Below are 144179 nucleotides of genomic sequence, written 5' to 3' on the forward strand. Positions count from 1 at the left end.
GACGGTACGGTCCGTGACGTTCCAGCAATATCCATACGATATCGCTGTGTCTGACACGCAGCAGCGATCAGGGACCCTGCTGAGAATCGTACGTCGTAGCAGATCGTTTGGAACTTTCTTTCGTCGCTGGATCTCCCGCTGTCATCGTTGGATCGGTGTGTGTGACACCGATCCAACGATGCGTTCGCTTGTAACCAGGGTAAACATCGGGTTACTAAGCGCAGGGCCGCGCTTAGTAACCCGATGTTTACCCTGGTTACCATCGTAAAAGTAAAAAAAAACAAACAGTACATACTCACATTCCGGTGTCCGTCAGGTCCCTTGCCGCCTGCTTCCCGCTCTGACTGACTGCCGGCCGGAAAGTAAGAGCAGAGCCCAGCGGTGACGTCACCGCTGTGATCTGCTTTCACTTTACGGCGGCACTCAGTCAGAGCGGGAAGCAGACTGCAAGGGACCTGACGGACACCGGAATGTGAGTATGTACTGTTTTTTTTTTTTTACTTTTACGATGGTAACCAGGGTAAACATCGGGTTACTAAGCGCGGCCCTGCGCTTAGTAACCCGATGTTTACCCTGGTTACCTGGGGCCTTCGGCATCGTTGGTCGCTGGAGAGCAGTCTGTGTGACAGCTCTCCAGCGACCACACAACGACTTTCCAACGATCACGGCCAGGTCGTATCGCTGGTCGTGATCGTTGGAAAGTTGCAGAGTCTGACAGTACCCTAAGTCTTAAGACTATCCTGTCATCAAAGATCTGAAGATATGGGTTCTGAGTGGAAAGGGCCTGCACCTCCCCCAGCCTTTTAGCTGATGTGATGGCAATCAGAAAGGCAGTTTCAGGCCATGTGCACACGTTCAGGATTTTTCGCGTTTTTTCGCTATAAAAACGTGATAAAAACGCGAAAAAAAAACGCTTACATACAGTGCCTACAAGTAGTATTCAACCCCCTGCAGATTTAGCAGGTTTAATAAGATGCAAATAAGTTAGAGCCTTCAAACTTCAAACAAGAGCAGGATTTATTAACAGATGCATAAATCTTACAAACCAAAAAGTTTTGTTGCTCAGTTAAATTTTTATAAATTTTAAACATAAAAGTGTGGGTCAATTATTATTCAACCCCTAGGTTTAATATTTTGTGGAGTAACCTTTGTTTGCAATTACAGCTAATAATCGTCCTTTATAAGACCTGATCAGGCCGGCACAGGTCTCTGGAGTTATCTTGGCCCACTCCTGCATGCAGATCTTCTCCAAGTTATCTAGGTTCTTTGGGTGTCTCATGTGGACTTTAATCTTGAGCTCCTTCCACAAGTTTTCAATTGGGTTAAGGTCAGAAGACTGACTAGGCCACTGCAACACCTTGATTTTTTGCCTCTTGAACCAGGCCTTGGTTTTCTTGGCTGTGTGCTTTGGGTCGTTGTCTTGTTGGAAGATGAAATGACGACCCATCTTAAGATCCTTGATGGAGGAGCGGAGGTTCTTGGCCAAAATCTCCAGGTAGGCCGTGCTATCCATCTTCCCATGGATGCGGACCAGATGGCCAGGCCCCTTGGCTGAGAAACAGCCCCACAGCATGATGCTGCCACCACCATGCTTGACTGTAGGGAAGGTATTCTTGGGGTCGTATGCAGTGCCATCCAGTCTCCAAACGTCACGTGTGTGGTTGGCACCAAAGATCTCGATCTTGGTCTCATCAGACCAGAGAACCTTGAACCAGTCAGTCTCAGAGTCCTCCAAGTGATCATGAGCAAACTGTAGACGAGCCTTGACATGACGCTTTGAAAGTAAAGGTACCTTACAGGCTCGTCTGGAACGGAGACCATTGCGGTGGAGTACGTTACTTATGGTATTGACTGAAACCAATGTCCCCACTGCCATGAGATCTTCCCGGAGCTCCTTCCTTGTTGTCCTTGGGTTAGCCTTGACTCTTCGGACAAGCCTGGCCTCGGCACGGGAGGAAACTTTCAAAGGCTGTCCAGGCCGTGGAAGGCTAACAGTAGTTCCATAAGCCTTCCACTTCCGGATGATGCTCCCAACAGTGGAGACAGGTAGGCCCAACTCCTTGGAAAGGGTTTTGTACCCCTTGACAGCCTTGTGACCCTCCACGATCTTGTCTCTGATGGCCTTGGAATGCTCCTTTGTCTTTCCCATGTTGACCATGTTTGAGTGCTGTTCACAAGTTTGGGGAAGGTCTTAATTAGTCAGAAAAGGCTGGAAAAAGAGATAATTAATCCAAACATGTGAAGCTCATTGTTCTTTGTGCCTGAACTACTTCTTAATACTTTAGGGGAACCAAACAGAATTCTGGTGGGTTGAGGGGTTGAATAATAAATGACCCTCTGAAAAAACTTATCACAATTTAAAAAAAAAATAAACAAAGAAATAACATTCTTTTTTGCTGCAGTGCATTTCACACTTCCAGGCTGATCTACAGTCCAAATGTCACAATGCCAAGTTAATTCCAAATGTGTAAACCGGCTAAATCTGCAGGGGGTTGAATACTACTTGTAGGCACTGTATGCGTCCTTTTATTTACAGGGTATTCCGCATTTTTTGTGCTAATGTTGCATTTTTTTCCGCGAAAAAATCGCATCGCGGAAAAGAAAGCAACATGTTCATTAAAAATGCGGAATTGCGGGGATTCCGCACACCTAGGAGTGCATTGATCTGCTTACTTCCCGCACGGGGCTGTGCCCACCATGCGGGAAGTAAGCAGATTATGTGCGGTTGGTACCCAGGGTGGAGGAGAGGAGACTCTCCTCCACGGACTGGGCACCATATAATTGGTAAAAAAAAAAGAATTAAAATAAAAAATAGTGATATACAGTGGGGCAAAAAAGTATTTAGTCATTCAGCAATAGTGCAAGTTCCACCACTTAAAAAGATGAGAGGCGTCTGTAATTTACATCATAGGTAGACCTCAACTATGGGAGACAAACTGAGAAAAAAAAATCCAGAAAATCACATTGTCTGTTTTTTTATCATTTTATTTGCATATTATGGTGGAAAATAAGTATTTGGTCAGAAACAAAATTTCATCTCAATACTTTGTAATATATCCTTTGTTGGCAATGACAGAGGTCAAACGTTTTCTGTAAGTCTTCACAAGGTTGCCACACACTGTTGTTGGTATGTTGGCCCATTCCTCCATGCAGATCTCCTCTAGAGCAGTGATGTTTTTGGCTTTTCGCTTGGCAACACGGACTTTCAACTCCCTCCAAAGGTTTTCTATAGGGTTGAGATCTGGAGACTGGCTAGGCCACTCCAGGACCTTGAAATGCTTCTTACGAAGCCACTCCTTCGTTGCCCTGGTGGTGTGCTTTGGATCATTGTCATGTTGAAAGACCCAGCCACGTTTCATCTTCAATGCCCTTGCTGATGGAAGGAGGTTTGCACTCAAAATCTCACGATACATGGCCCCATTCATTCTTTCATGTACCCGGATCAGTCGTCCTGGCCCCTTTGCAGAGAAACAGCCCCAAAGCATGATGTTTCCACCACCATGCTTTACAGTAGGTATGGTGTTTGATGGATGCAACTCAGTATTCTTTTTCCTCCAAACACGACAAGTTGTGTTTCTACCAAACAGTTCCAGTTTGGTTTCATCAGACCATAGGACATTCTCCCCAAACTCCTCTGGATCATCCAAATGCTCTCTAGCAAACTTCAGACGGGCCCGGACATGTACTGGCTTAAGCAGTGGGACACGTCTGGCACTGCAGGATCTGAGTCCATGGTGGCGTAGTGTGTTACTTATGGTAGGCCTTGTTACATTGGTCCCAGCTCTCTGCAGTTCATTCACTAGGTCCCCCCGCGTGGTTCTGGGATTTTTGCTCACCGTTCTTGTGATCATTCTGACCCCACGGGGTGGGATTTTGCGTGGAGCCCCAGATCGAGGGAGATTATCAGTGGTCTTGAATGTCTTCCATTTTCTAATTATTGCTCCCACTGTTGATTTATTCACTCCAAGCTGGTTGGCTATTGCAGATTCAGTCTTCCCAGCCTGGTGCAGGGCTACAATTTTGTTTCTGGTGTCCTTTGACAGCTCTTTGGTCTTCACCATAGTGGAGTTTGGAGTCAGACTGTTTGAGGGTGTGCACAGGTGTCTTTTTATACTGATAATAAGTTTAAACAGGTGCCATTACTACAGGTAATGAGTGGAGGAAAGAGGAGACTCTTAAAGAAGAAGTTACAGGTCTGTGAGAGCCAGGAATCTTGATTGTTTGTTTCTGACCAAATACTTGATTTCCACCATAATATGCAAATAAAATGATAAAAAAAAACAGACAATGTGATATTCTGGATTTTTATTTCTCAGTTTGTCTCCCATAGTTGAGGTCTAACTATGATGTAAATTACAGACGCCTCTCATCTTTTTAAGTGGTGGAACTTGCACTATTGCTGACTGACTAAATACTTTTTTGCCCCACTGTACTCACCCTCTGATGGCCCCGGAGTGTTCCCGCCTCTCCGGTGCATGCTCTCTCTTCCGTTCCTATAGATGGTGTGGTTCAGGACCTGTGATGACGTCGCTGTCTTGTGATTGGTCGCATGATCGCTCATGTGGCTCACGCGACCAATCACAAGCCGCGACGTCATCGAAGGTCCTGAACCACACCGGCATCTATAGGAACGGACGCCGCTGAGGAGATTGGCTGTCTGCAGAGGGTGAGTATAACCATTTATTTATTTTTAAACATTCTATCTTTTACTATAGATGCTGCATAAGCAGCATCTATAGTAAAAAGTTGGTCACACTTGTCAAACAGTATGTTTGACAAGTGTGACCAACTTGTCAGTCAGTTTTCCAAGCGATGCTACAGATCGCTTGGAAAACTTGAGCATTCTGCAAGCTAATTACGCTTGTAGAATGCTAAAAAAAACGCGAAAAAAACGGAAAAAAAACGCAAAAAAAAATGCGGATTTCTTGCAGAAAATTTCCGGTTTTCTTCAGGAAATTTCTGCAAGAAATCCGGACGTGTGCACATACCCTTAAAGGAGAGATTGGCTATGCTCATATCTTCTGATAACATATCTGCTGTTAACTGGTTCATGCAGCTTAACATGAACACCCGAGCCTTACACTATGGCTGGTCCAAATAACTAAAGCAATTGTTACCATCCACCTCTCGTGTCTCCCCTTTTCCTCATAGTTTGTAAGCTTGCGAGCAGGGCCCTCATTCCTCCTGGTATCTATTTTGAACTGTGATTTCTGTTATGCTGTAATGTCTATTGTCTAGTAAGCATAACGCCCAAACCCATAACCCCATCAGGGGAGTGGGCAACACTCCATATACCTATTATATCACATCAAGAACACAGATAAATGCTACCGTGGTCCAAGAAGTGCCATAAAGATAATTTAAAAATACTTTTTTTATTATAAATAATTTAAAATACAAACCAAACTAACATATATAAATACAAAGATGCCTCATAGAACAACCTATTGCGGTCAGCTAGAGCAGGGTATTATTTTAAATCCCGCAACAGGGAGCACACTAGGAATATAGCAAATTGCCGAAAATATCAAGTCATACACAATCTCTTAAATGTTACCACTGCATAGTTATTGCACACAAACCCAATTGAATTATGCTAATGCCGGACTATTACATTTATCGGCAAGCTGAGGGTTAGGCTATAGTAAACACCGCATCCTAAATGCACGTGTAACGGGAAGCACAGAACAGGTAATATGTGTGGGGGACGGGGCGCACCGCTTACTATGTCCAGGCAGGTGGTACGGGTGGCAGGCATTTAGGATGCGGTGTTTACTATAGCCTAACCCTCAGCTTGACGATAAATGTAATAGTCCGGTAATAGTCCGGCATTAGCATAATTCAATTGGGTTTGTGTGCAATAACTATGCAGTGGTAACATTTAAGAGATTGTGTATGACTTGATATTTTCGGCAATTTGCTATATTCCTAGGGTGCTCCCTGTTGCGGGATTTAAAATAATACCCTGCTCTAGCTGACCGCAATAGGTTGTTCTATGAGGCATCTTTGTATTTATATATGTTAGTTTGGTTTGTATTTTAAATTATTTATAATAAAAAAGTATTTTTAAATTATCTTTATGGCACTTCTTGGACCACGGTAGCATTTATCTGTGTTCTTGATGTGATATAATGTCTATTGTCTGTACAAGTCCCCTCTATAAGTTGTAAAGCGCTGCGGAATATGTTGGCGCTATATAAATAAAAATTATTATTATTATTATTATAACAAGTACGGGGTTTTACACAGGGCATTAAGGACCAAGTTTAGGTCCCAAGGAGGAGTTGATTTTCTCACAAGTGGTCTCATTCTCTGTGTAGCCCTGGAAAATCTTGCTATCCAAGGATGGGAGGCTAGTGACATATCAAAAAAGACACTAAGCGCTGCAATCTGTACTTTTAAAGTACTAGGCTGGAGGCCCTTCTCAAATCCGAGTTGCAGGAAGTCGAGGATTCTGGGAATGTTCGGTTTTGAGGTATCCACAGAAACTTCTCCCAGAAAGGAACAATACCGCTTCCAGATTTTGTTGTAAATCGCAGAAGTCACCGGCTTTCTGCTTGCCTGGAGTGTGGTAATGACATCTTCTGACAGGCCTCTGGATCTTAAGGTTTGCCTCTCAGGATCCAAGCAGATAGGTGAAGAGAATCTGGGCTCTTGTGGAACACCGGACCCTGAAGTAGAAGGTCCTGCCTGTTCGGTAATAGGATTGGTCTTTCTGTTGACATTCTGGATAGTAGAGAGAACCAGCTCCTTTTTGGCCAAAAAGGAACCACCCCAGGATTACGGTTGCTCTCTCGTCTCGTATCTTCCTGAGTGTCTTCGGTATCAGAGGAAGAGGCGGAAATGCGTACAGGAGACCTTCTCCCCAATACTGAGACAAGGCGTCTACTGCAGTGGCTCCATCTAAAGGAATGAGCAAGAAAAATGCTCTGGTCTTTGTATTTGACCTTGTGGCAAAAAGATCCACCTGAGGTGTTCCCCATTTCTGGCACAGACTGCTGAATACTTCTGGGTTCAGTTCCCATTCTCCGGGATGTACAGACGTTCTGCTCAAGAAATCTGCTATTTGATTCTTGGCGCCTTCCAGGTGAACTGCCGAGATGGATTTGACAGATTTCTCTGCCCATCTGAAAATCTGGTCTGCTAGGTGTTGCAGCTGTGGATGCTTCGGACCTCCTTGGTGTCTTAGAAATGCCACTGCTGTGACATTGTCGGACAGTATCCTTACATGTCTGCCCCTGACTTGTGACTGGGCCTGGTACAACACCTTCCAGATCGCATACAGCTCCCTGAAATTTGATGATCTTGCAGCAATCTGAGGAGTCCATTCTCCCTGATAGTATGTCCTTTCTATATGACCGCCCCATTCGTATTGACTGGCGTCTGTGGTAACCGTAACACAGGGATCGAGTATCCATGGAACTCCCTCTCTCAGGTTTTCCGGTGTGGTCCACCAGGTTAGGGATCTCTTCACTGACAGAGACACAATCATCTTTTTGTCTAGGGAACTCTGTTTCCTGTTCCAAGATCCCAAGACCTGCCTCTGTAGCTCCCGCGAGTGGAATTGACTCCATTTCCCACAGGGTATGCATGCTGTCATAAAGCCCAGAATCCTCATTGCCTCTCTTATGGAGGAGGGTGTACGTCTCCTGAATTGGTGTATGTGCCTGATTAAGGCCTCCTGTCTGTCTTCTGGTAAAAAAGATGTTCTGACATTGGAGTCGAGTATGACCCCCAAAAATTTCATTCTGGAGTCTGGGACCAGGCAGGATTTCTTCCAATTCACAATCCACCCTAGATCCTGTAGGATGGAAAGTGTGAAGCTGCAGTCTATTCTGAGAAGTTTCTCTGATCTCGCCATTATCAGAAAGTCGTCCAGATATGGTACTAAGGTCACATTCTGGTTTCTTAGATAGGCCACAACTTCTGACATCAGTTTGGTGAATATCCTGGGCGCCGAAGCAAGCCCGAAGGGGAGACATCTGAACTGGAAGTGATATACTACTCCCCTGTTCATTAGGGCAAATCTCAGGAATTTTGGTAGGAAGCATGTATCGGGACATGATAGTATGCATTGCTTAGGTCTAGGGTGCACATCACCATGTCCTTGTCTATGAGAGGCGTTGTGGACCTTATAGATTCCATCCTGAATCTTTTGTACCGGACCCATCTGTTTAGTGGTTTTAAATTTATGATCGTCCGGGAGTCCCCCGACGTTTTTTTTATTGAAAATAAATGGGAGTAATGGCCCTTGCCTCTTTCTGAGATGGGTACTGGAGTTATCGCCTCTAATTCTATCAACTCCTGGATGTTTGTCCACATAGAGGAGTCTGAGAGCGGACAGGGTCGGGTTACAACAAATCTTTCTGGGGGACTGCTGGAGAACTAGTTTGTACCCCTGAGCAATTACCTGCAGAATCCAAGGATTTTGGGATACTTTCTGCCAACCCCCTAGAAATTTTTGTAACTGACCACCCACCTTGATGTCATTTATTTGGCTTTCCTGTACCTGCACTTGGGAAGATGGAGTCTCTACCCTTTCCACCCTTGGGATAAGACCACCTCCCAGTCTTCCCTTTCCCCCTGTAGTCTGTCTTCTGACTAGGTCGGGATCCACGAAAGGGCTGGTACTTTTTTGTATTTTCCTCAGGGAAGCCTTTCTTTTTATCTGAGGCCTTTTCTAGAATGTCATCCAGAATAGGCCCAAATACTTTATTCCCTGAGAATGGGATTCCGCACAACTTATTTTTTGACTGGATATCCCCCGACCAGGTCTTTAGCCAGATGGCTCTTCTGGCCGCGTTGGATAAAGACTCGCTTCTGGCAGCGAAGCGTACAGATTCAGCAGAAGCGTCTGCCATAAAGCCTGTAGCCAGTTTAAGCAATGGCAGGGATTTGAGAATAACATCTCTGGAAGTCTTAGCTTTGAGATGTTCCTCCAAATCGTCTATCCATAGATGCATTGACCGGGCTACCGATGTTGCAGCTATATTGGCCCGTATTATTGCTGCGGAAAACTCCCAAGTTCTCCTGAGCAGACCATCTGCTTTGCGATCCATAGGATCCTTCAATGCAGAGGAGTCCTCAAATGGGATTGAGGTCTTCTTCACCACTTTTGCTAATGGAACATCAATCTTGGGAACTTCATCCCACACTTTAATGTCCTCTGGATTATAAGGCAAACGGAGTCTGAAGTCTCTGGGTACCACTAGTCTCTTCTCCGCTTCCTGCCATTCCTCCAGAATCATGGAACGGATGTGGTTGTTGTCGGGAAAAACCTTTGTGACCTGGGCATGTAATCCGCCAAACATCTCATCCTTGATCGAGGTCTCCTCTGGCGTGTCCTGTAACTGCATGGTGTTACGTACAGCATACAGAAGCTCATCTGTGTCTGCCGCAGAGAAGAGATATCTCTTCCGTCTGCCCAATGATCCGTCTCTTTCTTCCTGGTCAGAATCTTCCGAAACCTCTCCTTCGGAAGAGGGGCTAGACTCCCTTGGCCTCTTCCGTGAGGTTTGTGGTTCTGACTGACTTGTTTGGGGAACATTCAAGCTTGAGATGGATGCCTGAACCTCTTGCCGAATCATTGTCCTCATACTGGATAGCAACGCAGTTTGTTCATCTCCCACAATCTTGGATGTGCATGATTTGCATAATGGCTTCCGCCAATTTTCTGGAAACTTAGTGGCACATATTGGGCATTTACTTTTCCCAGATTTTTTCCTTTCGGATGTGGGAATGGGAGGCTCTGCCTAGGATAGAGATACATATGGAATACTATGTAAATAGTGGAGCAGGGGGAGGGGTGAGCTTTGTGGTATGGCTTAATATAGCCCACTCACGTGCCCCTGAAGCTGGTCAGTCCCCTCAGGTCTGGCTGTCTCCTCCATAGTAAGGACAATTTCAGCCGTATAGCCGGGCGCTCCTTTGTCAGGATGGCCGGCGGCATAAAGACCCCCTTAGTAAGTTTATATAGATTTTACCTGGTTGATCCTGCCCTCCTTACCGCCGCTGCGGTTGACCGCGCTGTACTCCTCACTGAGGCCGGCGCTGCTGCCGGCGCCATTCTCCCACGCTGGCCGTGGCCGGAAGTGATGCGGCCGCTGGACCCGGAAGTGGACGCTTGGAAGCGGTCCCTGGTGAAGCTGCGGACGCATGCTGGAGCTGGTCGCGTGCTGGAAGCCCGGCAGGCAGGCACCCGGACCGAGAGCCCCCTATACGGAGGAAGCGGACCCGACCCCAGGAGCAGCGCTACACTGGGGAGGCTGAGGGACCCCCCACAGCAGGTATCAGCTGCAGATGTCTCGCGGCAGGAAAGGGAAAGGCTGGGCCCCCCGATCCCCACCATCTGCACAGCACCGTCGGAGGATACGCTTGCCGTTCCTATCCGCAGTGGGACAGGAAAAACACTGGTGGGTGGAGTAGGGAGGGTCCTTTTAACCGCTTGTTGTTCCTGTCCCACTGAGGGTAAAAAGGATGTCCTCTAATGGTGCTGTCAGGTGGTGAACTGGAAAACAAGGTTTCTTTGTCCTTGCAAACGTAAATATAGCACCGGTTAGATAGACGTGGGACAAATACATTTTTGGCATGTGCCTCGGTAGGACTACCAACCAGTGAGTTTTCTAGGTTCCAGAACCAGCACAATGGAGAAATGGATTACTACGTAACTGGGTCACCCAGCTACCCCATGTCTATAATTAAATGAACCCCCATGTCACGCTGAACATACCGACATGGGTGTCATCTTTTTATGAGGTTCATACGCCAAGATAAGTGGGATGATTTTCATATACTTAAGAAAGCGGAGTGCATTCCATAGCTCTGCCCACCCCACGATGTCATCCAGGGGGGAGACCGCTAGTTTTGGGCAAAGGTATAAAACTCAGAGGTCCAGACACGGGGGCGTCTTTTGCCGGGGGATTCAGCTACGACAGGGTGTATGGGTATACCTTGACGTTTTGTAGAGCGGCTTAATATACATTTTTTGCAAAAACCTTATCAACCAAATTCCTTGTGTTTTTACATCATGGAAGGAGCAGAGTAACAGAAGCACAGAGGATGCTATACACAGCATAGAAGCAGCTAGGTCACGGCAGCAGAAAGGATGTCATATACACACACACACACACACACACAGCATAGAAGGAGCAGAAATACAGCACCAAAGAGGATATACACAGGATGGAATGAGCAGGGTCAGAGCAACACAGAGGATGTCATACACACCATGTAATGAACAGGGTCACAACAGCACAGAGGATGTCATACACAGTATGAAAGGCTAAGCATACTACCCATGCTCATTTTCCTCAAAAAAGGAATGGGCAACACTTCACATAATACATGAACATACTGATCCCGTAGCAAGTAAGCCACGTATAGATCATTAGTGTTAGTGAAATAAAATATATATTTTTTTAATTTTTGTCTGTATAATACTAAAATATACACAAATAATTTAAAAAAAACAGTGCCTCAAACCATGGAACACACATACACAGGGAGGTTAGCTGGAGCAGTATGCACTAATACACATGAACATATGTATATGGAACCAAGTATTTTAAAAAATATATTTTTTAAAATTTTTGTCTATAAAACACTTGTTGATCTATAAGTGGCTTACTTGCTACGGGATCAGTAGGTTCATACAGTATGAAAGGAGCAGGGTCACAGCAGTACAGAGGATGTCATACACACCACATGTAATGAGCAGGGTGACAGCAACTCACATGATGGAATAAGCAGGGAGACAGCAGCATAGAGAATGTCATACACACAGAATGAAGGGAGCAGAATCACAGCAGCACAGAGGATGTCATACACATGATGGAATGAGCAGGGTCACAGCAGCACGGAGGATGTCATGCATACAGCATGGAAGGAGCAGGGTCACAGCAGCACAGATGTCACACATAGCATGGAAGCAGCAGGGTCACAGCAGCACAGATGTCACACATAGCATGGAAGCAGCAGGGTCACAGCAGCACAGAGGATTTCAGTTGTGCCTGGTAAATCCGGCTTATCTGGAGTTTGTGGGATGAGGGGGAGACCACCAGTAGGGGGCACTGTGACTGCATCTATCTTTCATAAGAGCACTGACACAGAGTTCCAATAGAGGGCAGCAGAGTGCACAGCCAGTACATACACCGTGCAGAACTACAACTCCCAGCAGGCTGACGAGAACGAGAAGCGAGGCAACAATCATCAATAAATTGATTTATTTAAAAGAATATGTTACAATTAATTACACTAAAGTGACTTTTACTGAACAAGATTAGATTGTTAGCTCTGACGGTACACTGGTGAGCGCTTCTGTCTCTTCAACCTTCACATTCGTCCAGACAGTAACGATTCCTGGTTAGAAGTCTCCAAAATAAATTAAAAAGTACATATAGAAGAAGTCCACACACGAGGGGAGGGCGCACACGGGGTCCACAGCCGGTGACGCTTATGTTATTGCTGTTATGGAAAGGGGGGGTGGGGGAAGGTCACCGCTGGAAGATTTGTTCTGGTCTGAATCTGCAGAGGTAAACGAGGCAATGGCGACAATGAAGACCCCGCAACACCCAGTAGCATCTGACCTTCCCGTGTCAGGGGGCTTTACAAAGCACATGAAGGCACATCCTGCGCTTTGTGGTCAAGTGCTGCAGCTTAAATTCTTTGCAGGACACCATGGAAGGACGGGAAACGCTGACTTTAGGATTAGTGTGACTTCTGAGTACCAGCTCCCCAACCACTGCCTCCGGAGGAGGGGATATAACATGTTCCAGTTTGGCACAAATGTATAGAAAGTAGCACTTCAAATATTTTACCCCACCCCCACTAAGAAAACAGCCGCCATTGCCCCAGCCATCCCCTCCGAGGCACATACCATGAAATGTATGATGGATTCAGCCCTGCGTGGTCCTGTGACTGTGGATCTGTCGAATACTGACTATACAAGGTGATGAACAGGACGTGTGATGACCTCACCCTCGGAAGAATCGGGGGTGCACTCATCCGAAATGTGGAGGAGATACCCTATATACAAGTGCACGTGCAGAAATGTGGCTACAGGGCTGTTAATAGCCCTATTATCTGTGACCTGGTGTGTATGGTGCCGAAGCAGCGCCAGCTTCCCATTGGCCACTGCCAGTCATGGGAGAGAGAAGGGTTGAAGTCGGCCAGGGGGTAGTGTTAGGGGGTGTGTAGGCTTAACTCACACATGCAATAATGATAATGGGGCAAGGGCTCCAAACTACAAAAAGCAACCGCAGGACTTCTGGTATCAGACGTCTTGCTGAGGAGAGGATGACACTGAAACGGATCCTCAGCTGAGGCCTAATGCTCGGTGGGGGATGATTAACCCCTGCAACGCTGCACACCGCTGCCCAGTGCTTTGGAGGTTAACAATTCAGTCCGTCTTCATGACAAATGAGATGTTGCTGAACAATTAACGGCAGGGTGGGTGGACCACCAGCCGAGGAGGGGGTCCGGATTCCAGCAGCCGGCCGCTAGGTGCTAGTGTCCTTGTGCTGCAATCGTACAATCTGAAAGATGTTCTGTGGAGGAGACAGAGAGGGAAAGGTTAAGTGCGGAGAACGAGTATCACAATGACAACAACATGCAGACATGGCCGCCGCTGCGCTCATATGTATGCGGGCTCCATCATTAACGCACAGATGGCCCCAATACATGAGATGCCAAGCAAATGTGTGTGTGTGTGTGTGTGTGTGTGTGTGGGGGGGGGGGGGACGGAGGCGAGGGCACGTGAGGGGGGGACGCCTTTGTAGGGGTGCTCAGCGGGGTCAGGTTACCTTGCTGCACGTACTGTCATTAGTGCAGTTCTTATTGTCCTTATCTGTGGCCTCCTCCTCAACCTGCAAAAGAAGAGGGCGAGAGCGGGGTTACATCGGGGCCCCACGGTGGGCGAGCGACTGGAGAGCAGGGCACTTACCTCTTTCCTCCATCTTAGCTCACAGAAGACCCTCTCAAAGCATTCATGCATGTAATTAAACTGCGGGGAAAAGGAGAAATATTCCATCACATGTCAGTGATGTCATCACCGGGAGGCAGGGCTGACCACCTCACACGACATACAGACAGGTTGTCAGCAGTAATAGATGAATCTGGTGCTGTAGTGAGGGGTGTGGTCTGATCAGGTCATCAGTGATGTCATCACCAGGGGGCAGGGCTGACCTCACATGACATACAGGTTGTTAGCAGTAATAGATGAATCTGGTGCTATAGTGTAAGGGGTGTGGTCTGACAGGTCATCAGTGATGTCATCACCAGGGGGCGGGGCTGACCACCTCACACGACATACAGGCAGGTTGTCCGCAGTAATAGATGAATCTGGTGCTGTAGTGTAAGGGGTGTGGTCTGATCAGGTCATCAGTGATGTAATCACCAGGGGCCAGGGCTGACCTCACATGACATGCAGGCAGGTTGTCAGCAGTAATGGAACTTGTGCTTTAGTGTAAGAGGTGTGGTCTGATCAGGTCATCAGTGATGTCATCACTGGGGGCGGGGCTGACAACCCCACTGGTGCTGTAGTAAAAGGGGTGTGGTCTCATGTTTGATCTAGTCAGTGATGTCATCAGGGGGTGGGGCTGACAACCCCTCACACATGTATGTGTTGTGAGTAGTACCATTGTGTGAATGAGTCTTGGAGCAGTCCGTGGCCCCGTTTTGCCACTAGAAGTTCAAGCATGCTGGAGGTCAGGAATATATACTCACATAAGGAGTGAATATCTTCACCCATCGAGGCTTCTTCTCCCCGCGGGCATATTCGAAGCAGAAGGCCATGCCCTCCTCATCCGTGTCCCATCGCTGCATCTCGCCCCATTCAAAGGCAATGACCTGATTCTGTAATGAGGGGGAGGGGGTGACAGGAGGTCAAAATGTGACGCGGATAATCGCGGACATAATGCACCATCACCCACTGTACCTCCAGCTGCCCCTCCTCAGTGCAGGCCAGCAGCTTAAAGTGCTTGATGCTGATGGCGGTTATGACGTGGCCTTTCCGGCGCGAGTCACATGAACAGTGAGGGAACATGATCTCATTGTAGCCTTCACAGCTCCGTAACATGTTTAGATACTGAAAGAAAGCAGAGAAAGGGAGATCAGCAGAGGCAAAAAGACAACCCCTAGAGGAGAAGCACTCTGCACCCGCCCATTCACCATCAGCATCTTCCGCTGCTCACACAGTTTCTGCAGCTGGTAGGCCTTATCCTCCGCCTTAGTATAACCCTTCTTCACGTCGTCCACCGCCTTTAACCAAAAAAAAAAAAAAAAACTTTACTAGTCACATCCAAAGCTGCAACCACAGTTCTGCTGCCTGCCTGACAGTGTGACACGTGCAACACCAGAGATAACCCACAATGCATCACAGCATGCTGCATACCGGACTGGAGTATACAACAGGGCACTCACCTGATGGAAGAAGTATGAGACCGCCAAGTCATTGTCCTTCAGCAATGCTTCTTCAGATGTGGTGAAGAGCCACTTTCGCACCGTGAGGCAAGTGCCGGGAACAGCCGAGGTGTAATTCTGTACGTACAACTTATGGGGGAACTCATTGGGCGCCAACTTTCTGACTGAGAGAACAAACGACAGCGAGGAGGTGAATAAAGAATCCCAAAAGCCAGACTGGGCACCCAACAAATGGTGCCCTGTCCCAAAAGCAACACTGGGCACCCAACGGAGTATCCGTCCCGAAAGCCAGACTCGGTACCCAACAACAGAGCCCCATCTCAAAAGCCAGACTGGGCACCCAACAACAGATCCCTGTTCTGAATGCCAACAACAGAGCCCCATCCCGAAAGCCAGACTGGGCACCCAGCAAAGGAGCCCCATCCTGAATGCCAGACTGGGCGCCCAACAACAGAGCATCCATCCAGAAAGCCAGGCTGGGCACCCAACAAGGCAGCAGCTGTTCCAAAAGCCAGACAGGGCAACCAACAGAGCCCCGTCCTGAAAACCAGACTGGGCACCCAACAACGGAGCATCCATCCCAAAAGCCATACTGGGCACCCAAACAACAGTGCTCCCGGATGCTACACTGGGCACCTAACAACATAGCTCTACATGAGAACCAGACTGGGCACCCAACAACAGAGCCCTGCCTGGGAGCCACACTGAGCACCCAAAAACAGAGCTTTCCCCAGGAGCCACACTGTGCACCCAACAACAGACCTTCCCCCCAGGATCAACACTGGGCATCCAACAACAGAACTTTGGAGCAACACTGGGCACTCAGGAGCTAGGACCCGGGAGTGAGGGCAGAGATAACAGTCACATACAGGATGAAGAGAAGTAGACATTTCTAACCTACAGGAACGTGACCTCCCCCTAGTGTCAGATGAGAAGAGCTTATTTGGAAAACACAGGCAGTGGAATAAAGCCTGGGATGCAGGACATGTGACTCAAGTTAATAATTATTAACAACGGTACTGACCAAAGGAATGGTTAATGACCTCAAACAACGCAAAGTAGTTTGCTGTGATGGCGTCCATCCCAATCTTCGCAGCGAGAGCCTGTGAAAGGAGAGAGAGTTAGTGGGCACAGACCTGCGGAGGACCCCGCTATCACACAGAGCTCAGTACCTGAAACACTTGGTCTGTGGTACTGTTCTTCTTTACCCGTACAGTGGCAGTCGTCTTGTCAGGTAGCGCCACCCGCAGCTCCACATCGGACACGCCATTATAGTTCTATGGAGAAAGAAGAGACATTACACACACGTCATAAATGTCACCCACCCGCGGACATGTGATCTCACCTCATCCGACTCAGACAGAAACTCCTGCATGATATCACTCTCTCCGATCACCCGAATGGAGCAAACTGAGGAAAAAGTAAGATAAGTACTCAGCAAAACTGTGGCCAGCACCAACTACGGCCCCCAAAGACTGCATGTTCTCCTACCACTACAAACTCCCCCAGACCCCACACCTGTGGTCCTCTCTCATGAACCTTTCTCCAGGTTCGACCCCGTGCACCTTTCTCCAGATACACCTCCAGGCGCTTCCTCAAGCACCTTTCTCCAGACACTCCTCTATGCCCCTTTCTCCAGACACCTCTCCAGGCCCTCCCCCATGCACCTTTCTCCAGATACTCCTCTAGGCCCCTCCTCCGCGCATCCAGCTGCTGTTCTGATAAGGAAAATGGCCACTTCCCTGGCAGCCGGGGAAAGGTGAAGTTGGCAAATTCTCTCTTCAGGTTCTGGTTCAGGATAGCAAACTCGCGGTATCTCTTGGAGCAGAGCTGCCGGCCAGCCATGTACACATTATACACCTGGGTGAGGGCACATTAACCATAAGGACAGGGGAGGAATGTATTTGGAGTGCACGGATCACTTGCGGACATCTGCTTACCACAAACTTCTCAGAGTTCTGCTCCACGTGCTTGTATGTAGGAATGGAGATGGGGACAGCTTGTTTCTCTGTGTAATCATAGAAGGACTGCCCTGAGGAGTCATCACTGGGGTCCAGGTTCTCTGCTTCATGTGGCGGCACAGACAGGACGGTGAGGACCAGCTCTTTCTCCCCTGCCCGGATCAGATCCACCACTTGCTTGTGTGTCGCACCTTCCACATTCACTCCATTCCTATAATAAACAAGAATACAGATGAGGGAAGAAGAAAGATCCATAGTAGATCACATAAGCAGTGACTGTACCCCTCACAGTAAAATATATATTATATATTTTTGCTTTCTTGGCCCTTTTTTTTTTTTTTTTTTCTTCAGAGAATATGAATGTTAAACCAAAATGTTTTCTCAACTCATGGTTAATGGTTGGGTGAAGCCATTTATTGTCAAACTACTGTGTTTTCTCTTTTTAAATCATAAATCACAACCCAAAACCAATACAAATGACCCTGATAAACAGTTCACATACCCCATTTCTTAATACCGTGTATTGCCCCCTCTAACTTCAATGACAGCTTGAAGTCTTTTGTGGATAAGGTTCGTTATTTTCTCAGATGGTAAAGATGCCCACTCTTCTTGGCAAAAAGCCTCCAGTTCCTGTAAATTCCTGGACTGTCTAGCATGAACTGCGTGCTTGAGATCTCCCCAGAGTGGCTCAATAATATTGAGGTCAGGAGACAGATGGCGACTCAAGAACTTTGACTTTGTTCTGCTGTAGCCAATGACAGGTCGTTTTGGCTTTGTGTTTTGGATCGTTGTCATGTTGGAACGTCGAAGTACATCCCATGCACAGCTTCCCGGCTAACGAGTGCAAATTTGCCTCTGTATTTGCTGATAACATGCTGCATTCATCTTTCCTTCAACTTTAACCAAGTTTCCTGTGCCTTTGTAGATCGCACATCCCCAAAACATCAATGATCCACCTCTATGCTTTACAGTAAGAATGGTGTTCCTTTCATCACAGTCCTTGTTGACCTCTCTCCAAATGTAACGTGTATGGCCAAAAAGTTCCATTTTGGTCTCGTCACTCCTGTCACGGACTTAGTAAGAACTTGCAGCTCTCTGCGCCCCGTTACCCTGCTGAACAATAAGGGTATTGACATAAGAAAATGAGCGCAGCTGCTCTAATTTATGTTGAATCTTGCGGCATATGATGTGATGGGATGTACATATACCACCTATACCACCTGTTCCTGATAGGAACATATACAGTGCCTTGCGAAAGTATTCGGCTCCCTGGAACTTTTCAACCTTTTTCCCCACTTATCATGCTTCAAACAAAGATACCAAATGTAAATTTTTGGTGAAGAATCAACAACAAGTGGAACACAATTGTGAAGTTGAACAAAATTTATTGGTTATTTAAAATTTTTGTGCAAATTAAAAAACTGAAAAGTGGGCGTGCAATATTATTTGGCCCCTTTACTTTCCATGCAGCAAACTCGCTCCAGTTCATTGTGGATCTCTGAATGATCCAATGTTGTCCTACATGCCTTATGATGATAAATATAATCCACCTGTGTGTAATCAAGTCTCCGTATAAATGCACCTGCTCTGTGATCGTCTCAGGGTTCTGTTTGAAGCACAGAGAGCATCATGAAGACCAAGGAACACATCGTTTTATACAGTTCAACTACCTTTTCCCATAGATCCGTTGACAATTCTTTTGCCTTCTCCATTATTCACAATCCAGAAATGTCAGTGGCTGGATGAAAGATGCAAGAATCTGTCTGGATCCCAGAAACTCAATCAGCTTTTATGCACACACTGATTACAAGCAAACAGGTCACAGGTGAGGATGTTACCTTTAGTAGCCATTCAAACCCATATTTGTGTCAACTTCTGTGCATTTTTTCAGGCCAAAATCACAAGGGTACGTGAACTTTTGATCAGGGTCATTTGGATATTTTGGGTTGTCCTTAAGATTTAAAAAGAGAAAACACAGTAGTTTGACAATAAATGGCTTCACCCAACAACTAACCATGAGTGGAGAAAAAGTTTTGGTGTTATTCATATTCTCTGAAAAAAGGATATAAAATATATATATATATATATAATTTATTAATTAGACACTGTACAGTACCACCACTCCTGCCCTGTATCCTGTGTACTTGTATACAATATTCTCACACCAGACAGCACCATCGCTCCTGTCCTGTATACTGGGTGTAATCTGTATCTATACACCACGCCACACCACTTCTGACCTGTATACTGGGTGTAATATTCTGCATCTATACCTACCACACAGCACCACCGCTCCTGTCCTGCATACTGGGCTATTCTGCATCTACACACACCAGGCAGCACCATCACTACTGTCCTGTATACTGGGTGTAATATTCTGTATCTATGCACACCAGGCAGCACCATCGCTCCTGTCCTGTATACTGGGTGTAAAATTCTGCATCTATACACCACCGCTCCTGATCTGTATACTGGGTGTAATATTCTTCATCTATAGACACCAGGCAGTACCACTGCTCCTGTCCTGTATACTGGGTGTAATATTCTGCATTTATACACACCAGGCAGTACCACCACTCCTGACCTGTATACTGGGTGTAATATTCTGCATTTATACACACCAGGCAGTACCACCACTCCTGACCTGTATACTGGGTGTAATATTCTGCAACTATACACCATGCAGTACCACCGCTCCTGTCCTGTATACTGGGTGTAATATTCTGCATCTATACACCACCGCTCCTGATCTGTATACTGGGTGTAATATTCTTCATCTATAGACACCAGGCAGTACCACTGCTCCTGTCCTGTATACTGGGTGTAATATTCTGCATTTATACACACCAGACAGTACCACCGCTCCTGACCTGTATACTGGGTGTAATATTCTGCATCTATACACACCACCACTCCTGTCCTGTATACTGGGTGTAATAGTCTGCATTTATACACACCAGGCAGTACCACCACTCCTGACCTGTATACTGGGTGTAATATTCTGCATTTATACACACCAGGCAGTACCACCACTCCTGTCCTGTATACTGGGTGTAATATTCTGCAACTATACACCATGCAGCATCACCGCTCCTGTCCTGTATACTGGGTGTAATATTCTGCATTTATACACACCAGACAGTACCACCGCTCCTGTCCTGTATACTGGGTGTAATATTCTGCATTTATACACACCAGGCAGTACCACCACTCCTGACCTGTATACTGGGTGTAATATTCTGCAACTATACACCATGCAGTACCACCGCTCCTGTCCTGTATACTGGGTGTAATATTCTGCGTCTACACACCACCGCTTCTGACCTGTATACTGGGTGTAATATTCTGCATCTATACACACCACGCAGCACCACCGCTCATGACCTGTATACTGGGTGTAATATTCTGCATCTATACACCATGCACCATCACCACTCATGACCTGTATACTGGGTGTAATATTCTACGTCTATACACCACCACTCCTGTCCTGTATACTGGGTGTAATATTCTGCATCTATACACAACAGGCAGTACCACCACTCCTGTCCTGTATACTGGGTGTAATATTCTGCATCTATACACAACAGGCAGTACCACCACTCCTGTCCTGTATACTGGGTGTAATATTCTGCATCTATACACAACAGGCAGTACCACCGCTCCTGTCCTGTATACTGGGTGTAATATTCTGCGTCTATACACCACCACTCCTGTCCTGTATACTGGGTGTAATATTCTGCATCTATACACAACAGGCAGTACCACCGCTCCTGTCCTGTATACTGGGTGTAATATTCTGCATTTATACACACCAGGCAGTACCAACGCTCCTGACATGTATACTGGGTATAATATTCTGCATCTATACACACCACGCAGCACCACCGTTCCTGTCCTGTATACTGGGTGTAATATTCTGCATCTATACACCATGCAGCATCACCGCTCATGGCCTGTATACTGGGTGTAATATTCTACGTCTATACACCACCACTCCTGTCCTGTATACTGGGTGTAATATTCTGCATCTATACACAACAGGCAGTACCACCACTCCTGTCCTGTATACTGGGTGTAATATTCTGCATTTATACACACCAGGCAGTACCAACGCTCCTGACATGTATACTGGGTGTAATATTCTGCGTCTATACACCACCGCTCCTGTCCTGTATACTGGGTGTAATATTCTGCATCTATACACCATGCAGCATCACCGCTCCTGTCCTGTATACTGGGTGTAATATTCTGCATCTATACACCATGCAGCATCACCGCTCCTGTCCTGTATACTGGGTGTAATATTCTGCGACTATACACCATGCAGCACCACCGCTCCTGTCCTGTATAGTGGGTGTAATATTCTGCATCTATACACCACCGCTCCTGTCCTGTATACTGGGCTATTCTGCATCTATGCACCACGCAGCACCACCGCTCCTGTCCTGTATACTGGGTGTAACATTCTGCATCTATGCACCACCGCTCCTGACCTGTATACTTGGTGTAATATTCTGCATCTATACACCATGCAGCACCACCGCTCCTGTCCTGTATACTGGGTGTAATATTCTGCATCTATACACCACGCAGCACCACCGCTCCTGTCCTGTATACTGGGTGTAACATTCTGCATCTATGCACCACCGCTCCTGACCTGTATACTTGGTGTAATATTCTGCATCTATACACCATGCAGCACCACCGCTCCTGTCCTGTATAGTGGGTGTAATATTCTGCATCTATACACCACCGCTCCTGTCCTATATACTGGGCTATTCTGCATCTATACACCACGCAGCACCACCGCTCCTGTCCTGTATACTGGGTGTAATATTCTGCATCTATACACCACGCAGCACCACCGCTCCTGTCCTGTATACTGGGTGTAATATTCTGCATCTATACACCACGCAGTACCACCGCTCCTGTCCTGTATACTGGGTGTAACATTCTGCATCTATGCACCACCGCTCCTGACCTGTATACTTGGTGTAATATTCTGCATCTATACACCACGCAGCACCACCGCTCCTGTCCTGTATACTGGGTGTAATATTCTGCATCTATACACCACCGCTCCTGACCTGTATACTTGGTGTAATATTCTGCATCTATACACCACGCAGCACCACCGCTCCTGACCTGTATACTGGGTGTAATATTCTCTATCTATGTACACATATCATGAAGCACCCACCTATCCTGTCCTGTATACTGGGTGTAACATTCTGCATCTATGCACCACCGCTCCTGACCTGTATACTTGGTGTAATATTCTGCATCTATACACCACGCAGCACCACCGCTCCTGTCCTGTATACTGGGTGTAATATTCTCTATCTATGTACACACATCATGAAGCACCCACCGCTCCTGTCCTGTATACTGGGTGTAATATTCTGTATCTATACTACACAGTATAACTTCCCATGTCCTGTATATAAGCTGCACACTTTTCTGAAAGGCCACAGAGGCTTCAATACCATTAACAAGAGGAACCACTAACCAAACAAAACCATGAATACCAAGGAGATCTCCTAACAAGTCAGGGACAAAGTTTTTGAGAAGTACAAGTCAGGGCTGCGTTATAAAAAAAAATAAAAATAATAAATATCCCGATCTCCAATGATCCCTTGGAGCACCATCAAATCCATCATCGTCAAATGGAAGGAACATGATACCACAACAAGCCTGACAAGAGTCCCACCAAAACTCTCAGCCCGGTCATGAGCGCTTTAATCGAAGAAGCAGCATAAAGACCAAAAGGTAACACTGAAGGTGCTGCAGTGTTCTCAGGCAGAGACTAAACTATCTGTCTAACTTTTTGGCCACCGAAGTAAACGTTATAGCTCTGGTGAAAGGCCAACGAAAACTTCCAAGGCATTGTCTCTCAACCCTGGGGTTAGAAACTGCGCCCACTGCTCACGGAGTAGATGGTATTGCCTGTTTTTTTATTTTTAAAACCCCCGAAGGAAAGTATCCTTCTCCATCACAGGGAGGTTTTCCAAACGTGGTCTCCTTGGATTTATGTCCTGGGAAGGGGGTTAGCTGAGGACCTTTACCCCTCTCTATTTTAGCCATCTGAAGCTTGAAAGCGCTCTCATTCCGGAGTTCTGCAGCCTCTCTCTCATCCCATTCTCGGCGTTCTGCAGCAACAGCCTCTCTGTACTGTAGAATAAGCTGCAGGCGCAGATTGGGATCACTTGTTCTAAGCTGTTGTAAGGCCATTTGGAAAGTAAAGTACATAGTCATAACTGGTGCAAAACCAAAACACAGCTCATCACCCCAAGAACGCCATCCTCATAGTGAAACATGGTGGTGGCAGTATTATGCTGTGGGATTGTTTTTTTCTAGCAGCAGGGACAGGGAAAATGGTCCAACGTGAGGAGAAGACGGATGGCGCGGAATACATGGATATTCTTCAGTAAAATTTGTTTCACTCTGTCAGTGATTTGACACTGGGGTGGAGATTGACTGTGGAGACATGGGGCGGACAGTGGATGCTCTTGTCCGCTGGCCCAAGACTGCATGGACCAGGGCTCATCCCACTGAACGCCAGTTCTCCCTTCCCGTAGGCATGTTACTCAGACAACAATGGGTTAGGGTAAAACAGCGTGACAATACGTTATGACCATCTAACAGACAGCATATAGAACAGTCCCAGCAAAATACCCAAGATGGTGCAAAATTACAAAGTCTCACCCTTCTACTACCTTGCTGGGATTAGAGTAGATGCGACTTCGGGGCTGACTACCCCCATCCCTGCTTTTGACGGACACCCACAAACAGAATTTAACAATATGCTTAGGAAGCTGACAGTCTATTGAGATACGTGGGCAGGTGACCTGATTATCCAAACCTGGATTCTCTGACCGTATCTGAGGGTTCAATGATAGTCAATGGAGAAGATTTTTAGCCTTCCAGCCATGGCTGTTGTCCTTAAGCTGGAATCCTGTAAAATTTCAAATCTGTATCCTTCTTAATGGAGCCATGGTGTTCTGGTAGCTGTCCTGTAGTGTTCCTGGCTGTGGTTTTGTAAATTCCTCAGATTATTCTTGCAGAATGATAAAAATCCCTTTTTATACCCACATCGGTGCTTTAGCCCATCATCCACAGGTCAAGGGGGAGATGGGATGAGTTTTTAACTGTCATTGTTTGAGTATTTAAATCAGACAGTTTGTCCTTCACTATTTGCAGGTTAACAAGCTATATGGATTAATACAATGGGCAATCAATATATTAGCAAACATCAATTGTTCAACAACCCAATGTCCCTGTCCCTCAAAGATAGACAATGAGCTGCTGCAAACAGCAACTCAAGAGCCAACATCCAGGCTCATAAGAACAATGGTCTGCTTCTTAACCAAAGAAAAAACACAAATTCAATAGTCAACAAATAATAGCCAGTGTCTCCTGGTCTACTGAAAATAGACATCTGGATAATTAAGCTTAAATGCTGTGTCGTCAGACTGCTACCCCACCTTAATTAGCCAGAAGTGATGGGCTTACAATCATTGTCCACTTATCTAGGACAGTCCACCAGTATGACTTTAAACACAGACAGGAATGTAAGAGGTCTCACCTTTAAGAGAATGAAAGTTTGTATCAAGTTTCCTCAAACATATTCCATGCCTTCCTTGTGAATAAATTCCACAATCCCCATGCCATCCTTGTGCATATCAGCATAGCAGACATATCCAATCTCTCTCATATGATCTTTTATATCCCGATAATTTCCCAACTGGGGAGGGGGCTCCGATACAAGGAATCTGTATTCAGTTTGCCTGGAGGGGGTTCTGTTCTTCAAGTGGGGACCTCCATATCCTCCCCATGGCCTCTGGCTTGATCTGTGAAACTCCACACGTAATTGACGAGAACCAAACTCATATCCATTGCTTCAACACACTGCATCCTCCGCATCCCACGGATCCTGGAAGCTGATAAAGGCGAATGGTGTGGCACTGCCTCTTCCATGATTCTTCAGCTTGGTGGTACTGATCCACCTGTACTGATGGAACAACTCCTCCAGCTCCTTCTCCTGTACATCTGTGTCAGTAAATTGCTCGTGTAAGTGTTCCCATACCCTGAGCCCTGACCCCCAGCCAGGGTGATGGCTACTTGTAAATGGTGTTCTGGGGGAAGGGGGGGGGGGGGGTAATATCTGGGCTAGCTAGGGTGATGGAAGATCTAGTGTTCCGAGTTCCCTGGGCCTTGATATCACTGATCTTGACCAGCTGGATATGCCAATGGATGTCGGCTGGTGTAGGGTGGAAAATCTGCCATATAGTGTGAACAGGATATAACACTTCATCCTCTACTGGTGTATCCTGTGGGTAGCATCCCTCAGACCCTGATAACTTGGCTTGAGAAATGTTGACTGATGGACCACAGCAGATGGGCTTCAGGAATGGGGTCCCGGCCCTGTAGACAATCATTGGCCCTGTGTTCAAGATGCCTGCACGTATAACAGCGGTGCGAGTTGGGCAAACTACAGGTCCTGTTTGCAAATTTTTGTCCTGGTGGGGTTTCTTCTGGGTAGCAGGATAGTCCTGCTCAAATGGCTGTTGGTCATTAGAATCCTTGGTTGAAAGGTCTCCTTGGATCGATGGGCAAATCGGGTTTCTAGTGAGGTCGATTGGCGGTAAACTCATCGAGCTGCTTGCTCTGGGGTGTCGGCTGCCCACTCTTGTATTCCTGGGGTCATTTTCTCCATAAGTTTCTCAAGCATGATCACATCCCGGAGGGCATCAGCAGAGTGGGCAGCCCAACCATCAAGCCAGCAGTTGCAGTGCAGTCGGAGTTCACTGCCAAGTTCTACATAGGAGGCCCCCTGGTGAGACAAAGGCCTGAACTTGGTGCGATATCTCTCTGGGGTGATGGTAAAAAGGGCCAACAGGGTGTCCTTAATAACCCAGGCCATCCTGTGGCCCAAGTGACCAGTCCGCATCCTGTGCCCAGCCAGTCAAATTAGTCCACAGATATTTTTCCCAATCTGCTGTGGGCACATGGTGCATCATTAGCAGGGTCTCAAAGCTTTGCAGATGTTAATCAACCTATGTATTGGACTCAAACACAGGCATGTCTCTGTAGCGAAGATGATTTCCTTGGTGGTCGGCAAGGAGATAGGGTGTGGCACTGGCTGTAGGGGTACCGGAACTCCCAAATCTGATTCAATAGCTCCTCTCCTCGCTTGAGGCTCCAGGTCCCAATACGATCAACAATTCCTGCATTTGGGCTGCTTGCGACTGGGTATTTGATTATAGACTACCACTGGATCCTGGATTTGGCAAGCAGTTTAATTCCTCTTGGTTCACTTCAGCAGAGTTTTGCCTTGTCATCCACGATGTTCTGGGCATCCCAACAGACCAATTCCTGTATCAAATCCGAACAAGTGTTGGTGGCACTGTAATCGATCTGTTGAAGCTGGCACAAAACTCCTGTAATAGCAGTTTCTTGCTGCAGCTGTTTATTCTCCCTACGGTCCTCCTCCCAAGGCCAAGATAGGGGGGGTTGGACCTGGTGGCGTCCGAAACCTGCTGTGCATGCCCCATGTATGTTCTGCTGGGTCCATCTATATGCCTCCTTGGTTGTAGAGCCCTCCTACGGTGTCTTCGAACACGAGTCCCCTGCAGCTCCCACCGAGCTGAGTACTATCCCACCGCTGATACCAAATATGGAGACACGAGGGGTCAGTGGATGCTCTCCTCTGCTGACCCGAGACTTCATGAACCAGGGCTCATTCAACTGGACACCAGCTCTCCTTTCCCGTAATACTACTCAGATAAAACAGGGTGAGGGTAAAACATTGTGGAAACATGATACTGAACCACCTAACAGACAATAGCATATAGAACATGTCCCAGCAAAATACCAAAGATGGTGCAAAATTACAGAGTCTCACCCTTCCGCTGGCTTGCCAGGATTAGAGCAGCTGTGACTTTGGGGCTTCCAGGACCGACTACCCCCACCAGTGGCACCCGCTTTTGGCAGGCATCCACAGAGCGGAGGTAACAAGCGTAGGAAGCTGACAGTCCATTGCGGTACGTGGCCAAGTGACCTAATTATCCCAACCTGGATTCTCCAAACCTTTTTGAAGGTTCAATGATGGACAACAGAGCAGATCTGTAGGCTTCCAGTTAGGGCCCTGGTCCTTATGCTGGCATCCTGTAGAATGTCAAATCTGTATCTCTCTTGATGGAGTCATGGTGTCCTGGCAGCGGTACTGTAGTGTTCCTGGCTGTGGTTTTGTAAATTCCTAGGATTCTTCTTGCAGAACGATAGAAATCCTTTTTTATACCCACATCTTCTGTGGTTCAGGTCATCATCCACAGGTTAGAGTTTAACTGTCATTGTTTGAGTATTTACTCAATCTGCATCGTACCTCCTGCACTGTTTGCAGGTCAACAAGCTACATGGATTCATACAATGGGCAATCAACATATTAGTAAACATCAATTGTTCAATTACCCAATGTCTCTATCCCTCAAAGATAGCAGACAATGAGCTGCACCAAACAGCAACTCAAGAGCCAACATCCAAATTCATATGAACAATAGTCTATACTCTATAGTGATGAGCAAATATACTCGTTACTCGAGATTTCCCGAGCATGCTTGGGTGTCCTCCAAGTATTTGTAAGTGCTCGGAGATTTAGTTTTCATCGCCTGCAGCTGAATGATTTACAGCTACTAGCCAGCATAAGTACATGTGGGGGTTGCCTGGTTGCTAGGGAATCCCCACATGTAATCAAGCTGGCTAACAGATGTAAATCATTCAGCTGCTGCAAGGAAAACAATCTCCAAACACTTACAAATACTTGGAGGAGACCCGAGCGTGCTCGGGAAATCTCGAGTAACGAGTATATTCGCTCATCACTAATAGTCTATTTTTTGACCAACTAAAGAAAAACAAATTCAATAGTCAACAAAAAGATAATAGCCTACTTCTCTTAAGGTACCGTCACACTCAGCAACTTTGCAAAGAGAACGACAACAATCCGTGACGTTGCAGCGTCCTGGATAGCGATCTCGTGTTTGACACGCAGCAGCGATCTGGATCCCGCTGTGCCATCGCAGGTCGGAGCTAGAAGTCCAGAACTTTATTTCGTCGCCAGGTCGGCGTGTATCGTCATGTTTAACATCAAAAGCAATGACGCCTGCAACGAGCATAGGGGGCGTCGCAGCATCTCCTTCTAGCCAGTCGGTACACTCCGGCTGTTTGACATGGAGCTAACAACCAGCGAGAACGAGAAGTGAGTCGCTGTTACGTCACTGGATCGCTCCTGCATCGTTCTGGAGTTGCTGTGTTTGACGTCTCTACAGCGACGCTCCAGTGATCTAGTTTAGGTCGGCTCGTTGTCTATATCGCCGCAGCGTCGCTGAGTGTGACGGTACCTTTAGCCTACTGGAAATAGATGTCTGGATAATTAAGATTAAATGCGGTGTCATCACATTCACCTTCCAACAAGACAATGACCCAACACATACTGCTAAATCAACACTACAGTGGTTGAAGGGGAAGCATGTATATTTTGGTGTGGCTAAAGGCTGAGTCACACAACGATATCGTTGCAACGTCACGCTTTTGGTGACGTAGCAACGATCCCGCTAACGATCTCGTTATGTGTGACAGCGACCAACGATCAGGCCCCTGCTGGGAGATCGTTGGTCGTTGGGGAATGATCAGGAACATTTTTTGGTCGCTGATCACCCGCTGTCATCGCTGGATCGGCGTGTGTGACGCCGATCCAGCGATGTGTTCACTTGTAACCAGGGTAAATATCGGGTTACTAAGCGCAGGGCCGCGCTTAGTAACCCGATATTTACCCTGGTTACCATTGTAAAAGTTAAAAAAAAACAAAAACAGTACATACTCACATTCTGATGTCTGTCACGTCCCCCGGCGTCCACAGGGTTAAAATGGCTTTCGGCAAGAGCGCTGCTAATGTACGCGCTGCTGCCGAGAGCTTCCCTGCACTGACTGTCAGCGCCGGCCGTAAAGCAGAGCACAGCGGTGATGTCACCGCTGTTACTGCCGGCGCTGACATTCACACGCGTGCATTAGCAGCGCTCTTGCCGAAAGCAGTTTTAACCCTGTGGACGCCGGCGGGGGACGTGACAGACATCAGAATGTGAGTATGTAGTGTTTTTTTTTTTACTTTTACAATGGTAACCAGGGTAAATATCGGGTTACTAAGCGCAGCCCTGCACTTAGTAACCTGATGTTTACCCTGGTTACCCGGGTGCTGCAGGGGGACTTCGGCATCGTTGAAGACAGTTTCAACGATGCCGAAGTCGTTCCCCTGATCGTTGGTCGCTGGAGAGAGCTGTCTGTGTGACAGCTCCCCAGCGACCACACAACGACTTACCAACGATCACAGCCAGGTCGTATCGCTGGTCGTGATCGTTGGTAAGTCGTTTAGTGTGACTCCAGCTTAAGTCAAAGCTCAGACTTTAATCCAATTGAGAATCTGTGGTCAGACTTGACGATTGTGGTTCAACAGAGGAAACCATCTAACCTTAAGGTGCTGGAGAAATTTGCCTTGAGGAATGAACAAAAATCACAGTGGCAAGATGTGGAAAGCTCATAGAGACTGTCACATAGTGACAAAGCATCTACACGATCCCTCAAACTAGGAGCGACCTATGCTATCCCTATCCCCACAGTGGAGATGCAGAGGATCATACCATGCTCCTATCTTCCTTATCTGTTCCCCCCAGGAGGTGTGTGGCCGAAGTGTATAGGCAAACACTAACCAGACAGACAGACAGGGATAGACAGGGATAAAAAAAGACAACTATAGTCATACCAATACATTCACAAAACAAAGGGAAACAGAGGTGGAATAGAAAGGAAGAAAACAAATGGGAAATAAGGCTAAACATGCAAACCAACTCCAAGCTGTAATCTCCTGAAAACTCTCCAACAACCTACTCCAAACACAGAACTCCTTTAACTCCAAATCAGGTAATGGTAACCATCACTGGCAAGGTCGGAATGTGGGTTTTAATACCTGCTTGGAGTGACAAACTCAGAAAAGCTGATACAACCCAAGACAGAGAACGCCAGGAGACCAACTAAGCAGATTAACCCTTGCAGCACAAGGTTGACAGGTTCCCTTTAAGAAAACTGATGTTTTCAGTTATTTTGTCCCTTTTTCTTCTTTGCTTCACAATAAAAAGAATACAAAATGTTCACCGATGTATGCATGTTCTTTACATGATCATGCAAACCATCCAAAACAACAGTGAAATGCCAGGTTGTCATGTAGCAAAGCACAAAAATTGCCAAGGAGAATGATTACTTTTGCAACCAACTGTAAGCTGCACAGTACCACTTCTCGCGTCCTGTATATACACACACACACACACACACACACACACACACACACACACACACACACCGCACAGTACCACGTCTCCTGCATATACAGGGCCTTGCGAAAGTATTCTGCCCCCTAGAACTTTTCAACCTTTTCCCACATATCATGCTTCAAACAAAGATAGAATCAACAAGTGGAACACAATTGTGAAGTTGAACGAAATTTATTGGTTATTTTAATTTTTTGTGGAAATTCAAAAACTGAAAATAGCGAGTTTGCTGCACTGAAAGTAAAGGGGCCGAATAATATTGCATGCCCCACTTTTCAGTTATTGAATTTACACAAAAATTTTAAAATAACCAATAAATTTCGTTCAACTTCACAATTGTGTTCCACTTGTTGATTCTTCACCAAAAATTTACATTTGCATCTTTATGTTTGAAGCATGAGGGAAAAGGTTGAAAAGTTCCAGGGGGCTGAATACTTTCGCAAGGCAATATTATATATATATATATATATATATATATATATATATATATATATATATATATATATATATATATATATACACATACACACACTCTGCACAGTACCACTCCTCCTCTCCTGTATATAAACACTGCATAGTACTTGTATATACACTGTGGCAAGTTGGCTCACTTAGCTGCTCCTCGAGGTAGACACAGGCACACATACAGTAGGTTAAGGTCTCTGGGTGGTTTATTGTATCATAAACCACAAAATGGTAACAGAAAAACAACCTTCCTGGCTCAAAAGGAAACAAAGGTTCATAAACAGTCCTGTCCAGCACTCCTGGGCCAACACGTATGGCAGCGCTCACAGGAGCGTGACGAGCGCTTCCGGATCAAATACAGGATTGGATGTTCTTCTCCTTTTACTACTTGAGATTGCACGGCTCCCAAGCCAACTTCTGATGCATCTGTCTGGACACAAACTCTTTGTTGACGTCTGGTGCCACAAGATCAGGAGGTTTACACAGAGCTCTCTTCAGTCCCTGGAACGCTATTCTCTGAGTCATCAGACCAGTTAACTATGGTCGATTTGGTGCCTTTAAAAAGATCTGTCAATGGCGCAGCAATCATAGCGAAATTCGGAATGAATTGCCAATAGTACCCCACAATTCCAAGAAACGCCCTCACTTGCTTCTTGGAAAAGGGTTGTGGTCACTCTTGGATCGCCTCGATCTTGTTGATTTGCAGCTTAATTTCAGCTCCACCAACAACATAGCCTAGGTACTTGGCCTCTCCCTTCTCTATGGTACTTTTTTGGATTTATCGTGAACCCCGCATTTCTCAAAGCATCCAGAACCGCCTGTACTTTTGGTAGATGACTAGCCCAGTCAGGGGTAAAGACCACTGTCATGGAGGTACGCTGCGGCATACTTCTTATGCAGAGCCAAGACCCCATCCATCGTCCTCTGGAAGGTGGCCGGGGCCCCCTGTTGTGATACAAATGAGACAAGAATGTCTGAATGTATGTGTAGATAGTGATTTCATGTATCTATTGCCATTAACTGAGTAAAACAAGACAAAATCGAAGCGGGGAAGTGCCCTCTGAGTAACCTATTTGTATTACATGAGGAGATGTGGCATAAACAACTATGCACGCACGCGCAACAGCATTCTTGTAGTAGGAGGAAAATACTCTCAGAGCGAATAACAAGATAAGCATGGAATTTGCACAATAACAACTCGTGATCTGCACAATAATAAGTTACATGAGAAAAATGCCAGTACGCTTGACCAGACTAGATCCAGTTTTAAGTATAAAACGGGACGGCATCTAGGTGGGGGCAGGGACTTTTCCAGACTCTTCAAGTGGACGCACTTTGGTCTGTGATGCAAGCCGGAATTTTTTCCTTCCCCCTGCCGAGGTCCACCGTCAGGAGAAAGTGATGTTACAATATCCGGTAATGTATTGATGCTTACTATCTCTATGTATATATAGTTGTATAATAAAGATATTGATCATTGCATGTCAGAACTTTTGAACTAATCTTGTGCCAAAGGTGAAAATTTTATAATCTTGTTTTACCGAAAAAGACTTTTGTCTGTGCCTAATTAGTATATTAGTGAGCGCTTCGTAAGTAAGGTGTAAACACCTCTTCATTTATGACTCGGTAAGACACCTGTAGACCGAAGGGCATCCTGGTGTATTGAAAACACCCATCAGGTGTCGAGAAGGCAGTTTCTCCTTGGCACTCTGGGACATGGGGATCTGTCAAAAGCCCTTTTTCACGTGCAGGGTTGTAATATACATTGCGGTTCCAAGTCTCTCAATGAGTTCGTCCACATGAGGAATCGGGTAAGCATCAAAACTAGAGACTTAATTCAGCTTGCGGTAGTGATTGCAGAACCAGTCGGGCTGCGGTACAAGGACGATAAGACTCCGCCATCCACTTTTCGACCCCTCTATCACCCCGAGGTCTTCACCTCATTGGATATCACCTCTCTCTCTGTGCTTCTGGAATTCTATAGGGGTTAAGGTTCACCCTTACGTGCGCGGTTCTGTCAACATGTCATGCTCTGGCAACTCTGAGAATAGATCTTGGTTCCACTGCAACAGCTCCCGACACTGTTGCCTCTGGGCCAGCGTCAGTCTCTGCAATGGTGACATCACCCACGATGACTTTGGGACTGGCTCTCAGGCAAGGGGTGTCCAGCGTTCAGTCTCTCCAGGGTTTTAGCAAGTTCACATGATAGACCTGGTGCGGCTTCCTTCATCCCGGCTGGTGTACCTTGTAATTAACTTCACCCAGTTTTTCCACCACCTCATATGTTCCTTGCCACTTGGCTAGGAACTTGGTCTCCACCGTGGGGATAAGCACTAGCACGTGGTCCCCTGGCTGGAACTGCCTCAGCCTCGCTGATCAGTTATACACCCTTGCCTGTGTCTGGAGAAGATGCTCCTTTAAAATAGGCATCCCTTTTGCCATTCTCTCCTGCAGCTGGGCGACATGTTCTATAATGCTCTGGTGTGGCATGACCTCAGCTTCCCACGTTTGCTTGGCTATGTCCAGGAGCCCTCGCAGATGTCGACCATACAGGAGCTCGAACGGCGAGAAGCCAGTAGAGGCCTGGGGAACTTCCCTGATGGAGAAGAGCAGAAACGGAAGCAGGTAGTCCCAGTCTGGACCGTCCTTCTCAATGACCTTTCTGAGCATGGCTGTTAAGGTTTTATTGAAGAGCTCTTCTAAGCCGTCGGTCTGTAGATGGTACACTGAGGTTCACAGCTGGGTAATCTGGAGGACCATACAGAGTTCTTTCATTACTTTGCTCATGAATGAGGTTCCCTGGTCTATCAGAATCCCCTTCAGCAGGCCCGTCCTAGCAAAAATAAGTTCCTGGGCAATACTCTTAGCTGAAGAATTCCTTGGGGTACTGCTTCTGGGTACCGGGTCGCCTAGTACATTACCACTGGGATATATTGGTGCCTTCGTGCCGACTTAACTAACAAACCCACTAAGTCCATGGCCGTTCGCTCAATCGAGATTTCTATTACCAGTAACGAGACAAGAGGACTTCGGAAGTGCGCAGAGGGATCGGTTATCTGGCAGGACCTACAATAATTCCACATCTCCCGATAACATGCCGGCAATTAGAACCTCTGCAGTATTCTCTCCTGCGTTTGCTCCACCCCAGATGTCGCCCCAAAACATGCCAATGGACCATGTCTAGACCCCCCACTGGTAGCAACCTGGAACCAACAGCTCCTCTACTATTTCACCTCCCCTCAGTGTAGTCACTATATACAGCAATTCGATATTGACTGCTAAGTGTGGGTACCTGGTGTTAGCCCCCCGGCTCTTGAGCAACCCCATCAATCACAGTCACATTTTCAAAAGCCCCTTTTAGAGTAGGATCCCGCATTTGAGCCATCCCCAAATTTTCATCAGAAACCCCCAGCTCAGGAAGCTTGATCTCCCTGATCACCGATTCGTCTTCATCACCAGCTAGGACACACAAGGGTAAGGCTACTTTCCCACTAGCGTCAGACCGGGCCGTCGCCATGCATCGGCCAGACGTACCGACGCACGTTGTGAAATAAATGCACAACGGGGGCAGCGGATGCAGTTTTTCAACGCATCCGCTGCCCCATTGTAGTGTCCGGGGAGGAGGGGTCGGAGTTTCGGCAGCGCATGCACGGTCGAAAATGGCGGACACGACACACAAAAAAAGTTACATGGAACTTTTTTGTGCTGACGGTCCGCCAAAACACTACACATCCGTCGCATGGCGGATGCGACGTGTGGCAAACAGTCGCAATGCGTCGCTAATGCAAGTGTATGGAGAAAAAACGCATCCTGCGGGCAACTTTGCAGGATGCGTTTTTTCTCCTAAACGACGCATTGCGACGCACGTCACACGACGCTAGTGTGAAAGTAGCCTAAGTCGTCAACCTCCGACTGCAAAGGGGATTCATCAGGGTTGTGCTGGCTCCTGCCTGAGACACTGGATACCCCCCTGCATTTCCCCACAAGTCCCAGAACAGGCTGAAGTCCAGCCTGATTATCACAGGGTGCAGCAAGTTTCTGACTACCCAGACCTCATGAAACTCCGTACCACGGCTCGTTTTAATCATCACTCTGGCAACAGGGTAGTCTTTGGCTTCCCCATGGATACAACGGACACCCATGTTTCCCTGTGATCAACTGGTGGGGAAGCGTGGCCCTTATCAGGGTTACCAAGCTCACGGAGTCCAAGAGTCCTGAAACCAGTACTCCGTTTATGGTCAAGTGACATAACAGCAGCCCCTCTCCAGGCTGATAGTCCACACAGCAGGCTGGGTAGGCATAATACGAGCAGCGCCTGCTCAGGCTGCAATCCATCTGCTTGGCAGACATAGGACAACGGGATGCTATGTGTCCAGGACCGTGACATGGTCAGCAGATCAGTTCTTTAACAGAAGCCTTTGGTAACCCCTCAGTGGCTCCTTGAGACCTTGGACTCCCCAACAGCCTTTCTGGCTCAAAAGGAAATAAAAGGTTCATATACAATGCTGCCCAGCACTCCTGGGCTAACACATATGTCAGCTCTCAGGAGCATCAGCCTAAGGCTTGCTTGCCTTTACACAACACAGCAAAAAAACTGTCTGGACATTTATTTCCGCAGCCACACCCTTGAGGTGGAAATATGGTTAGTAGGCATACTGCCCATCTCTTACCTACTGAACTAAAAACCTGCCCATAACATGGCCGCTTAACTCCTTCACCACATACTATGCTGAAAGGAAACTTAAGGCTATGTGCTGCGGATCCGCAGCGTTTTTTCGGCGCAGAAACGCTGCGGATCCGCAAACTAATTTACAGTACAATGTAAATCAATAGGAAAAAAAAATGCTGTGCTAATAGTGCGGAAAATTCCACATGGAAAACGCTGCGGATCAAAAGGAGCATGTCACTTTTGTGCGGTTCTGCAGCGTTTCTGCACCCTTCCATTATAGAAATCCGTAGAAGTAAAAAACGCATGAAATCCACACAAAAACGCATCAAATCTGCACCTGCGTTTTCTGCCACGAGATGCAGATTTTGTGCAGAAAATTATGCACCTCAATCCGCAACGTGTGTACATAGCCTATGGGTTTCTAAATCACGGAGGAAAGCAGTCTCTGTGAAACATATCTCCCCTCACATATCATGCCAGTGACCCTATCACAACACACTGCACAGTACCACTTCTCCTGTAAATATCCATACTGTACGGTACCACTTCTCCTGTATATACACTGCACAGTACCACTTTTCCTGTAAATACATACTGCACAGTACCACTTCTCCGGTCATGTATATACAGTGGGTACGGAAAGTATTCAGACTCCTTTACATTTTTCACTCTGTTTCATGCAGCCATTTGGTAAATTCAAAAAAGTTCTTTTTTTTTTTCTCATTAATGTACACTCTGCACCCCATCTTGACTAGAAAAAAAACCAAATAGTAGTTTTTTGCAAATTTATTAAAAAATAAAAACTGGAATATCACATGGTCATATGTATTGAGACCCTTTGCTCAGTATTGAGTAGAAGCACCTTTTGAGCTAGTACAGCCAGGGAGTCTTCTTGGGAATGATGCAACAAGTTTTTCACACTTGGATTTGGGGATCCTCTGCCATTCTTCCTTGCAGATCCTCTCCAGTTCCGTCAGTTTGGATGGTGATCGTTGGTGAAAAGTAATTTTCAAGTCTGGATTTAGGTCAGCGCTCTGGCTTGGCCAGTCAAGAATGGTCACAGAGTTGTTCTGAAGTTACTCCTTTGTTATTTTAGCTGTGTGCTTAGGGTCATTGTCTTGTTGGAAGGTGACCCATAGGCCAAGTCTGAGGTCCAGAGCACTCTGGAAGAGGTTTTCATCCAGGATATCTTTGTACTTGGCCGCATTCATGTTTCCTTCAATGACAACCAGTCGTCCTGTCCCTGCAGCTGAAAAACACCCTCATAGAATTATGCTGCCACCGAGTTTCACTGTTGGGATTGTATGGGGCAGGTGATGAGCAGTGCCTGGCTTTCTCCACACATACCGCTTAGAATTATCACAAAAAAGGTCTTTGTTAGTCTCATCAGACCAGAGAATCTTATTTCTTAGTCTGGGAGTCCTTCAGGTGTTTTTTTTAATCAAAATCTGTGCAGGTTTTAATATGTCTGGCACTGAAGAGAGGCTTCTGTCGGGCCACTCTGCCATAAAGGCCCGACTGGTGGAGGGCTGCAGTGATAGTAGACTTTATGGAACTTTCTCCCATCTCCATACTGCATCTCTGGAGCTCAGCCATAGTGATCTTGGGGTTCTTCTTTACCTCTCTCACCAAGGCTCCTCTCCCACAATTGCTCAGTTTGGCTGGACAGCCAGGTCTAGGAAGACTTCTGGTGGTCCCAAACTTCTTCCATTTAAGGATTATGGAGGCCACTGTGCTCTTAGGAACCTTGAGTACTGCAGAAATTCTGTTGTAACCTTGGATAGATCTGTGCCTTTCCACAATTCTGTCTCTGAGCTCCTTGGCCAGTTCCTTTGACCTCATGATTATCATTTGGCCTGACATGCACTGTGAGCTGTGAGGTCTTATATAGACAGGTGTGTGCCTTTCCAAATCAAGTCCTATCAGTTTAATTAAACACAGCTGGATTCCAATGAAGGAGTAGAACCATCTCAATGAGGATCACAAGGAAATGGACAGCATGTGACTTAAAGGGAACCTGTCACCCCCAAAATCGATGAGGAGGTAAGCCCACCGTCATCAGGGGCTTATCTACAGCATTCTGTAATGCTGTAGATAAGCCCCCGATGTTACCTGAAAGAGGAGAAAAAGAGGTTATATTATACTCACTCAGGGGCGGTCCCGCTGCGGTCCGGTCCGATGGGCGTCTCAGGTCCGCACCGGCGCCTCCTATCTTCATTCCATGACATCCTCTTCTGGTCTTCACGCCGCAGCTCCGGCGCAGGCGTACTTTGTTTGCCCTGTTGAGGGCAGAGCAAAGTACTGTAGTGCGCAGGCGCCGGGCCCCTCTGACCTTTCCGGCGCCTGCGCACTGCAGTACTTTGCTCTGCCCTCAACAGGGCAAAGTACGCCTGCGCCGGAGCCACGGCGTGAAGACCAGAAGAGGATGTCATGGAATGAAGATGGGAGGCGCTGGACAGGACCGGAGATGCCCATCGGAGCGGGACCGCCCCTGGGTGAGTATAATCTAATGTCTTTTTCTCCTCTTTCAGGTAACATCGGCGGCTTATCTACAGCATTAGAGAATACTGTGGAATAAGCCCCTGATGACGGTGGGCTTACCTCACCATCGATATTGGGGGTGACAGGTTCCCTTTAAATATGAGTGTCTGAGCAAAGGGTCTGAATACTTAAGACCATGTGATATTTCAGTTTTTCTTTTGTAATAAATTTGCAAAAATTTCTTCATTTCTGATTTTATTTTTCAGTCAGGATTGGGTGCAGAGGGTACATTAATGAGAAAAAAAATGAACTTTTTTGAATTTAACAAATGGCTGCAAATGAAACAAAGAGTGAAAAATTTAAAGAGATCTGAATACTTTCAGTGCCCACTGTATACACTGCACAGCACCACTCCTCCTCCTGTCCTGTATATACACTGCATAGCACCACTCCTCCTCCTGTCCTGTACATATACACTGTACAGCACCACTCCTCCTCCTGTCCTGTATATATACACTGCCCAGTACCACTCCTCATGTCCTGTATAAATACACAGTACAGACCAAAAGTTTGGACACACCTTCTCATTTAAAGATTGTTCTGTATTTTCATGACTATGAAAATTGTACATTCACACTGAAGGCATCAAAACTATGAATTAACACATGTGGAATTATATACTTAACAAAAAAGTGTGAAACAACTGAAAATATGTCTTATATTCTAGGTTCTTCAAAGTAGCTACCTTTTGCTCTGATGACTGCTTTGCACACTCTTGGCATTCTCTTGATGAGCTTCAAGAGGTTGTCACCGGAAGTGGTTTTCACTTCACAGGTGTGCCCTGTCAGGTTTAATAAGTGGGATTTCTTGCCTTATAAATGGGGTTGGGACCATCAGCTGTGTTGAGCAGAAGTCTGGTGGATTACACTGCTGATAGTCCTACTGAATAGACTGTTATAATTTGTACTAGACTGTGGCCCGATTCTAATGCATCGGGTATTCTAGAATATGCATGTCCCCGTAGTATATGGACAATGATGATTCCAGAATTCGTGGCAGACTGTGCCCGTCGCTGATTGGTCGAGGCAACCTTTATGACATCATCGTCGCCATGGCAACCATTATGACATCTACGTCGATACTGTGCCCGTCGCTGATTGGTCGAGGCCTGGCGGCCTCGACCAATCAGAGACGCGGGATTTACATTATGACATCGTCGCCATGCTGTGCCCGTCTCTGATTGGTCGAGGCCCGGCGGCCTCGACCAATCAGAGAGGCGGGATTTCCAGGACAGACAGACAGACAGACAGACAGACAGAAAGACAGACAGAAGGAAAAACCCTTAGACAATTATATATATAGATTATGGCAAGAAAAAAAGCAGCTAAGTAAAGAAAAACGAGTGGCCATCATTACTTTAAGCAATGAAGGTCAGTCAGTCCGAAAAATTGGGAAAACTTTGAAAGTGTCCCCAAGGGCGGTGGCAAAAACCATCAAGCGCTAGAAAGAAACTGGCTCACATGAGGACCGCCCCAGGAAAGGAAGAGCAAGAGTCACCTCTACTTCTGAGGATAAGTTTATCTGAGTCACCAGCAGCTCAGATTAGACACCAGGTCAATGCCACACAGAGATCTAGCAGCAGACACATCTCTACAACAACTGTTAAAAGGAGACTTTGTGCAGCAGGCCTTCATGGTAAAATAGCTGCTAGGAAACCACTGCTAAGAACAGGCAACAAGCAGAAGAGACTTGTTTGGGCTAAAGAACACAAGGAATGGACATTAGACCTGTGGAAATCTGTGCTTTGGTCTGATGAGTCCAAATTTGAGATCTTTGGTTCCAACCACCGTGTCTTCCAGTGCGACACAGAAAAGGTGAACAGATGGACTCTACATGCCTGGTTCCCACCGTGAAGCATGGAGGAGGAGGTGTGATGGTGTGGGGGTGCTTTGCCGGTGACACTGTTGGGGATTTATTCAAAATTGAAGGCATACTGAACAAGCATGACTACCACAGCATCTTGCAGCAGCATGCTATTCCATCCGGTTTGCGTTTAGTTGGACCATCATTTATTTTTGAACAGGACAATGACCCCAAACACACTTCCAGGCTGTGTAAGGGCTATTTGACCAAGAAGGAGAGTGATGGGGTACTACACCGGATGACCTGGCCTCCACAGTCACCAGATCTGAACCCAATCGAGATGGTTTGGGGTGACCTGGACCGCAGAGTGAAGGCAAAAGGGCCAACAAGTGCAAAGCATCTCTGGGAACTCCTTCAAGATTGTTGGGAGACCATTCCCGGTGACTACCTCTTGAACATCATCAAGAGAATGCCAAGAGTGTGCAAAGCAGTCATCAAAGCAAAAGGTGGCTACTTTGAAGAACCTAGAATATAAGACAATTTCAGTTGTTTCACACTTTTTTGTTAAGTATATAATGCCACATGTGTTAATTCATAGTTTGGATGCCTTCAGTGTGAATGTACAATTTTCATAGTCATGAAAATACAGAAAAATCTTTAAATGAGGTGTGTCCAAACTTTTGGTCTGCACTGTATATACACTGCACAGTACCGCTCCTCCTGTCCTGTATATATACACTGCACAGTACCACTCATCCTGTCCTGTATATATATATACACTGCACAGTACCACTCATCCTGTCCTGTATATATACACTGCACAGTACCACTCCTCCTGTCCTGTACATATACACTGCACAGAACCACTCCTCCTGTCCTGTATATATACACTGCACAGTACCACTCATGTCCTGTATATATACACTGCACAGTACCACTCCTCCTGTCCTGTATATAGAGTCATGGCCAAAAGTATTGACACCCCTGCAATTCTGTCAGATAATACTCAGTTTCTTCCTGAAAATGATTGCAAACACAAATTCTTTGGTATTATCTTCATTTAATTTGTCTTAACCCCTTCACCCCCAAGGGTGGTTTGCACATTAATGACCGGGCCAATTTTTACAATTCTGACCACTGTCCCTTTATGAGGTTATAACTCTGGAACACTTCAACAGATCTTGGCGATTCTGACACTGTTTTCTCGTGACATATTGTACTTCATGATAGTGGTAAAATTTCTTTGATATTACCTGCGTTTATTTGCAAAAAAAAATGGAAATTTGGCGAAAATTTTGCAATTTTCCAACTTTGAATTTTTATGCCCTTAAATCACAGAGATATGTCACACAAAATACTTAATAAGTAACATTTCCCACATGTCTACTTTACATCAGCACAATTTTGGAACCAAAATTTTTTTTGTTAGGGAGTTATAAGGGTTAAAAGTTGACCAGCAATTTCTCATTTTTACAACACCATTTTTTTTTTTTAGGGACCACATCTCATTTGAAGTCATTTTGAGGGGTCTATATGATAGAAAATACCCAAGTGTGACACCATTCTAAAAACTGCACCCCTCAAGGTGCTTAAAACCATATTCAAGAAGTTTATTAACCCTTCTGGTGCTTCACAGGAATTTTTGGAATGTTTAAATAAAAATGAACATTTAACTTTTTTTTCACAAAAAATTTACTTCAGCTCCAATTTGTTTTATTTTACCAAGGGTAACAGGAGAAAATGGACCCCAAAAGTTGTTGTACAATTTGTCCTGAGTACGCCGATACCCCATATGTGGGGGTAAACCACTGTTTGTGCGCATGACCGAGCTCGGAAGCGAAGGAGCGCCATTTGACTTTTCAATGCAAAATTGACTGGAATTGAGATGGGACGTCATGTTGCGTTTGGAGAGCCACTGATGTGCCTAAACATTGAAACCCCCCACAAGTGACACCATTTTGGAAAGTAGACCCCCTAAGGAACTTATCTAGAGGTGTGGTGAGCACTTTGACCCACCAAGTGCTTCACAGAAGTTTATAATGCAGAACCGTAAAAATAAAAAATCGTATTTTTTCACAAAAATTATCTTTTCACCCCCAATTTTTTATTTTCCCAAGGGTAAGAGAAGAAATTGGACCCCAAAAGTTGTTGTACAATTTGTCCTGAGTACGCTGATACCCCATATGTGGGGGTAAACCACTGTTTGGGCGCATGGGAGAGCTCGGAAGGGAAGTAGCACCGTTTGACTTTTCAATGCAAAATTGACAGGAATTGAGATGGGACGCCATGTTGCGTTTGGAGAGCCACTGATGTGCCTAAACATTGAAACCCCCCACAAGTGACACCATTTTGTAAAGTAGACCCCCTAAGGAACTTATCTAGATGTGTTTTGAGCGCTTTGACCCACCAAGGGCTTCACAGAAGTTAATAATGCAGAGCCGTAAAAATAAAACAAAAATTTTTTCCCACAAAAATTATTTTTTTAGCCCCCAGTTTTGTATTTTCCCGAGGGTAGCAGGAGAAATTGGACCCCAAAATTTGTTGTCCAAGTTGCCCTGAGTGCGATGATACACCATATGTGGGGAGAACCACTGTTTGGGCGCATGGGAGGGCTCGGAAAGGAAGGAGTGCCATTTGGAATGCAGGCTTAGATGGAATGGTCTGCAGGCGTCACATTGCGTTTGCAGAGCCCCTAATGTACCTAAACAGTAGAAACCCCCCACAAGTGACACCATGTTGGAAAGTAGACCCCCTAAGGAACTTATCTAGATGTGTTTTGAGCGCTTTGACCCACCAAGGGCTTCACAGAAGTTTATCATGCAGAGCCGTAAAAATAAAACTAACATTTTTTCCCACAAAAATTATTTTTCAGCCCCCAGTTTTGTATTTTCCCGAGGGTAACAGGAGAAATTGGACCCCAAAAGTTGTTGTCCAATTTGTCCTGAGTGCGCTGATACCCCATATGTGGGGGGAACCACCGTTTGGATGCATGGGAGGGCTCGGAAGGGAAGGAGCGCCATTTGGAATGCAGACTTAGATGGAATGGTCTGCAGGCGTCAAATTGCGTTTGCAGAGCCCCTAATGTACCTAAACAGTAGAAGCCCCGCACAAGTGACCCCATTTTGGAAACTAGACCCCCCAAGGAACTTATCTAGATGTGTTGTAAGAACTTTGAACCCCCAAGTGTTTCACTACAGTTTATAACGCAGAGCCGTGAAAATAAAAAATATTTTTTTTTTCCCACAAAAATTATTTTTTAGCCCCCAGTTTTGTATTTTCCCAGGGGTAACAGGAGAAATTGGACCCCAAAGGTTGTTGTCCTATTTGTCCCGAGTACGCTGCTACCCCATATGTTGGGGTAAACCCCTGTTTGGGCACACGGGAAAGCTCGGAAGGGAAGGAGCACCGTTTTACTTTTTCAACGCAGAATTGGCTGGAATTGAGATCGGACGCCATGTCGCGTTTGGAGAGCCCCTGATGTGCCGAAACAGTGGAAACCCCCCCAATTATAACTGAAACCCTAATCCAAACACACCCCTAACCCTAATCCCAACAGTAACCCTAACCACACCTCTAACCCTGACACACCCCTAACCCTAATCCCAACCCTATTCCCAACCGTAAGTGTAATCTAAACCCTAACCGTAACTTTAGCCCCAACCCTAACTGTAGCCTTAACCCTAGCTCCAACCCTAGCCCTAATGGGAAAATGGAAATACTTTTTTTTTTTTTCCCTAACTAAGGGGGTGATGAAGGGGGGTTTGATTTACTTTTATAGCGAGTTTTTTAGCGGATTTTTATGATTGGCAGCCGTCACACACTGAAAGACGCTTTTCATTGCAAAAAATAATTTTTTGCGTTACCACATTTTGAGAGCTATAAATTTTCCATATTTTGGTCCACAGAGTCATGTGAGGTCTTGTTTTTTGCGGGACGAGTTGACGTTTTTATTGGTAACATTTTCGGACATGTGACAGTTTTTGATCGCTTTTTATTCCGATTTTTGTGAGGCAGAATGACCAAAAACCAGCTATTCATGAATTTCTTTTGGGGGAGGCGTTTATACCGTTCCGCGTTTGGTAAAATTGATAAGCAGTTTTATTCTTCGGGTCAGTACGATTACAGTGATACCTCATTTATATTATTTTTTTATGTTTTGGCGCTTTTATATGATAAACTATTTTATGGAAAAAATAATTATTTTTGCATCGCTTTATTCTCAGGACTATAACTTTTTTATTTTTTTGCTGATCATGCTGTATGGCGGCTTGTTATTTGCGGGACAAGATGACGCTTTCAGCGGTACCATGGTTATTTATATCTGTCTTTTTGATCGCGTGTTATTCCACTTTTTGTTCGGCGGTATGATAATAAAGCGTTGTTTTTTGCCTCTTTTTTTTTTCTTACGGTGTTTACTGAAGGGGTTAACTAGTGGGCCAGTTTTATAGGTCGGGTCGTTACGGACGCGGCGATACTAAATACGTGTACTTTTATTGTTTTTTTTATTTAGATAAAGAAATGTATTTATGGGTATATTTTTTTTTTTTTTTTTTTCATTATTCTGGAATTTTTTTTTTATTTTTACACATTCGGAAATTTTTTTTTACTTTTTTACTTTGCCCCAGGGGGGGGGACAATACAGATCGGTGATCTGCCAGTTTGCATAGCACTCTGACAGATCACCGATCTGAGAGAAGTGCAGGCTGCTTCACAGTGCCTGCTCTGAGCAGGCTTCTGTGAAGCCACCTCCCTCCCTGCAGGACCCGGATCCGCGGCCATCTTGGATCCGGGTCTGGAGCAGGCAGGGAGGGAGGTAAGACCCTCTCAGCAACGCGATCACATCGCGTTGCTGCGGGGGGCTCAGGGAAGCCCGCAGGGAGCCCCCTCCCTGCGCGATGCTTCCCTGCACCGCCGGCACATCGCGATCATGTTTGATCGCGGTGTGCCGGGGGTTAATGTGCCGGGAGCGGTACGTGACCGCTCCTGGCACATAGTGCCGGATGTCAGCTGCGATAGGCAGCTGACACCCAGCCGCGATCGGCCGCGCTCCCCCCGTGAGCGCCGCCGATCGCGCTGGACGTACTATCCCGTCCGTGGTCATGGGGGCCCACCCCACCGACGGGATAGTACGTCCGATGTCAGGAAGGGGTTAAATGAAAAAACACAAAAATTGTCCTAAAGCCAAATTGGATATAATTCCACACCAAACATAAAAAATGGGGTGGACAAAAGTATTGGCACTGTTCGAAAAATCATGTGATGCTTCTCTAATTTGTGTAATTAACAGCACCTGTAACTTATCTGTGGCACCTAACAGGTGTTGGCAATAACTAAATCACACTTGCAGCCAGTTGACATGGATTAAAGTTGACTCAACCTGTGTCCTTGTGTGTACCACATTGAGCATGGAGAAAAGAAAGAAGACCAAAGAACTGTCTGAGGACTTGAGAAACCAAATTGTGAGGAAGCATGAGCAATCTCAAGGCTACAAGTCCATCTCCAAAGACCTGAATGTTCCTGTGTCTACCGTGCGCAGTGTCATCAAGAAGTTTAAAGCCAATGGCACTGTGGCTAACCTCCCTAGATGTGGACGGAAAAGAAAAATTGACAAGAGATTTCAACGCAAGATTGTGCGGATGTTGGATAAAGAACCTCAACTAATATCCAAACAAGTTCAAGCTGCCCTGCAGTCCGAGGGTACAACAGTGTCAACCCGTACCATCCATCGGCGTCTGAATGAAAAGGGACTGTATGGTAGGAGACCCAGGAAGACCCCACTTCTTACCCCGAGACATAAAAAAGCCAGGCTGGAGTTTGCCAAAACTTACCTGAAAAAGCCTAAAATGTTTTGGAAGAATGTTCTCTGGTCACAAGAGACAAAAGTAGAGCTTTTTGGGCAAAGGCATCAACATAGAGTTTACAGGAGAAAAAAAGAGGCATTCAAAGAAAAGAACACAGTCCCTACAGTCAAACATGGCGGAGGTTCCCTGATGTTTTCGGGTTGCTTTGATGCCTCTGGCACTGGACTGCTTGACCGTGTGCATGGCATTATGAAGTCTGAAGACTACCAACAAATTTTGCAGCATAATGTAGGGCCCAGTGTGAGAAAGCTGGGTCTCCCTCAGAGGTAATGGGTCTTCCAGCAGGACAATGACCCAAAACACTTCAAAAATCACTAGAAAATGGTTTGAGAGAAAGCACTGGAGACTTCTAAGGTGGCCAGCAATGAGTCCAGTCCTGAATCCCATAGAACACCTGTGGAGAGATCTAAAAATGGCAGTTTGGAGAAGGCACCCTTCAAATATCAGAGACCTGGAGAAGTTTGCCAAAGAAGAATGGTCCAAAATTCCAGCAGAGCATTGTAAGAAACTCACTGATGGTTACCGTAAGCGGTTGGTCGCAGTTATTTTGGCTAAAGGTTGTGCAACCAAGTATTAGGCTGAGGGTGCCAATACTTTTGTCTGGCCCATTTTTGGAGTTTTGTGTGAAATGATCAATGTTTTGCTTTTTGCTTCATTCTCTTTTGTGTTTTTTCATTTAAGACAAATTAAATGAAGATAATAATACCAAAGAATTTGTGATTGCAATCATTTTCAGGAAGAAACTGAGTATTATCTGACAGAATTGCAGGGGTGTCAATACTTTTGACCATGACTGTATACACTGCACAGTACCACTCCTCCTGTCCTGTATATATACACTGCACAGTACCACTCCTCCTGTCCTGTATATATATATATACACACTGCACAGTACCACTCCTCCTGTCCTGTATATATACACTGCACAGTACCACTTATTCTGTCTTGTGTATACACACTGCAGTGCCACTCCACCTGTCCTGTATATATACACTGCACAGTACCACTCCTCCTGTCCTGTATATATATATATATATATACACACTGCACAGTACCACTCCTCCTGTCCTGTATATATACACTGCACAGTACCACTTATTCTGTCTTGTGTATACACACTGCAGTGCCACTCCACCTGTCCTGTATATATACACTGCACAGTACCACTCCTCCTGTCCTGTATATATACACTGCACAGTACCACTCCTCCTGTCCTGTATATATACTGCACAGTACCACTCCTCCTGTATATATACACTGCACAGTACCACTCCTCCTGTCCTGTATATATACACTGCACAGTACCACTCCTCCTGTCCTGTATATATACACTGCACAGTACCACTCCTCCTGTCCTGTATATATACACTGCACAGTACCACTCCTCCTGTCCTGTATATATACACTGCACAGTACCACTCCTCCTGTCCTGTATATATACACTGCACAGTACCACTTCTCCTGTCCTGTATACACTGCAGAGCACCACTTATCCTGTCCTCCTGTATATACATACTGAACAGTACCACTACTATCGCTCTACAATGTGACAGGAGACACCCTTTGCTGGGCTGTCACTTCCTTGCACTGTGTGGGGTGAAAACTCAGGACGGGTCACCTTGTTTGTGGGGCAGAGCTTTTTACCACTTGGAGGCTTCATACACAGAAGTACCCTTCATGGAGAGAGCTACACAAGGAAAGAGGAAGTAAACAGGAAGTGCTCGGCCGGACCCTCCCTGACTGAGGAGAGGTCTGGGGGGGCTTCTTTAATGGACCCAATTATAACAGTAATTTCATCCAGAAAGTAACCCCAAAGGAAGAGAGCAGAGAAGACAAAACGGCAGGAAAACAACAAACATAGCCCAGAGAACCCTGACAGCCCAGCCTGCCCATAATATAGTCAGAGACGTTACTGATCCATATACCGGCCCAGCAAGAAGCCATCTAAACAAGGGACGATTTCGCCCGGATCTGGGTTATTCCTGTCTGAAAAATAGTACACAAATAAAGGTACAAACCATAATTCCCCCACACCCCTGCACATGGCACCCCATTACCAGTACTCACACCTCCAGGATGCGGTCATACTTCTCACTGATGATGTCCCTCCGGTGACAGCCCCCCTCTCCCTGTACTCACACCTCCAGGATCCGGTCCTCCATTTCCCAGGTGACGGACCCCTGTTCCCGATACTCACACCTCCAAAATGCTTTCCCCTTTCTCACTGGTGACAGACCTCGGTTGCCGGTACTCACCACTCCAGGATGTGGACCCCCATATCCCCAGTGACAAACCTCCATTCCCAGTACATACATTTCCAGGATGCAGTCCCGCTTCTCACCGGTGACAGACCTCCATTCCCGATACTCACACTTCCAGGATGTGGTGCCCCTTCTCCCCGGTGACAGACCCCCCCCCATATCCCTAGTAACAAACCTCTGTTCGCGGTACATACACCTCCAGGATGCGGTCCCCCTTTCCCCCAGTGACTGACCCCCCTCCCATCTCCCCGATACTCACACCTCCAGGATGCAGTCCCACTTCTCCCCGGTGACAGCCCTCCATTCCCGGTACTCATACCTCCAGGATGCGGACCCCCTTTTCCCCAGTAACAGACCTCTATTCCCGGTACTCACACCTCCAGGATGCGGACCCCTTCTCCCAGGTGACAGACCTCCATTCCCGATACTCACACCTCCAGGATGCGGACCCCTTCTCCAAGGTGACAGACCTCCACTCCCGGTACTCACACCTCCAGGATGCGAACCCCTTATCCCAGGTGACAGACCTCCATTCCCGTTACTCACACCTCCAGGATGCAGACCCCTTCTCCCAGGTGACAGACCTCCATTCCCGATACTCACACCTCCAGGATGCGGACCCCTTCTCCCAGGTGACAGACCTCCACTCCCGGTACTCACACCTCCAGGATGCGAACCCCTTATCCCAGGTGACAGACCTCCATTCCCGTTACTCACACCTCCAGGATGCAGACCCCTTCTCCCAGGTGACAGACCTCCATTCCCGATACTCACACCTCCAGGATGCGGACCCCTTCTCCCAGGTGACAGACCTCCACTCCCGGTACTCACACCTCCAGGATGCGAACCCCTTATCCCAGGTGACAGACCTCCATTCCCGTTACTCACACCTCCAGGATGCAGACCCCTTCTCCCAGGTGACAGACCTCCATTCCTGATACTCACACCTCCAGGATGCGAACCCGTTATCCCAGGTGACACACCTCCATTCCCGATACTCACACCACCTCCAGGATGCGGTCCCCATTCTTCCAGGTGACAGACCCCCCCCCTCCCCATCTCCATGGAGACAAACCTCCGTTCCCAGTACTTACACCTCCAGGATGCGGACCCCTTCTCCCAGGTGACAGACCTCCATTCCCGGTACTCACACCTCCAGGATGCAGACCCCCAGGATGCAGACCCCTTCTCCCAGGTGACAGACCTCCATTCCTGATACTCACACCTCCAGGATGCAGACCCCTTCTCCCAGGTGACAGACCTCCATTCCCGATACTCACACCTCCAGGATGCGGACCCCTTCTCCCAGGTGACAGACCTCCATTCCCGATACTCACACCTCCAGGATGCGGACCCCTTCTCCCAGGTGACAGACCTCCATTCCCGGTACTCACACCTCCAGGATGCGGACCCCTTCTCCCAGGTGACAGACCTCCATTCCCGTTACTCACACCTCCAGGATGCAGACCCCTTCTCCCAGGTGACAGACCTCCATTCCTGATACTCACACCTCCAGGATGCGAACCCGTTATCCCAGGTGACAGACCTCCATTCCCGATACTCACACCACCTCCAGGATGCGGTCCCCATTCTTCCAGGTGACAGACCCCCCCCCTCCCCATCTCCATGGAGACAAACCTCCGTTCCCAGTACTTACACCTCCAGGATGCGGACCCCTTCTCCCAGGTGACAGACCTCCATTCCCGGTACTCACACCTCCAGGATGCAGACCCCCAGGATGCAGACCCCTTCTCCCAGGTGACAGACCTCCATTCCTGATACTCACACCTCCAGGATGCAGACCCCTTCTCCCAGGTGACAGACCTCCATTCCCGATACTCACACCTCCAGGATGCGGACCCCTTCTCCCAGGTGACAGACCTCCATTCCCGATACTCACACCTCCAGGATGCGGACCCCTTCTCCCAGGTGACAGACCTCCATTCCCGGTACTCACACCTCCAGGATGCGGACCCCTTCTCCCAGGTGACAGACCTCCATTCCCGATACTCACACCTCCAGGATGCGGACCCCTTCTCCCAGGTGACAGACCTCCATTCCCGATACTCACACCTCCAGGATGCGGACCCCTTCTCCCAGGTGACAGACCTCCATTCCCGGTACTCACACCTCCAGGATGCGGTCCCCATTCTTCCAGGTGACAGACCCCCCCCAATCTCCATGGAGACAAACCTCCGTTCCCGGTACTTACACCTCCAGGATGCGGACCCCTTCTCCCAGGTGACAGACCTCCATTCCCGATACTCACACCTCCAGGATGCGGACCCCTTCTCCCAGGTGACAGACCTCCATTCCCGATACTCACACCTCCAGGATGCGGACCCCTTCTCCCAGGTGACAGACCTCCATTCCCGATACTCACACCTCCAGGATGCGGACCCCTTCTCCCAGGTGACAGACCTCCATTCCCGGTACTCACACCTCCAGGATGCGGTCCCCATTCTTCCAGGTGACAGACCCCCCCCAATCTCCATGGAGACAAACCTCCGTTCCCGGTACTCACACCTCCAGGATGCGGACCCCTTCTCCCAGGTGACAGACCTCCATTCCCGATACTCACACCTCCAGGATGCGGACCCCTTCTCCCAGGTGACAGACCTCCATTCCCGATACTCACACCTCCAGGATGCGGACCCCTTCTCCCAGGTGACAGACCTCCATTCCCGATACTCACACCTCCAGGATGCGGACCCCTTCTCCCAGGTGACAGACCTCCATTCCCGATACTCACACCTCCAGGATGCGGACCCCTTCTCCCAGGTGACAGACCTCCATTCCCGATACTCACACCTCCAGGATGCGGACCCCTTCTCCCAGGTGACAGACCTCCATTCCCGATACTCACACCTCCAGGATGCGGACCCCTTCTCCCAGGTGACAGACCTCCATTCCCGATACTCACACCTCCAGGATGCGGACCCCTTCTCCCAGGTGACAGACCTCCATTCCCGGTACTCACACCTCCAGGATGCGGTCCCCATTCTTCCAGGTGACAGACCCCCCCCAATCTCCATGGAGACAAACCTCCGTTCCCGGTACTTACACCTCCAGGATGCGGTCCCCCTTACGGATCCCGGCGCGGTCGGCGGCTCCCCCGGGTAGCACGGCGCTCACATGCTGCAGCGGGGCATACAGCTCGCCGTTGATGCTCCGGAGCTGGCCGCCTTCGCTCACTTGACCCCGAACGTTAAAGCCATAGCCGGACTCGGACTTGACTATCCTGACAACCCGCGGCCCTCCGGCAGGCCCGAACCCCGGGCCTCCACCCCCGTTCCGTTGACTAGAGTGGATCCCGTCTTCATCCGCCATCTTCACACAGACCGGGAGGAGCGAAGCCAGCGGGAATCACGGGACCGGTGCGTCACTCGCAGAGCATTGCGGGAGATGTAGTGCGGAAAACTGTCACGGTGCAAAGGAGGAAGAAATGCGGGCCAGCCAATCAGCACAATCCATAAGACACACCCACCTGCAAAACTGAGAGCTCAGCGGACCAATCACCTGACATACAGACCGGGAAGAGGCGTGGTTACTGTCAGGTAAGGGGATGGAAAGCATGAACCTTTTCCAAATAGGCGGCCCGGGCTTATCCCGCTGAGGTAAAACGGCAGTGAGTGATGGAGTCAAGGTGCAGGTCGGGAGGGCTTGCGGTAACAACGCGAGTGTATTCTGCTGCTGGTGCGTCACTGACCAGAACTACCTGGGACCCAGTCAGAGCTGTGTTGTCATTTTATCCAATCAGAGCTCGGCTTTCCTTTAACCTCAGCTTTGTCAGATGTGTGAGGCCTCCTGGCCTGTCAGTCGGTTTCCTGTCATGAATACAACGTGGTGTGTACAGCAGCGCTCTGCGGGGCTACGTGTAACCTGCTCGTGGCCATGTAGCGGGGTCATGTGACCATCATGGACGAGCACACACTAAGTGCTGAACCATGGCCGCCCCCTGACAATGCGTGTGACAGGAGGGAAAACCCTGATAGGCCCTTCACCATAAGGTGATGCTGCAAACCACATTCACACCTCCTGTATGACGTAGGTATGTATTATAGTAGTAATATTATTGGACAGTACATAGGGGGCAGTGTTACAGTAGTTATATTCCTGTACATGGGGGGCAGTATTATAGTAGTTATATTCTTGTACACAGAGGACAGTATTATAGTAGTTATATTCTTGTACATAGGAGCAGTATTATAGTAGTTATATTCTTGTACATAGAGGGCAGTATTATAGTAGTTATATTCTTGTACATAGAGGAAAGTATTATAGTAGTTATATTCTTGCACATACAGGGCAGTATTATAGTAGTTATATTCTTGTACATAGAGGAAAGTATTATAGTAGTTATATTCTTGTACATAGGGGGCAGTATTATAGTAGTTATATTGTACATAGGAGCAGTATTATAGTAGTTATATTCTTGCACATACAGGGCAGTATTATAGTAGTTATATTCTTGTACATAGAGGAAAGTATTATAGTAGTTATATTCTTGTACATAGGGAGCAGTATTATAGTAGTTATATTCTTGCACATACAGGGCAGTATTATAGTAGTTATATTCTTGTACATAGGAGCAGTATTATAGTAGTTATATTCTTGCACATAGAGGACAGTATTATAGTAGTTATATTCTTGCACATAGAGGACAGTATTATAGTAGTTATATTCTTGTATATAGAGGGCAGTATTATAGTAGTTATATTCTTGTACATAGGAGCAGTATTATAGTGGTTATATTCTTGTACATAGGGGGCAGTGTTACAGTAGTTATATTCCTGTACATGGGGGGCAGTATTATAGTAGTTATATTCTTGTACATAGGAGCAGTATTATAGTAGTTATATTCTTGCACATACAGGGCAGTATTATAGTAGTTATATTCTTGTACATAGGGGGCAGTATTATAGTAGCTATATTCTTGTACATAGGGGGCAGTATTATAGTAGTTATATTCTTGTACATAGGAGCAGTATTATAGTAGTTATATTCTTGCACATACAGGGCAGTATTATAGTAGTTATATTCTTGTACATAGAGGAAAGTATTATAGTAGTTATATTCTTGTACATAGGGGGCAGTATTATAGTAGTTATATTCTTGTACATAGGAGCAGTATTATAGTAGTTATATTCTTGCACATACAGGGCAGTATTATAGTAGTTATATTCTTGTACATAGAGGAAAGTATTATAGTAGTTATATTCTTGTACATAGGGAGCAGTATTATAGTAGTTATATTCTTGCACATACAGGGCAGTATTATAGTAGTTATATTCTTGTACATAGGAGCAGTATTATAGTAGTTATATTCTTGCACATAGAGGGCAGTATTATAGTAGTTATATTCTTGCACATAGAGGACAGTATTATAGTAGTTATATTCTTGTACATAGAGGGCAGTATTATAGTAGTTATATTCTTGTACATAGGAGCAGTATTATAGTGGTTATATTCTTGTACATAGGGAGCAGTATTATAGTAGTTATATTCCTGTACATAGGGGACAGTATTATAGTAGTTATATTCTTGTACATAGAGGGCAGTATTATAGTGGTTATATTCTTGTACATAGGGAGCAGTATTATAGTAGTTATATTCCTGTACATAGGGGACAGTATTATAGTAGTTATATTCCTGTACATAGGAGCAGTATTATAGTAGTTATATTCTTGTACATAGAGGGCAGTATTATAGTGGTTATATTCTTGTACATAGGGAGCAGTATTATAGTAGTTATATTCCTGTACATAGGGGACAGTATTATAGTAGTTATATTCTTGTACATAGAGGGCAGTATTATAGTAGTTATATTCTTGTACATAGGGAGCAGTATTATAGTAGTTATATTCCTGTACATAGGGGACAGTATTATAGTAGTTATATTCCTGTACATAGGGGACAGTATTATAGTAGTTATATTCCTGTACATAGGAGGCAGTATTATAGTAGTTATATTCTTGTACATAGGGGGCAGTATTATAGTAGTTATATTCTTGTACATAGGAGCAGTATTATAGTAGTTATATTCTTGCACATACAGGGCAGTATTATAGTAGTTATATTCTTGCACATAGAGGGCAGTATTATAGTAGTTATATTCTTGCACATAGAGGGCAGTATTATAGTAGTTATATTCTTGTACATAGGGAGCAGTATTATAGTAGTTATATTCCTGTACATAGGGGACAGTATTATAGTAGTTATATTCCTGTACATAGGGGACAGTATTATAGTAGTTATATTCCTGTACATAGGAGGCAGTATTATAGTAGTTATATTCTTGTACATAGAGGGCAGTATTATAGTGGTTATATTCTTGTACGTAGGAGCAGTGTTATAGAAGATATATTCTTGTACATAGAGGACAGTATTATAGTAGTTATATCCTTGTACATAGGAGGAGTATTAGGCTATGTGCACACTTGGCAGATTTCCCTGCGGATTTTTCTGCACTAAATCCGCAGCTCTTGGCAGAAAACGCAGGTGCGGTTTTCAGTGCGGTTTTTTTAAGCAGATTGTCTGCGTTTTTGACATAAAGCTTTTGAAACTTGACAAACTTCAGTAACAAAAAAAAAAAAAAAAAAGAAATAATGTCATTTCCTTGTCCAACCCCTTCTTCTTTCATCCTCCATGTTGTGAAAACATCATAATGAGTGGAAGCAACCACAGCATGCCACAGATACAGCTCCGCAGGCCACACCGTATACTTATGCTGGGGTTGCTGCTGCAAATATTGAATAATCATAAACGGCAGGTAAGCTATAACGGTTTTTTTTTTGTTTTTTTTTTCACAGTGTTCTGTTCTAAAAAATATATATATTTGTTTTTATTTTAGAGGCAGCAGCAGGAGAGAAGACGTGCACGGAAAAGACTCTGGGTGCACTCACTTGTCGCTGAACGTCCACAAAAGGGCCACTTTTATGTTCTTTACAATGATTTGAGGAAGTAAGTTGAAATACATGAAAAGACAAATAATTTTTGTCCACAAATGTTATGATATTTTATTTAAGCATTTGTTTTCTTTTTTCATTTTCAGATACCCTGAAAAGTTCATATCATTCTGCCGTCTACCCATCCCGGCGTTTGACCGACTTCTGGCAATAGTTTCGCCCCATCTCACGCTGCATGACACTTTTATGAGGAAGGCCATCTCTGCTGAGGAAAGGCTGCTCATCACCTTGCGGTAAGTAACTATTTTTTGGGTTGAATGTCATTAGGGCTCTTTCACATGTCAGTGTGTCCGGTATGTGTGATGAAAGTTTTCACATGTCCCAGAGACACTGACAAACTTAGACACACTCATCTATGCACATGTCAGCGTGTTTTTGTCTGTCGTATGACTGCGGGCAAAACACGCGGACATGCCCTTTTTTTCCATTTGCATGTTCAACAAAGTGTCCCGCACATGTGCACATGGAGAACACACATTGATGTCCTCTGTGTGACACGCATTGCACTGGTGAAGAAGTGCTACAGGAAGCGCTGTTCCCTGGCGGCAGGTGATGAAGATGCTGTCAGCATTCTTCCATGCTCTGCATGATTTCAGCGCCATCAGGGAAGAATGGGATTTGTCTTCATCACCTGCCGCCGCTAACTGCGCTTACTGTATTGCTTTGATCCCTGCTAGCCATCCGTGTGGAAAGGGTTCATCAGCACATGGGCCGCACACACACAATGGACATGGATATCTCTGGTACTGTGTTTTACAGTACCGGATATATCATGTTTAAAACACACCAGGAAACTGTAACCATTTTTGCTTGCTAGCACATGTGCCCACTGTATTTTCCGCCTTATCTACAGCATTCTATAATTAAGGCCCTGGGTCAGTGGAGATAGATCATACCCGTGTGTGGGGTGCTATCGGGTAATGTTATCCCATCTTGCTGTGTCCAGGTCGTGCGCCTCCCTTCTTGCGATACCACTCTTCTGCGCAGACGTACTTTATTGTCCTGATGAGGATAGAGCAAAGTGCGCAGATGTGCATGCGCTGGGCCTCTCGCCTTTCCTTGCCTTCGCTCACTGCAGGACTTACTTCTGCCCTCAACAGGCCGGATTAGTGCGTTGAAGCAAGCAGGAGGGCGGCGTTGTTGGCTAAACATTGGAGTGGCTGGACACGGACCTGCAAGTCCCTTCTGATGTGACTGGCGGTTTATTTATTGATACCCTTTGTGTAGTGCCGGGTTGCAAAGGGCAGCATTATAGAATGCTTTAGATAAAACATGAAGCTGGACGCATATTATAGCGCCCATAACTGCTGACATGTTTCATTGTATTTTTGTGTGACATTTCTAATATTCATTTTTGTTTCTTTGCAGATTTTTGGCCACAGGAGAGAGCTATACATCCCTGCACCTCCAATTTAGGGTTGGTAAATCCACCATCTCTAAAATTGTGAGGTGCACATGTACCGTAATCTGGCAGAAGTTGCAGCCCATAGTGATGCCTTCCCCAACCGAGGAGACTTGGCTGCAGGTTGGCAGGCTTTCAGTCTGTGGCCAATTTCCCAAACTGCATAGGTGCAGTCGATGGTAAACATGTGAGAGTGCTGAAGCCACCACGATCAGGATCACGCTTCTTTAATTATAAGAAGTATTTTTCAGTGGTCCTGATGGCGGTGGCTGATGCCCATTACAAATTTGTTGCCATTGATGTTGGTGCCTATGGTAGTACTGGGGATTCTCGGGTGTTGCGAACGTCACAGATTGGGATGCAAATTCTTCAAGATGGCGGAACACTCCCAGCCCCAAGACCTTTGCCGGGTTCCACACATCCAGTACCCTTTGTGATGGTATCGGATGAGGCGTTTCCCTTAACGACAACCCTGCTGCGCCCATACCCACGAAGGGGACTGAATGCCCGGCGAAGGATTTTTAATTATCGGCTGAGTCGTGCACGCAGATATGTGGAATGCACCTTTGGGATCATGACTAGTCAGTGGAGGATCTTTCACACACCCATCCAGCTGGATACTGACACCGTTGACACTGTGATTAAGGCATGCTGTGTACTCCACAACTACGCTCGTGAGTACAACACTGACGTAGATGTGGAGTACCAGCAGCCAGTATTTAATCCAGTGGTCAACGGGGGTCTGGGCAGGCCGTCCAACTCTGGTGTGCGTGTGAGAGAATCCTTCACTGACTACTTCATGAGTCCAGAAGGTGCCGTGCACTGGCAATACTCCTGTGCTGGTGTTGGGCAGCCTGAGCAGCAGAGAAGGATGGAAGAACATTGACCGACCAATAAAGGATGGCAAGATCTATACCAAAAGCTAGAAGAAGTCAAGATCCCTATTAATCGAATTCAAGATCGATATTCAATTTTTATTGTAATTTTTTGGGGGAACCAAAAAATTATTAATTTTTATTTCTGGTTAATAAAAAAATTGTTACTTTAATGTGGTTATTTTTCAATCAAATAAGTATTGTGTTTAGAAAATTTTTAATGATTGATTCTTCTCCATCCCATTGTCCAGTGCCCATACACCCATCACACTATGTCCATGCCATAGTCCAGCACCCATATACCCATGTCACTACCTCCATCCCAAAGTCCAGCGTCCATATACCCATGACACCATCCAACATAGAGGCCTTGTCCGCTAAGTACGTTAAGTATATAAAAATCAGAGATGACATTTGATCAACATTAATTTATTTAACAAGCAACTAAATTTTGACAAACAGTTGTAAAGATTTTTTCAATATGAAAATCAGAATTTGGCGGCAACTTGCCCAGTGAAACTATAAATTTTTTGACAAACAATTGCATCTTAATGCAAGTAGGTGTATTCCTGTGAATACCCATAGGAGCTAGTTGGGTCTGTGATGAAAACTTGTGTTTCCTCCTCCCAAAAAATTTTGTGCCGGTTGGGTGTAGGAAGACGCTATAGATTGAGGTTCTCTGGGTTTCAGTGGTGGGCGAAAGAGTCCAAAAACCCCCATCAATACGTCCTCATATGACTGAATTGGAGCAGGGTCCTCCAGAGCGGTGAGGGACGTTTGGCACAGAGACATAAAGAGAGACTGCCTATCTGGTGGCAGTGAGCGTGCCTTTCGGGCAATGGTCAAGGCAAAAAAATCACATTGGTCCTCAGTTGAGGATTGTTTTAGTAAAGTGAGTGTGTCACTTGCGATCTTCTCCGTTTTATCCTCATTCATATTTTTTTTTTTTTTTTTACTGGACTCTCCTGCCACCGGATACACAGCTCTCTTCTCTGTTACCACAGCTTCTGCCGTACCAGATGATCCAACAGCTGCTGCAGTTGATGTGCCTGCAGCAGCTGCTGGACATGTGGCACCAGCAGAAGCTGTGGTAACAGATAAAGATATTGTCCCTCCCGCTCCAGAGGAACTGCCTGCTCCATCTTCGGAGGTGTCATCCACAGGAGGCGGGGTAGAAAGGTTTCCCTCAGTCCTGTGTGAGAAAAGGAAAATAATAATTATGACCGCTGTGGAGGAGCAACATTTTTGGAACAGCATAAAGGCTGCTTAGTCCAAAACGCTGTTCACTTTTTTGCATGTGTGCTGATAATGCATGTTTTCATTTAACACATGCGTTATCACCACATGCTATCCAAACAATGTGCTAGTTATCTTGCGCAGTCAAAGTGCCAACACAAGATAAATAGACACGGTGTGGTGCCATAGCTCTCTCAACTCCATCTTTGGAATCATAGTGCAGACGGATTTCTGAAAATCCTCTCTTCACTATGGTATAACATCTGGATGCTGTGTATTGAACGCTGCGGCAGGACACAGCGTTCAATACGAAGCCAACTGTGCTACACCACATGGCAACATTGATGAGGCTACATATATATTAGTGGTTTATAATCTACCTCCGCAAAGTCCGGCTTGTGAGCAGGAATTGCAGCTCATCATAAAATGGAAAGGTTTTGCGGCTTGGTGATGATCCACTCCGGTCACATGAATTTATAAATTTGTTGAACCGGTCCCGAACTGACCTCCATCTTTGCCTGACATGTTTTTCTAAGAAAAAAAAAAAAATATAAATATATATATTGTCAAAGTAAATTTATAATAAACTCTAATAATAATCGGTAACATTATAATTACCAATTTCCAATTGGTTGGCAATGGACAGGGAATCCCACTCCGGATAAAGGTCCCTGCAAATCTTGGACCAGCAATGGTCACGGAAATATTTGTCCTTGTAGGACACATCAGCGGCATCCCATATAGCAGGTATATCGCAAACCTACAATGAATAGAATAGTGTCATTACATACTATATCCAACTGCTAAGTAATTTTAAAGGGAACCTGTCACCCACAAAATCGTAGATGACCTAAGCCCACCAGCATCAGGGGCTTATCCACAGCATTCTGGAATGCATTCTGTAATGCTGTAGATAAGCCCCGATGTATCCTCAAAGATGATCAAAAGAGGTTAGATTATACTCACACAGGGGCGGTACCGTTCCGATGGGCGTCGCGGTCCGGTCCCTCGTCTCCCATCTTGTTGTTATGACGTCCTCTTGTCTTCACGCTGCGGCTCCGGCGCAGGCGTTCTTTATCTCTCTGTTGAGGGCCGAGCAAAGTACTGCAGTGCGCATGCGCTGGGAAAGGTCAGAGAGGCCCAGCACTTCCACACTGCAGTACGTTGCTGTGCCCTCAACAGGGAGATAAAGAACGCCTGCGCCAGAGCCGCAGCGTGAACACAGGAGGACGTCATAACAACAAGATGGGAGACGAGGGACCGGACCGCGACGCCCATCGGAACGGTACCGCCCCTGTGTGAGTATAATCTAACCTCTTTTGATCATCTTTGAGGATACATCGGGGCTTATCTACAGCATTACAGAATGCATTCCAGAATGCTGTGGATAAGCCCCTGATGCTGGTGGGCTTAGGTCATCTACGATTTTGTGGGTGACAGGTTCCCTTTAAAATTACTTAGCAGTTGGATTTGGATCTATATTAACATCACCCCTACCCTAACCCAAAGTCAAACAAGCAAGGCAAACACGAAATTATGCCAGTTTGACACGTCAGTGGCTCGGGTACGTGTGGTGACAGTTTCCTCACGTACAGACAATGAAACACGTAGACACATAAAAATAAATGTGTCTCTGCAGATGTCAGTGTGATATCACGCACCGTGTGTCCGATTGCAAAACACGGAGACATGTCTGTGTTTGTGGGAGCGCACGGATCACACGGACCCATAAAGTCAATGGATCCGTGTGAACACGTACCGCATACAGATGCTGTCTGTGTGCCATCCGTGTGCTGTCCGTGTGCATTTTACTTGTCATAGTGTTAACATTTTAAAAATTGTTGCTGGATACGAACACGGAAACACGCACAGCACACAGACACAGAAGCAGACACACGGACATCATACGGATCCCACACACGGGCCCCCGAAAAAAAAAATTGCGTAGGGTCCCCCTATATTTTAAGGCTAGGCAGACAGCTGTGGGCCAATATTTGTGGCCTGGGAAGGGGTTAAAATACCCCTGGCTGTTCCCAGGCCATGAATATTAAGCCCACAGTTGTCTGCATAGCCTTTCTGGCTCTCAAATATAGGGAGAGCCCCCCCAAAAAAGTGTTGGGGTTCCCCTACAATTTGAGGCCAGAAAGGCTACGCAGACAGCCGTGGGCTTATATTCATAGCCTAGGAAAGGGGCCATGGATATTTGCCGCCCCCCCCCCTCTGGCTACAAATAGAAGCCCGCAGCCGCCCCAGAAAAGGCGCATCAAAAAGATGCGCCAATTCCGGCACTTAGCCCCTCTCTTCCCACTCCCGTGTAGCGGTGGGATATGGGGTAATGAGGGGTTAATGCCACCTTGCTATTGTAAGGTGGCATTAAGCCCGGTTAATAATGGAGAGGCGTCAATAAGATGCCTATCCATTATTAATGCTATTTAAAGGATAAAAAAACATATATGGGGGGACCCCCCCAAAAAAATTACATAGGGTCCCCCTTTATTTTTAGGCCAGAAAGGCTAGGCAGACAGCCGTGGGCCAATATTTGTGGCCCGGGATGGGGTTAAAATACCCATGGCTGTTCCCAGGCTAGGAATATTAACCCACAGCTGTCTGCATAGCCTTTCTGGCTCTCAAATATAGGGGGACCCCCCCCCCCCAAAAAAAAAAAAAAGACGTAGGGTCCCCCTATATTTTTAGGCCAGAAAGGCTAGGCAGACTGCTGTGGGCCAATATTTGTGGCCTGGGAAGGGGTTAAAATACCCATGGCTGTTCCCAGGCTAGGAATATTAACCCACAGCTGTCTGCATAGCCTTCCTGGCTCTCAAATATAGGGGGACCCCAAAAAAAAAAAGACGTAGGGTCCCCCTATATTTTTAGGCCAGAAAGGCTAGGCAGACTGCTGTGGGCCAATATTTGTGGCCTGGGAAGGGGTTAAAATACCCCTGGCTGTTCCCAGGCCATGAATATTAAGCCCACAGTTGTCCGCGTAGCCTTTCTGGCTCTCAAATATAGGGAGAGCCCCCCCCAAAAAAAGTGTTGGGGTCCCCCTATAATTTGAGGCCAGAAAGGCTACGCAGACAGCCGTGGGCTTATATTCATAGCCTAGGAAAGGGGCCATGGATATTTGCCCCCCCCCCCCCCCCCTGGCTACAAATAGAAGCCCGCAGCCGCCCCAGAAAAGGCGCATCAAAAAGATGCGCCAATTCCGGCACTTAGCCCCTCTCTTCCCACTCCCGTGTAGCGGTGGGATATGGGGTAATGAGGGGTTAATGCCACCTTGCTATTGTAAGGTGGCATTAAGCCCGGTTAATAATGGAGAGGCGTCAATAAGACGCCTATCCATTATTAATCCTATTAAAGGGTTAAAAAAAACAGAATAGGAAAAAATATTTTAATGAAATAATGACACACACTTTTTGACAAACCCTTTATTAGACGCTCAATCCATCTGAAGACCCTCGACCTGAAAAAGAAAAAAAAAAACAAAAACCAAATTCATACTCCCTGGCCCTGTCCGCAGAAATCCCATAACGAGGGTCCCACGACGATCTGCCATGGAGAACAGACACATCCGGAGATGTGTCTGCTCTCCACGGCTGCAGCAACACACGGACAGGAGCTCCGGCTCCTGTCGGTGTGTTACTGCGCATGCGCGAGAGTTTACCGGCGTTCATTGACCCCGGTACTCTCGCTTTACGGCACTACTGCGTGGGAAAGTTCACACGCAGCTCTAATGCCGTAAATAGAGACGCCGGAGCCGCTGAACTCCGGTAAAGTACGCAATACACTGCTAGGAGCTTCGCTCCTGGCAGTGTATCGCCGGAGAGCAGGCGATCGGCGTGGGACACTCGGTATTGGATTCTGCGGACAGGGAGTATGGATTTTGTTTATTCTTTTATTTTTTCCTAGGGGACCGAGGGCTTCGCGTACCTGTATGTGCTGTATGGTGAGTATATACTCTATGTTCTATGTTGTATGTACTGTGTGTCATGTATGTTATGTTTATTGTATGTGTATTGTATGTGTTATGTGTTTTGTGTGTTACTTACAATTGTGCTAAGTCGCCGGACACAGGAACTACACTCCCATCCTAATACCGGATGGGAGTAGTAATCCCATACGGCGACTTAGCACAATTGGGTGGCACTATCGTCGCATGAGGACACACACACACACACACACACACACACACACACACACACACACACACACACACACACACACACACACACCAGATCGATCAAACGACCGACATCGATCCCCATGCGACGATATGCCTCCATGCTGACAGCCACACTCCGCCCACGCACTTCCTCCCGCTTCCCCTCACTTCCTGCTGCAGCAGTTTCTACACCCAAACCGCAGAAAACCCGCAGATATTTTTTCGTCTGCGGGTTTTACTGCGGGTTTGACCCTCACAATAGAGGTCTATGGGTGCAGAACTGCTGCAGTTCCGCACAAAGAAGTGACATGCTGCGGAATGTAAACCGCTGCGTTTCTGCGCGTTTTTTTCTGCAGCATGTGCACAGCGGTTTCCATAGGTTTACATGTAAACGCAATGGAAACTGCAGCGGACCCGCAGCGGCAAAATCGCGGCGGTTCCGCGGTAAAAACCGCAAAGTGTGAACATGGCCTTATAGTAGTTATATTCTTGTACATAGAGGGCAGTATTATCGTAGTTTTATTCTTGTACATAGGAGCAGTATTATAGCAGTTATATTCTTGTACACAGGAGCAGTATTATAGTAGTTATATTCTTGTACAAAGGGGACAGTATTTTAGTAGATATATTCTTGTACATAGGGGACAGTAGTTATATTCTTGCATATAGGAGCAGTATTATAGTAGTTATATTCTTGTACATAGGAGCAGGGCCGTATTTAGAGTTTCTGCTGCCCTAGGCACTTTTAGTGCTGCCTCCCCCTTTGGTGAGTATGACACTATCAGCAGTGACTTTGCCATAAATCGCTGATGTAAAAGTAGCCTTTTGCAGCAGATCCGGCAGTTTTTCCGCATCTGCCGCGTAATGGATCACTTACGGCAACACTGCATTCGGCCTCATTCATTCCCTATGGGACTTGCAGACATGTGCGGCACTTGCGGTTTTGCCGCGATCCGGCAAATGCGGTACTTGCAGCAATGGAAAAAAACACTGCTAGCAGTGTTTTTTGTATCACCGCAAGTGCAAAACCGCAATTGCCGCACATATCCGCAAGTAGCCATCACTACCTGTCCCTGCACCTTGCTAGCTCATCCCAACCATCCCTCTGACCTAAAACTACACTCTAAAGCTTTAGAAAAACAATTTATTAACTGACATATTCCTATGATAATGAGGGCTCCAGGCTACAGCGTAGACTGGGACAGGCAGTCTCCGGGTCTCCATTCTCTCTGTGCACACCCTCAGTCCCTGCCTCACTGCCTGTGCACAGACATCCCTCCACCGAACCCGGTAATCACCGCTCGCAGTAGCATACCGGCAGAGGTGTATCTAGGGTTTTCCCTTCACCATGACAGCACCGTACGCGAGAGAGATGGCATCTGCCGCAGGAACAGGAAACCTGCAGCAGGGATAAAAGAATGGGGCGGCCCCTCTCTCCTCAGTTTTGGTTTCCTGTTCCTGCAGGTGGATGCCTGCAGCAGAGCTCTTACCTCCGGAGGGATCTCCCTCTGATGATTACCAGTCCGGAGGCTGAGGTCCGCGGTGGGGGCGGCCGTACTCGGCGGCATCTCGTACGGTGCTGTCGGGGTGAAGGCTGCTGCGTGCCGCGCCTCATCCCCCTGCTGGACTCCCCGGCGTCCGCTCTGGGCAGGAGGCTGGTCCGGGGAAAAAGGGGCGTGTCCTACACTGACGCTGGCGCCGAAGTGGAAGGTGACGACTTCCGGTCGCTCGGGAGTGACGTCACACGCTGGGGGAGCCGGTGTGCTGGACACTTCCGGGCGGAAGTTGCTCCAGAGGCGCGCACACTGCTCCTACCATATAACAAGCGGAAAGTGAAAGTCCCGCTGCTGGACATCGGTGTGCCTTCTAAACACTGCCTGCTGAAATGGCTGAGCCAGTGGATCCTGATACGCCAGCGGTGCCTGCACCCAGGATGAGTGAGGAGGCACAAGCTACCGGGGTACCCAGGGTCCTGGAGGGGTGAGTGCCTTTGTAAGGCGAATCACACATTCTGATATCCTTTACACTATATGTCTTTTAGGGAAGAAAAGCCACCTCCAAACAGAAGAATAGGGTTTGTGCGCTATGCAAAGAAACACTCCCTAGGCTGTACAGCAAGAAAATCTGCCAGCCCTGTATTGATAAAACGGTGGCAGAGGAGTCTTCTTCCCTGTTACAAAATATAAAACCGATTATTCGGGAGGAAGTTAAAACAACTGTTAAAGAACAGTTAAAACACCATACAAAAGGAGTCCCGCCTCCCCCTCCCCCAACAAGTGTACAAGGGTCCGATATAGATTCAGCAGAAGAACCGGGAGAATTAACCCCTTCTGATGCCTCTGATCTGGACTCCTCGGATGAGGAGTATGGCCACCCCTATTTTCAATCTGAAGATATCGGGAAACTGCTTAAACTTGTTAGAGCGACCATGGGGGTAGAAACCCCTAAAGAGCCGCGATCAATCCAGGACACTATGTTCAGCAATTTGGAAGGGAAAAAGTGTAAATTTTTTCCTTTCCATGATAATATCTTAAATCTAGTCAAAAGAGAAAGGAAAAAACCCAATAAAAAGATATCTATCCCTCAAGCATTGAAGCGCAAATATCCATTTGATGAAGAGGTCTGTGAGAAGTGGGAAAAGGCTCCTAAATTGGATGCAGCCATTGGTAGAACCTCTAAGGGAGTAGCGTTACCATTTGAGGACATGGGAGCCCTAAAAGATCCCCTTGACAAGAAAGCGGATGCTTTCCTGAAGTCTGCTTGGGAGGCAGCGACATGGTCGTTTATACCCGGGGTGGCCGCCACTTGCACAGCACGTGCTATGGTTAAGTGGTTGGAGGAACTGAGTGTCCAGCTTAAAAACAAATGCCCGAGAGAGAGTCTACTTGAAGCATTACCCTCCCTACAGGGCGCAGCAAGATTCCTAGCGGATGCTTCAATTGATTCTGTCAGAGGTGCCGCCCGTGCATGTGCTTTATCCAATTCAGGACGTAGAGCATTATGGCTGAAGAATTGGACTGTTGACTTCCAATCTAAAGTTAAACTCTGTGGAGTACCCTGTGAAAGACAATATCTGTTTGGTAAATCCTTGGATGAGATTCTAGAAAAAGCATCGGATAAGAAGAAACGTTTTCCGCCTCCTTCCTTTCCTAGGCGCCGATGGGAGACCTCTCGTTCATCCTTTCGTGGGTACGGATACAGAGGAGGCCGTGGCCGTTCAGACGATAGGTCGGTACGGGGTAGACAGTGGAAAGAGAGGAAAGAGAGAGGATTCCTTTTCAATAAACCTCCCCCCAAACCTGACCCCAAACATCAATGACGCCAGGATCCCAGTGGGGGGGAAGACTCCGATGGTTTGTCCGTCACTGGGCAGCATTACCAGCGTCTCATTGGGTAATCAACCTAGTTTCGGAAGGCCTAAAGTTCAAATTCTCCAGCCCCCCACCGAATCGCATGATAATGACCCAAGTGGCGGGAAAAAATCAGGCCACACTAGAGAGAGAGAGATTCATCTCCTCATGCAAAAAGGATTCCTAATAAGAGTACCCCATCAGGACACAGGGAAAGGTTTCTACAGCACCTTGTTCCTTACACCAAAGCCAGATGGCTCGTTAAGAACAATTTTCAACTTGAAAGCACTAAACCGCTATATTCAAGTGGAAAGTTTCAAAATAGTGACTCTAAGAACGGCAATAAAAGTTCTCGACCCGGACTGTTACATGGCAGGAATAGATCTAACAGATGCTTACTACCATGTGCCAATTGCTGGCCAACACCAACAATACCTAAGACTAGTGGTAAACATTGCAAAAGTTCCCACCCATCTGCAATATCAATGCCTTCCCTTCGGGGTAACTATAGCTCCCCGTATTTTTACAAAAATCATTTCCGAAGTAGCATCTTTCATCAGAAAGGAAGACATAATACTAGTACCCTATCTGGACGATTTTTTGGTAGTGGCAAACAGCGAAGAAAATTGCAAAAACGCAGTCGCAAGAGTACTGGAGGTACTGACCAAGCTAGGTTGGATTATAAACCTAAAGAAATCAAAACTGATCCCAGCTCAAACTCAAGAATTCCTGGGGATTCTATTGGATTCGGTCAAGCAGGAGTGTATCCTCCCAGAGAGGAAAATCCAAGCTATACAACAGAAGATACAGCTGTTCCAACTAGGACAGTCCATTTCACTGCGGAATGCAATGTCGCTCTTAGGTGTCCTAACGGCAACGATTCCGGCGACCCGGTGGGCACAAAACCACACGAGAGAATTAAAATGGCAGATACTAGCCGAGCAAAGGAAGAATCCATACAACCTGAATCGGAAAATTCTTCTATCTTCAAGGGTTCAAGACTCATTAGAATGGTGGATGAGAGTGGAAAATTTAAGCAAAGCGGTGCCTTGGTCAGTACAGAATCCAGTAATCCTGACTACCGATACGAGCCCATGGGGGTGGGGAGCACATCTGGAGGGTCAGGTCCTACAAGGTCAATGGGGGGCCTCAATGAGAGCAGCATCTTCAAATCTAAAAGAACTGATGGCAGTGAGGAAAGCACTTCTACACATAGGAGAAAGAGTACGAGGAAGACATGTGGTAGTGTTGTCTGACAACAACACAGCGATAGCTTACATAAATCAGCAAAGAGGCACAAGATCAGCGTCCCTTATGGCAGAGGCCAAAGAACTGTTCATGTGGGTCGAGAACAACCTTCTTTCCTTAGCAGGAACATACTTAAGAGGGTCAGAGAATCAAATAGCCGATTTCTTAAGCCGTCACATATTACACCAAGGAGAGTGGTCCCTGAACCAGGGAATATTGGGAAAATCTGTGCCAACTGGAGCATTCCAGAAATAGACTTATTTGCCACAAAAGAAAATCGGAAGGTGAAAAAGTTCTATTCTCTGAACCCAAGGGAAAACCCGGAGGGAGTAGATGCTCTTCTGTACCGATGGAACTTTCATCTAGCATATGCATTTCCCCCGATACCGTTAATACCGACAGTCCTCAAGAAAATTCGGGAAGACAAAGCACGAGTAATCCTTATAGCGCCCTTTTGGCCAAAAAGGGCATGGTTCACATGGCTCAGACGCATGTCTATCTCGGACCCGTGGATTCTTCCGGATACGTCGGATCTCCTACACCAGGGACCAGTGCAACACCCCCAAGTACACAGGCTACATCTCACCGCCTGGAACTTGAGAGGGGGCTCCTGTTAGCAAGAGGATTCTCAAACCCTTTAGTGACATTGCTCGCTAGCAGAAAAAAGGTCACATCACAAAAATAGCTGAAAATCTGGCAGAAATTCCTGGAATTCTTGGGGCGACAATTGTCTGTATCGAGCCAAGAAATTCCGGTAAAAGAAATTCTAGAATTTCTTCAAGGAGGGTTAGAGAGGGGGCTATCTACTAGCACCTTAAAGGTGCAAGTCTCCGCCCTGGGTGGGCTGTTTGATCAAAAACTTGCTGACCACCCTTGGGTCTATAGGTTCATCCGAGCCTCCTTTACATCCAGACCCTCAAAATTGTTACCTAAGGTGCCTCCCTGGGATCTAAATTTAGTTTTAAATGCCCTAACTGTTTCCTCCTTTGAGCCTCTTGCTTCCATTTCAATAAAAGCCTTAACCCTGAAAACGGTCCTCCTGGTTGCTTTAACTTCAGCCCGACGTACCTGCGAGCTGCAAGCTATTTCAGTGAACCCCCCTTACACTACCTTTCAGGATGATAAAGTGGTTATTAAAACTGACCCGGCCTTCCTTCCAAAGGTCAACTCAAAATTTCATAGAGACCAGGAAATAATTTTGCCAGGGAGAACAAACCTTCCATTGTCTTGATGTCAGACGCTGCCTGCTTCAATACATAGAAGCTACAAAATCTTGGCGTCAGTCATCAGCCCTTTTTTGTCGCCTTCCAGGGGACAAACAGGGGAAAAAAGGCCTCAAAGGCAACTATTGCACGGTGGTTGCGTACGGCTATTTCACTTTCATATTCCTCTTCTGGCCAAGTTCCCCCACAGGGTGATACGGCTCACTCCACGCGTGCGGTTGCCACATCCTGGGCGGAAAGGGCAAACGCTTCGGTGGAACAGATTTGTAGAGCGGCAGTATGGTCTTCACCCTCCACCTTCTTCCGACATTATAGGCTAGACTTAGGTCTATCAAACTTGTCTTGCGGGAGAAAGGTTCTATCTGCTGTTGTCCCACCCTAGGAGTCTTTCTATTTCTTCCTCTCACGTACGGTGCTGTCATGGTGAAGGGAAAAAATGATAATTACTTACTGGTAATTTGATTTTCCAGAACCATGACAGCACCCCATTAATTCCCGCCCTATCTTGGTGATGGTTGTGTGATTCACAAAAAAAAAACAAAAAACCTTTAATACATATGAGTAAAAATATATATAAAGGCTATATGTGTATATATGTATATAGAAACTAATAAAGGAGCTATACAAAATGAATATAATATACAAGTGTGTACTAACAAAGCGGTCATCTTCCATACTCTGAAAAAAACTGCTGCAGGTTTCCTGCTCCTGGGGCGGATGCCATCTCTCTCGCGTACGGTGCTGTCATGGTTCTGGAAAATCAAATTACCAGTAAGTAATTATCATTTTTCTGGCACCAGAGGCAAGAATTCATTTTGGGGCCTTACCCCCCCCCCCTCCGCCAAGGACATATGCGATTTGCACACTCAGTCATGTGCGCACGAGCTCCTCTCCCTAATGCTCTCCATGTTCAGTGAAAAACTGAGAGAAGCAGAAGAGAAGCTCGTTGTCACAGGACCATGAGTATGAAAATCGCATATGAGTGAAGTGTCCATCTGAAGACTACTGGAACCTGCAGAGCTTCGGAATTCTCACAACTAATGCACTGCACACTTTTAGGATTCTCCCTTGCCGGTGGACTGTCATGTCAGCATAAGCATGTGATTTGTATACGTCTGACCACATTCCGACTAAACGTGTCAGGCCTCGCTCAGTTCATTTTCATTGACAGAGGCCACACATGTCTAGTCAGCATGTGACCGCATTAATGTAAATCCCCAGCATGGGAGAATCCCGACAGCATGCAGTGCGCAATGTGAGAATTCTGAAGTCTGCAGTCACAAAGAATGACTGCAGACTCCTCACAAAACCTGGAGGTCCCCTTTAATGCTCCTAACATAAATAAAGACATGAGAGTTGGTTAGTATCACAAATAACATTTACATCCAGGTACCTTATAGATGACGTCGTCTCTGGAGCCATTCTTCTTTTCTTCATCTTGTCCAGATCCCATGATGAGTTTTCTCATCCACAGCCGTCTCTGCAGACCTCCATCTTCTCCGCTCTTTTGCAGAAAATCTCCACATGACGCCCTTAAAGATAGAAGTGTCATTATAATGCTCCTGAATAAAAAATTGCCCCTCACTATATTGTCTGCACAAAATATGACCCCCACACTGTCCCTCTTATGGTACATGCTCTACACACTGACCTCTCCTTTCTATACCGGCCCCCTCTTCACACTGTCCTCTTACACTGTGTCCCCCCTATAGGGCCCAGTATTTATACTCCATATTTATACTCTATCTTCCCACCCTGCGTGCATGGCTCCTCCATCTTCCCACCCTGCGTGCATGGCTCCTCCATCTTCCCACCCTGCGTGCATGGCTCCTCCATCTTCCCACCCTGCGTGCATGGCTCCTCCATCTTCCCACCCTGTGTGCATGGCTCCTCCATCTTCCCACCCTGCGTGCATGGCTCCTCCATCTTCCCACCCTGCGTGCATGGCTCCTCCATCTTCCCACCCTGCGTGCATGGCTCCTCCATCTTCCCACCCTGCGTGCATGGCTCCCCCATCCTCCCACCCTGCGTGCATGGCTCCCCCATCCTCCCACCCTGCGTGCATGGCTCCCCCATCCTCCCACCCTGCGTGCATGGCTCCCCCATCCTCCCACCCTGCGTGCATGGCTCCCCCATCCTCCCACCCTGCGTGCATGGCTCCCCCATCCTCTCACCCTGCGTGCATGGCTCCCCCATCCTCTCACCCTGCGTGCATGGCTCCCCCATCCTCTCACCCTGCGTGCATGGCTCCTCTATCCTCTCACCCTGCGTGCATGGCTCCCCTATCCTTCTCCCCTGCGTGCATGGCTCCCCTATCCTCCCCTGCATGCATGGCTCCTCTATACTCTCACCCTGCGTGCATGGCTCCTCTATCCTCTCACCCTGCATGCATGGCTCCCCTATCCTCCCCTGCATGCATGGCTCCTCTATACTCTCACCCTGCGTGCATGGCTCCCCCATCCTTCTCACCCTTTTATGCATGGCTCCCCCCATCCTTCTCCCCTGCGTGCATGGCTCCTCTATCCTCTCACCCTGCGTGCATGGCTCCTCTATCCTCCCACCCTACGTGCATGGCTCCCCCCATCCTTCTCTCCTGCGTGCATGGCTCCTATATCCTCTCACCCTGCGTGCATGGCTCCCCCATACTCCTCCCCTGCGTGCATGGCTCCCCCCATCCCTCTCCCCTGCGTGCATGGCTCCTCTATCCTCTCACCCTGCGTGCACGGCTCCTCTATCCTCCCACCCTGCGTGCATGGCTTCCCCATCCTTCTCCTCTGCGTGCACGGCTCCTCTATCCTCTCACCCTGCGTGCACGGCTCCTCTATCCTCCTCCCCTGCGTGCACGGCTCCTCTATCCTCCTCTCCTGCGTGCATGGCTCCCCTATCCTCCTCCCATGCGTGCATGGCTCCTCTATCCTCCTACCCTGCGTGCATATCTCCTCTATTCTACCCCGCGTGCATGGCTCCCCCCCATCCTTCTCCCCTGCGTGCATGGCTCCCCCATCCTTCTCCCCTGTGTGCATGGCTCCCCCATCCTTCTCCCCTGCGTGCATGGCTCCCCCATCCTTCTCCCCTGCGTGCATGGCTCCCCCATCCTTCTCCCCTGCGTGCATGGCTCCTCTATCCTCTCACCCTGCGTGCATGGCTCCCCCATCCTCCTCCCCTGCGTGCATGGCTCCCCCATCCTTCTCCCCTGTCATACTCACCGCGCGGCGCAGAACCTACCCGGCATCTCTGCATTAAGGTGATGAATATGCGGGAAGGAGGGGGGGCGGGCACTTGACCCCGGACTTTCATAAAAAAAAAAAAAAAAGAGAGAGGGGAAAAAAAACCTAGCTCAAGTGCGCCCCCCCCCCCCTGCATCCTGGCGCCCTAGGCATGTGCCCTCAAGTGCCTAGTGGCAAATACGGCCCTGCATAGGAGCAGTATTATAGTAGTTATATTCCTGTACATAGGAGGCAGTATTATAGTAGTTATATTCTTGTACATAGAGGGCAGTATTATAGTAGTTATATTCTTGTACATAGGAGCAGTATTATAGTAGTTATATTCCTGTACATAGGAGTATTAAAGTAGTTATATTCTTGTACATAGGGGTCAGTAGGTCAGTATTATAGTAGTTATATTCTTGTACATAGTAACAGTATTATAGTATATTCTTGTACATAGGGGGCAGTATTATAGTAGTTATATTATTGTACATAGGGGCAGTATTATAGTAGTTATATTATTGTACGTAGCGGTCAGTATTATAGTAGTTATATTCCTGTACATAGGGGTCAGTATTATATTAGTTATATTATTGTACATAGGGGTCAGTATTATAGTAGTTATATTCTTGTACATAGGGGGCAGTATTATGGTAGTTAGGTTATTGTACATAAGGGCTTAGTATTATCTACTATATAATTGTCTAAGGGTCACTTCCGTCTGTCTGTCCTTCTGTCACGGATATTCATTGGTCGCGGCCTCTGTCTGTCATGGAATCCAAGTAGCTGATTGGTCTCGCCAGCTGCCTGTCATGGCTGCCGCGACCAATCAGTGACAGCCACAGTCCAATTAGTCCCTCCCTACTTCCCCGCCGTCAGTGCCCGGCGCCCGCTCCATACTCCCTGCAGTCACCGCTCACACTGGGTTAATGCCAGCGGTAACGGACTACGTTATTCCGCGGGTAACTCACTCCGTTACCGCCGCTATTAACCCTGTGTGACCAAGTTTTTACTATTGATGCTGCCTATACAGCGTCAATAGTAATAACATCTAATGTTAAAAATAATTAAAAAAATAAAAAAAATCATTATATACTCACCTTCCGCCGCTTTTCTCGCTCCTCGCAACGCTCCGGTGACCGCTCCATGCAAGCGGCAGGTTCCGGTGACGAGGATGGTATGCGAGAAGGACCTGCCATGACGTCACGGTCATGTGACCGCGACATCATCACAGGTTCTGCGCGAGAAGGACCTGCCATAACGTCACGGTCATGTGACCGCGACGTCATCACACCCTGGGACCTTAAGCTGCCGCCTGCACCGCACACAGGCGACAGAACTACAAGGGGCCCTCGGAAGGTGAGTATACGTTTATTTTTTAACCTGTGACATACGTGGCTGGGCAATATACTACGTGACTGGCCAATATACTACGTGGCTGGGTAATATACTACGTGGCTCTGTGCTGTATACTACGTCGCTGTGCAATATACTACGTGGCTCTGTGCTGTATACTACGTCACTGGGCAATATACTACTTGGCTGGGCAATATACTACTTGGCTGGGCAATATACTACGTGGGCTGTGCAATATACTACGTGGACATGCATATTCTAGAATACCCGATGCGTTAGAATCGGGCCACCATCTAGTAGTAGTTATATTCCTGTACATAGGGGGCAGTATTATTATTATTTATTTTGCAAACTAGACCCCCCAAGGAACTTATCTAGATGAGTGGTGAACACTTTCAACCCTCAAGTGCTTCACAGAAGTTTACAATGCAGAGCCGTGAAAATAAAACTTTTTTCTTTCCTCAAAAATGATTTTCCAGTTCACCACCTGACAGCACCATTGGAGGACGTCCTTCTTACCCTCAGTGGGACAGGAACAACAAGCGGTTAAAAGGACCCTCCCCACTCCACCCACCAGTGTTTTTCCTGTCCCACTGCGGATAGGAACGGCAAGCGTATCCTCCGACGGTGCTGTGCAGATGGTGGGGATCGGGGGGCCCAGCCTTTCCCTTCCCTGCCGCAAGACATCTGCGGCTGATACCTGCTATGGGGGATCCCTCAGCCTCCCCAGTGTAGCGCTGCTCCTGGGGTCGGGTCCTCTTCCTCCGTATAGGGGGCTCTCGGTCCGGGTGCCTGCCTGCCGGGGAGTCGGGGCGGTGGTCGCTTCCAGCACGCGACCAGCTCCAGCATCACTTCCGGCCGCGACGGCCACGTCACTTCCGGTCGCGGCCAGCGTGGGAGAATGGTGCCGGCAGCAGCGCCGGCCTCAGTGAGGAGTACAGCGCGGTCAACCGCAGCGGCGGTAAGGAGGGCAGGATCAACCAGGTAAATTCTATATAAACTTACTAAGGGGGTCTTTATGCCGCCGGCCATCCTGACAAAGGAGCACCTGGCTATACAGCAGGAATTGTCCTTACTATGGAGGAGACAGCCAGACCTGAGGGGACTGACCAGCTTCAGGGGCACGTGAGTGGGCTATATTAAGCCATACCACAAAGCTCACCCCTCCCCCTGCTCCCCTACCTACGTAGTATTCCATATGTATCTCTATCTATCCTAGGCAGCGCCTCCCATTCCCACATCCGAAAGGAAAAAATCTGGGAAAAGTAAATGCCCAATATGTGCCACTAAGTTTCCAGAAAATTGGCGGAAGCCATTATGCAAATCATGCACATCCAAGATTGTGGGGGATGAACAAACTGCGTTGCTCTCCAGTATGAGGACAATGATTCGGCAAGAGGTTCAGGCATCCATCTCAAGCTTGAATCTTCCCCAAACAAGTCAGTCAGAACCACAAATCTCACGGAAGAGGCCAAGGGAGTCTAGCCCCTCTTCCGAAGGAGAGGTTTCGGAAGATTCTGACCAGGAAGAAAGAGACGGATCATTGGGCAGAGGGAAGAGATATCTCTTCTCTGCGGCAGACACAGATGAGCTTCTGTATGCTGTACGTAACACCATGCAGTTACAGGACACGCCAGAGGAGACCTCGATCAAGGATGAGATGTTTGGCGGATTACATGCCCAGGTCACAAAGGTTTTTCCCGTCAACAACCACATACGTTCCATGATTCTGGAGGAATGGCAGGAAGCGAAGAAGAGACTAGTGGTACCCAGAGACTTCAGACTCCGTTTGCCTTATAACCCAGAGGACATTAAAGTGTGGGATGAAGTTCCCAAGATTGATGTTCCATTAGCAAAAGTGGCGAAGAAGACCTCAATCCCATTTGAGGACTCCTCCTTATTGAAGGATCCTATGGATCGCAAAGCAGATGGTCTGCTCAGGAGAACTTGGGAGTCCTCCGCAGCAATAATACGGGCCAATATAGCTGCAACATCGGTAGCCCGGTCAATGCATCTATGGATAGACGATTTGGAGGAACATCTCAAAGCTAAGACTTCCAGAGATGTTATTCTCAAATCCCTGCCGTTGCTTAAACTGGCTACAGACTTTATGGCAGACGCTGCTGCTGAATCTGTACGCTTCGCTGCCAGAAGCGAGTCTTTATCCAACGCGGCCAGAAGAGCCATCTGGCTAAAGACCTGGTCGGGGGATATCCAGTCAAAAAATAAGTTGTGCGGAATCCCATTCTCAGGGAATAAAGTATTTGGGCCTATTCTGGATGACATTCTAGAAAAGGCCTCAGATAAAAAGAAAGGCTTCCCTGAGGAAAATACAAAAAAGTACCAGCCCTTTCGTAGATCCCGACCTAGTCAGAAGACAGACTACAGGGGGAAAGGGAAGACTGGGAGGTGGTCTTATCCCAAGGATGGAAAGGGTAGAGACTCCATCTTCCCAAGTGCAGGTACAGGAAAGCCAAATAAATGACATCAAGGTGGGTGGTCGGTTACAAAAATTCCTAGGGGGTTGGCAGAAAGTATCCCAAAATCCTTAGATTCTGCAAGTAATTGCTCAGGGGTACAAACTAGAGTTCTCCAGCAGTCCCCCAGAAAGATTTGTTGTAACCCGACCCTGTCCGCTCTCAGACTCCTCTATGTGGACAAACATCCAGGAGTTGATAGAATTAGAGGCAATAACTCCAGTACCCATCTCAGAAAGAGGCAAGGGCCATTACTCCCATTTATTTTCAATAAAAAAACGTCGGGGGACTCCCGGACGATCATAAATTTAAAACCACTAAACAGATGGGTCCGGTACAAAAGATTCAGGATGGAATCTATAAGATCCACAACGCCTCTCATAGACAAGGACATGGTGATGTGCACCCTAGACCTAAGCAATGCATACTATCATGTCCCGATACATGCTTCCTACCAAAATTCCTGAGATTTGCCCTAATGAACGAGTATTATATCACTTCCAGTTCAGATGTCTCCCCTTCGGGCTTGCTTCGGTGCCCAGGATATTCACCAAACTGATGTCAGAAGTTGTGGCCTATCTAAGAAACCAGAATGTGACCATAGTATCATATCTGAATGACTTTCTGATAATGGCGAGATCAGAGAAACTTCTCAGAATAGACTGCAGCTTCACACTTTCCATCCTACAGGATCTAGGGTTGATTGTGAATTGGAAGAAATCCTGCCTGGTCCCAGACTCCAGAATGACATTTTTGGGGGTCATACTTGACTCCAATGTCAGAACATCTTTTTTACCAGAAGACAGACAGGCGGCCTTAATCAGGCACATACACCAATTCAGGAGAAGTACACCCTCCATAAGAGAGGCAATGAGGATTCTGGGCTTCATGACAGCATGCATACCCTGTGTGAAATGGAGCCAATTCCACTCGCGGGAGTTAGAGGCAGGTCTTGGGATCTTGGAACAGGAAACAGAGTTCCCTAGACAAAAAGATGATTGTGTCTCCGTCAGTAAAGAGATCCCTAACCTAGTGGACCACACCGGAAAACATGAGAGAGGGAGTTCCATGGATACTCGATCCCTGTGTTACGGTTACCACAGACGCCAGTCAATACGGATGGGGCGGTCATATAGAAAGGACATACTATCAAGGGAGAATGGACTCCTCAGATTGCCGCAATATCATCAAATTTCAGGGAGCTGTATGCGATCTGGAAGGTGTTGTACCAGGCCCAGTCACAAATCAGGGGCAGACATGTAAGGATACTGTCCGACAATGTCACAGCAGTGGCATTTCTAAGACACCAAGGAGGTCCGAAGCATCCACCGCTGCAACACCTAGCAGACCAGATTTTCAGATGGGCAGAGAAATCTGTCAAATCCATCTCGGCAGTTCACCTGGAAGGCGCCAAGAATCAAGTGGCAGATTTCTTGAGCAGAACGTCTGTACATCCCGGAGAATGGGAACTGAACCCAGAAGTATTCAGCAGTCTGTGCCAGAAATGGGGAACACCTCAGGTTGATCTTTTTGCCACAAGGTCAAATACAAAGACCAGAGCATTTTTCTCCCTCAATCCTTTAGACGGAGCCACTGCAGTAGACGCCTTGTCTCAGTATTGGGGAGAAGGTCTCCTGTACGCATTTCCGCCTCTTCCTCTGATACCGAAGACACTCAGGAAGATAGCAGAAAGCCTGTGACTTCTGCGATTTACAACAAAATCTGGAAGCGGTATTGTTCCTTTCTGGGAGAAGTTTCTGTGGATACCTCAAAACCGGACATTCCCAGAATCCTCGACTTCCTTCAACTCGGATTTGAGAAGGGCCTCCAGCCTAGTACTTTAAAAGTACAGATTGCAGCGCTTAGTGTCTTTTTTGATATGTCACTAGCCTCCCATCCTTGGATAGCAAGATTTTCCAGGGCTACACAGAGAATGAGACCACTTGTGAGAAAATCAACTCCTCCTTGGGACCTAAACTTGGTCCTTAATGCCCTGTGTAAAACCCCGTACTTGTTATCAGAAGATATGAGCATAGCCAATCTCTCCTTTAAAACTGCCTTCCTGATTGCCATCACATCAGCTAAAAGGCTGGGGGAGATGCAGGCCCTTTCCACTCAGAACCCATATCTTCAGATCTTTGACGACAGGATAGAATTAAAGGGAACCTGTCACCCCGTTTTTTCAGTATGAGATAAAAATACCTTTAAATAGTGTATTTTGTGTACCCTGATTCCCCACCTATGCTGCTGAAATACCTTACCAAAGTCACAAAACGGTAATTAGATCTTACCGGTAATTGTATTTCCAGGAATCCACCTGACAACACTACTAGTTCCCTCCCACTGCAAGTTTATACTATTAACTTATGTGATGTAACATTGGTGTATAACGGTTAATAAACTCTCTTTGCATCCATCCAGATGTGGTACTTAGAAAATCACTGGTGGGTGGAGTGGGGAGGGTCCTTTTAACCGCTTGTTGTTCCTGTCCCACTGAGGGTAAGAAGGACATCCTCCAATGGTGCTGTCAGGTTGATTTCTGGAAATACAATTACCGGTAAGAACTAATTACCGTTTTTTAACCCACAATTTTTTATTTTCACAAGGATGACAGGAGAAATTGGACCCCAAAAGTTGTTCTCCAGTTTGTCCTGAGTATGCTGGTACCCCATATATGGGGGTAAACCACTGTTTGGGCACACGTCGGGGTTCGGAAGGGAGGGAGCACCATTTGACTTTTTGAACGCAAGATTGGCTGGAATCAATAGTGGCGCCATGTCGCGTTTGGAGACCCCCTGATGTGCCTAAACAGTGGAAACCCCTCAATTCTAACTCCAACACTATCCCTAACCCTAATCCCAACTCTAACAATGACCCTAATCACAACCCTAACTCCAACACACCCCTAATCCCAACCATGACACTAACCCTAATCTTAACCCTAATTACAACCCTAATCCTCATTCCAAACCCTAAGGCTATGTGCCCAAGTTGCGGATTTGTGTGCGGATTTTTCCGCACTGTTTTTGAAAAATCCGCAGGTAAAATGCGCTGCGTTTTACCTGCCAATTTACCTCGGATTTCCAGTGTTTTTTGTGCGGATTCCACCAGCGGATTCCTATACAGGAACAGGTGTAAAACGCTGCGGAATCCGCACAAAGAATTGCCATGCTGCGGAAAATACCGAGCGGTATTGTCTGCACCATGGGCACAGCAGATTTGGTTTTCCATAGGTTTACATGGTACTGTAAACGTGATGGAAAACTGCTACGAATCTGCTGCGGATCCACAGCCGAATCTGCTGCGGATCCACAGCCAAATCCGCACCGTGTGCACACAGCCTAATTCTCACCCTAATTGCAACCCTAAGGCCGGGACCACACATACGCGAGATACAGCCGCACAGCAATACATGGAGCTGCATGCTCCGCTCCGGAGTGCCGGTGCCAGAGCTGGGTTTTCACCTGTGAGACTCGGCCGTATCTCGCATTTGTGTGATCCCGGCCTAACCCTAATTCTAACCCTAACCCCTGTGTACGGAGCATACCACATCTCCTGGGCAGGGGAGGAAGCAAAAGACAATATTGACATTACAGCAGAAGATCACAGAGGATTCATTTTGTGAGGTAAAATATTTCACTGACTGTTTTTAAAAAATATTTAACCTCACAAAATGTATTCTCTGAGATCTCCTTCTGTAATGTCAGTATTGTCTTTTGCTTCCTCCCCTGCCCAGGAGCTGTTGTATGTTCGGTACATGGTCAGACACGGCCAATTTTTATAATTAACTTTTGTTCATAGGAAAACCCCTTTAAAAGTCAAATATCAACGCCAACATGGCTCCTCCTAAAAAGTATGCCAATGACAATGAAAGGAAAGCAGCAAAGGGCAAATGAGACTCTTGAAGAGCAACAGCATCGCTGGGACAAAAACAATGCATATAAGCATAGGCGTCAAGCACATGAGTCCCCTGATGCAAAAGTCATTAGATTATGACAGGATGCCATTAGGCAACAACAGCGCCACATGCCTGCCCCCATCGTGACATTACCGCCCTCCCGATGCATTAGCATCGGGCCTCCATCTAGTAGTAGTTATATTCTTGTACATAGGAGCAATATAAGGCTACAGTATGTTAGCAGTTATATTCTTGTACATAAAGAACAGTATTATAGCAATTACTAGCTATTGAACCCGTTCTACGCCCAGGTGGCGAGCATTTATATTGGTATATGGTCTCCATCCTGGTATGTGCTGCTTCCATCCTGTGCCCTAATCTTTTCATGCGCCCCCTCCCTGTCATGTGCAGCCCTCATCCTGTTTTGTGCTCCTCCATCTTGTCATGTGCGCTGATGGCGTCCAGCACCCGGTTAGCGTCCTCCCGCAGGCGCTCGTAGGTGCCGATGAAGTTTTAGGGCATGGCACAGGGCTGGCACAGCTGGTAGATGGGCATCCAGTGCGCTTGTTCATCTTCTCGTCCAGCAGGTACCGCAGGAACTCAGAGGTGACGTCGTCCCCCTTGGATGCAGCGGCGGACTGCTACTGGCGCACGATCTGCAGTCTGTACCTTTGCTGGTACTCCTTGATCTCCCCGAACTTGTTCCTGTAGGCGGACAGCAGGGGCTCCAGCACGAACAGGAACTTGTAGGGTATGTGCACACGTTGCAGATGTGCCTGCGGATTTTTCTGCACTGAATCCGCATCTCATGCCAGAAAACGCAGGGAAAAATCTACGCGTTTTTGATGCGTTTTTGAAAGCTAAATAAAGATCTATTAATGAACAAAACAAAAAATTTGTGATGTAATTTCTTGTCCAACCTCCTCTTTTACATTTGTCCAACCCACACTCCATTACACACAGACAGATGGATCTATAGATAATATCTAATAATAATAATCTTTATTTTTATATAGCGCTAACCTATTCCGCAGCACTTTACAGTTTGCACACATTATCATTGCTGTCCCCGATGGGGCTCACAATCTAAATTCCCTATCAGTATGCCTTTGGAATGTGGAAAGAAACCGGAGTACCCGGAGGAATCCCACGCAAACACAGGGAGAACATACAAACTCCTTGCAGGTGTTGTCCTTGGTGAGATTTGAACCCAGGACCCCAGCGCTGCAGTTCTAACCACTGAGCCACCGTGCTGCCCTATGCTCTATCTATAGCTCTATCTAGAGAAAAAATTGGAACAGCATCTAGTATTGCCTCGTGTCATGCAAAGCTTTCCCAACCAGCAGTCAAATGGTTTCCAATAGTAAAGTAAAAAAAGGAAAACAGCAAAAAAAGTTTGCAAAAAAGTGGACTTTATTGCCCAAATGGCGTGGCAACGTTTCGGATGTGATATGCTTGAGAAAGGTTATCACATCCGAAACGTTGCCACTCCATTTGGGCAATAAAGTCCACTTTTTTTCAAACTTTTTTTTTGCTGTTATCCATTTTTTACTGTATCTATAGATCTATTTATTTATCATCTATGTATCTTATTCCTTCTATCGCTAGATAGAAGGAATGAGATAGATAGATCTATGGATACATAGATATCTATTCATAGCCTAGGAAGAGGCCATGGATATTGGCGCCCCCTGACTACAAACACCAGCTCCCAGCCGTCCCAGAAATGGCGCATCTGTAAGATGTGCCAATTCCGGCACTTGGCCTCTCTTTTCCCACTGCCCTGAATGGGGTAATAAGGGATTACTGTCACCTTTGTATTGTAAGGTGACATTAAGTCCGGTTAGTAATGGATAGGCATCAATAAGATACCTATCCATTGCTAATCCTCTAGTAGAGAAAGAGTTAAAAAATAAAAAAGACACCGCCAGAAAGAAGTATTTTAATCTTAATTTCACCATACTTACAACCACGCCTAATTCCTGCGACGCCCTCGATCGCCTGCAAATAATAAACCAACCGTATACTCCCTGTCCGACGCAGTCCAATTAATTGTGTCCTATGACGATCTCCCCTATAGAGCTGTCAAATCAGGAGATGTGACAACTCTACAGACCTTCATTGACACACTGACAGGAGACAATGGCTCCTGCAGTGCATCACGGAAGAGGTTACTTTAGTTCATTGCTCCCATTTTATGGCACAGCTGCGTGAGAATTTTCCCATGCAGCTGTGCCGCAAGTGACAGTCTGAACTCTACTGTACTCACAGCGGCCAAGGGATACAGTGCGGAAGGATACCTTCAGTCATTGTATCCCGGAGCCCCTGAAGAGCGGTCGCATCGGCTGATGTTACAGCTCTCCACAGGAGATCGACGTGGGACAATGGTATTAATTGGATTACGGCGGACACAAGGAGTATATTGTTGGTTTATTATGTAAATTTTTTTTTCATGTGAGCGAGGGTTTCGGGGATAAGCTGTAGATGGTGAGTATGAACTATGTATGTACTGTATGTGTTTGTTTTTTGTTTGTTTTTTCTTACATTTAACATAGCCGGATGCCGGGACTACTACTGTCCCATCATTGGCTAATGTGTCAATCACTGTCACTGTAGCAGGTATAGTCGGATGGGACTTGTAGTCCCATTGAATGATGCACACACACTCCTGCAGAACCCCCTTACAGCTCGCAGATCCCCACACACAGCCCCGTAGACCCTGCACACACAGACACGCACACAGTCAACCGCCCACACACTTACCTCCTTCCGGGCCGCAGCGTTTCTCGCAGTGTGCTCTGTCCGCGGAGCCAGGACACGGTGCCAGAGGTCGCGGTATGCGTTCAGTGTTTACACATACCGTGATCTCTACCGCGATCTCCTGGGCCACAATCCTCATCCCCGGATGCGTCACTCTGTGGGGTTCATACTGCGCAGGAGCAGTATTATAGTAGTTATATTCTTGTACATAGGATCAGTATTTTAGTAGTTATATCCTTGTACATAGAGGGCAGTATTATAGTAGTTACCGTATTTTCTGGTGTATAAGACGACTGGGCGTATAAGACGACCCCCAACTTTTCCATATAAAATATGGAATTTGGGATATGCCCGCCGTATAAGACAGGGGTCATCTTATACGCCCGGTCATCTTATACGCCCAGTCATCTTATACGGTGTGTGGTTCCCAGGGTCTGGAGGAGAGGAAATTCTCCTTCAGGCCCTGGGATCCATATTCATGTAAAAAATAAAGAATAAAAATAAAAAATATGGATATACTCACCCCTTCGACGAACCCTGGCTGTCACCGCTGCAAGCGTCTGCCTCCGTTCCTAAGAATGCAGTGAGTGTAGGACCTGCAATGACGTCGCGGCTTGTGATTGGTCGCGTGACCGCTCACGCGACCAATCACAAGCCGTGACGTCATGGAAGGTCCTTCACTCTCTGCATTCTTGGGAACGGAGGCAGACGCTTGCAGCGGTGACAGCCAGGGGCCATCCGAGGGTGAGTATATCCATATTTTTTATTTTTTACATGAATATGGATCCCAGGGCCTGAAGGAGAGTCTCCTCTCCTTCAGACCCTGGGAACATCCAGGATCGCTCCCGGCGTATAAGACGACCCCCGACTTTTGGGACAATTTTTAGGGGTTAAAAAGTCATCTTATACGCCGGAAAATACGGTATATTCTTGTACATAGGAGGAGTATTATAGTAGTTATATTCTTGTACGTAGGAGCAGTATTATAGTAGTTATATTCTTCTACATAGATGACCGTATTATAGTAGTTATATTCTTGTACGTAGGAGGCGTATTATAGTAGTTATATTCTTGTACGTAGGAGGCGTATTATAGTAGTTATATTCTTGTACATAGGAGGAGTATTATAGTTGTTATATTCTTGTACGTAGGAGCAGTATTATAGTAGTTATATTCTTGTACGTAGGGGCAGTATTATAGTAGTTATATTCTTGTACATAGAGGGAAGTATTATAGTAGTTATATTCTTGGACATGGAGAGCAGTATTATAGTATTTTTATTCTAGTACATAGGAGGAGTATTATAGTAGTTATATCCTTGTACATAGGGGTCAGTATTATAGTAGTTATATTCTTGTACGTAGGAGGAGTATTATAGTAGTTATATTCTTGGACATAGGAGCAGTATTATAATAGTTATATTCTTGTACATAGGCGTCAGTATTATAGTAGTTATATTCCTGTACATACATAGGGAGCAATATTATAGCAGTTATATTTTTAGACATAGGAGCAGTAGTATAGTAGTTTTAGTCTCATACATTGTCAGTTTTTGGAGTTTTATGTGGAATGTGTGAAATATTTGCGACTGGAGAAGTTGTGTGCAGTTGTAATTTTATTTAAAAACCCATTTGTAAGTCCGAGCCTGGATGTAAACTTCTTGCATCGCTGCGGGGAGGATGTGAAACTGCCAATGTAGGCAACAAAACACTCATGTGTCAGCCAGCTAAAAATATTTTTCATGAAGTGACCAGGAAAGAAGTTGCCTAATCCAAGAGACTGATGAGGACTGTGAGCTGCAGGTTGTTGCTTTTCAGGGAGTAGGAGCAAGTATTAGTCCCAAGGGTGCACTTTAGTGATGAGCGAGTATACTCGTTACTCGAGATTTCTTTGGTGTTCTCAGAGTATTTGGATGTGCTCGGAGATTGTTTGAGACTCCTCAGCTGCACACAGTTTGCTGCTGTTAGTCAATTCCTGCATGTGTTTAGGTTGTCTGTTTGTTAAAACTGTTTGTTTGAACACATGTTCCATACGTCGTGGCACTGGATGCGTCGGTAATTGGCGGACCGTCATCACAAAAAATGTTCAATGTAACTTTTTGTGCGATGCGTCCGCCATTTTTGATCACGCATGCACGGCCGAAACTCCGCCCCCTCCTCCCCGGAACTCATAATGGGCAGCGGATGCGTCTGAAAACTGCATCCGCTGCCCACGTTGTGCACTATTTTGCACAACGTAAGTCGGGCCGACGGTTTGCGACGGCCCCGTACCGACAGAAGTGTGAAAGTAGCCTAAGGGTATGTTTCCAAGTTCAGGAAACGCTGCGTGTTTGACGCTGCGTAGAGCCGCAGCGTCAAACATGCAGCGTCCAGATGTTACAGCATAGTGGAAGGGATTTTATGAAATCCCTTCTCCACTATGCGTCGTAACACGCATCCGGCGGCCCTGCGATTCCGGACATGCGGCGCGTCTTTTTAGAACGCAGCATGTCCATTTACCTTGCGGCGGCGCAGGTAAAACACAGGGCCCTATGTGTGGGGTGCGATGATTCTGGATGTGTGCAATGAACACATCCGGCATCATCACGTCTACAGAAGGGGGCGGAGCGGGTTTTCTGCTCCGTCCAAAGCTCTGGCCATCCTGAACGTGGACACGTACCCTTAAGGCTATGTGCACACTTTGCGGCGTGCTCTGCGGGTTCTCCCGCAGCGGAATTGATAAATCTGCAGGGCAAAACCGCTGCGGTTATCCCTGCAGATTTATCGCGGTTTCCGCTGCGGGTTTACTCCTATACTATTGATGCTGCATATGCAGCATCAATAGTAATGTTAAAAATTGGTTATACTCACCCTCTGATGTCCCGTTCTCCTCGGCGCTGCACGCGGCGATCCGGTTCCAAAGATGCTGTGCCGAGAAGGACCTTCGTGACGTCACGGTCATGTGACTGCGGCGTCATCACGGTCATGTGACCGCGATGTCACCGCAGGTCCTGCTCGCACAGCAACTAAGACCGGACAGCCGCGTGCAGCGCTGAGAGGTGAGTATAGCATCATTTTTTATTTTAATTCTTTTTTTTTTTTACACTATTTAGGCTTCCCAGGGCCTGGAGGAGAGTCTCCTCTCCTCCACCCCGGGTAGCAAACACACATTATCCGCTTACTTCCCGCATCGTGGGCACAGCCCCATGCGGGAAGTAAGCAGAACAATGCATTCCTATGGGTGCAGAATCGCTGCGATTCTGCACAAAGAAGTGACATGCTGCCGGTTGTAAACCGCTGCGTTTCTGCGCGGTTTTTCCCGCAGCATGTGCACTGCGGTTTGCGGTTTCCATAGGGTTTACATGTTAATGGAAACGCAATGGAAACTGCTGCGGACCCGCAGCATCAAAATCGCCGCGGATCCGCGGTAAAAACCGCAAAGTGTGAACATGGCCTAAATCACAGTGCAACAAGGGGAGGCTGGGAGTCCTCTGCCATCTAGATGAATGTGATAGAGGATACAGTGAGTGACATTAGTTCTGGGCAGGTGGGATCAGCTTCTGAAAAAGTTATCCTGTGACTGAGGTAATTGAAGTGAGAGGTTTCTGTGAGTCTTCAGGTCCTTCTTCCAGCATCTGTGGCTTTTATATCACATCAATGTTCTGTCATGGGTAGAAAGTGTTGGGGGTTGATGAGGCCCCCCTCTATGAACCAAATCAGAAATTCTTGCATGATGTCAGTGGGTTGACTGTTTCAGTGGTAGATGTAAGGAGGTAACAGATGTGTGCTAGAGATGGACTACTCTTAAAGGGAACCTGTCACCAGGTTTGGCAGATATAAGTTACGGCCATCCCCTTTCAGGGCTGATATACAGCATTCTATAATGTATATCGGCCCTCAACCCGACCTGTAAGAGAAGAAAATAACTTATTAAACTCACCTGCGGGGCGGTGCGGTCCGATGGGTGTCGCACTTCTTGGTCAGACGCCTCCCATCTTCTTGCGATGCAGTCCTCCTGCTTGCTTCGTGGGGATGATGCGTCCTTTCATCATCCACACACTCCTGCGCAGGCATTCTTATCTGCCCTGTTGAGGGCAGAGCAAAGTACTACATTACGTAGGTGCCGAGGAAGGTCAAAGAGCCTCATCCCCTGCAAACTGCAGTGCCTTGCTCTGCCCTCAACAGGAAGAAGATGGGATGCGCCGCAAACCCCTCCCCCCAAGGTGAGTATGATAAGTTATCTTTCTTGTCTTACAGGTCGGGCTGGGGTCAGATATACAGCAGTATAGAATGCTGGATAAAAGCCCTGAGAGGTGATGGCTGTAACTTATATCAACCAAAACGGGTGACCGGTTCCCTTTAAAGGGAGGTGCAACAACGCCCGAACAGGATTTACTAATTCAGGGACTTTGGAGGAACGTTTTACAACATGCACTCAGTTATACTGTTAACTTAAAGTTTCCGTTTCTATGGTGGAAGAAATGTGGCTCTTCACTTTATATACAATCAATGTCAGGCATTAGCCCTGCTGATGAAGAATGAGAATAAGGCACACCCTTGGTTTTCTGGCAATGTTTAGTGTAAACCTTTTTGTTACTGTTCTGGAAGGATCTATTGGACACTTTCTTTTGTGTGGTGTTATGCCTCTGATGACCAGCTGATGGAGGCATAAGCTCATAAAAGTCAAGACACATAAGCAGTCATCAGCAACACCCTGCCCAGCTATTTCATGATCCCACGCGTTGCCCAGAGGGATTTACAGCACCTCTAAACGTTCAGTTCCCAACACTGCCCTGAAAAATAAAAACACGCAGCTCCATTTCCATAGAGACTGCTGAAATGTTTAGAGAATTGCTAAAACAAGAGTTTCTAAACTCCAGGTCTGACCCGAATGAAGCTGTTCTCATTCCCTGCTACAGCTGTCAGCAGACCACATTCACATTCTTAGCTAACCATCACACTACACGTTTTCCTAGTGCCCCCAATAATTCTGAGTAAAAGGGAGTGTCCTATAATAAATTCTCTGCTATATTACATTGTGACCCAAATCTTCCCAGCCAGGTATTTGTCACACAGACATTATTTTCACAGTCGTCTGGCTGTGTCCTCAACACCAAAGTTGAGGTTTGGAAAGGAGCGTGTGTGGGTGTGTGACTACAATTACACAGGGTGTGTAATGCAGACGAAACTCGGAGGAGCATGGCCTTCCGTCATTCCATCTTGTAAGTACATGTCATCTGTGCAGACAGGAGACTCTATAAGCCTTAAATAACATAATTTATTCAACATGACACTTATGTATCTACACCTTCAGTTCTAATACAGCACACAGACATAAATACAGGCAAGGAAGACACCCTACACAAAGGAGTTCAACCCCTACCATCAATGCTCAACAATAGTACACACAAGGCTCAGCCTCTAGCCCTTAGTGTGTGGATTACAGGTTTGTAGGTCACTTTTGTGATACACGTACCTGTCACTACACGGCTCGGCACATCGGTAGCTGCAGCCTGAACTGACTGTATATTGCTTTGACCACCTCAGTGTTTTTATGATCTTAGCATATCCTATGGACAAGGGGTCCACTACTGGATTCCCACCCAGGCCAATTGAAGGAGCTTGTGTAAGATTTGAAGGCTTCCTGGATCAGCGTTCTTCACAGTTTCTTCACTTATACGACATTTATGTCCATTCTGTGTGGAAGCTGATTTGTACCCCAAGGCGGTGCAGAGATCCTGAGGATAATATACACTACTGCTCACACACAAGCTGTGTAGGGTTATATAGAACCTACACGAGACACTTGGCAGAAAGCAAATTCCCTGTGGCTTATTAGTCCTTTCTGATCCACCCTAGATAGAAGCAGTTAATGTGTGTCCTGCCAGCAGGGATGTCTGTGCCCTAATATTAGCAGGTGGTGTGTCGGGGAAGTCATGTTGGGTAACAGCAGCTTGGTGCTCCAACTTTGGTTCAGGTGACAAGTAAAAGGCACAATCTTCTCAGCGCTGCATAGCTTAGTCGTGTCTTATTGCATGATGGCCCACAGGGTTCTCTGTTAAAATAAAATCTGTCTATTTTCCATTTCAATTGATAGAGGTTATGCAGAGGTTGTTTTATAGCATCCATGAGTGTATTAAAGCCCCCCCACCTCCCCCCTTTCCCGCCATCCCTCTCTATCCAGGTTAAATGTAGGTGGTATTAATTTCTTATACAAGGATGTACTGGAAGATGGATGGTCTACTGAAGAAGCATAACAAAAGGCAACTGGAAAACTGACTTCCACCTGTACTCGTCTAGGTGTCGACTGGAAGAAATGTGGCTGGTGCTAGCTTAAGACCACATTTCATGTCTCTACCAGCTTGATCAGAGGTAATGGCCTTCCAGAGCCAGCAGGGATGTACCCTCGTTTGCTGCAGAAAAAAAAGCTCGTATTAATGGACAAAAAGCATAAAGCAAGCAAACCATCGGAGTCATAGTACAGCTGGTCTGTACTGCTACTGGAATCAGCAGTAGGAACCTACACATTCTGGAGGTTGGGTCTGGAGTAATTCTTTGGCAGATAAGACGTGTGTCCTGGTTGAGAGGATAGAAAATGTTCCAGTTTATCCTGTAGTTCAAGGTTCTGGAAAACAAAAACAAATAATGAAATGAGGTCACCTTGAGACTATGAGTAATACAAGTAGGAAGAAAGTTTGACGACAGTACAAAGACTCCAGATTAGAGAAGACAATTTAATGTTCTCTTCTATTACCCATTTCAGGGCTTCATTGCGTTGAGTGATAGGAACTGCAGAAACCTCCGAGCCCCCTTGAAATTTGATTTATGTAACATATATACACTGTGTTCCAAATAATTATGCAAATTGCATTTAAGTGTCAAAGATTTAATTGTTTCGCTTTTCAAATAAACTTGTGGATGGTATTGTGTCTCAGGGCTCAATAGATCACTGAAATCAATCTTAAACACGTGATAATTATTTTTCCAGGTGATTCAAATTAAAGGAAAACTACTTAAAAATGATGTTCCACATTAATTAAGCAGGCCACAGGTTTCAAACAATATGGAAAATAAAAAGGATCTTTCTGCTGCTGAAAAGTGTTAAATAGTGCAAGGCCTTGGAAAAGGCATGAAAACATTAGCTATTTCACGAAAACTTAAGAATGATCATCATACTGTGAAGAGATATGTGACTGAAACAGAGCGCAGACAGAGTTCATGCAGATAAAGGCATAATGAGGAAGGTTTCTGCCAGACCAATTCATTGGATTAAGAGAGCAGCTGCCAAAATACCATTACAAAGCAGCAAACAGTTATTTGAAGCTGCTGGTGCCTCTGGAGTCCCTCAAATCTCAAGGTGTAGGATCCTTCAAAGGCTTGCTGTGGTGCATAATCCTACTATTTGGCCACCCCTAAAGAATGTTCACAAGCAGAAACGGTTGCAGTGGGCCCAGACATACATGTAGACTAATTTTCAAACAGTCTTGTTTACTGATGTGTGTTGAGCAACCCTTGATGGTCCAGATGGATGGAGTAGTGGATGGCCACCATGTCCTAACAAGGCTGCGACATCAGCAAGGAGGTGGAGGAGTCATGTTTTGGGCCAGAATCATGGGGAAATAGCTGGTAGGGCCCTTTAAGGTTCCTGAAAGTGTGAAAATGACCTCTGCAAAGTATATAGTTTCTAACTGACAACTTTCTTCCATGGTATAAAAAGCAGAAATGTGCCTTCAGGAGCAAAATCATCTTCATGCATGGCCATGCACCAGCTCATGCTGCAAAGAATACCTCTGAGTCATTGGCTGCTATGGGCATAAAGGGAGATAAACTCATGGTGTAGCCACCATCTTCCCCTGACCTCAACCCTATAGAGAACCTTTGGAGTATCATCAAGCAAAAGATGTATGAGGGTGGGAGGCAGTTCACATCAAAACAGCAGCTCTGGGAGGCTATTCTGACTTCATACAAAGAAATACAAGTAGAAGCTCTCCAAAAACTCACAAGTTCAATGGATGCAAGACTTGTGAAGGTGATATTAAAGAAGGGGTCCTATGTTGGCCTGTTAGGATGTTTTGGAGTTAAATAGCTTTTTTGTTCAGTGAATGTGACCTCCTAATGGTGCAAATTCCACAAATGAGCATTTTAATTTCTTTAAAACATATCAAATGTTTAGAAATTCTACTGTGCCTAATAATTTGGAACAGTGCATTTTGAGTTTTTATTCATTTTGGAGATTATGTTGTTATCATTGGGAGGTTTCTTCAATAAAATTCAATGTATACGCTAACGGGTGATGACTTTTATTAGACTGACTGTCATTTACACCAACCATTTAGGAAAATCTGAGAAAAACATCATTTGCATAATAATTTGGAACATAGTGTAGAAGGTTATCACTGAAGATATGTGACTGATATCAGTACTAGTATTATCAGAAAAGAGACTGACATAAATGTACAGATGGCTTCCAGGCCAAGGTTATTTTGTCCCGCAGTTCTCTCCAGAACGGTCCTCACACATGCATGCTCAGTAATGTACAATATGTGTTCTTACTAGTGAATGCTTATGGCTTTGGCCTATTTTTCATGTGGAATAAGTGTATTGAGTGGTGAACTTCAGCATGTCCTAACCTTTTCTCCTCCGACAACACCTGGCGGGGCAAACCGGTACATATCAGACCTGGTCCCTCTCAGATTAGAGGCTATTTTTGGTTAATGTGAAAGCTAGACCAAAAAGGTATTGATTCCTTGAGTTGTAAAATTACAGAAATGTGATGTTGAGACATTAAAAACTAACAAAATAAAGACAAGTCAATAACAAAAGATGACCAGCTTCAAGTTGGATACAGTAAAAGATCATGAACTTGAGGCTATGTGCACATGCTGCGGAAAGGTGTACAGATTTTTCCTCACTGATTTTGGTAAACCCGCACGTAAACCACACTGCGGATTTACCGCAGAATTACAGCAGTTTTTGTGCAGATTTCACCTGCAGTTTTACACCTGCGGATTCCTATTAACCCCTTAACGACCGCCGATACGCCTTTTAACCACAAGCGCCGTTAATTAACGGCGCTGTGGAAAAAGTGAATAGCGCCCCCCCAGAGTCGGATTTTCTCTGGGGTCTCGGTTGCCGAGGGTAGCCGAGACCCCAGAGAACATGATTCGGGGGGTTTTTACCGACCCCCGAGTTGCGATCGCCGGTAATTAACCGTTTACCGGCGGTCGCAACAAAAAAAATAAAATGCGATTTGCCATTTAATTTCTCTGTCCTCCGATGTGATCGCACATCGGAGGACAGAGAAATAGGGTCCCCGATAGCCCCCCAATACTCACCTATCTCCCCCGGTGCTCCTCGTGGCTCCCCATGGGCGCCGCCATCTTTTTTCCGGGAAAAAATGGCGGGCGCATGCGCAGTGCGCCCGCCGCCCGGAAGATCTTTGGGGTCTCGGCTGCCGGGGGTAGCCGAGACCCCAAAGAACATGATCGGGGTCGGTTTGCACCGACCCCTGTTTTGCGATCGCCGGTAATTAACAGTTTACCGGCGACCGCAAAAAAAAAAAAAGCGATCTGTAATTCTCTGTTCTCTGATGTGATCGCACATCAGAGGACAGAGAAATAGGGGGATTCGGGGACCCTATCATACTCACCCGGTGTCCCTGGGTCCTCTTCTGTCTCCTCCTGCCGGCCGGCTTTTTCCTCATGGCGGGCGCATGCGCAGTGCGCCCGCCATCTGCTGCCATCTGCCGGCCGGCAGGAGAGACGAGTTGGGGCTAAAATTAGGGTTAGGGCTAGGGTTAGGGTTGGGGCTAAAATTAGGGCTAGGGTTGGGGCTAAATTTAGGGTTAGGCTACTTTCACACTAGCGTTTTTTGGCTTCCGTCGCAATGCGTCGTTGGAGAAAAAACGCATCCTGCAAAAGTGCTTGCAGGATGCGTTTTTTCTCCATTGGCTTGCATTAGCGACGGATTGCCACACGTCGCATCCGTCATGCGACGGATGCGTCGTGCTTTGGCAGACCGTCGGCACAAAAAAAGCTACATGTAACTTTTTTGTGCGACGTGTCCGCCATTTCCGACCGCGCATGCGCGGCCGGAACTCCGCCCCCGCCTCCCCGCACCTCACAATGGGGCAGCGGATGCGTTGAAAAAACAGCATCCGCTGCACCCGTTGTGCGGCGCTTACAACGCTAGCGTCGGTACGTCGGCCTGACACACTGCGATGGGCCGAGTACGACGCTAGTATGAAAGTAGCCTTAGGCTTCTTTCACACTTGCGTCGGTACGGGGCGGTCGCAATGCGTCGGCCCGACGTACGTTGTGAAAATTGTGCACAATGTGGGCAGCGGATGCAGTTTTTCAACGCATCCGCTGCCCAGTCTATGTCCTGGGGAGGAGGGGGCAGAGTTACGGCCACGCATGCGCGGAAATGGCGGACGCGACGTACAAAAAAAAGGTTACATTGAACTTTTTTTGTGATGACGGGGCTAAAGTTATGGTTAGGGTTGGGGCTAAAGTTAGGGTTAGAGTTGGGATTAGGGTTTGGATTAGGGTTGGGATTAGGTTACGTTTGGGATTAGGGTTACGTTTGGGATTAGGGTTGGGATTAGGGTTAGGGGTGTGTTGGATTTAGGGTTTTGATTAGGGTTATGGTTAGGGTTGAGATTAGGGCTGTTTTGGGGTTAGTGTTGTGATTATCGTTAGGGTTGTGATTAGGATTATGGATCAGGTTGAGATTAGGGTTAAGGGTGAGTTGGAGTTAGGGTTGGAGTTATAATTTGGGGGTTTCCACTGTTTAGGTACATCAGGGGGTCTCCAAACACGACAGCCAATTTTGCGCTAAAAAAGTCAAATGGTGCTCCCTCCCTTCTGAGCTTTGCCGTGCGCCCAAACAGTGGTTTACCCCCACATATGGGGCATCAGCGTACTCGGGATAAATTGGACAACAACTTTTGGGGTCCAATTTCTCCTGTTACCCTTGTGAAAATAAAAACTTGGGGGCTAAAAATCTTTTTTGTGGGAAATTTTTTATTTTTTTATTTTCGCTACTCTGCATTATAAACTTCTGTGAAGCACTTGAGCATTCAAAGTTCTCATCACATATCTAGATAAGTTCCTTAGGGGGTCTAGTTTCCAAAATTTGGTCACTTGTGGGGGGTTTCTACTGTTTAGGTACATCAGGGGCTCTGCAAACACAACATAACACCCACAGACAATTCTATCAAAGTCTGAATTCCAAAATGGCGCTCCTTCTCTTCCGAGCTCTGCCGTGTGCCAAAACAGTGGTTTACCCCCACATATGGGGTACCAGCATACTCAAGACAAATTGGAGAACAAATATTGGCATCCAATTTCTCTTGTTACCCTTGTGAAAATAAAAACTTGGGGGCTAAAAAAATCTTTTTTGTGGAAAAAAAATATTTTCTATTTTCACTACTCTGCATTATAAACTTCTGTGAAGCACTTGGGCATTCAAAGTTCTCACCACATATCTAGATAAGTTCCTTGGGGCATCTAGTTTTCAAAATGGGGTCACTTGTGGGGGGTTTCTACTGTGTTAGGTACATCAGTGGCTCTGCAAACGCAACATAACACCCGCAGACAATTCTATCAAAGTCTGCATTCCAAAATGGCACTCCTTCCCTTCCAAGCTCTGCCGTGCGCCCAGGGCCGTATTTAGGGTTTCTGCTGCCCTAGGCACTTTTAGTGCTGACCCCCCCCCCCCCCCCCCTTTGGTGAGTATGACACTATTGGCAGTGACTTTAGCAAGAATCGCTGATCCAGCAATTTTTCTGCATGTGCCGCGTAACGGATCACTTACGGCAACACTGCGTTCGGCCTCATTCATTCCCTATGGGATTTGCGGCACTTATGATCTGGCAAATGCGGTACCATACCTCCCAACTTTTGAAGAAGGGAAGGAGACAAAGTGTGCGGCGCGTGGCGCGCCGCTGCAAATTTTAGGCCACGCCTCTGACCACACCCATTTCACAACTAGTCACACCCATATCCACGTCCCAACCACAGCCATTTCGAACTGCTGATCACACTGTTTTATATACAATAATTATAAACGAAAAAATATGGCCACAGTGCTCCATACTGTATAACGGCCACACATGATGCTCCATACTGTATAACGGCCACACATGATGCTCCATACTGTATAACGGCCACACATGATGCTCCATACTGTATAACGGCCACACATGATGCTCCATATTGTATAATGGCCACACATGATGCTCAATACTGTACAATGGCTACACAGTTCTCCATGATACTGTATAATGACCCCCCCTCCTGTATGCATGGCTCATATTCCCCCCTATATGCATGGCTCACGCTCCCCCCGTATGCATGGCTCATATTCACCCCCCCCCCCCGTATGCATGGCTCATATTCACCCCCCCCCCCCGTATGCATGGCTCATATACACCCCCCCCCTGTATGCATGGCTCATATGCACCCCCCCTGTATGCATGGCTCATATACACCCCCCCTGTATGCATGGCTCATATACACCCCCCCTTGTATGCATGGCTCATATTCACCCCCCCCCTGTATGCATGGCTCATATTCACCCCCCCCCCCTGTATGCATGGCTCATATTCACACCCCCCCCCCCCCCTGTATGCATGGCTCATCTCCCCCTCCCTCCCTGTATGCATGGCTCATCTCCCCCTCCCTCCCTGTATGCATGGTGGCTCTGGCTTATCTCCCATCCCCCCCCCCCCGTATGTGTGGCTCATCTCCCATCCCCCCCCCCTGTATGCATGCATGGTGGCTCTGGCTCGTCATCTCCCATCCCCCATGCGTGGCTCATCGGCAGCCTGCCCCGCCGCTCCCCATCTATCTTGTGGCTGCCGCCTGCCGGGCTCCCCGATCCTCCTCCTTCATCCTCCCCGGCTCCCCCCGTCCCTGGCTGTCATCATACTCACCTGGCTGTGTCACCTCACACCGCGCACGGCGCGCAGAAGAACGGGATCCTCCACCTCTGTGCTGTGTCCCGGCGCAGCACCCTCGTCGTCCTGTATGAGCGGTCAGGTGGTACCGCTGATTTAAGGTCATGACCTTAATCAGCGGTACCATGTGACCGCTCACACAGCGAGGGTGCAGTCACTGAGAGCAGACCAGGCGTCGCTGGAGCAGGTGAGGTGAGTATGCATCAATCATAGTGTGTATGGGCAAGGAGGTGGCGGCGGGGGGGGGGAGGGGCTTAAGCCTTTAGGTGACCCCGGCCGGACCAGACTTTGCATTAAAAAAAAAAAAAAAAAAAAAAGGGAGCACACACACCTGCTCAGGTGCTGCCCCCCCGCATGGCCCCGCCCTAGGCACATGCCCTCAAGTGCCTAGTGGCAAATACGGCCCTGCGTGCGCCCAAACAGTGGTTTACCCCCACATATGGGGTACCAGCATACTCAGGACAAATTGGAGAACAACTTTTGGGGTCCAATTTCTCTTGTTACCCTTGTGAAAATAAAAACTTGGGGGCTAAAAAATCTTTATTGTTAAAAAAAAAATATTTTTTATTTTTACGACTCTGCATTATAAACTTCTGTGATGCACTTGGGCATTCAAAGTTCTCACTACACATCTAGATAAATTCCATGGGGGGTCTAGTTTCCAAAATGGGGTCACTTTTGGGGGGTTTCTACTGTTTAGGCACATCAGGGGCTCTCCAACTGCGACATGGCGTCCGATCTCAATTCCAGTCAATTTTGCATTGAAAAGTCAAATGGCGCTCCTTTGCTTCCGAGCTCAGCCATGCGCCCAAACAGTGGTTTACCCCCACATATGGGGTGTCGGCGTACTCAAGACAAATTGTACAACAACTTCTGGGGTCCATTTTCTCCTGTTACCCTTGGTAAAATAAAAATTTGGAGGCAAAAAATCATTTTTGTAGAAAAAATGCGATTTTTTTATTTTCACGGCTCTACGTTATAAACTTCTGTGAAGCACCTGGGGGTTTAAAGTGCTCACCACACATCTAGATAAGTTCCTTAAGGGGTCTAGTTTCCAAAATGGTGTCATTTGTGGGGGGTCTCCACTGTTTAGGCACATCAGCGGCTCTCCAAACGTGACATGGCGTCCGATCTCAATTCTACATTGAAAAAGTAAAACGACACTCCTTCTCTTCCAAGCTCTGCGGTGCGCCCAAACAGTGGTTTACCCCCACATATGGGGTATCGACGTACTCAGGAGAAATTGCACAACATCTTTTGTGGTTTAATTTCTCCTGTTACCCTTGTGAAAATAAGAATTTGTGAGCAAAAAAATCATTTTTGTAAAAACAAATGCGATTTTTTATTTTCACGGCTCTACGTTATAAACTTCTGTGAAGCACTTGGGGGTTCAAAGTGCTCACCACACATCTAGATAAGTTCCTTAAGGGGTCTAGTTTCCAAAATGGTGTCACTTGTGGGGGGTTTCCACTGTTTAGGCACATTAGGGGCTCTCCAAACGCGACATGGCGTCCGATCTCAATTCCAGCCAATTCTGCATTGAAACAGTCAAACGGTGCTCCTTCACTTCCAAGCTCTGCGGTGCGCCCAAACAGTGGTTTACCTCCACATATGGGGTATCGGCGTACTCAGGAAAAATTGCACAACAAAATTTGTGGTTAAATTTCTGTTTTTACACTTGTGAAAATTAAAAAAAATGGTTCTGAAGTAAAATAATTGCAAAAAAAAAAGTTAAATGTTCATATTTTTCTTCCACATTGTTTCAGTTCCTGTGAAGTACGTAAAGGGTTAATAAACTTCTTGAATGTGGTTTTGAGCACCTTGAGGGGTGCAGTTTTTAGAATGGTGTCACACTTGGTTATTTTCTATCATATAGACCCCTCAAAATGACTTCAAAGGTGATGTGGTCCCTAAAAAAAACATGGTGTTGTAAAAATGAGAAATTGCTGGTCAACTTTTAACCCTTATAACTCCCTAACAAACAAAAAAAATTGTTTCCAAAATTGTGCTGATGTAAAGTAGACATGTGGGAAATGTTATTTATTAACTATTTTTGTGACATATCTCTCTGATTTAAGGGCATAAAAATACAAAGTTTGAAAATTGCAAAATTTTTAACATTTTCGCCATATTTCCATTTTTTTCATAAATAATCGCAAGTAATATCGAAGAAATGTTACCACTAACTTGAAGTACAATATGTCACGAAAAAACAATCTCAGAATCAGCGGGATCCGATAAAGCGTTCCAGAGTTATAACCTCTTAAAGTGACACTGGTCAGAATTGTAAAAATTGGCTCGGTCATTAAGTACCAAATTGGCTCTGTCACTAAGGGGTTAAGGAGCAGGTGTAAACCGCTGCAGAATCCGCACAAAGAATTGACATGCTGCAGAATGTAACCCGCTGCGTTTCTGCTCAGGTTTTTCCACAGCATGTGCACTGGGGATTTTGTTTTCCATAGGTTTACATGGTACTGTAAACGCATGGAAAACTGTTGCGTCAAATCCGCTGCGGATCTGCAGCGTGTGCACATAGCCTAAGACCCTGGACATTCAAGAGAATCACTGGCCACATGGCTATCAGGGTTGGAGAAAAAAACTAGTGGCTGCGGGGCAAACAAGACAGAAGACAGATCAAGGGTTTCTTCACACGTGAAAATACATTTAGAATATTGATGCTGTAATTTACACGGCTGTTCAGATCACACCTCTTTCTGCTATCTCATTTGGTTACGACACAGGTTTCCACGAGGGGTTAACTCCAATACTCAAAGATTCATTCAATGATGCCCAAATTCTCACGACTTGTGCAGTCACAATGATTGAGAACGTGATATTAGGCCGGTGTAAAAGCTTCAGAACTAAATGTGTATATCACACACTCCGGTCTCACCTCTGCCTGCAGCCATGACACTTTCTCCTGCAGTTCTTGAATGAGCAAGTCTTTTTCTTGTGTGGCTGTCCTGGAATGCTGGAGCTGAAGATAGAAAATATCACAAGGAGATGAAATTCTCTGGCCACTGTGTGAATTATGTAGAAGTTGTCTGACTTGGTCATCTCCTTTCTGACATGAAACCATCCCAGAATCCTCTGCAGTTACCTGCTCAATCATCTGACGCACTTTACGCTGTTGGCTTTTCAGCATGTCGTTGAGGTGATGAATTTTCTCTTTCAGAGTAGACACCGTCTTTTCCAGTTCTTGACATCTAGAAGACAACAAAGAAAGATCACTAAAGTCAGCACCATAGGGTGCTGTCCAGTGCCGACTGGACTATAGAGGGACTTCATGGGCAGCTCTGGGGACCCATTAGAAGGGGGTAGTCATTTGGGCTCTTTAAGGGTACGGGCAGCCTTCACTTCTTTCCCACTCTGAAAATGGATATGGGAAGAGGGCTTGAACCACCAAAGCATGCTGATATATAAGCTATGTGGGGATTCATGAATTAGCTATAGGATCTCCGTTGTATGCATGGTACAGCTGTTGAGAGATCAGTACACCCCATTCACAGGCCTCCTCTCACCTCTCCTGCATGGGTCCCTCTTGCTGATTCTGTTCTCTCATTTTATCCAACTCCTGCTCATTATGTTTTACTGTCTGAAGCAGCTGCTGGTGTTCCTGTAAGTGGAAAAAAAAAAAAAAACAATGATGAATCTGGTCTTCCCGAGACAGTGCACATTACTTTACGATCCTGACAACCACATTTTTATGGAATATAAATGTTTTATGAGCTTTACTGACAACTGTGGCCATGCTATCCTGAGAATTGGGGTGTCCAGATCATACAAATCCACCACCACATATCTTTCAAAAATAGGTCAATAAATAAAGTGGAATTTAGTTAACAGCTGTTACCTTCTCCATGTTGGACATCAGCCTCTTCAGCTCATCTACCTCTTTCTGCCGCCCAGCAGCTACTCCCTGCGCCTCTATACGTGCTCGCTGGCTCTGCTCAGCCTCCTGTTGCCATTGTGTTAGTTTTTCCTAAAAATTCAAAACATCTACATTTTTGAAAAGTTTCTTTTAGATAATATAGCATTGTTCTAGACACATTCTTAGTCTGACCTCATACATCTTGCGGTCTGCCTGGTGCCGTCTCTCAGTTTCCTGAAGTCTGGCATACAACCTCTGTGCCGTCTCCCTCATGTTCTTGCCATTATCTAGTGGAAATTCCTAAAGTCACAAAATACAAATAATGAATTAAGACTAAAATGGAAAAGTTGCTTATTGGGGCACTACAGCCTTCTCTGCTCACCTCTTCATGAGCCGCTGTGTGTGACCACAGTGTATTACTAAGTCCATCGCCATTCTGCCTTCCCACCAGATCACCCTACACAGCAAGACAAGTCATAAGAACACTGTCCAAATGTTCTGCAGGGCGTCCTGTGAAAATCTAGAGTTTACCTTGTCAGATTGGTGAACCTCATGCTTGGAGGCATCAAGGTCTTTTCTTAGAAGAGTCAAGGAGGTGCGAGCCTAGAGGAGAAGACATTACTCTATGATCAGGGTTTGTATGAAGAATATCCCAACCATCCATACTGAGCTCACAACAAACCATTCTTTGTAATTTAACCTGACAATAATAAGTCATGGCTTGTAATACCATTACAGCAGAGCAAGCAGGAAGAAGAGTGTTCATGCACAGAACAGGAGCAGAGGTCCGAAATTAACCCGGAGCTCCAAGTGGTCATTATGGCAGGATTATACACTTTAGTATGGGTATACACAGCAATGCCCGGCTATGGCTATGACATTGCAGGTGGGCAGCCTTTTTCAGCTCCCTAGTATGACGTGCAGAAAACCTGACAACCAAGGACTAAGCAAACATACTGCTACATACATTAAGTTTGCAAACTATGGTGGCATCAAAATTAATAATCCTTTCTTGAGCCTTGTTAGTGAGGATGTCAGTAATTATTTCCTTGCTCACCTCCTGGATCTGCCGCACCTCGTTCCTTAGCTGGCTGACGTTCCACTCATGGTTTTTCTTGTTCTCCGCTTTGGCTTTGAGATATACCTGGAGAGGAGGACACCCAGCTATAATCTATACTGATTACTGAAGGCTGACAGACACAGACTGCTCTAAACACCGTGCATACTTCTGTGCTAGGATCACTCTCATTTCTGCCATGAAGAGAGCAAGGTTGGCCTGACAATAATATGGTTGCTTTCCATTACTGCTCTTCTCTCTTCCCCAGTATGAGCAGTTGTAACTATTGATATGTAAATGGAGGTCAGCGCGAGACACTAATACCACTGCAAACAACCTTTATGTTTTTACAGGACACACCTATGCCTCAATTATTCTGTCTCGAGCTCCACCACAATAACAGGGAGAGGACATATGTCTGCGTGATAGAATATCTGTGGGATCAATGCCGCTATAATTATATGCTACTCCATTCATCACATTAAGTAGTCAGTAATCTTCATCCATATAGATCACATTCCTCAGTGACATAAAATGGCCTCCACCTGTCTGTACATTCCCTGGAGCTGACACACTAGGAGGAAACAACCAAACCTTCTAAATGGGAAGTCTCGTACTTTAATAATCTCTTCATCTCCATCTTTGGATTTGATCAGTTCCGAATTGAGGGGTTGGGATCCTCGTAGGGGGCGGGAGGAAATGAGGGCGAAGGCACGTCCCACTGGCTGAGGACAACAAGGAAAAATTAGTGACAGCTGTTTACACCAAGGGGGTCAATATAGATCCATGTCATTGATATCGGGGTACATTTTGCTTCCTTTCTGATGAATATGTGAGGGTGTCAGATGTCAATACGAGGAATTTGCATCATAACATCAGCAGAAAATGACGCCATGTCTGCGGGACAATCTAGGCAGGCTGAAAAAAATAGGTGACAGCCACCCTGAGTGGCCATCCTTCTATTCCCGTAGGTAAGTGCCAACAGATAGCAATATGGTATCGGCAGGAGGGGGAAAAAGGGGTCTTGTAGTTGCAGGCTCACCTTCACTTTAGTGGTGTCTGTCCTGTCAGGAGACTTGTCGTCACGTAGGGTCAAACGCAGCGTTTTTAGACTGTCCTAGGAGTAAAAGACAGTGATCGTTCACCACAGCCACTTACGTGAGTGGATTTACAGGCACTTGCTGAACATTCACAGTGACCCGCCTCATAATAACACCCTTTACTCCGCGACTCCACAGAGCTGTCCCAGTGAGCTCATAGCTTAATAAGTGAGTGGCCAGTGGTGATCATCCATGAGGCACACAGTGACTATTCGCAGCTGGAGAATGACTGTGTAATTTACACTGAACTCATACTGACGGTAAGGTGGATGTAGCCCTGTAATCTGACTAGGGTGAGTGATCAGCAACGAGGACTAAAAGTCCTCTACTCACAACGTTGATGCCTTTCCTCGCTGGTAGCAGCCTCACTGTCCTATTCTCAGTGCAGCTGATTAATCATTTATGGCAGCACTGTGTAAGAGAACAGGACTCCAGATAGCAGAGCAGGCCTAGAGAAAAGCTGACATTCCTGAAGGTAGATATGAGGCTGATGTCTGGGCAGGTCCATGGACTGAGAGGCCACCTAAGTGGTCTTCCCCCAGGACCATCTGTACAGCCATACATTGCAGAACACAGTCTTACTATAGATACAATGTAACGACTCCCACCAAAATACTGTGTAAGGGTTCAGTCTTACACATGTATATTAGAAGTACGCCCGCACTGAATGGATGCTTTGCTTTTTTACAATTTTTTTCTTGAGTTGGATTTGTTCGACTTTTTGTCTAAAAGCTTTAAGTGTTACTTTCCTGTTGGAACATTGCGGAAATAGCCACTATAACGAAGTTTCAAGGTCATTGACTTTTGTGGGGGTGACAAGCAATAACATAGGAAGCCATTATCACATGTCGTGGATTGAAAAATTATGGCATGGTAATGTTACAAAATCATTGGCAACGTTTTATCAAATTACTAAAACTATATGAAGCTGTAAAACACAAGTGTGAATGAGCCCTAACATCGCCTCCCAGAGTACCACAGCCATCCAAAGTAACAACTCCCACTATAATGACAGGTACAGACAGAGAACATAGAAACAATCCACTCTATACAGCTCCAAGCTATTTACCAAGAGGGAAAAAATCACATACACATGTATACATATCTATCTATAGACATGATGACTGACCGGCTCGGACTCTGGCTGGAGCTGCTGCAGGGTGCACAGGCCATTCATGGTCGCTCTCTGCTCACACATAGCACAGCACTGATCTCATCTGGGGGAGGACAGAACACAGTACTTAAGAGGCTGCTGACGTCACTGGGAGCACCCTGGATGATTGGCCCCAGGACAAGAGGGTGGAGTCATCCCTGAAGCATTGCTAGGATGACTAAAAAGCATGGCAAGGACTCCAGAGACAGGATTATACTATGAACCCTCCACAGTACAGAACTAGGGTGGAGAAAGCCAAGAGACTGCAGCTAGAGAGCAATCATGTGACGCCCCCCCCCCCCCCCACCAATGCTGCACACTCAACTCACACCATTCTACCCAGGGCCGGACTGGGACTAAAATTCAGCCCTGGCATTTGAAATTACACAGGCCCACTTGTCACATGGTGACTGTATAATATCTTTGTACACTTGTAGGCAGGGCCGGTTTTAGGCAAAGTGGGGCCCTAGGTAAAGTTTAAAATGGGGCCCCAAATGCTAACATATCGCACATCACACAGAAGCATTTCTGTTGTATTTACAAGCGCTGATCTCAGGACGCTAAATGAGTTTGATCAACAATACTGAAGTTGTTCAACGCTTGTTTCCCGGCCTCTTTCCACCAACTGAGGAATAATGATGGGACAGAACGATCACTAATAGATCACTAACAGATCACCATACAGTATCATGCTATCAGCAGCACATCTACAGTTTGCACCGGCGATGTGCTGCTGAGAACAATGATTTTTGTTCCAGCAAAAACAATCTGAATATGCAGCATTTTACTTGTTTAGTAAAATACACCCCATAGTCCTCCATATATTATAATGTGCACCACAGTCCTCCATATAGTATAATACACTCCCTATAGTCCTCCATATATTAAAATACACTGCTCAGTCCTCCACATAGTATAATACACTCCTCATAGTGCTCCATATAGTATAATGCCCCGCCATAGTCATCCATGTAGTGCAATTCACTTCCCATAGTATAATGCACCCCATAGTTCTTCATATAGTATAATGTATTCCCCATAGTCCTCAATACAGTATAATGCAGCCCACATATAGTATAATGCAGCCACCCTAGAGTATAATGCAGCCACCCCATAGAATATAATGCAGCCCCCTCATAGTTTAATGCAGCCCCCTCATAGAGTATAATGCAATCACCCCTCAAAGAATATAAATATAATACAGCCCCCCATTAAATATATTGTAGCCCCGTATAGAATATAATACAGCCCACCTGCCCACAGAATATAATGCAGCCCCATCAAACAGTATGATGCAATCATCCCTCATAAAATCTAATACAGCCCCCCATAGAATATAATGCAGCCCCCCATAATATATAACACAGTCTCCCCCATAGAATATAATATACCCCCCATAGTCTATAACACAGCCTCCCCCATAAAATAGAATATACCCCCCATAGTATATAGCACAATCCACATAGTATATAGCAAAGCCCGCATAGTATATAGCACAACCCGCATAGCAGATAACACAGCCCACGTAGTAGTATACAGCACAGCCCACACAGTAGTATACAGTACAGCCCACACAGCAGTATACAGCACAGCCCACATAGTAGTATACAGCACAGCCCATGTAGAGGAACAGCACAGCCCATATAACAGTATACAGTACAGCCCACGTAGCAGTATACAGCACAGCCCACGTAGCAGTATACAGCACAGCCCATGTAGCAGTTTACAGCACAACCCACGTAGTATACAGCACAGCCCACACAGTAGTATACAGCACTGCCCACACAGTAGTATACAGCACTGCCCACACAGTAGTATACAGCACTGCCCACACAGTAGTATACAGCACAGCCCACACAGTAGCATACAGCACAGCCCACACAGTAGCATATAGCACAGCACACACAGTAGTATACAGCACAGCCCACACAGTAGTATATAGCACAGCCCACATAGTAGTATACAGCACAGCCCACATAGTAGTATATAGCACAGCCCACATAGTAGTATATAGCACAACCCAAATAGTAGTATACAGCACAGCCCACATAGTAGTATATAGCACAACCCACATAGTAGTATATAGCACTGCCCACACAGTAGTATATAGCACAGCCCACACAGTAGTATACAGCACAGCCCACACAGTAGTATATAGCACAGCCCACATAGTAGTATACAGCACAGCCCGCATTTCTCCTCCCCCCCGAGAATGGATCCACAGTCCAGATATAAAAAAAAAACACTCCTCACCACTCCTCGTGCCCACGTTGCTCCCTGCTCCTGTCTCGGCGGCTGCCGCAGCAATGCCTCTGACACGGTGAGTGCGCGCACCCGCAGTGTCAGAGGCAGAGTGGGGAATGATGGGAGAGGGAGTGTCAGCAGATGTTCTCTCCTCCATCATTGCAATCAACTGCGGCCGCGGCGGTGCATTTGAGTCGGCGCGCAGCAGCCCACTACTGGCACCGGCCCTTCTGGCATTTGCCAGAACTGCCCGATGGCCAGTCCGGCCCTGATTATACCAGTTGCTTGAGTTATTAACTTACAATTAAGGACTACATAACTTATTTTTTGCAGTTTGTGCACTAGTTTAAAGGGAACCTACTCTGGAACTCTCTACCACAACATATCAGACTCTCGCCTAACATGGAAACCTTAAAAACGAACCTGAAGACCCACCTCTTCCGACAAGCCTACAACCTGCAGTAACCGCCGATCGACCAAACTGCTGCACAACCAGCTCTACCCTCACCTACTGTATCTTCACCCATCCCTTGTAGATTGTGAGCCCTTGTGGGCAGGGTCCTCTCTCCTCCTGTACCAGTCGTGACTTGTATTGTTCAAGATTATTGTACTTGTTTTATTATGTATACCCCTCCTCACATGTAAAGCGCCATGGAATAAATGGCGCTATGATAATAATAACCCATCAGCAGGATTGTGCACCATAGCCTACAGACTGTCTGGTCGGCGCCGTAAGGCTGCCGTCACACTATCAGTATTTGGTCAGTATTTTACATCAGTATGTGTAAGCCAAAACCAGGAGTGGGTGATAAATACAGAAGTGGTGCATATGTTTCTATTATACTTTTCCTCTATTTGTTCCACTCCTGGTTTTGGCTTACAAATACTGATGTAAAATACTGACCAAATACTGCTAGTGTGACGCCAGCTATTTATACTGATTAGACCGAGGTCACACTTGCAAGTGTGATGCAAGAAATTCGCGCGAGTCTCAGTACCCCCCACTGCCACCGACACTCGGGACTGGAGCGTTCAGCTGCATGTATTTCTATGCAGCTGCTCGCTCTGGTCCTGAGTGCCGGGTATTGAGACTTGCACGAGTTTCTTGCATCACACTCGCAAGTGTCACCCCGGCCTTACACTGATACCTGGGGATGAAATCCGTCTTCTGCTTGTTGTATAATCTTTGTTTTCAGTTTTGAGTTAATGATATGCTCGTGCTCCAGGGCCGGCCAGTAGGGAGTCTTCGTGTGGTGTTCTGATTAGGTATTTATAATGCAGACATTACATAATGAATATTGTACATACTGAAAAAACCCTTCTGCAGACAGGCGCCGGCAGTGGCACTTGCGCTGCAGCATAAAAGCATGTTTACTGTGTTGTTAATAAATGTGCTTGAGGTTATCTTAAAAAAAATCCATTTGAAAATGGCGCCTGCGCAGTAGCTGCTGTCGGTGTGTATAGAGGTGATCCTGTAGCTGCTACTGCGCAGGGGCCGGCAGCGCCATCTTGCTAGAGAAAAATAAAAATGTCCTCCACCAAGATGGCGCCGCCTGCACAGTAGCAGCGATAGGATCACCTCTATACACACCGGTAGCAGCTACTGCGCAGGCGCCGGCGGCGCCATTTTCAAGTTGATTTTATTTTACTATCAAAATAATCTCAACCACATTTATTATTAACACAGCATGTACAAATTATTCATTATGCAAACTAGGGGGCAGGTCAGTGAGGGATCAGTGACCTGTCAGCAGTCTGCTTTATGAATAGCCAATCAGAGCACCACATAAAGACCCCCACAGATCCCCTCACAGGCCACCGCAGAGCACGAGCATATCATTAACTCAAAACTGAAAATAAGGATTAAATGACAACCAAGAGACGGATTTCATCACCAGGTATCATTTTATTCAGTATAACGGTGCCGACCTGACAGTGTGTGTAAAGGTTATTTTATTTGTGCTGTCACCCACATTGAGCACTGTGACACTAGAGTATAAACAAAATCGGTCCGATGTTGATCCAGAAAAGTAAGATGAGTGTCATGCGACTGCAATGCAATTTTTCTTATCTAGCATCCGTATGACATACGTATGCAATGTATTTTTAAAGGGAACCTGTCACCCCCAAAATGGCTGGTGAGGTAAGCTCACCGGCATCAGGGGCTTATCTACAGCATTCTGTAATGCTGTAGATAAGCCCCCAATGTTACCTGAAAGAGGAGAAAAAGACGTTAGATTATACTCACCCAGGGGCGGTCCCGCTCTGGTCCGCGTCTGATGGGTGTCTCCGGTCCGCTCCGGCGCCTCCCATCTTCATTCCATGGCGTCCTCTTCGGGTCTTTACGCCGCGGCTCCGGCGCAGGCGTACTTTGTCTGCCCTGTTGAGGGCAGAGCAAAGTACTGCAGTGCGCAGGCGCCGGAAAGGTCAGAGAGGCCCGGCGCCTGCGCAATGCAGTACTTTGCTCTGCCCTCAATAGGGCAGACAAAGTACGCCTGCGCCGGAGCCGCGGCGCGAAGACCCGAAGAGGACGTCATGGAACGAAGATGGGAGGCGCCGGAGCGGACCGGAGACACCCATCGGACGCGGACCAGAGCGGGACCGCCCCTGGGTGAGTATAATCTAACGTCTTTTTCTCCTCTTTCAGGTAACATCGGCGGCTTATCTACAGCATTCCAGAATGCTGTAGATAAGCCCCTGATGCCGGTGAGCTTACCTCACCAGCCATTTTGGGGGTGACAGGTGCCCTTTAACATCAGCTTTTACATACTGTAATTCTCTATGTCATTTAAAGCTAGTTTACAAACTAATAAAGCAATCTTATTGTCAGGAAATATGACGTAATGTCTTATTGTTCGATCACACACTGAGCTCTGCTGCATCTTCCTGCGTAAGTGACGTGTGGCCCAGACACGCTGTGGGCTTTCTGACCCCCCTCCTCACACTGCCAGTCAGCTCTGTGTAATCCTATACTCCTTTCCCCCTCCCTCAGGAATGCTTTTGTTTGCAGCCATGCATCTTCTGAGTTGTGTGAGAATGATTCATGATGAATAACTCGACCTCAGGTGGTGTCAGAGATATGAAAGTTATATATTTGGGATGTGCAACAATAGGGCTACACACCCGTGCGTTTTCTAAGCGCAGCGCCTAGCAGAAACAGAGAAACAGATTACTGCTTAACCGGGGCTCATACCCACTTTGTGTTTATGCTTAAATGAACCCCCATGTCATGATGAGCATAATGAAAACTTTGTCTTTCTTCTACGAGGTTCATACGCCGAGATATGGTTAGAGATGGCTTTTCATAACTTTGAAAAGGGGAGTATTCAGCCTCCGAGTGAGGTCAGCTCAGGGGGAGTGCCATGGTTTTGGGCCCAGGTATAAGATAGTGAGACTTCATTTTTCACTAGCTTTTGTCCAGGAGGCTAGCTGAGAGACGCTCTGTAATGCATCTTGATTTATCGCCCCTCCCCCGCACCGCATGGTCTCCTATGAAATGATATGAAAGAACTGTAAGTCTATTTTCATCTTTAATCCCCTTATTTTTGTAATCGTCTGTATATACGATACTTGGCTCCTTTTGTAATATCTTGTTATACTTTTGTAAACACTTTTGGTGTAAAATATATAAACTTACTAGCTTGGTTTCTCCTTGCTCTATAACGTGTTGTCCTCTGAAGTAAATTACGCTACTAATTGGGTTGGCTCTTGACTAGTGTTGAGCATTCCGATACCGCAAGTATCGGGTTTCGGCCGATATTTGCTGTATCGGAATTCCGATACCGAGATCCGATACTTTTGTGGTATCGGGTATCGGTATCGAAACAACATTAATGTGTAAAAGAAAGAATTAAAATAAAAAATATTGCTATACTCACCTCTCCGACGCAGCCTGGACTGTTGTGAATCCGCTTTTGGGCTCCCCTGGTGGTTGCTGGTGGTACTGGTGACTTGTGTGTCTTTGCTGTCTCAGTTCACCTGCTCCCATCAGTGTTTGGGAGTTTCCTATTTAGCCTTGCTCTCCAGTCATTTCCTTGCCGGTCATCATTGTAACCAGAGCCTTCGGTTGCATGTTCCTGCTACTAGTCTGCTGATCAGCTAAGTGGACTTTGTCCTTTTGTTTTGTATCTTTTGTCCAGTTTGCAGTTTTGTTATTCTCTGTAGCTGGAAGCTCTTGTGGGCTGAAATTGCCACTCCTGTGTCATGAGTTGACACAGGAGTCTTAAAGTAATTTCAGGATGGTTTTTTGATAGGGTTTTCAGTTGACCGTGAAGTCCTCTTTTGTATCCTTCTGCTATCTAGTAAGTGGACCTCTCTTTGCTAAATCTACCTTCATACTGTGTATGTCTTTTCCTCTAAACTCACCGTCATTACATGTGGGGGGCTGCTATCATCTTTTGGGGTATTTCCCTAGAGGTAAGCCAGGTCTGTTCCTTCCTCTACCAGGGGTAGTTAGTCCTCCGGCTGGCGCGTGGCATCTAGGGTTAATCAGGTATGCTCCCTGGCTACTATTAGTTGTGTGGTAGATTTAGCTCACGGTCAGCTCGAGATTCCATCACCCAGAGCTCGTCCGTTATCTTTGTGTTTTGATGTTTCCCTGCCATTGGGAATCATGACAGTATGACCGGCCCGTGTTAAAGTTACTGGCAGAAGAAAGGAGAGAAAAAGAAGTCTGTAGAGTTTTTTTTTTGTTTGTTTTTTTTCCTATGTTTGCTCCATAGTTGGATCAGTTGTATTTCAGCTCTAATTACAGCCTTTGCCTTTCTCTCCTTCTAATCCTTGAATGGCTCTGATCTCACCTGTTTAAAGATGGATCCTCAGAGCTTGGCTGCAGGTTTAAATAATCTTGCTACTAAGGTTCAAGATTTACAAGAATTTGTTATACATACTCCGATGTCTGAACCTAAGATTCCTACACCAGAGGTGTTTTCCGGAGATAGATCTCGGTTTCTGAATTTCAAATATAATTGTAAATTATTCCTTTCTCTCAGACCTCACTCCTCTGGAGATCCTGTCCAGCAGGTTAAGATTGTGATTTCTTTGCTGCGAGGTGACCCTCAAAACTGGGCATTTTCATTGACACCAGGGGATCCTGCGTTGCTCAATGTGGATGCCTTTTTTCTGGCTTTAGGCTTGCTTTATGAGGAACCTAATTTGGAGATTCAAGCTGAAAAAGCTTTGATAGCCCTATCTCAAGGGCAAGATGAAGCTGAGATATACTGCCAAAAATTTCGTAAATGGTCTGTGCTTACTCAGTGGAATGAGTGCACCCTAGCGGCAAATTTCAGAGAGGGCCTCTCTGATGCCGGTAAGGATGTTATGGTCGGGTTCCCTGCGCCTACAGGTCTGAATGAGTCCATGACAATGGCTATTCAGATTGATCGGCGTTTGCGGGAGCGCAAGCCTGTGCACCATTTGGCGGTATCTTCTGAAAAGTCACCAGAGAATATGCAATGTGACAGAACTCTGTCCAGAAGCGAGCGGCAGAATTACAGGCGTAAAAATGGGTTATGTTTCTATTGTGGTGATTCTGCTCATGTTATATCAGCATGCTCTAAACGCACAAAGAAGGCTGACAAGTCTATTTGCACTTTACAGTCTAAATTTATTCTGTCTGTAACCTTGATTTGTTCATTATCAGTTATTACTGTGGATGCCTATGTGGACTCTGGCGCCGCCCTGAGTCTTATGGATTGGTCCTTTGCCAGGCGCTGTGGGTTTGATTTAGAGCCACTGGAAGTCCCTATACCTCTGAAGGGTATTGATTCTACCCCTTTGGCTAGTAATAAACCACAATTCTGGACGCAAGTGACTATGCGTATGACTCCAGACCATCAGGAGGTGATTCGCTTCCTTGTGTTGTACAATTTACATGATGTTTTAGTGCTTGGATTACCATGGTTACAATCTCATAACCAAGTCCTTGACTGGAAAACAATGTCTGTGATAAGCTGGGGATGTCGGGGGGCTCATGGGGATGTACCTTTGGTTTCCATTTCGTCATCTACTCCCTCTGAGATTCCAGCATTTTTGTCTGATTATCGTGATGTTTTTGAAGAGCCTAAGATTGGTTCTCTCCCTCCCCACAGAGATTGTGATTGCGCCATAGATCTGATTCCTGGCAGTAAATTTCCAAAGGGTCGTTTGTTTAATTTATCTGTGCCTGAACATGCTGCTATGCGAGAGTATATTAAGGAGTCCCTGGAAAAGGGACATATTCGTCCTTCTTCATCTCCTTTAGGAGCTGTTTTTTTCTTTGTGTCTAAGAAGGATGGCTCTCTGAGGCCTTGTATTGATTATCGACTCCTGAATAAAATTACAGTCAAATATCAGTATCCGTTGCCTTTGTTGACTGATTTGTTTGCTCGCATAAGAGGGGCTAAGTGGTTCTCTAAGATTGATCTTCGTGGGGCGTATAATTTGGTGCGAATTAAGCAGGGGGATGAGTGGAAAACCGCATTTAATACGCCTGAGGGCCATTTTGAGTATTTAGTAATGCCTTTCGGCCTTTCAAATGCACCTTCGGTCTTTCAGTCCTTTATGCATGATATTTTCTGTGAATATTTGGATAAATTTATGATTGTGTATTTGGACGATATTTTGATTTTTTCTGATGACTGGGAGTCTCATGTTCAACAGGTCAGGAGGGTTTTTCAGGTTTTGCGGACTAGTTCTTTGTGTGTAAAGGGTTCAAAGTGTGTTTTTGGGGTTCAAAAGATTTCTTTTTTGGGGTAAATTTTTTCCCCTTCTTCTGTTGAGATGGACCCTGTTAAGGTTCGGGCTATTTGTGACTGGACGCAGCCTACTTCTCTTAAGAGTCTTCAGAAATTCTTGGGCTTTGCTAATTTCTATCGTCGATTTATAACTGGGTTTTCTGGCGTTGCTAAACCTTTGACTGATTTGACTAGAAAGGGTGCTGATGTTGCCGATTGGTCCCCTGCTGCTGTGGAGGCCTTTCGGGAGCTTAAGCGCCGCTTTTCGTCTGCTCCTGTGTTGCGCCAGCCTGATGTTTCTCTTCCCTTTCAGGTTGAGGTCGATGCTTCCGAGATCGAAGCAGGGGCGGTTTTGTCGCAGAAAAGTTCCGATTGCTCATTGATGAGACCTTGTGCGTTCTTTTCTCGTAAATTTTCGGCCGCCGAGCGAAACTATGATGTTGGTAATCGGGAGCTTTTGGCCATGAAGTGGGCGTTTGAGGAGTGGCGTCATTGGCTTGAGGGTGCCAGACATCAGGTGGTGGTTTTGACTGATCACAAGAATCTGATTTATCTGGAGTCTGCCAGGCGCCTGAATCCTAGACAGGCACGCTGGTCGTTGTTTTTTTCTCGGTTTAATTTTGTGGTCTCATACTTACCGGGTTCTAAAAATGTGAAGGCAGATGCTCTTTCTAGGAGTTTTGAGCCTGACTCTCCTGGGGATTCTGAACCTGCTGGTATCCTTAAGGATGGGGTGGTTTTGTCTGCTGTCTCCCCAGACTTGCGACGTGCTTTGCAAGAATTTCAGGCAGATAGACCTGATCGTTGTCCACCTGGTAGACTGTTTGTTCCTGATGATTGGACCAGTAGAGTCATCTCGGAAGTTCATTCTTCTACTCTGGCAGGTCATCCTGGAATTTTTGGTACTAGAGATTTGGTGGCTAGGTCCTTCTGGTGGCCTTCCCTGTCTCGAGATGTGCGTGTTTTTGTGCAGTCTTGTGATGTTTGTGCTCGGGCCAAGCCTTGTTGTTCTAGGGCTAGTGGGTTATTGTTGCCCTTGCCTATTCCGAAGAGGCCTTGGACGCACATCTCTATGGACTTTATTTCTGATCTCCCTGTTTCTCAGAAGATGTCTGTCATCTGGGTGGTGTGTGACCGTTTTTCTAAAATGGTCCATTTGGTGCCATTGCCTAAGTTGCCTTCCTCATCTGAATTGGTCCCTCTGTTTTTTCAAAATGTGGTTCGCCTGCATGGGATTCCGGAAAACATCGTTTCTGACAGGGGAACCCAGTTCGTGTCTAGATTTTGGCGGACATTCTGTTCCAGGTTGGGAATTGATTTGTCTTTTTCGTCTGCATTCCATCCTCAGACTAATGGCCAGACGGAGCGAGCTAATCAAACTTTGGAGACTTATTTGAGGTGTTTTGTGTCTGCGGATCAGGATGACTGGGTTGCCTTTTTGCCGTTGGCAGAGTTTGCTCTTAATAATCGGGCTAGTTCTGCCACTTTGGTTTCCCCTTTCTTTTGCAAATCAGGGTTTCACCCTCGTTTTTCATCTGGTCAGGTGGAATCTTCGGATTGTCCGGGAGTTGATGCTGTGGTGGATCGGTTGCATCGGATTTGGGGACAAGTGGTGGACAATTTGAAGTTGTCCCAGGAGAGGACTCAGCAGTTTGCTAACCGCCGGCGTCGTGTTGGTCCTCGCCGTCGTGTTGGGGACTTGGTGTGGTTGTCTTCCCGTTTTGTCCCTATGAGGGTTTCTTCTCCTAAGTTTAAGCCCCGGTTCATCGGTCCTTATAGGATTTTGGAGATTCTTAACCCTGTGTCCTTTCGTTTGGACCTCCCGGCATCTTTCGCTATCCATAATGTGTTCCATCGGTCGTTGTTGCGGAGGTATGAGGTACCGGTGGTTCCTTCTACTGAACCTCCTGCTCCTGTGCTGGTAGGGGGTGAATTGGAGTACGTTGTGGAGAAGATCCTGGACTCCCGTATTTCCAGACGGAGACTTCAGTATCTGGTTAAATGGAAGGGCTATGGTCAAGAAGATAATTCTTGGGTAACTGCCTCTGATGTTCATGCCTCGGATTTGGTTCGTGCCTTTCATAGGGCTCATCCAGATCGTCCTGGTGGTTCTCGTGAGGGTTCGGTGCCCCCTCCTTAAGGGGGGGTACTGTTGTGAATCCGCTTTTGGGCTCCCCTGGTGGTTGCTGGTGGTACTGGTGACTTGTGTGTCTTTGCTGTCTCAGTTCACCTGCTCCCATCAGTGTTTGGGAGTTTCCTATTTAGCCTTGCTCTCCAGTCATTTCCTTGCCGGTCATCATTGTAACCAGAGCCTTCGGTTGCATGTTCCTGCTACTAGTCTGCTGATCAGCTAAGTGGACTTTGTCCTTTTGTTTTGTATCTTTTGTCCAGTTTGCAGTTTTGTTATTCTCTGTAGCTGGAAGCTCTTGTGGGCTGAAATTGCCACTCCTGTGTCATGAGTTGACACAGGAGTCTTAAAGTAATTTCAGGATGGTTTTTTGATAGGGTTTTCAGTTGACCGTGAAGTCCTCTTTTGTATCCTTCTGCTATCTAGTAAGTGGACCTCTCTTTGCTAAATCTACCTTTATACTGTGTATGTCTTTTCCTCTAAACTCACCGTCATTACATGTGGGGGGCTGCTATCATCTTTTGGGGTATTTCCCTAGAGGTAAGCCAGGTCTGTTCCTTCCTCTACCAGGGGTAGTTAGTCCTCCGGCTGGCGCGTGGCATCTAGGGTTAATCAGGTATGCTCCCTGGCTACTATTAGTTGTGTGGTAGATTTAGCTCACGGTCAGCTCGAGATTCCATCACCCAGAGCTCGTCCGTTATCTTTGTGTTTTGATGTTTCCCTGCCATTGGGAATCATGACACTGGACCTCACCGAGGGAACCGGCAGCGTTCTTTGCTTAAAATGCGCGCTTTTCCTTCCTTCCGTGACGTCACGGCTTCTGATTGGTCGCGTGCCGCCCATGTGGCCGCGACGCGACCAATCACAGCAAGCCGTGACGTAATTTTCAGGTCCTTCTAGGCATTCAGTATTTTAAAATTACGTTCCGGCTTTGTGATTGGTCGCGTCGCGGTCACATGGGCGACGCGACCAATCACAAGCCGTGACGTCACGAGAGGCAGGAGACGCGTGCATTTTAAAATGCGCGCGTGTCCAGCCTCCCGTGACGTCACGGCTTGTGATTGGTCGCGTCGCCCATGTGACCGCGACGCGACCAATCACAAGCCAGAACGTAATTTTAAAATCCTGAAGGACCTGAAATTACGTCACGGCTTGCTGTGATTGGTTGCGTCGCGGCCACATGGGCGACGCGACCAATCACAAGCCGTGACGTCACGGGAGGCTGGACACGTGCGCATTTTAAAATGCGCGCGTCTCCTGCCTCCCGTGACGTCACGGCTTGTGATTGGTCGCGTCGCCCATGTGACCGCGACGCGACCAATCACAAAGCCGGAACGTAATTTTAAAATACTGAATGCCTAGAAGGACCTGAAAATTACGTCACGGCTTGCTGTGATTGGTCGCGTCGCGGCCACATGGGCGGCACGCGACCAATCAGAAGCCGTGACGTCACGGAAGGAAGGAAAAGCGCGCATTTTAAGCAAAGAACGCTGCCGGTTCCCTCGGTGAGGTCCAGGCTGCGTCGGAGAGGTGAGTATAGCAATATTTTTTATTTTAATTCTTTATTTTACACATTAATATGGTTCCCAGGGCCTGAAGGAGAGTTTCCTCTCCTTCAGACCCAGGGAACCATCAGGGATACCGTCCGATACTTGAGTCCCATTGACTTGTATTGGTATCGGGTATCGGTATCGGATTAGATCCGATACTTTGCCGGTATCGGCCGATACTTTCCGATACCGATACTTTCAAGTATCGGACGGTATCGCTCAACACTACTCTTGACCCATTATTAAGCCAGGAATAGGAGCTGGTGGCAGCGGAAGTGTCCTGAGCCATTGGGAAAACTGGTAGCGACGGACAGCGTTGATAATCATAGTTCCCGCCTGAGTGGGAGTAGCTATATCGCCCTCGCTGCAGAGTGCCCATTAGCCAGTACATACTAAGGCAGCCTTTCTGGCTTTTAATTATCCTAGGTGCAGTACCCTGTCTGACCTGAGGGTATGGGGGCGCCAGAGAGCTGCAAGTTCCAAACCGAAACTGTGAAGTGGGATATAGATAAAGAACCAGAGCCAACCAAACAACCCTGGTTCAAGACATATTGGTGGCATCGGTGGGATAATCCAAAATATTCCCCCTGTGATTCATGACATATTGGTGGCAGAGCGGTGGGATAATAGAGCATTAGTGATCAGGTTTGAGCAATCATTCCTCTCACTAAAAACTTGCACAGTTTTTGCGAGGACTTTGAGCAAAAAAAAAGTTTTGGAGGACAAGCTCAGTCTTTACTAGTCCTGAGACAATAGTGTGTATAGCATTTACCCCCTACCCTTCTCTTCGTTTTTCTGTCCTATCCTTTATTTGGCAACCATGGTTATGCTGGGAGAAACCTTTTATAAGAAGCAGACCAAGGACACTCTTACTGTCTTGTGCATGTTGAAGCAGATTGACTCTGCTGGCAAAACAAAAACCAACTGGTTGCGGATCTGGTGCAATGGGAAGCCGCTCAAAACCGCTCTCAGAGCCCAGTGGACGTAGAAGCTAGCACCAGCCCAGGTGCTGCTGCAGCTGAGTTCCAACCGCTGAATGCCGGCCCTACTTGCAATCAGGGTAGCGTGGACCCCTACCTGCAGCTGGCTCTGCAGCAATGCTTCGCAGATGACACAGAGAGACGTCTGCAGCTGGTCCAGCAATTCCAAAAGACTGAGAGATCGGACCGGGAGGCCCAAGTTCAGGGGGCCCATGAATTGCAGATGGCCCAACTTGGGGCAGTACCATCTACCACGCGGAACAGTGAGTCCAGCAACGCTCTGTCCCCTAAATCCCAGCCAGAGCACTTTCTGGTGATGGAAAACGATGGGGACTTGGACACTTTTCTGCTGGCATTTAAAAAGCCTGCAGACAGTACCAGCTGCCTGGGAACCAATGGCCCGATACCTGACCCCAGAGCTAAAAGGCAAAGCTCTGGAGGCGTTTGCTTCGCTCCCGCCAGACCAAGATGAAGACTATGAGGTCATCAAGCAGGCCCTGATAACGAAGTACCAACTTACACCTGAGGTTTACCATTGAAAGTTCCGCTACCTCCAACGTAGCCAACACGACAGTTACAGCAATGTGGCGCATGGACTCGGGACCCACTTTGACCAGTGGACCCATGGACTGTCAGCGACCACCTTTGCACCTCTGTGAGACCTGATGATCAAAGACCAGTTCCTACGTCTTTGCCCAGCTGAGGTGTGACAGTTCATGGTGGACAGAGAGCCCAAAGACGTGGCTAAAGCAGCGCAGATTGCCGATGCCTATGAGGCTAACCATATACCGAAACTGTCGGCGCCAGTCACCGCCAGCTGGAGATGGGGTAAGCCTGCAACCAACTCCAGTACCCCTGCCGGACGACTCATTGGAGGCCCTGTCCCGGTTGCAAGCACCAGACCTACCACCGATCTTCGCAAATGTTTTGCCTGCAATAGGACTGGTCATATCAGCGCCAACTGTCTGGAGAAGCAGAAGAACCTCCCAGCGAAGGCCCCGGGGCCTAATGCAGCAGTTCTTTTGGTGGGTGGGGAGGTTGGGAGGGTGTATGACAACATGGAGCACGTCCCCGTGGGGGGCCATGTCGCTAAAGGCCTCAAGAACACCGGGGGCGGAACGAACCCTCATCCGACCTGAACTGGCAGCCCCTAAAGAGATTATTCTGGGGAAGCCCTGACTGTCAGTGGGATTGGGGGCATCCGCTGTCCCCTGCCAATGGCCCGGGTGCTTATAGATTGGAGTGCCGGCAGCAGGGTGAAGGAGGTAGGGTTGTCCGATAACTTGCTCACCGATGTTTTATTGGGGACTGATTTGGGGAGAATGCTTGCATATTATGTCCCTGATTCCCCTACCCAATCTAATGCTAAGGGTGATGCTAATGCGAATAATAATGATGGGGAATTGCATGCGTCCCCTGAGAGTGATATACTAGGTAATGCTTTACCTCATACTGATGATGATGAGGGTGAAAATGTGCATGTTTTACCTGCTAACCATTTATTTCCTAAGAATGATGTGTCTAGAGGTGCAGGAGTGATCAGCCACGTCACTCAGCGGGGTGAAATGGCTGAGGAACACCTAACAGGAGCAAGCGATGGTGCTATGGGGAATGGGGAGATGCATGGGAACCGTGAGGAGGGTGATGCTGTGCAACTGACCAGTGCCACAGAGGAAGGTAACTGCCCCATAAATAGCACTGCTCCTGAGATGCTGGAGGTGGATGGGGAGGTAGAACCCATAGCAGCGCCGGCTGATGGGTCTGTGGAAATCCCCGGGGAGACAGCCTACGTAGCTGCTGTCACCCGCAGTCAGAGTGACCGGAACACAGATAACGTTCTGCCTTCTGGACCCTCCTTAGTCACAGGGGTGACTGAACCAGAGATGGACCCAGAGCAGGTCCCAGAGGGTTCACGTGGGGAAGGGAGCCTGACTTTGCTTCTGGCTGCCCCTAGCCAGGAGTTCCAGGCTGCTCTGCACGCAGATGCGAGCCTGGAGAACTTGAGACGCCTCGCCGAGACGACCACCTCCATGACTGATAAGGTGTCAGGAAATAGGAAGAAGTTTTGATTACTTCAATTACACATACAGAGCTCTCAGCTGCAGTTTCCTCTGCCTAAGAATCAAAATACCGTCATATGGAAGTTCAAAAATAAAAAAATTAAAAATGAAGATTAATATTAAATAATAATAATAATAAAAGATAATAATAATAATAATAAACACCAAGGTTGGGAATGATAGAATATGCCTTTATTGTATTTTATGGCAATACTGGCACAATTGTGCACGTACTTGGGAATTTATGTTACAGAAATAATTTAAAATATAAAGAACGGACAAGGTAAAAAGTAAAATGAAATATTCCACAATCTTTATAGAGAAACTTATAATAGTGTGCTTGTATATCGTGGGCATATATATACATGTGTATGAGGCATACAACGTGGTAAAAAGATATATGTGCGTACTTCAGTAAAATATTCCGTATAGATGTGTAATTAAAAAATGTGAGGTACTAAAAAAGGGGGGTGTATTAGTTAAAAGTACTCTATTGATGAGCCAATGAAAAACCAAAAGTGCATATGCTTAAAGTATAGAAGATATATCTATATATATATAAGAGGCATCGTGATTACTCGCTAATCCAGCCCCCTGCACAGTAGCTCCGCCCCCACCACATTACCACACATAATCCCGCCCCCACCACATTACCACACATAATCCCGCCCCCACCACATTACCACACATAATCCCGCCCCCCCACCACATTACCACACACAATCCCGCCCCCCCACCACATCACCACACACAATCCCGCCCCCCACCACATTACCACACACAATCCCACCCACCACCACATCACCACACATAATCCCGCCCCACCACCACATTACCACACATAATCCCCCCACCACATCAACACACATAATCCTGCCCCCCACCACATTACCACACATAATCCCCCCACCACATCACCACACATAATGCCACCCCCCACCACATCACCACACATAATCCGGCCCCCTTTACCCCATTACCACACATAATCCCCCCACCACATCACCACACATAATCCCGCCCCCACCACATTACCACACATAATCCTGCCCCACCACCACATTACCACACATAATCCCCCACCACATCACCACACATAATCCTGCCCCCACCACATTACCACACATAATCCCCCCACCACATCACCGCACATAATGCCACCCCCCACCACATCACCACACATAATCCCGCCCCCCACCCCATTACCACACACAATCCCCCCACCACATCACCACACATAATCCTGCCCTCACCACATTACCACACATAATCCCGCCCCCCCACCACATCACCACACACAATCCTGTTCCCCCACCACATTACCACACATAATCCCCCCACATCACCACACATAATCCCGCCCCCCCACCACATTACCACACATAATCCCGCCCCCCACCACATTATCACACACAATCCCGCCCCCCACCACATTACCACACACAATCCCGCCCCCCCACCACATTACCACACATAATCCCCCCACCACATTACCACACATAATCCCGCCCCCACCACATTACCACACATAATCCTGCCCCCCACCACATTACCACACACAATCCCGCCCCCCACCACATTACCACACATAATCCCGCCCCCCCACATCACCACACATAATCCCGCCCCCCTCCCCATTACCACACATAATTCCCCCACCACATCACCACACATAATCCCGCCCCCCCACCACATTACCACACATAATCCCGCCCCCCACCACATTACCACACATAATGCCCCCACCACATCACCACATCACCACACATAATTCCGCCCCCCACCACATTACCACACATAATCCTGCCCCCCCACCCCATTACCACACATAATCCCCCCCACCACATTACCACACATAATCCCGCCCCCCCACCCCATTACCACACATAATCCCGCCCCCCCACCCCATTACCACACATAATCCCCCACCACATCACCACACATAATCCCGTCCACCCACCACATCACCACAGATAATCCCGCCTCCCACCACATTACCACACATAATCCCGCCCCCCACCACATTACCACACATAATCCCGCCCCCCACCACATTACCACACATAATCCCCCCCACCACATCACCACACATAATCCCGCCCCCCACCACATCACCACACATAAACCCGCCGCCCACCACATTACCACACATAATCCCGCCCCCCACCCCATTACCACACATAATCCCCCCCACCACATCACCACACATAATCCCACCCCCCACATCACCACACATAATCCCGCCCCCCACCCCATTACCACACATAATCCGGCCCCCTTTACCCCATTACCACACATAATCCCCCCACCACATCACCACACATAATCCCGCCCCCACCACATTACCACACATAATCCCGGCCCCCACCACATCACCACACATAATCCCGCCCCACCACCACATTACCACACATAATCCCCCCACTACATCACCACACATAATCCTGCCCCACACCACATTACCACACATAATCCCCCCACCACATCACCACACATAATGCCACCCCCCACCACATCACCACACATAATCCCGCCCCCCACCCCATTACCACACACAATCCCCCACCACATCACCACACATAATCCTGCCTTCACATTACCACACATAATCCCGCCCCCCCACCACATCACCACACACAATCCCGTTCCCCCACCACATCACCACACATAATCCCGCCCCCCCACCACATCACCACACATAATCCCGCCCCCCTCCCCATTACCACACATAATCCCCCCCACCACATCACCACACATAATCCCGCCCCCCCACCACATTACCACACATAATCCCGCCCCCCACCACATTACCACACACAATCCCGCCCCCCACCACGTTACCACACACAATCCCGCCCCCCACCACGTTACCACACACAATCCCGCCCCCCCACCACATTACCACACATAATCCCCCCCGCCACATCACCACACATAATGCCACCCCCCACCACATCACCACACATAATCCTGCCCCCCACCACATTACCACACACAATCCCGCCCCCACCACATTACCACACATAATCCCGCCCCCCCACCACATCACCACACATAATCCCGCCCCCCTCCCCATTACCACACATAATCCCGCCCCCCTCCCCATTACCACACATAATCCCCCCCACCACATCACCACACATAATCCCGCCCCCACCACATCACCACACACAATCCCACCCCCCACCACATTACCACACATAATCCCGCCCCCCCACCACATCACCACACATAATCCCGCCCCCCACCACATTACCACACATAATCCCCCCACCACATTACCACACATAATCCCGCCCCCCTCCCCATTAGCACACATAATCCCCCCCACCACATCACCACACATAATCCCGCCTCCCACAACATCACCACACACAATCCCACCCCCCACCACATTACCACACATAATCCTGCCCCCCCACCACATCACCACACATAATCCCGCCCCCCACCACATTACCACACATAATCCCCCCCACCACATTACCACACATATTCCCGCCCCCCACCACATGACCACACATAATGCCACCCCCCACCACATCACCACACATTATTCCGCCCCCCACCACATCACCACACATAATCCCACCCCCCACCACATTACCACACATAATCCCGCCCCCCCACCACATCACCACACATAATCCCCCCACCACATCACCACACATAATCCTGCCCCCTCACCACATTACTATACATAATCCCGCCCCCCACCACATTACCACACATAATCCCGCCCCCCCCACCACATCACCACACATAATCCCGCCCCCCCACATCACCACACATAATCCCGCCCCCCACCACATTACCACACATAATCCCGCCCCCCACCACATCACCACACATAATCCCGCCCCCCACCACATTACCACAGATAATCCCGCCCCCCCACCACATCACCACACTATTGTTATTAACTTCATTTTAAGTTAATTTACCACCTGCGTAAGAGCTATTGAATGTTGTCATTATTTACTTTAGTTTAATCACCAGCAGCGTTAATTAGATAGCAATGAGCGTGCCGAGCGTTAGCTGGCTGGGAACATCTAGTATATATATAATATATGTGCCAAATTCTAAGTGCAAAAAAAGGAAAAATACCATATATATATATGCATATACATTCGCCTATATCACAGCTCGATGTTTAAATGCGCACACCGGAATTATATACAAGGATTGAGGAAATGTATATACCTGTCTGTTCTGTGTACCCAAGTACAGAGCACCCCGACGCGCGTTTCGGAGATTCCTTCGTCAGGGGGTGATGTACGAGCAGAACCAGAGAGGTATATATACATACCAAAGCCGCCTATAGAAGTGGGCGATGGCTATTGCGGCGCGTGCGCTGTCAGGAGGACCCGGAAGCACACAGAGCCAGCGTCACATAACTCGGCAGTGGAAGAGAACTGCTGCCAAGGTAACCAAGACGCTGGATGCGGGCGAGCCGGGACACAGACTGCGCACGCGCACAATCATGTCCACACTCTATGGGCGCACAGGAGGAAAATAATGAATGTAGTTAAAAAAGGGGGGAAAGGTGCATGATGGAAAAACAATAATACAGTAATGTGAATAGGGGAATGATGAAGGTGGGATAAATAGAATATAACCTAAATTTAGACCTTGTACGCCCTCAGTGTGCATCCAAAAGGAGGCTCACACACAAAAAGAAGCCATAAGAGAAAAATATATAAAACATAAAAAATGTGTAGAAAAGGAAGATAAATAATAAAAAAATAAAAAAAATAATAAAGATATAACAATACACATATACAATAAGAATGATTGATTCTTGATTCCACACTATAGGATCCATTCATCCAAGGGGTTACGAACAAAGTCTTCACCACCTCGACCCCATAAAGGAAGACAAGGTCCGGACCAGAACAAAATATATCCCAGAACGGACAAACAGAGAAGAGGCTAAAAATACAAGAAAATATATTTAAAATCCTGCATATGTATAGTTTATAAAAAAAAAGGGGGGGAGGGGAAAGGGGAGGGGGAACAAGTGATGTGTAGATAATAATTAATAATAATAATTAATGATAATAATAAAACAAAAAATAATAATTAGTATATTATATGTGTATGGAAAAATACATATATAACAATTATTATATATGTATGAATATACTAGAATATAGCATATCCCAAATACAATTAAATTATGGGGAATAGTACGCATATTGAGATTATAACGTACAAACAGATAATAACCATATGTGTAGTTTAATAGATAGTACATACATATAGGGGTAAGCAAAAATATACATATTATCATGCAACATCATGAAGGAGGGAAATGTAAAAGAGATAAACAATCTAATGTATAAAGCTGAATGTGTGTATGTATGTATGTATGTCCGGGATTGGCATCTGAACCATCGCAGCTACAGCCACAAAATTTTGCACAGTCACACGTCTGGACCCCGAGAGCGTCATAGGCTATGTTGTGAGGTGAAATTTTGACCCCGCGCGTTCCAATTCACCAAACAATTTTGCCCCTATCTACATAATGGGGAAAAAGTGAAAGGAAAAGTGTTGGAGGCGTCGCAGCTGCAGGCACAAAATTTTGCACAGTCACACGTCTGGACCCCGAGAGCGTCAAAGCTATGTTGTGAGGTGAAATTTTAACCCCGCGCTTTCCAATTCACCAAACAATTCTATCTACACAATGGGGAAAAAATGAAAGGAAAAGTGTTGGAGGCAAATTAACAGCTGTCAGATGTGAACAAGGGGGACTTAAAGAATGACAGCGATGGCGCCAAAGAGTATATACTGTACAGTTGCTAAGGTGGGGCCCCGACATGGGATAATCACCACACCACCACGGGGATATGAACACACACACAAAATGTGCCACACACTACCACATGCTCGAACACATATACCACCCTCAGCGCACATTTCACCACACATACACCAACCTCGCCACATAAAAGTCGAAACACAAAAGTCGCCGCTCAAAACTCGCCACGCACAAAACTCTCCACATGCAAAACTCGCCACACGTGCAAAACTCACCTCATGGAAAACTCACCACACGCAAAACTTGCATACGCGGAAAAATTGCCACATGCACAAAAGTTGCAACACATCCTAAAGTTGCCTCACACAAAACTTGCACATACTCAAAAGGCACCACACATAAAACTCGCCATGCGCAAAACTCGCCATGCGCAAAACTTGCTGCACACAACTTGCTACACTAACCTGTCACATGCAACTCGACACACAAAAAATTGCTACACGCATGTCGCCACACAAAACTCATCTCACAAAAGTCGCTACATGCATGTCGCCACACGCAACTCAACACACACAACTTGACACACGAAACTCGCCCTAAAACACACACAAGTCTGGTATTATCCTTCAAAAATAAAAATCTGATTAATAAGCAGACAAACTACAAGAGCAACAAATGTACCATATAGGAATCCGGCAGCTGTCAGTCACATGACCAGTCTATTATGTGTATGTGTGAGCTAATATATACTGCCAGGGGGTGGGCTTACTGTTGGATGGGGATTTATCAGGCTGCCAATTTAGCTTACAAATACTGAGGTAAAAATACTGACCAAATAACGTGTGAACGAGGTCTAATACAGGAGGAGATGACATACAGATATATACTATATACAGGAGGAGATGACACACAGGTATATACTATTTACAGGGGAGATGACACACAGGTATATACTATATACAGGAGGAGATGACACACAGATATATACTATATACAGGAGAGATGACACACAGGTATATACTATATAGAGGAGGAGATGACATACAGGAGATGACATACAGGTATATACTATATACAGGAGGAGATGACACACAGGTATATACTATATACAGGAGCAGATTACCTACAGGTATATAGTATATACAGGAGGAGATGACATACAGGTATATGCTATGTATAGGCGGAGATGACATACAGGTATATACTATATACAGGAGGAGATGACACACAGATATATACTATATATAGGTGAGATGACACACAGGTATATCTAATATATAAAGCTGAATGTGTGTATGTGTGTATGAATGTGTGTATGTCCGGGATTGGCATCTGCACCGTCGCAGCTACAGCCACAAAATTTTGCACAGTCACACGTCTGGACCCCGAGAGCGTCATAGGCTATGTTGTGAGGTGAAATTTTAACCCCGCGCGTTCCAATTCACCAAACAATTTTGCCCCTATCTACATAATGGGGAAAAAGTGAAGGGAAAAGTGTTGGAGGAAAATTGACAGCTGCCAGATGTGAACAATGGGGACTTAAAGAATGAGAGCGATGGCGCCAAAGAGTATATACCGTACAGTTGCTAAGGTGGGGCCTCGACATGGGATACTCACCACACACGGGGATATGAACACAAACACAAAATGCGCCACACACTACCACGTGCTCGAGCACATATATCACCCTCAGCACACATTTCACCACACATATACCAACCTCGCCACATAAAAGTCGAAACACAAAAGTCGCCGCTCAAAACTCGCCACGCGCAAAACTCTCCACATGCAAAACTCGCCACACGTGCAAAACTCACCTCATGGAAAACTCGCCACACGCAAAACTTGCACACGCAGAAAAATTGCCACATGCACAAAAGTTGCAACACATGCAAAAGTTGCCTCACACAAAACTTGCACATACTCAAAAGGCACCACACATAAAACTTGCCACGTGCAAAACTCGCCATGCGCAAAACTTGCTGCACACAACTTGCTACACTAACCTGTCACATGCAACTCGACACACAAAAAGTTGCTACACGCATGTCGCCACACAAAACTCATCTCACAAAAGTCGCTACATGCATGTCGCCACACGCAACTCAACACACAACTTGACACACGAAACTCGCCCTAAAACACACACAAGTCTGGTATTATCCTTCAAAAATAAAAATCTGATTAATAAGCAGACAAACTACAAGAGCAACAAATGTACCATATAGGAATCCGGCAGCTGTCAGTCACATGACCAGTCTATTATGTGTATGTGTGAGCAGGGCCCTCATTCCTCCTGGTATCTATTTTGAACTGTGATTTCTGTTATGCTGTAATGTCTATTGTCTGTACAAGTCCCCTCTATAAGTTGTAAAGCGCTGCGGAATATGTTGGCGCTATATAAATAAAAATTATTATTATTATTATAATATATACTGCCAGGGGGTGGGCTTACTGTTGGCTGGGGATTTATCAGGCTGCCAATTTAGCTTACAAATACTGTGGTAAAAATACTGACCAAATAACGTGTGAACGAGGGCTAATACAGGAGGAGATGACATACAGATATATACTATATACAGGAGGAGATGACACACAGGTATATACTATTTACAGGGGAGATGACACACAGGTATATACTATATACAGGAGGAGATGACACACAGATATATACTATATACAGGAGAGATGACACACAGGTATATACTATATAGAGGAGGAGATGACATACAGGTACATACTACATACAGGAGGAGATGACATACAGGTATATACTATATACAGGAGGAGATGACACACAGGTATATACTATATACAGGAGCAGATTACCTACAGGTATATAGTATATACAGGAGGAGATGACATACAGGTATATGCTATGTATAGGAGGAGATGACATACAGGTATATACTATATACAGGAGGAGATGACACACAGATATATACTATATATAGGTGAGATGACACACAGGTATATACTATATACAGATTACATACAGGTATATCTAATATATAAAGCTGAATGTGTGTATGTGTGTATGTATGTATGTATGTGTGTATGTCCGGGATTGAAATCTGAACCGTCGCAGCTACAGCCACAAAATTTTGCACAGTCACACGTCTGGACCCCGAGAGCGTCATAGGCTATGTTGTGAGGTGAAATTTTAACCCCGCGCGTTCCAATTCACCAAACAATTTTGCCCCTATCTACATAATGGGGAAAAAGTGAAGGGAAAGTGTTGGAGGAAAATTGACAGCTGCCAGATGTGAACAATGGGGACTTAAAGAATGAGAGCGATGGCGCCAAAGAGTATATACCGTACAGTTGCTAAGGTGGGGCCCCGACATGGGATACTCACCACACACGGCGATATGAACACAAACACAAAATGCGCCACACACTACCACGTGCTTGAACACATATACGACCCTCAGCACACATTTCACCACACACACACCAACCTCGCCACATAAAAGTCGAAACACAAAAGTCAACACTCAAAACTCGCCACGCGCAATACTCGCTACATGCAAAACTCGCCATATGCAAAACTAGGCTCACGCAAAACTCGCCACACGTGCAAAACTCACCTCATGGAAAACTCACCCCATGCAAAACTTGCACACACAGAAAAATTGCCACATGTACAAAAGTTGCAACACATGCTAATGTTGCCTCACACAAAACTTGCACATACTCAAAACGCACCACACATAAAACTCGCCACGCGCAAAACTCGCCATGCACAAATCTTGCTGCACACAACTTGCTACACTAACCTGTCACATGCAACTCGACACACAAAATGTTGCTACACGCATGTCACCACACAAAACTCATCTCACAAAAGTCGCTACATGCATGTCGCCACACGCAACTCAACACACACAACTTGACACATGAAACTCGCCCTAAAACACACACAAGTCTGGTATTGTCCTTCAAAAATAAAAATCTGATTTAATAAGCTGACAAACTACAAGAGCAACAAATGTACCATATAGGAAATACGGCAGCTGTCAGTCACATGACCTGTCTATTATGTGTATGTGTGAGCTAATATATACTGCCAGGGGGTGGGCTTCCTGTTGGCTGGGGATTTATCAGGCTGCCAATAGCAACCAATCACAGCTCAGCTTCTATTTTGCTACAGTTAATTAATCTGAGCTCTGATTGATTAATATAGGCAACAAAGACATTCTCAGTATAACAAAGCTAATATATGTTGTGAAATGCTTCTATTAGCTTAGTTTTTGCCTTTCAATAATTACATTTCTATCTATTTGTTTTGTGGTTTTTGCGTGCAGAATACATTTTTGTTAACACATTCTATTTTGCTAACAGCAGTCATTAACCCGGGCGAAGCCGGGTAGTACAGCTAGTATATAATAAATATTATATAATCATAAAAAATATATACAAATATTTAGAAAGGTTCTGATCGGACATTGTTATTTGACCATATAGTTCACAAAAAAGAAGCGAAGCTCAGATTCTCATTTAAACCCAAAGGTGCAACAGTCTTAAGGGTCCAAATCCATTTGGCCTCCATCCTGGCCAAGGGTGTACTTACCTTACCGGCTCTAATAGTGGGGTTAATCATATCAATCCCGATGACTTGCAGAAGAGAAGCATCGGAATTATGGAAGCTTTTAAATTGCTTGGGAAGAGTCTTCAGAGTGGTTATATCCTCTACATCTTTAGCAGCGATAATACCTAATACGTGTTCTCTGATTCAAACTTTAAGCTGACTGGTGGTGAGACCCACATAAATCAGAGAGCAAGGACAAGTGGCATAATATATTACCGCCTTGGTATTACATGTTATGGGATATTTTATCCCTTATCTTGGCCCTTGTAATATTGGGGCATGCAACACATTTGCCGCATGGACGACAACCTATAGAAGGTTTAGAGGATGTTAAAAAGGAAATGGGTTCATTGGTGTAATGGCTTTTCACCAGTCTATCACCTAGGTTAGCGGATCTCCTAAATGTTCTACTGGGCTTATTTCCAACATATTGTGAAATTATGGGATCTGCCTGGAGGATATGCCAGGATTTTTCCAGATAAAGTCTCATCAGATCAGTTTGGCCATTATACTGAGTGATATATCTGACTGGTTGTTTAGTGGCCAGTGGTTTAGGAGAATAAAGCGAATTATGTCTTGTGGTGTTCCTAGCTGTTGTATGCCCTTTTGATAGAGCGGCGGCTATAGCCTTGATCTAAGAATCTCAACCTGAGATCCTCTGCCTGTTTCTCAAAGTCCGGCACTCAACTTCAAAGATACACAATCACCCTTAAGTACGTAACTGATGAAGGTCGCATGAGACCGAAACGTTTTCTGTACTACGCAATAAATTTCAAGTTCCATTGAAGTTGAGTGCCGGGTTTTTGGATATTTATGGTACTAAGGTGTGGGAACCTACCCGTGCACCCCCATAGCAGTGCTCACGTTTTTGTTCACCGCACTGTTTCTCAAAGTCGTCATTATCTGAGCAAATTCTATGAAGACATAGGAATTGGCCGATGGGGATCGACCGTACCATTGCTGGTGGATGTGAAGAAAAAGGATGTAAAAAAGAATTCACTGCTGTGGGTTTACGGAACAGATCTGTTTTTAGGCAGCCATCATTCCCCCTTTGAACATTGACATCCAAAAATTCAATATTGTCTTTGCTAGAGTGGCATGTCAGGTGTATGTTATATACATTTTGGTTTAGATGGCAAATAAATTCCTTCAATGATTCCACAGACCCCCTGCCAGATCAAAAATGTACCGCACCCAAAAAAGGACGTGGTCCATTGACGACAGATGATCCGACAGGAAGAGGTCCCTCTCCCACAGCCCCAGGAACAGATTAGCAAAGGCGGGTGCAAATGAGGCGCCCATGGCTGTCCCCTGGAGCTGCAGGTAGAAGGACCCCTTAAAAAGAAAAAAATTATGAGACAAAGCGAAAGATAATAGTTGTTCCACAAATTAATTCGCATGGGTAGGTGCAGTAGATGACTGTAGAAAAAATTGGGCAGCTCTTATACCATCTACATGGCGTATGTTTGTATACAGTGACTCTACGGCCCATGTCACTAATAAAGTGTCCATGTCGACGAATAGGCCATCCACCTTTTTTAGAGAGTTATTTGTATCCTTAATAAAGGATGGTAGTGCTTCCACTAGGGGTTGTAACTCAGAATCTAGGAATCTATTCACATTCTCTAAATAATTTCCACATCGGGAAATTATTGGTCTTCCCGGGGGTGTCGTTTGGTTTCTGGCCGTCTGCAACAGAGACAGTAATTCGGTTTGAAATTTAATTAGCGGATTATATGTTAATTTTTTATAGCAGGCACCATCCTTCAATTGGCGGAATACCTCTGTCTTGTACATAGATCATCACATTCCCACCCTTATCTGCTGGTTTGAAGATGACATCCTGCAAGCCCTGGAGTCTCTTAAGGGCTATATTCTCCTCATTTGATAAATTATTGGAGTTAGGATAGCGGGGTATTTTTTCAAATTCCTGACTAACCGTTTTAACTAGGGTTGAGCGAAACGGATCGTTCATTTTCAAAAGTCGCCGACTTTTTGCAAAGTCGGGTTTCGTGAAACCCGACCCGACTCCAGCGTGGGATCGGCCACGTGGTCGGCGATCTTGGCGCCAAAGTCGCGTTTTGTATGACGCCTTCCCCGCCATTTTTTCAGCCAATTAAGGAGTGTGGGCAGCGTGATGACATAGGTTCCGGCCTGGTTTCTGCGGCGTCATAGAGCCATATTACCGTTTGGGCTGCAGGAGGGGAGAGAGAGAGAGAGAGAGAGAGAGAGAGAGAGAGAGAGAGAGAGAGAGAGAGAGAGAGAGAGATCCACATTGACTTGCATTGGGTTTCGTGTTCCAGTCCGGAACCCGAATTTACAGTAGAATTGGCCGATTTCACGCGATCCGACTTTCGAGAAGGTCGGGTTTCACAAAAAGTCGCAAAAGTCGCTCAACCCTAGTTTTAACAAAGACCTCAATGGTATGGCAGGAAGAAAGAGGAGGGAATTTTTTTGACCGAGGCTTAATAGATGGTGGAATATTACCTCCTAGTGGAGTATCGTGTTCAAGTCTTAATTCCTCCAAAATTGCTAGCGCCTCCTGTTCCGTCTCTGTAGGGAACAATTTTAATAGGAGTTCCAGGCTGCTCTGCACGCAGATGCGAGCCTGGAGAACTTGAGACACCTCGCCGAGACGTCCACCTCCATGACTGATAAGGTGTCAGGAAATAGGAAGAAGTTCTGATTACTTCAATTACACATACAGCGCTCTCAGCTGCAGTTTCCTCTGCCTGTCAGCACAGGCTGGAATTCTAAGCCACTCTTCCTCCCATCCCCCTGCTATATAGCTGCAATGTAAGACCAGCGTGCCAGCAGCATCCACTGAGGAGTTTTTATGGCTTTGTGCTGGGAAAGCCAGTCTTCTGTCTAAACCCATCATCCCCCCTCCCGCCTGATACCAGCTATAACTGGTACAGCAACTTTCAAACCGCATGGGACTCTTTTGTCCTTGAAAAGTTATGTATAATGGCACCGATAAGGGATAGAGATATAAGGGTTACATATTCCACCGAGAAATCTATAACTCACTGAAATCACTGGGATCTAAACCCAATGAAATGCAAGGAATGGATTTCTCCATAAGCAGGTCATATGTCTACACCGTGTTTATACTTAAAAGAACCCACATGATGTGGTTAGTATCATGATCATTGTTTCGATCTTCTACGAGGTTCATACAGCGAGTTATGTATAGAAATGGCTTGTCATAACTCTAAGAAAGGGGGAGTATTCAGCCTCTGAGTGAGGTCACCACAGGAGGAATGCCTTGATTTTGGGCATGGAGATAAGTGAGACATCAGTCTTCATGAGTCTTTTGTCCAAGGAATGAGCTGAGAGTCAGATCTGCAATGCACTGGGATATATGCCCATCCCTCACGGCACATGGTCTGCCATGAGATGAAATGACATAAGGAACTGTGTTTTTTTTCAACGTTAATGCCATTTTATATGTAATTGTGCTGTACATACGATACTTGTCTACTTTTATAATATCTTTTTATACTTCTGTAAACACTGCCTACCATTTTGCAGTAAAATACATAAAATTACTAGCTTCATTTCACCTTGCTCTATAACATACTGTCACTTCCTCTGAAGTGAACTACGCTACTAATTTGGGTTGACCCGTTATTTGAGAAATCGGAGCTGGTGGCAGCGGATTTGTCCTGTGCGTGTGGGAGACTCTGTAGTGATGGACGGCGGTGATAATTATTGTTCCCACCTGAGTGGGAGTAGTTATATCACCCTCGCTGCAGTGTGCCCATTAGCCAGTACAAAGTAAGGCAGCTTTTCTGGCGACTAATTATCCTAGGTGCAGTACCCTGTCGGACCTGAGGGTAAGGGGGCGCCAGAGAGCTGCAGGTTCCAAACCGGAACTGGGAAGTGGGATATAGATAAATCCCCTTAAGAAAGAACTTGGCAATCAAACAATCCCGGTTCATGACATATTAGTGTGAGTTGTGGGGATGATAAAGATATCCTCCCTGGGATCTGTGACATAAGGAGAGGGTGTTCTGGTAACAAGGGAGGTTATACCGGGAGACAGTTCCTGGTCAATCCTAAAAGGAGTGGTTGAGGGAAAGACAGCTGGTCATCTTGTACCAATTCAGGGGTGAGTTGTTGCGGATTGTCCATGAGATCCCAGTCGCTGGACATTTGGGGATCAGCAAAACTAAGGCCCGGCTGTCTCAACACTTCTATTGGCCCAAGATGGGGACAGATGTGACAAACTACTGCTGCTCCTGTATCACCTGCCGAAGAGTGGGGACAAACTCTTAAGGCTCCCCTGATCCCTTTGTCCCCAGCAGCTCTAGAAAGCAATATGTCCTCACTGTGGTAGAATACGCTACCCGGTACCAGAGGCAGTGGCTCTGTCCTCAACTATGGCGGATAAGGTGGAGGATGCACTATTGGCCATCTTTTCACGGGTAGGAATTACCAAGCAGATGCTTACCGACCAAGGGATCCAATTCATGTCTCGCCTAATGGAGGCTCTCTGTAAGAAAATGCAGGTGAAGCATCTGGTATCGGGTGCGTATCACCCCAGACCAATGGTTTGTGTGAGCAATTCAACGGTACCATCAAACAGATGCTACGCATGCTGGTTGAGACCCAAGGACACGACTGGGAGCACTACCTCACACACCTGCTATTCACTTACCGACAGGTTCCGCAGGCCTCGACGGGGTTCTCCCCCTTTGAACTACTGTACGGCAGGAAAGTCTGGGAACCCCTTGGGTTGGTAAGCGAATCCTGGGAAGAAGAGCCGAACCCTTCTGAAGTGTCCATCGTGGAGTATGTCATGCGCTTCCATGACAAAATGCAGACATTGACGCAGTTGGTGCATGACCAACTGATAATGTGTGCAACCCGTAAAGCGCTGCGAAATATGTTAGCGCTATATAAAAATAAAGATTATTATTATGACAACATGATGCAGGCTCAGGCTGGCCAGCAGCACTGGTACGACCAGAACGCCCGGGAGCGGACCTACCAGGTGGGTCAAAAGGTGTGGGTGCTGGTCCCTGTACCAAAGGATAAGCTTCAGGCAGCCTGGGAAGGCCCATACGTTGTCCATCAACAGCTCAACCCAGTCACCTATGTGGTCACGCTTGACCACGCTCGGGGTAGGCGTAAGGCCTTTCACATCAATTTTATGAAGGTTCATCATAAACATGAAGCCTACGTCCTAACGGTTTGCAACCTGCCTGAATACGGGGAGGAAGACCCCCTCCTGGACATGCTGGCTTAACAAGGCCGATGAGTCCATCGAAGACGTGGAGGTAAGAGTCTTGCTATTCGAACCCCAGCGGTCGCAGTTGCAGACAACGCTGGAACCCTTCTGGGCTGTGTTCTCCAACCGACCTAGAAAGACTGAGTTAGTGGTCCACGAGGTGGACACCGGGAATCATGCCCCAATACGGCGAACACCCTATCGAATCTCCGACGGGGTGCAGCAGGTTATTCGCCAGGAGATCGATGAGATTTTACAGCTGGGGGTGATTCAACGGTCCAAAAGCGCGTGGGCCTCACCTGTAGTCCTCATGCCAAAGAAGGATCGGACTACCTGGTTCTACATAGACTACAGGGGGCTCAACACCATCACAGCCTCGGACGCGCACCCAATGCCATGAATCGAGGAGCTGCTTGAGCGTTTAGCTTTTGCAAAATACCTGTCCATTATGGATTTGAGTCGGGGATACTAGCAGATTCCCCTGAGCCCCGAGGAGCAGGAGAAATCCACCTTTATCACACCCTTTGGACTGTACGAGTCCATGGTCATGCCATTCGGCATGAAGAATGCCCCTGCCACTTTTCAGCGGATGGTCAACCACCTGTTTCAGGGACCGGAGAAGTATGCGGTGATGATGACATTGGCGTCTTCAGTTCCTCCTGGGAGGAACACCTGCAGCATCTACAGGAGGAGCTCAGGCGAATTTACCAAGCAGGCCTGACCATCAAGCCGGGAAAGTACAAGATGGGCATGAGAGAAGTCCACTACCTTGGGCACTGAGTAGGCAAGGGCTCCATGAGGCCAGAGCTTGGGAAAGTGGGCGTGATCGTGTCCTGGCCCACCCCCAGGACCAAGAAACAGGTGATGTCCTTCCTGGGCACTGCAGGGTACTATAGGCCCTTCGTACAGAACTATAGTAGCCTGGCAAAACCCTTGATGGACCTCACCAGGAATAAGCTACCCCAAACAGTTGACCGGACAGATGGCTGTGATGGGGCTTTCTGGGCTTTCAAAACAGCCCTGTGCAACTCTCCCATGTTAAAAGAAGTCGACAGCAGTCGACCGTTCCTGGTACAGACCGACACCAGCGAGTTTGGCCTCAGCGCTGTGCTCAGCCAGGTCGACTCGGAGAACCAAGAGCACCCCGTGTTGTACCTGAGCCGGAAGCTTCTGCCGAGGGAAATGGCCTGTTCCACCATTGAGGAGTGCCTGGCCATGGTCTGGGCCCTGCAACATTTGCAGCCCTATCTGTATGGTCACTCACTGTGGTGACCCACAACCCTCTGCGCTGGTTACTGTCCGTTTCTGGTACCAACGAAAGGTTGCTGACCTGGAGCCTTACCCTAAAGCAGTACAACTTTACAGTCAAACACAAAACAGGCAACGAGTATGGCAATGCAGACGGATTGTCTCACCGGGCAAACCTGCTGAGGTGTGCATGGAGGAATACTGAGAGGTCCTGCCTCCGTAGCGCAGTCCAAAAGGGGAGGTGTCACGATAATGTAAATATGCCATATTCTGAGTATACTTCTAGAAGGTTCCATGGCTTTACAGACAAACCCTCTGGGCTTGCTGACTCCTCCCCCTTCACACTGCATAGAAAACCCTTCTCACTACATGCTCTGTGCAACTTGATACCAGTGTGCAGCAGCCCCCACTGAGTAGTTTATGGCCTTAAGCTGGACGAAAGCAGTTGTGGTAATGTGCTCTTTTGTGCATGTAAAAACTTAATAGTAGGGCATAACGTGACCCAAATTAGTAATAGAAATATCAAAGTTACATATTCCGAATGTCCACCGAGAGATCTATAACCCACTGAAGTCTCTAGGATCCAAACTCAATGAAATACAAGGAAAGGATTTCTCAGTAAGCAGGTCATGTAACCTCTTTGTGTTTATACTTAAATGAACCCCCATGTCATGCTAAGCATAATGATAATTTTGTCTTTCTTCTAAGAAGTCCATCCTAAATGATATGGGTAATAGCAGGATTTCACATCTTTCAAAAAAGGGAGTATTCAGTCACCCAGTGAGATCAGAACAGGGGGAGTGCCTTGGTTTTGGGCACAGGTGTAAGAGAGAGGTCATTTTGCACTAGTCTTAGTCCAGGGAGCTAGCTGTTAGACGCTCTGTGATGCATCTTGACGTATCACCCCTCCCCCCACTGCTATGGACCTGGTGGTTAGGAGCACCCGGAATGACCTGATGGTTAAACTATCACACAGGACGAGCTCTGGGAAGTGGGAGCTCTGCTGACCGCAAGCCTAATCCTATCACACAAACACTAGAAATAGTGGAGCGTACCTAACTCTGCCTAGACGCCTCTTCACAGCCTAAGAGCTAACTACCCCTAAAGATAGGAAATAAAGCCTAACTTGCCTCAGAGAAATTTCCCCAAAGGAAAAGGCAGCCCCCCAACAAATATTGACTGTGAGTTAAGATGAAAGTCACAAACATAAGAATGAAACAGGTTTCAGCAAAGGAGGCCAGACTTCACTAAACAGACTGAGGATAGAAAAGGTATCTTTGCGGTCAGCACAAAACACTACAAAAAGCCACGCAGAGTGTGCAAAAAGACCCCCGCACCGACTCACGGTGCGGAGGTGCCACTCTGCCTCCCAGAGCTTCCAGCTAGCAAGGCAATATCATGATAGCAAGCTGGGCAAGAAAACAAAGATAAGCAAATAAACTAGCAGGGACTTAGCTTCTGCTGGAGTAGACAGGTCCTCAGAAAGATCCAAGAGAGATCTGAACCAGTACTAGAACATTGACAGCTGGCATCAAGTAACGATCTGAGTGGAGTTAAATAGAGCAGCCAGCCTGGGACCAAACGAGGTCAGCTGAGGAAGGAACCTCAGAACCAGCAGCTCCACTCACAGCCACCAGAGGGAGTCCATGGGCCGAACTCGCCGAAGTACCATTCATGACCACAGGAGGGAGTTCGAGAACAGAATTCACAACACCCCACACCGCATGGTCTGCCATGAAATGAAATAACTGTAAGTGTTTTTCAACTTTAATCCCTTTTTATTTTGTAATTGTCTATACATATGATACTTGTCTCCTTTTATAACATCTTTTTATTATACTTTTCTAACCACTGCAACTTTTGGTGTAAAATATATAAAATTACTAGCTTTGTTTCTCCTTGCTCTATAACGTACTTTCACGTCCTCTGAAGTAAATTACGCTACTAATTGGGTTGGCTCCTGACCCGTTATTAATTAAGAAATAGGAGCTGTTGGCAGCGGAAGTGTCCTGAGCCTTTGGGAAATCTGGCAGCGACGGACGGTATTGATAATTATTGTTCCCGCCTGAGTGGGAGTAGTTATATTGCCCTCGCTGCAGTGTGCCCAATAGCCAGTACATAGAAAGGCAGCCTTTATGGTGACTAATTATCCTAGGTGCAGGTCCCTGTCTGACCTGAGGGGGGGGTCACCGAACCCTCACCAGAGCCCCCAGGCCGATCAGGACGAGCCAAATGAAAGGCACGAACTAGATCGGCAGCATGAACATCAGTGGCAACAACCCAGGAATTATCTTCCTGACCATAACCCTTCCACTTGACCAGGTACTGAAGTTTCCGTCTCGAAATACGAGAATCTAAAATCTTCTCCACCACATACTCCAACTCCCCCTCAACCAACACCGGGGCAGGAGGGTCAACGGAGGGAACCATAGGCGCCACATATCTCCGCAACAACGACCTATGGAACACATTATGGATGGCAAAAGAAGCTGGAAGGGCCAAACGAAATGACACAGGATTGAGAATTTCAGAAATCTTATAAGGACCAATGAAACGAGGCTTAAACTTAGGAGAAGAAACCTTCATAGGAACATAACGAGACGACAACCAAACCAAATCTCCAACACGAAGTCGGGGACCAACACAGCGATGGCGGTTAGCGAAACGTTGAGCCTTCTCCTGGGACAATGTCAATTTGTCCACTACGTGAGTCCAAATTTGCTGTAACCTGTCCACCACAGAATCTACACCAGGACAGTCCGAAGGCTCAACCTGCCCTGAAGAAAAACGGGGATGTAAACCAGAATTACAGAAAAAAGGCGAAACCAAAGTAGCCGAGCTGGCCCGATTATTAAGGGCGAACTGAGCCAAAGGCAAGAAGGACACCCAATCATCCTGATCAGCAGAAACAAAGCATCTCAGATATGTCTCCAAAGTCTGATTGGTTCGTTCGGTTTGTCCATTTGTCTGAGGATGGAAAGCTGAAGAAAAAGACAAATCAATGCCCATCTTAGCACAAAAGGACCGCCAAAACCTTGAAACAAACTGGGAACCTCTGTCCGACACGATGTTCTCCGGAATGCCATGCAAACGAACCACATGCTGGAAAAATAATGGAACCAAATCAGAGGAGGAAGGCAATTTAGGCAAGGGTACCAAATGGACCATCTAAGAGAAGCGATCACAAACCACCCAGATGACCGACATCCTTTGAGAGACAGGGAGATCTGAAATAAAATCCATGGAAATATGCGTCCAGGGCCTTTTCGGGACCGGCAAGGGCAAAAGCAACCCACTGGCACGAGAACAGCAGGGCTTAGCCCGAGCACAAGTCCCACAGGACTGCACAAAAGAACGCACATCCCGTGACAAGGAAGGCCACCAAAAGGATCTAGCCACCAAATCTCTGGTACCAAAGATTCCAGGATGACCAGCCAACTCCGAACAATGAACCTCAGAGATAACTCTACTAGTCCATCTATCAGGGACAAACAGTTTCTCCGCTGGACAACGGTCAGGTCTATCAGCCTGAAACTCCTGCAGCACCCACCGCAAATCAGGAGAGATGGCAGACAAAATTACCCCCTCTTTGAGAATACCAACCGGCTTAGGAACTCCCGGAGAATCAGGCACGAAACTCCTTGAAAGGGCATCAACCTTCACATTCTTAGAACCCAGAAGGAATGAAACCACAAAATCGAAGCGGGAGAAAAACAGCGACCATCGAGCCTGTCTAGGATTCAACCGCTTGGCAGACTCGAGATAAGTCAGATTCTTGTGATCCGTTAAGACCACCACGCGATGCTTGGCTCCTTCAAGCCAATGTCGCCACTCCTCAAATGCCCACTTCATAGCCAACAACTCTCGATTGCCCACATCATAATTGCGCTCAGCAGGCGAAAACTTTCTAGAAAAGAAAGCACATGGTTTCATCACCAAGCCATCAGAACTTCGAGATAAAACAGCCCCTGCTCCAATCTCAGAAGCATCAACCTCGACCTGAAACGGGAGCGAAACATCTGGCTGACACAACACAGGGGCAGAAGAAAAACGACGCTTCAACTCCTGAAAATCCTCAACGGCCGCAGAGGACCAATTGACCACATCAGCACCTTTCTTGGTCAAATCAGTCAATGGTTTAACAACACTAGAAAAATTAGCGATGAAGCGACGGTAAAAATTAGCAAAGCCCAGGAATTTCGGAAGGCTCTTCACAGAAGTAGGCTGAGTCCAATCATAAATGGCCTGAACTTTAACAGGGTCCATCTCGATAGTAGAAGGGGAAAAAAATGAAGCCCAAAAATGAAACCTTCTGAACTCCAAAGAGACATTTAGACCCTTTCACAAACAAGGAATTAGCACGAAGGACCTGGAACACCATTCTAACCTGCTTCACATGAGACTCCCAATCATCTAAAAAGACCAAACTATCATCCAAATATACAATCATGAATCTATCCAGGTACTTTCGGAAGATGTCATGCATAAAGGACTGAAACACAGATGGAGCATTAGAAAGCCCGAATGGCATCACCAGGTACTCAAAATGGCCCTGGGGCGTATTAAATGCTGTTTTCCATTCATCGCCCTGCTTAATACGCACAAGATTATACGCGCCTCGAAGATCTATCTTGGTAAACCAACTAGCCCCCTTAATCCGAGCAAACAAATCAGACAGTAGCGGCAAAGGGTACTGAAATTTGACCGTGATTTTATTAAGAAGGCGGTAATCTATACAAGGTCTCAGAGAACCATCCTTCTTGGCCACAAAAAAGAACCCTGCTCCCAACGGTGACGACGACGGGCGAATATGCCCTTTCTCCAAGGACTCCTTTATATAAGTCCGCATAGCGGCATGCTCTGGCACAGACAAATTGAACAGTCGGCCCTTAGGAAACTTACTATCAGGAATCAAATTAATAGCACAATCACAGTCCCTATGAGGAGGTAGGACACTGGATTTGGGCTCATCAAATACATCCCGGTAATCCGACAAAAACTCAGGGACTTCAGAAGGAGTGGAAGACGAAATTGACAACAATGGAACATCTCCATGTACCCCTTGACAACGCCAACTGGACACAGACATTGATTTCCAATCCAATACTGGATTATGGACCTGTAGCCATGGCAAACCCAAAACGACCACATCATGCAGATTATGCAACACCAAAAAGCGAATATCCTCCTGATGTGCAAGAGCCATGCACATGGTCAATTGAGTCCAGTACTGAGGCTTATTCTTGGCCAAAGGCGTAGCATCAATTCCTCTCAATGGAATAGGATACTGCAAGGGCTCCAAGAAAAAACCACAGCGCCTGGCAAACTCCAAGTCCATCAAATTCAGGGCAGCACCTGAATCCACAAATCCCATAACAGAATAGGATGACAAAGAGCAAATCAGAGTAACGGACAAAAGAAATTTAAGCTGTACCGTACCAATGGTGGCAGACCTAGCGAACCGCTTAGTGCGCTTAGGACAATCAGAGATAGCATGAGTGGAGTCACCACAGTAAAAACACAGCCCATTCTGACATCTGTGTTCTTGCCGTTCAGCTCTGGTCAAACCGCCAAATGGTGCACAGCTTTGCACTCACGCAAGCGTCGATCGATCTGAATGGCCAAGGACATAGACTCATTCAGACCAGCAGGCGTGGGAAATCCCACCATAACATCCTTAAGGGCTTCAGAAAGACCCTTTCTGAAAATTGCCGCCAGGGCACATTCATTCCACTGAGTAAGCACAGACCACTTTCTAAACTTCTGACAATATACCTCCGCTTCATCCTGACCCTGACACAAAGCCAGCAAGATTTTCTCTGCCTGATCCACTGAATTCGGTTCATCATAAAGCAATCCAAGCGCCAGAAAAAACGCATCCACATTACGCAATGCAGGATCTCCTGGCGCAAGGGAAAATGCCCAGTCTTGAGGGTCGCCACGTAACAAAGAAATAATGATTTTTACTTGCTGAATGGGGTCACCAGAGGAGCGGGGTTTCAAAGCAAGAAACAGTCTACAATTATTTTTGAAATTCAGGAACTTAGATCTATCCCCAGAAAACAAATCAGGAATTGGAATTCTAGGCTCTAACATCGGATTCTGAACTACATAATCTTGAATGCTTTGTACCCTAGCAGTGAGTTGATCCATACAAGAGGACAGACCTTGAATGTCCATATCTACACCTGTGTCCTGAACCACCCAGAGATTAAGGGGAAAAGAAAGACAAAACACACTGCAGAAAAAAAAAAAATGGTCTCAGAACTTCTCTTATCCCTCTATTGAGATGCATTAACACTTTAGTGGCCAGCTGTACTGTTATGGACCTGGTGGTTAGGAGCACCTGGAATGACCTGATGGTTAAACTATCACACAGGACGAGCTCTGGGAAGTGGGAGCTCTGCTGACCGCAAGCCTAATCCTATCACACAAACACTAGAAATAGCCGTGGAGCGTACCTAACTCTGCCTAGACGCCTCTTCACAGCCAAAGAGCTAACTACCCCTAAAGATAGGAAATACAGCCTAACTTGCCTCAGAGATATTTCCCCAAAGGAAAAGGCAGCCCCCCACAAATATTGACTGTGAGTTAAGATGAAAGTCACAAACATAAGAATGAAACAGGTTTCAGCAAAGGAGGCCAGACTTCACTAAACAGACTGAGGAAATAAAAGGTATCTTTGCGGTCAGCACAAAACACTACAAAAAGCCACGCAGAGTGTGCAAAAAGACCCCCGCACCGACTCACGGTGCGGAGGTGCCACTCTGCCTCCCAGAGCTTCCAGCTAGCAAGGCAATATCATGATAGCAAGCTGGACAAGAAAACAAAGATAAGCAAATAAACTAGCAGGGACTTAGCTTCTGCTGGAGTAGACAGGTCCTCAGAAAGATCCAAGAGAGATCTGAACCAGTACTAGAACATTGATAGCTGGCATCAAGTAACGATCTGAGTGGAGTTAAATAGAGCAGCCAGCCTGGGACCAAACGAGGTCAGCTGAGGAAGCAACCTCAGAACCAGCAGCCACCAGAGGGAGTCCATGGGCCGAACTCGCCGAAGTACCATTCATGACCACAGGAGGGAGTTCGAGAACAGAATTCACAACACCCCACACCGCATGGTCTGCCATGAAATGAAATAACTGTAAGTGTTTTTCAACTTTAATCCCTTTTTATTTTGTAATTGTCTATACATATGATACTTGTCTCCTTTTATAACATCTTTTTATTATACTTTTCTAACCACTGCAACTTTTGGTGTAAAATATATAAAATTACTAGCTTTGTTTCTCCTTGCTCTATAACGTACTTTCACGTCCTCTGAAGTAAATTACGCTACTAATTGGTTTGGCTCCTGACCCGTTATTAATTAAGAAATAGGAGCTGTTGGCAGCGGAAGTGTCCTGAGCCTTTGGGAAAACTGGCAGCGACGGACGGTATTGATAATTATTGTTCCCGCCTGAGTGGGAGTAGTTATATTGCCCTCGCTGCAGTGTGCCCAATAGCCAGTACATAGAAAGGCAGCCTTTATGGTGACTAATTATCCTAGGTGCAGGTCCCTGTCTGACGTGAGGGTAAGAGGGGTACCAGAGAGTTGCAAGTTCAAAACCGGAACTGGGAAGTGGGATATAAATAAATCCGCTTCAGAAAAAAACCGGGGCAACCAATCAACCCCGGTTCATGACAGCGACATTCTCAGTATTGTCACCGCTCATCTCTAGTGATGGATAGGAGGCATTCTCAGTGATGTCACCACTGATCTCTAGTTAGTGATGGATAGGAGGCATTGTCAGTGATGTCACCGCTGATCTCTAGTGATGGATAGGAGGCATTCTCAGTGATATCACCGCTGATCTCTAGTGACAGATAGGAGGCATTCTAAGTGGTCACCGCTGATCTCTAATGATGGATAGGAGGCTGTCATGATAATGTAAAAAATGCCATGTTCTTAGTAATTTTTTAGAAGGTTCCATGGTTCCAGAGACACACTGCAGATTTGACCCCCCTTCTTTTCTCCCCCACTACATTCGCTGATATAAAACACAAAGCCCTATGGCAGAGACACACTGTGGGCTCTCTGGGCCCCCCCTCTTTTGCTACATAGGAAACTGCCTTCTCACTACACCCTCTGTGCAACTTGATTCCAATGTGCAGCAGCCCCCCACTGAGTAGTTTATGGCTTTAATCTGGGAAAGGCAGTTATAGAACCATGTGCCCTTTTGTTCAGGTACAAACTTAATAGTAAGGCATAACTCGACCCCAAATTAGTGACAGAGATATGAAAGTTATATACTTGGTATGTGCAACAACAGGGCTCCTAACTGGTGGGTTTTGGGAGCTCATAGCTTAGCAGAAAGTGAGAAACGCATTACTGCTTAACTGGGGCTCATAGCAAAGATGTGTTTACACTTAAATTAACCTTCAGGACTTGATAAGCATAGTGATAACTTTGTCTTTCTTCTACGAGGTTCATACAGCGAGAAATGTGTAGAGATGGCTTTTCATAATTTTAAGAAAGGGGAGTATTCAGCCTCTGAGTGAGGTCACCACAGGGGAAGTACCTTGGTTTTGGGCACAGGGATAAGTGAGTGAGACATTAGTCTTCAGTCCCGAGTCTAGCTGAGAGTCACATCTGTCATGCACTGTGTTACATATGCTTATTTTGTATATTTAATCAGGACTCTTTACCAGATGTCTCACAAAAAATGTAGTGGTTTATTGGATTGTCCACCAAAAAGCATCATTGCAGCAAAACATAAAATAGGTGAAATAGTTACAAAGAGATTGTCCATATCAAAGTTTGTTCCCCATCTTTCCTGAGATTCTGAATGGTAAATGGCGACTGTCCCTGTCATGGAGTGTGGTAGTAGTCATCCTTTTTAACTCACATACAAGCTGTTTATTCCATCTGTGTGAAGTCTGAAGTTCATAGAGAGTGAAGGTGAAGCCCAAAGTGACAGCCCCCACCCTCCTAAGAGCCGTGATTATATATGTCCCATAGAACACGAGTTCTCTCTGCATGGGGTTAACTTTT

General features: G+C 46.6%; 4 protein-coding genes across 9 annotated transcripts; 1 reads left to right on the plus strand and 3 right to left on the minus strand.

Annotated features, from left to right (window-relative positions):
* Window positions 1-12204: 12204 nt before the first annotated feature.
* SNX27 (sorting nexin 27) lies at window positions 12205-51959 on the minus strand. 4 transcript variants are annotated; one of them, XM_077255290.1, is made up of 13 exons: window positions 51842-51959; window positions 17358-17589; window positions 17085-17277; window positions 16763-16827; window positions 16590-16694; window positions 16442-16520; window positions 15418-15581; window positions 15166-15255; window positions 14933-15082; window positions 14722-14850; window positions 13940-13999; window positions 13800-13862; window positions 12205-13544 (listed from the first exon to the last, which is right to left on the minus strand). In XM_077255290.1, exons 1-13 carry the CDS (start codon window positions 51928-51930, stop codon window positions 13497-13499), a joined length of 1467 nt encoding a protein of 488 aa, XP_077111405.1. In that variant the 5' UTR covers window positions 51931-51959; the 3' UTR covers window positions 12205-13496. The 4 variants fall into 4 exon arrangements, with proteins under 4 accessions (XP_077111405.1, XP_077111398.1, XP_077111415.1 ...); XM_077255283.1 differs by lacking the exon at window positions 51842-51959 and adding an exon at window positions 51419-51816; XM_077255300.1 differs by lacking the exon at window positions 51842-51959 and adding an exon at window positions 48549-48568.
* Window positions 51960-52215: 256 nt separating this feature from the next.
* LOC143767195 (uncharacterized) lies at window positions 52216-57767 on the plus strand. Of its 2 annotated transcripts, XM_077255329.1 has the most exons (5): window positions 52216-52405; window positions 55027-55126; window positions 55208-55317; window positions 55409-55555; window positions 56691-57767. In XM_077255329.1, the coding sequence occupies exons 2-5, from the start codon at window positions 55043-55045 to the stop codon at window positions 56905-56907; spliced, it is 558 nt and encodes a 185-aa protein (XP_077111444.1). In that variant the 5' UTR covers window positions 52216-52405; window positions 55027-55042; the 3' UTR covers window positions 56908-57767. The 2 variants fall into 2 exon arrangements, with proteins under 2 accessions (XP_077111444.1, XP_077111434.1); XM_077255319.1 differs by lacking the exon at window positions 52216-52405 and having other exon boundaries at window positions 53858-55126.
* Window positions 57768-57899: 132 nt separating this feature from the next.
* On the minus strand, window positions 57900-86648 carry LOC143767209 (uncharacterized). Of its 2 annotated transcripts, XM_077255356.1 has the most exons (5): window positions 86434-86648; window positions 70209-70347; window positions 59454-59595; window positions 59216-59366; window positions 57900-58791 (listed from the first exon to the last, which is right to left on the minus strand). In XM_077255356.1, exons 1-5 carry the CDS (start codon window positions 86565-86567, stop codon window positions 58188-58190), a joined length of 1170 nt encoding a protein of 389 aa, XP_077111471.1. In that variant the 5' UTR covers window positions 86568-86648; the 3' UTR covers window positions 57900-58187. The 2 variants fall into 2 exon arrangements, 1 of the variants encoding a protein (XP_077111471.1); XR_013213686.1 differs by lacking the exon at window positions 70209-70347.
* A 1103-nt stretch (window positions 86649-87751) lies between these two features.
* Window positions 87752-102721, minus strand: TUFT1 (tuftelin 1). Its single transcript, XM_077255342.1, has 13 exons — window positions 102612-102721; window positions 101425-101499; window positions 101000-101107; window positions 100383-100469; window positions 99857-99928; window positions 99708-99782; window positions 99518-99625; window positions 99308-99436; window positions 98976-99070; window positions 98555-98660; window positions 98348-98431; window positions 89018-89118; window positions 87752-88906 (listed from the first exon to the last, which is right to left on the minus strand). The coding sequence occupies exons 1-13, from the start codon at window positions 102678-102680 to the stop codon at window positions 88840-88842; spliced, it is 1176 nt and encodes a 391-aa protein (XP_077111457.1). The 5' UTR covers window positions 102681-102721; the 3' UTR covers window positions 87752-88839.
* Window positions 102722-144179: the final 41458 nt, after the last annotated feature.

Source organism: Ranitomeya variabilis, chromosome 1 (assembly GCF_051348905.1).
Source record: "Ranitomeya variabilis isolate aRanVar5 chromosome 1, aRanVar5.hap1, whole genome shotgun sequence".
NCBI lineage: Eukaryota > Metazoa > Chordata > Amphibia > Anura > Dendrobatidae > Ranitomeya > Ranitomeya variabilis.

What these genes read in the sequence shown, in the direction of transcription:
- SNX27 (XM_077255283.1), bottom strand. Translation starts at nt 51,684, where the DNA reads ATGGCGGATGAAGACGGGATCCACTCTAGTCAACGGAACGGGGGTGGA. An exon ending in GGGGACCGCATCCTGGAGGT is followed by an intron (nt 17,590 to 51,418) that starts GTAAGTACCGGG and finishes TGTTTATTATAG; the next exon opens with GAATGGAGTGAATGTGGAAG. An exon ending in CTGAGGAGGGGCAGCTGGAG is followed by an intron (nt 14,851 to 14,932) that starts GTACAGTGGGTG and finishes CCCTCATTACAG; the next exon opens with AATCAGGTCATTGCCTTTGA.
- LOC143767195 (XM_077255319.1), top strand. Translation starts at nt 55,022, where the DNA reads ATGAGTGGAAGCAACCACAGCATGCCACAGATACAGCTCCGCAGGCCA. An exon ending in TGAATAATCATAAACGGCAG is followed by an intron (nt 55,127 to 55,207) that starts GTAAGCTATAAC and finishes TTTTTATTTTAG; the next exon opens with AGGCAGCAGCAGGAGAGAAG. An exon ending in AGGCTGCTCATCACCTTGCG is followed by an intron (nt 55,556 to 56,690) that starts GTAAGTAACTAT and finishes GTTTCTTTGCAG; the next exon opens with ATTTTTGGCCACAGGAGAGA.
- LOC143767209 (XM_077255356.1), bottom strand. Translation starts at nt 86,567, where the DNA reads ATGCCTGCGCAGGAGTGTGTGGATGATGAAAGGACGCATCATCCCCAC. An exon ending in TGCCAACCAATTGGAAATTG is followed by an intron (nt 59,367 to 59,453) that starts GTAATTATAATG and finishes TTTTTTTCTTAG; the next exon opens with AAAAACATGTCAGGCAAAGA. An exon ending in ACAAGCCGGACTTTGCGGAG is followed by an intron (nt 58,792 to 59,215) that starts GTAGATTATAAA and finishes TTTCTCACACAG; the next exon opens with GACTGAGGGAAACCTTTCTA.
- TUFT1 (XM_077255342.1), bottom strand. Translation starts at nt 102,680, where the DNA reads ATGTGTGAGCAGAGAGCGACCATGAATGGCCTGTGCACCCTGCAGCAG. An exon ending in GAGGGACCCATGCAGGAGAG is followed by an intron (nt 98,661 to 98,975) that starts GTGAGAGGAGGC and finishes GTTGTCTTCTAG; the next exon opens with ATGTCAAGAACTGGAAAAGA. An exon ending in TGCGTCAGATGATTGAGCAG is followed by an intron (nt 98,432 to 98,554) that starts GTAACTGCAGAG and finishes TTCTATCTTCAG; the next exon opens with CTCCAGCATTCCAGGACAGC.